This window comes from Prinia subflava, chromosome 4, assembly GCF_021018805.1.
Source record: "Prinia subflava isolate CZ2003 ecotype Zambia chromosome 4, Cam_Psub_1.2, whole genome shotgun sequence".
Lineage (NCBI taxonomy): Eukaryota > Metazoa > Chordata > Aves > Passeriformes > Cisticolidae > Prinia > Prinia subflava.
This window is the reverse complement of record NC_086250.1, coordinates 48,592,391-48,736,569: the sequence shown is the minus strand read 5'-3', so window position 1 is coordinate 48,736,569 and position 144,179 is coordinate 48,592,391. Positions and strand designations below refer to the sequence as shown.

The 144,179-nt window shown below is 37.1% G+C and overlaps 1 protein-coding gene and 1 long non-coding RNA gene across 4 annotated transcripts; one reads left to right on the top strand and one right to left on the bottom strand.

The window, feature by feature from the left end:
- Positions 1-51,023: 51,023 nt before the first annotated feature.
- On the bottom strand, positions 51,024-104,523 carry MDFIC (MyoD family inhibitor domain containing). The gene is given in 6 exon segments (XM_063396705.1): positions 51,024-54,515; positions 68,651-68,926; positions 91,887-92,018; positions 103,295-103,450; positions 103,864-104,152; positions 104,154-104,523. Coding segments are annotated over 6 exon segments (1,296 nt in total). The 5' UTR covers positions 104,349-104,523; the 3' UTR covers positions 51,024-54,267.
- On the top strand, positions 104,014-111,217 carry LOC134550223 (uncharacterized). 3 transcript variants are annotated; one of them, XR_010080280.1, is made up of 4 exons: positions 104,014-104,133; positions 107,906-108,059; positions 108,962-109,052; positions 110,345-111,217. It is a non-coding gene; the product is annotated as an uncharacterized LOC134550223 (long non-coding RNA). The 3 variants fall into 3 exon arrangements; XR_010080281.1 differs by lacking the exon at positions 104,014-104,133 and adding an exon at positions 105,395-105,806; XR_010080279.1 differs by lacking the exon at positions 104,014-104,133 and having other exon boundaries at positions 105,395-108,059.
- The last annotated feature ends 32,962 nt before the right edge of the window (positions 111,218-144,179 follow it).

The window sequence follows — 144,179 nt, the reverse complement described above, 5'->3', positions numbered from 1 at the left end:
GGCCAGATAGGCTCCTGTAATGCTGGGGATAATTTGATGTATCTTGTTTTAGTTTCAAAACTGAGCACTTCTTCTCAAAGTCAATACTGGATCAGTCTGGCATTCCCTATATACTCAAATTTCCCCCTTAAATTAATAACAGCTTCAACTAAATGTGAAGCAAAGGTTTGGTAAACAAGTAAATGTTATTTTTTCCTGAAATTATCAAAAATGTAGATCTGTGCTTGATCATGTCCATAATTATAAAATCTTAATAATGATTATATGTAATACAATTATGTAAGTGTTATTAGTGGTAATTTTAAAGGCAAAAACCTGCAAAATAAAAGGGTATAGATTTCTCTTTTTACAGGGATTTACAGTACTCATCAACTTGTATAGTTCACATTAGCATCCAGTGACATTGCTTTGTCTGTATATATTTCTAGCTGTCAACAGAATGTCCTGAGGCAATCGCATCCTGATTCTATAGCTATCTTCTATTCTTTTATAATACACAAGGGTCTAATTTTCCATCAGCAAAGCATGAAATCATGTAAGAATGCCACATAACCAGCATGTGCAAACAAGTAGCACTTTTTCTACACATAAAAATGCTTCATAAAATAACAAATAAATTAAATCTTCTTGTTCAAGTAAAGTGCTTGAAAACCTAGACCCTTTTTAGAAATTAGAGTACTCTGTGCATAATTTGCCATGCCACACTGTTTCTCTAAACATGTGCACCACCTTGCAGCATTATTTTCTGTGGTAAAAATCATTTTGCTTGGGCTGATGGAGGAGATTTCTGTTTCCTGAATGAATAATACAGTTGCAAATATCAGGCATATTAATTAAATTAATATAAATAATAATCAACTAGGAGGTTAACAAAAGAAGTGCATTTCTATTTGATGATGCCAGCTTATTGTTCCAACAGTAGCAGCCTTGCCTATACCTTTGCAGATTTTTACAAAGTGCTTTTAACAGAATTCATGAGAGGAAAATGGGTACAATGGCTCTGTCATTTGCTACTTCCAGCATATTTCTGTGGAGTTACCAGAGGAACCACTAAAGCTCAGCAGTTAAATGATTTTAAAATGTACCAGAACATATGTGCATATGCTGTAAGCAGACTCTAGCTCCCTGTCTGGAACGTATGCCTGGTTCTGCAGCAACATCTGCCAGCAGCAATGACCTCTGCATCAGCTTGTGTTTGCAATATACTTGAATCGCATTCAAGACATATGTCTTTCTTCTTAGAAGGACCATGTAAGCAAAGCTCAGTTCAGCCTCAATGTATTGACTACAGCTGCCAAAATCATCTTCTTCTTCTTTACCTCTCATATTCCTACAACTTCAGTGGATTTTTAACATAATGTACAGTTTATTTAGCACATGGCTTTCAGATGTCTGGCTGCAAAGTAATTTATTGTAATTTAAGTCAAACATGTTTTGAATAAAGCAGCTAGTGTTTTTAATCTCTACTTCATCTAGCACAATGGAAGCTTTCAGAAAAAAAAATTGATTTTTCAGGAGGAAGAGAACCATAGTCTCTACTCATGAAAAGAACTGACCTAGAATTTACATGTGAAACTTTCAATAAATTTGCCTTTGTCAACTCCTTACCATTATAGCAACACCTTTGAGAAATGTGCCTGCACTGGATAAAGTCAGACAACTTGCACCTGTTTTTCCAATACACTTTGTTTATGGAAATATTTCCTAAATATTACAAAATAAAACACGCTGGATTATATTTGCCTCTTAAGTACAGGAGATAGGAACAAAGATACTGGTTGCCAAAGCATAATGAACGTGAATGAAGGGCTTAGTGGTGACTCAGTGCAAGCAAAGAGCACTAAGCTTGCAGGGAAAGTCCTGACCCCCCTCCACAGCTGGGCAGCCCTGCCCACACTGGAACTAATGAGCTTGTGAGGCTGCTGGCCCACACAGGTGCAGGGATTAGCTCTGAAATGAATCCTACAGAGCAGGAGTACAGAGAGCTGGCATCACCACAACCAAGATTATGTGCTCATTAATCAAGGACAGTTTTCAGCAAGTTTTCACTGTTGCTAGTCCACAGAGGCCGAGGAAAAAAGATCATCTGCAACATCTGAAAATCTGCCCCTCCAATGTTCCTCTCATTAAAAATGGAATTAAAGGAAATAATTATGTAGCAAACAAATATCCTTCAGGAAAGAGAACTCACTCCATAGAATGGAATTAATCTTAGATTTGAGTATATTCACTTCAGCACTAGATCTTTTCTAGGCTATATATGTGACTTTCCAGTCTACAGTGAAGCAGCATCTGTGTAAGGAGAAGCTGGGCAAATAGTGAAGCAAGCCTGTGTCCCATACATGTGCTGTTGCTGTGAATCAAAACAGTCCCCACTAAGTTCAGCTTCCCTCCAGATCCATGGCAGAGGGATGCCTCTGTTTTCACAGTCGTGCTGTCTGCATTGTAAAAAAAGCCACAGAAGTACCTCCCTCTAATACTACTAAGAAAACAAAAGTTTTGTTTTCCCAGTAGTATTAGCAGAGCCAAAAAATGGAAGGCTGAAAGATTCTGTCACTCTGTCTGTTGCTTTCCTACCTGAGATACAGATAAATCCTTCAAGTGTGATAAGGCATGGTGTCTCCTCCAAGCAAGCTTTAACTTTCCTGCAAGTTATACATACCTTCTCAGCAACAACAGCAAATGTAACCCTTCTTCACCCAAATCAACAGCAAGAAAATCAGAAAACTTGTGGTACTTATAAGTTGGGAAAAAGAATCAAAGACAATCACCTATGCAATCCTGCTTCTAGTACTTTTTTATGATTTAGCAGCTGTTGAGTTACTTTATGTCAGTCTTTAGACTGTTTGACAGGCATGATATTCAGAATATCCTTTTCAGGAGTGAAGTTTTCATCTATCTATTATCTATCTACCTGCCTATCTGCAGGTAGATAGATAATAGATGTATGTATGTACCTATATGTATATAATATATGTACCTATATACCTATCTACCCCATTCTGCAACTAAGTAAATCATAATGACATATAATTTTGAGGTTTGGAAAAGACCTACAAGATCAGCAAGTTCAACTGTTAACCTAACACTTCAATCTTTGCCACTAAACTGTGTCCCCAGGTGCCACATCTAGATGTTTTTCTAACACTTCCAGGGATGTTGATTTCACCACTCCCCTGAGGAGCTTGTTCCAATGCCTGGTCATCCTTTCAGTGAAGAAAATTGTCATCTTAAAAGCATATAATCAAATTTTGCATTTCTCATTTAACATACAATACAGATGATGACTCAACTGCATGCAGATTTTTTGATTTACACCACTTCTTGTGCTCTAATGATGTCAAAGGACCAGTTGAGCTTTAAGGCAATAGGCCAAATTGACTTACTTCATATAATCTGTAGCCTATATGTTCCACTGAAATTCTCCATATTCTAAACTTTCAAATATAATCTTTTCCATGAAAAGAAAAATGTTATTTCTTTCTTTTTATAGTTGTGAAGTAAACCTGCAATTGCTAACAGACTGTAAATGGATGCAATGCCTAAGGGTGGAAACAGATGGAAAATAGGGCTTGGGAAGGTGACAACAATAGTTCTCTTATTAAGCTGCCTCAATGTTGATATTAAAACCTAATTATGTCTCTTTAAAACTTAACACTATGTGTTTAGGTGAACATTCAAATACACAAGGAGGAAAGTGGGAATTAGGCCGTCATAAGTCATAGTGAGAAGCAGAAGAGACACAAGGCTGGAAAAATGCTTGTGTTTATGTAATGCATGACAACTAAATAAGAAATTAATTATTCATTTTAAAAAACTAAAAGAATGACAGAATTAGGAAATAGTAGAATGAGGACAAATGGTAGCCATAAATTTACATGTAAAATAAGAAATTTGAAATATTTTAGATAAACAAATTAGTTTAAAACATCTGATTTTAATTGTGTCTTCTTTAAGAACATTCACTGAACCTAACCTATTTTTTAAAAGATGGTATGGGTTGAAGTTGGCTATTTCTCTCATACTTTCAATAAACAGGCATCTGAAATAGTAGGATGGATACATTCATCCAAAAACAAAGATAATTCCAGCTATATCTGTAGAAGGAGTGCACAACTCAGCAAGGGTGGATTTGTGGAATGACACCACAAATATATGGAATATATGGAATCAACATCAAATTCTATATGTTTTGGAGTTTTTATTCTGGCTGGCTATAAAGGGGTCTGAGAGCCTGGATGCCTATTATCATGTGAACAGGAGAACATCAGTTCCAGCATTGTTTACCTCAAAAAAGAATAGAGGGCTGTGGTCCCTGAGAGACCCCACAAAGTCAATGAAAGCTCAGTAAAAGAGGGTAATCAGGAAATTTGCTCTTGAACTCAGGTAAAACAAGGAAGTAGGTGTGTCTTTGCTTTGGTTGTGTTATACTGAGCATTTCTATACCAAAAGCATGGTTTGTGTATTGCTGTTGTATTGCTATCAGCCACCTCTTCCCATCTGCTCTTTCCCGGCTGGGAATGTAAGAACCTTAAGAAGGGTGCCTAACCACTTAGCTCACCCAGATCTTCCTGGGGCAAAACTAGAGGGTGAAACTGAATGCAGATGTTTCCTGCCTTGCTGCAACATGACTGGACATGGCCGTGCACCCCTGCAACACTAAGGCACATGATTGCTCTGTGCATACCCTCTTCGTTCCTTTAACATATAATTTACCCCCACTTCCATGTCTTCTTTCACTCTTTTCCTGCACTGTCATCTGCTGACACATACTTATGATAGTCTTTGCACTTTCACAGGAGAACACCTGGGAGGAGAAAGCTTGGATTGCTGGACCTTCTCCCACCTCTTTTCTTCTCACAACTTTCTCTCTGTCTTTTTCTTTGGCTGCTGGATGCACTGGCATCCTGTCAGTACAGTGGGAGGGAGATGACACTTTCTGCTCAATTAGTGCTAAAGTGGTCCCTGGCAGGTAGGAGAAACCATGGTAAAACTATTAGATCCAAGTCTCCATATGTTTCTGTATCTGTATTTCAGATAGATACAGCTTGGGAGTAGAGGGGTAAAGAATGAGGAGCAAGTATATAAACACTGTGAAAAATGCTTGACAGGAGTTGGAATGTCTGGTTGAGCTGCCTCTCAGAAGAGCTCCTCAGCAGTCTCCTCAGTAAAGGCGTATTATCTGCTCACCTGAAGACAGCACATGGGCCACAAGAAAGGGAGAGGCGGTACAATTAGAGTCCCAGAAGAGCTGAAGGATTGTAGACTCGCTTCATCTCAGTACAGCATGCTCCCATCTCATCCTTTCCAGAGGCCCCACCACACAAAGCTCGTGGTTTGTGGAGCATTAACCTCTTCTCCTGTACATTTACTGAGACTCTGTCTATTCAAAGCATTCACATAAAAAATTCTCAAGGATAAAATGTACAGGTAGATGCAATTTTAGGAATTACTTAATTTCAGAATTAGATCTGGCCAGAAAACAAATTGTATGTCCCAAGAAAATGATGGCATTTAAGATATAAAAATATATTTCAAACCCCAAAAAACTCAATGAAAACTAAGGCAGAAAAAAAAAGGAACTTTCAAATTTTTAAGTATCATTACAAAGAACATGTTGTAATATTTTAAATCATTTGCAATATCTCTTTTAAATTTGTATCTATTTCTGCAGAAAACCAAATTAAATTTTAAAACAAAAGTGCTTGAAAGTAAATAACTGCTCAGTTGATAAAGAGAAAAAGGTAGCTCCACCACTTCAAAAAGTTTTCCTTACTCTCTCTGTCAGCCTGTATTCTTATGAGAAAATTATCTAAAATTTGTTATGACGTGAAAGCATTTGTCTGTCTGTCTACAAGTCTGTCTGTTTATACATTATGTTTTTATTTGGCCCACAAAATTTCTCAACATTTATTTCTCTAATAAAAATAAATTTGAACTGACATCCAAACTGGTTAGTTATCACAGTGCTAGTTTTGGGATAATCTTAAAAGGTTTCATTCAACTTCAGGAATTATCAAGTCTCTTGAATATAACAGTAGCTGAGGTATTCACAATTTCAAGCTGCTCAGGATTTTATATCACAAAGGATATCACAATATATTTATAAACCAACAGTGAGGGGTTTCACTTGCTCTGAGTAATAATGTAATTAAGAGTGCTAATAAGGAGAGCCTTTTCCCTAAAACCATTCTATTTTCAAACAGCCTTAATGGCTTTTTTTCATATTTGATTTTTATTATTATTGTTCCTGAAATAGCCTGAAATTTTATCAATACCACCGACTTTTTAAGATATATATCAAAAAATAGCACCACTGCACCTCCAAACAGATTTATTAAATGCGGTACTAAGCTGACAAGACACCAACAATATAAGCAGATGTTCATTCCTCACCAGTCCTGCCCCATTCAAACCATTCATCCAGAGCCACAGTAGCACCAGTTTTTAAGACAGAGCCATTTAAAGATATATTGTGCACTTTTCCTCAGAAAGGGCTAAAATCTCTTTGCGTGATTTTTTATTATATGCAAATGATCAGTATCTGATTAGGTCCTGAGGCAGCTTCACCTAGGTGTTCATGGGAATAGTAATGGGAGCTGGGGAAGAATATTTCATAACTGAAGTATATTTTCCCTTGGGGGATACCACCATTTGATTTTGACATTTATTTGTCCTGTGCTGTTAAGGACAAAACTACAATTACACTTTATTTTTTCTACTGTGCAGTGGGCATAGTGTCAAAAAAATTAAATCAAAGGTAGTGTGTTCTCACCACAAAAAAAAAAAAAAAAACAAAAAAAAACAAAAAAAAAAAAAAAAAAAAAAAAAACAAAAAAACAAAAAAAAACACCAACAACAAGCTTTAAAACCAAATTTTAAGAACACATTCAGTTAAGTCACACAACATTAGAACAGCTTAAGTGATTGAAAATATGTATCATAAATGTATTTTACAAAATACCAGTGAGCATAAAATTAATATATAGCCCTGAATTTGATTTTTCTTAGTTTATTATTAATATTATTATATTAATGTTTTCAAAATTTTACTTCATTAATATTTTTCATTGACAGCTTTAAAAACAAGATGCATAAAAAATAAATAGGTTGCTTGAGTTCATTTCTATTTTAATTGCTACAGTCTGCTTCATGTTTTGAGAAACTAGGTGCAAATTAAGTGAATACAAGATTAAATGAATGATACACGACTCTTGCATCTTGCATTTCAACTGTATACAAATCTATTTTTAGTATGTACATTTTCATGCAACAAATAGTTTTTCTTTCTTTCTTGATTTCCACCTGCAAAATTCACACAACCTACAAAGAAATTTGTGCTCATTTTATACAGATCATGCCTGGAATTTACCAATATTAGAAAAAATGTATAAGCTACCACTGCATGTTTTACTTCAAGGGTTCTGAAACTCATTGCATTTTCAAATGATATTTTCAAGTGATATTTCAAATTAGTAATATGCTCTTATCTGCAAATCTCATCCAAATCTCATTCCAAATTAGAACAGTCAAACATGTCATAATTTCTTTCTTCCCACTGAATTTAGATGCAGTTGAACATGAAGAGCTTTTAATAGATCTTGAGTACATGAAATTAACATGTCTTATGTCTTATTGAACTTCATTTGTTGGAATAAATAACAACAAACAGTAAAAAAATAATAAAATTGGTAAAAATGTGAAAATAGCACACTAAGCAAAATTTAAGAAAATTTGAACCTTCATTTGGAGTAGAGATAGGCTGAACTACAATATCAAAATGTCTGTAGAAAGCAGACATGGCCACTTTGATCTGAATGCAGGTAATATCTGATAGGAAAAGAAGATGAGATGAAAACAAATACAGTACATAAAAACTGGGAAGCTTTTTAATTTTTTTCCATTTAATTTATTTTGGTTCTGAATCTTTCATCCATTGCTGATTTAAACAGTGGTTTGATCAGTAGGATTGGAGTGATGACTTCTCAACTAGAACATTTGGTTTCCTCCTGCATTTTGCTTAGTTTGAATAAGAGTTGCAGACTAAGTCCTCCTAAAGAAATAATGTTATTTGTATGCTTGCATTGCACACTTGCATTGCAGACACATATTTTAAGCAGGTCACCAAAATAAAACAACTTACTGGTATGCAAGGATCTACGTAAGATCTGGAATATGTGTTTTTTTATGAGTTGCATATACAAGAGACAGTACACTCAAGTCATTTAAAGTGGATGCTCTCTGTTTCTAGAAAGGATTTGTAGCAAAAACAGTAACATAGAAGTTCTCTATGCCAGATGTGTCTTTAGTCCAAAAGGAGGCCACCCCTCAAGAGCTGGAAGGCCAGGTGATCTTTATATCCACTTAGCTGCTGACACGGACTGATGACATTGTTAATAGGAGCACTAACAAGTTCTAGGGAAAAGTGTTTTTTTGCAAAAGTTTTATCAGTGACGTACTTTATGTTTTGGTTGGTGTCATGTTTAATTGGTTTGGTAATAAATAAGAAATTTTTGAAAGGGCATAATTTTTTTTTCTTAATGTTAGCCTTAGTTTTGTCCTCAGCAGTGCAATAGTGTGGAAAGATTCCTTACCTGGATAACTCTCACTATGGCATGACACAGCATGTGATAGATTGAAGTACAATCAGCTTCAGTTCTGGAATTGGGGAGAGGGAATATTTCTTGTTATACACATTTATTTCTTTAAAATTTTGATACTGGTAGAAAGTATTATTATAAGGTATAATTTTTTCCATAACAGTCCATGCTTTCTACTGAAGGTTTCAAAATTGCACTGAATCTCCTAAAAAATGAAATCTACATTTTGCTATGATTTCATATCACAAATTTCATTTAAATCCCCACACATATTTGCTCTTTAAAATGCAGTGGTTTATAACAGTATATTATAACATTTAGGATTTTAATACCAATGCTTTGGTGTAATAAAACTTTTAGTGATTCCCTGGCATGTCTTGCTCAGACTTAAGTTCCTCATTTACATATCTGATGTCCCCCAAGAGACAGACAAGTTTCAAGTTAATTATCCATGTAGCTGTAAGAACTCCTGTTTCCTTGGTAAGAACTCTCTAAAAGAAAACTAACAGTTATTAAATATTACTTTGAGTTTTCAAAAGTAATCAAATTGCATTTAAAGAGACACTAAAGAGATACTTAAATTTAATACTCTTTGCAGACTAAATAATATATAAACCATGTACAGCTCTCACACAATTCACAAATAAAACAACGGTTAAAAACTAACAACAAGCCCAACCTTCAAGTACTAGAAATACTTGGAAGCAAAAGGGCTCTTCAGCAGCCCACTCACTGCTCCATAACACAGTCATTTTACATGAAGGCAAGACAGCACCTGTTGAAACCAGTGTCACATTCCTGACTGCTTCTAGTGGAGCAAGATTACTTTAATAATAGTTCAGAAAAATGTGAAGCCAATCATGTTTTTTACAGAAAATAACAAGAAAATACATAGTTAGGAAATGGAATTAAATTGCATGTAAAGACACAAACATATCTCTTTAATCTCACTAAACTACAATTACAGGGAGGAGCAGAGGAGAAATACTGTAACTTATATGTTGTCATTTGTGACTAAATGCATCTTTAAAAAATAGTTTGATGTAGCATGGAAAAGAGGAACACAATAACTGGCTAGCATAAAATGGACTTTAATTCTAACCATTCTACACTTCTTCCACTCATGTAGTATCCAAATGCCTTCAGTAGAGTGGTAGACCATACCTAATATATGTCATCCATGGCTCATTGTCATCCTCAGCTTCAGCTGGCAGTTTACAAGTACAGATATCAGGTGAAATAATTAATCTGAGTATTTTACAATAAATGAACATGTGCATCTATTTCCCAGAGTCCCATGATGACTTGAACGAGAGGCAAATACATTGACTGTCTCCAAATTATTACATGCATCCTATAATTAAGTTACAATAAATGAATAGAGTGTGGATGCTCTTCTGTACACAGAAGACAACAATCTCATTCCACAAAGACCTTGGAGGTCATTCAAGAAACAATTAGATGTCCTGCTTCATATACTAAAAAGAAAGAAGGTTGAAGGCAGAATAGTCTTGCTTCTCTTGCCTACATCTTCAGTGCTCACACATTCAAATGAAGCCAAACAATATTAAGGCACAGAGCAACACACATAGAATACAAATGGAAAAAGCTGGTCTTCTTCCCAGCAAAATGAGGTGGGAAGAATCATGTCTGACATTTTACAGGAAGACATCTGTTAAGAAATTTCTGTTATTTTAGTCTCTCAGCATTACAGAGTACAAAGTGAAAATCACTTACTAAACCCATTGTCATTATTCTGTTAGGTTAAGACAGAAGAGGATACATACTGATGTCAGCTAGGCACACATTCAGCTCTGGGGTAAAAGCATTACCATGAGAACAGAAAGAGGTAAGACCTAACTTTTACATGTCAACCAGGAGTCTTCTATGGTATGTAGAAAGCATATCTGATATTTTCTGGCACTTTACATTTGATCAGAGTTTTGATCTAATGCAATAAAGACAGTTAAAACTCAGTAATGCTCACAGACTTTGGGAATGCAAAATCCTGCAATCCTTAGGCAGATAGTGCTGCCATTGACTTCAAAGAAGACAAAAGAAGACTTCAAATAGACAAAGTCTGTTGTCACTCTGGGAGGATGCCTTCTGGCTGAAACACAAAGCAGTGTTGACAGGCAACTGCAAAATAGCAGTTTCCAGGTCTCTTCAGTCAACAGAAGGGTCACTGAGTAGTAGGCCTTTAAGGGTGCTTGCAGGATTGTATGGAACAGGTTCCTCCACAAGCCTCTTCTGAACTGGGGAAATCTTAGCCTGTGAAGCTTACTTCTGTAGGATTGAATGCAAAAGTTTACAAAAAATACCTTTGAAGATACAACTGGTTCACAACTCACTGCCTTGAAATATTTCAACCTTTCTTTCCTTTCTTTTCAGTTTTTTGCCTTGGTCTTCCCATTTCTAGTGGAACCAAGAAATAATTACGGGGTGAATGGAGCAAGTATCAGTAATGAGGTAGGCTTTGCAGTTTGATCTGAACAGTTGCCTAGGTGAAGTTCAAAGAACAATGCAGACCACTAGAAGATTTGCCAGTAGAAGTTTTGCCACTAGAAGATTTGTCTCAGAAATAATGGCTTGTTTAATGTACATCTTTAGATCAGAGGTACAAAAAATACTAGGAAGATGGCATAGTCCTGGACTTTCACAAGAGTGAGACTTTTTGAAAAAAACAACATTAACTCCAACCACAAAAATAAATGAAGTTAATAAATAAAAACTCTTCCAGGTTGTCTTTTATTTTTCAATTGTAAGCATTAGCATTGTAAGCTTTTCTTCTCTGTTAATATTCAAGTCCACCAATAAAGAGTCAAACTTCGCAGGACCTTAGTACTGAAATAACTAGGGAAATATAGGGAAATTGAACAATACAGAGCAAATAGAAGAGGAAATTAAATGACTACTCCTGGAAAGATGATATGAAATTAAGAGGTTTTTTTCCCTTGGTCTGGATGAGGACCAAGAGTGATTACATCCAGCACTCCCATTATCTAGAATACAGATCCAGTGACTAGCAAGAGAGAATCTGTTCTAAAGAGTAGATGTGAAATAATCTGTTTTTCAAAGAAGATGAAGCTGCCTACTTGCTATGAAGATTGAAGCAGGATTTTCCCTCATCAGAACCATTGTAATTGCCTTTGGATTCTTGCCATTGTTTTCAGTCCATACAGTAGTTATTTCAAGTGAAGAATCCAAACCTAAACAGAGTTCTCTATGCCATTGATCATATTTATGGCAGTCTGGATCCTGCAGTGAAATGAGTTCAGACAGAGACAGAGCACATTCTTGGATCTGCAACTAAATATGTATTGTGAAAGCTCCTGATTAATAAGTGCTAGGTTCCATATTTGTACCCTTGCATCATTCTCAAGACCATATCCCATCACATCATTCACAGCAAAACAAAATCAAGATATAAATTCATACCACAGCACAGTGTTTAGGATTTGCCACCCATTGAGTTTGTGTGGTGCAGAATACTCAAATTCACTTTAAATTTTGTGCCTAACAAGAATTGGAACATTTTGTGCTGTATTTAAATTTACACCATGTGTTGATGGCATAAATTTCCTCACACTTCATTATAGTATGTGAGATTATTTGGACACCACATGCAAGAGGCAAAGAATACATCCTGTCTCCTCCTTGTGGCACAGAGAGAGGCGATCAATCAAAAAGGTGCTCAGAGTCAGACAAAATGGCCGTATGGTGCTTCAGTGTTCAAATTATGTGTGTTCTTTAAAAAATTGAATGCTGGATAATGATTTTCCACACTGCTATACTACAGGTAAGTTCAAAAGCAGTCATTGTCAGTATGCTGATTGATGTAAAGCTTTCAGTCTCTGGGGGGAAGAGTATAGCACTTCCTACTGCTTGATCCATAAAGCAGCATTTACTGCAGCCCACCTTCCTGGTCTTCACTGCATAATACATTGCCAGATTATGGGAGTTAGGGAATTAAAAGGCAAAGAAAAGAATGGATGAAAAAGCCCTGACCCCCTCCTCCACAGGTGAAATATTTGAGTCCCTGCCTCAGGGTATTGGAAGTTGACACTAATTGCCATCCAGATACCCACTACTCACATTCACCTAAATATTTCCTACTTTTGGCTGATCAACCAATGTAAAATTTAATTGAAAAAGTTTTCATTTAACGTTTGCATCCTGTGATGACTAGATGGGACTGGAAGCATTCACTATCAGAGCTACAGTATAAAAAAGGAGAATAGCACCATGTGAAGGAGCCCAAGTAAAAGGGAAGAAATGAAAAGGGAGAAAAAAAAGGCTCTTAAAGATATACACTTCAAGTTTCTTTTACTAAGAACCAACAACTTGCTCTTCAAGTAATACATCATGTGAGAAGTACTGTGCCAGTTGTTTGATTCTGTATTTGCTACTCAGCGATCACTATCTGGATTTTTGTAGGCATTTTCTTATGGCTGTGGAACAGAAACCTGCAACACTATCCACAGATAGGAAGGGGAAAGTATTATTGATCTGTGTCTGCTTTGATGTGCTGCTTTCTGGGAGTGAAAACCAATCTGTTACAATCAGATGCTGCACAGCCTGAATTATATTGAGATTCCCATCAATATATAGAATATATGGGAGCAAATAAACAGTAGTCACAAAAGAAAAACTTGACCAGGTTATTAGCCAACTCTGGGTGTTGAAAAAAGAAATTCATGTGGGATCCAGACAGGTCTCATTCTTAAAGACCTTTTGGGGACAAAAGTACAAGAAAGGAAACGTTTGATATTGGAGACCACGCAGAGAAGTCAAAAAAGAGGATTTGTGCTTTATGAAGCATTAAAGTTACTTCTGTAATGACAGTCTATTTGGAACAGAAATGCCCCATTTAAAAAAAAAAAGGCATGAAAGCAACTGACGTTTAGAACTTGCAAACCTTATTGGAAACCTTAGAGATATTTTCTATGTTAGAGTTTTACCTAAAAGGGATAAATGGAATACAGAGCACCAAACCCACAAATACTTGCTCAAAATTATTTACAATCCAAGAGAAGGAACATAAGTATAATCAGTCTTTAGAAATACTCTGAGGCAATAATTAGAAACAAGGGGAACAAGATCTGAAAGACTAAAGAGTAAAGAGATTGATAGTGTTGAGCAGATAACATTCTCCCTACCCGCTTAGAGCTTGCCACCATGTGCATACCAGCCTCCAGGAAGGGCAAGCAGACAAAAGGAAATGTTGGTTGCAAACGGGGATGGATGCCAAAATAAGAATGGCAAGAGCAGGAAGAACAAGTGACAGAATTAAATTTATTCAGAAGCAAAACATTCCTGTAACAAAGTTAAAATGCGTTTGTGTGTGTGTGTGTGTGTGTGTCTTACAGATTTAAAATATGTTTGGATGTGATTTACACAATATTTTGCATCTCGCTTGCTTCCTTGAAAATCATCTGCAAATCAAAACAGTACCAATTTTCTCAGAGATTTAACTACATAAAGTTTAAGCGTTAGTCTTGTGCAAAAACAACTTTCAGCTTCCGCTCCACATAGAGATTTCTTGTAGGTATATCACTGTAAATGCAGAGATGCTAATGCTTTGCCAAGACAAAAGTATTCCATAAAGTGGTAAACTGTGGCGTGAAGGCTGAATTCATCCGTAAAACAGGTAAAATGGCCAAATGTACGTTGATGACAATAACTGAATAGAAGCAGAATTACATAGGCCTAAGGGCATGATAAAAATATTGGAGGATGGAATCCAAGGGAGCTTAAGGAATATCACTTGCATGACAAGCACAAGTACTAGAGCAACAAAGTAATATAAGGAGCAGCTTTTTATTTTGCTTAGCTCAATGGATGCATTTTTTCATTGTGCAATGGTAGAAAACAGATAACTAGAACAAAAAAGGAGAGGCAACTTAAGTACTCCAACTACTGCCAATGCATTACAATATCTGGAACAATATATCTTCTTCTGTCAGAAGACTCCTAATATTGAAGCTAAGCAGATTACCTTAGAATTAATCAAATGGCACTTGACACCTACAATGAGGCACCAGAAATATTGTCAGAGAATGAAACAAAAAGATATTTTCTCCCCAGAAATACCAGGCAAACATTTTCCTAAACACAACCACCAACACGAGATATCTTTATTTGTTTTTTCCACCTATTTAGCTCTACAGAAATATCTTTAAGTGGAGCTCTTAAAAGAAAAAACAACTTCGAGAGATCAGGTTGATGCCTCTGTACACAGGTTATTTCTCTTGCAAATGTATGTGGTCACGACTTAATGAGATACAGAGCAGTATACTACATAATGAAGACAGAGGACTCTGAAACAGGGTCCTAACTTTAATTTTTTTGGGCAAGTTTATGACAATCATCTATTCTCAGAGCTTCAATTTTTCTTTGAAAGAGTAAATAAAATTAACTCAATTTCCAGCTGTGGACAGATTGTGAGTAGATAGCTAATTACCCTGTCATACCTGTGGGTAGCCAGCTTCCCCCATTGTTCAATAACATTTGAATTGTTTACCTTATATTTCACTGATTTTGATTTTGTTGAGAAGAATGCAGGTGACATTTATCTCTTAACCCAAACAGATATTTGCAAGCTGTTTTTAGAGATGCAGCTTAAGTAAGTGACCATAAGGCACAGATAAGGGCAGACATATATAACAATTTTAGTAACAATAAAGATCAGAAGGGAATTGTTATATTTGCAGAGAATGTGATTGAAAGTTAAAGGATAAATTCAGGTATGTGTCACTATTTTCTCAATGCTAAAAGAAAGAAAGCAGGAGAATAATGACCTGTAATTCCAACAGGGAGCAAAAAAGAATTAGACTTTCTACAGCCATTAAGGGTGCTTCACCCCACACTCTTCTTTTCATTTCCACATGAAGCTATACACTGAGTAAATTCCCGGCATAGTTCTGTCGAATTTCCTATCATTGTAGCTAGTTATTAAATACCTGGGCTCAACAAGAGAAGGGTCAAATGAGTATTACATGAAAAGGAAGTATTTTGGTATTTTGGTAGTTTCTTGACACGCCTGCTATAACCAATAAGACTTTGATTAATCCAGATGGAAATGACTTAATGTTAAGACATTACTTTAGCACTTAAAGAGCTACAAAAAGCAGGTAGGCAACTGACCTCACTCAGGATATCCAGAATGTGTTACCCTGGTACCAAAATGCTCTACAATTGACAGAGCGAAACTACTCAGAAGAGAGATCAAAAAACTCAGGGTGGGCTAGGGTTGGTCAGGATCAGGTGTGTCTGAGCTTTGGCCCCTCACAAAATTCAGGTGTGGTCATGCTTTGAAGCTGCAGCCCCAGACCTGATGAATGGCTTTTTGCAAAATATCTTAATGATCAGAGCACTCAGAGAAGTGATATTTGTGTTCCAGCTGCTCCTCATCTTGAGATTTGGTTCCCCAAAATGCCATGCCCAATGGTCATCTAGAGCTAACTGCAAGCATGAAAGAGTCTAATGAGATGATTCTCTCTAACATTTCTTTCCAGGCTGAGCCATTGAGTAATCCAAAGAGAAAAAGTCTTGAAGTCACAAGACAATAAAAAATTGAGAGGATTGGTGCAGGTAAGTGCAGTGCACTTGTGGATAGATAGTCAGAGTCTACTGCCTAAGCACCAGTAACATTTTTAAAAATTTATTTATGAGACATACCGTGGATAAAGACAGAAGGGATGATGTCCATTCTAGTAGCTTTCAGTGCAAGATGGAAGATGACAGAAAGAAATGTATATGATTAGAAAGTTAGTCAAACTGACTATTTTTTAATAGTAAGTCATAAGTGATGATAGAAACTAGCACCTGACATATTAATGCCTGTGGTTAGGGACAAATCCTTCTGAAAAATTATTTTGATTGCTTCATAAATTCACCATATTTGGTAAATAAAAGCTTTTAAATGGTATAAAATTAAATAAAATTTCAGTATGCTACGTGTACATTATTTTTATTATCATTTTCAAACAATAAATAAAAAAGGCAAAAAAAAAGCCTTCACTCTCAACTCTAGATAATAATATGGAAGTGGTTAAGAATGAACAGAATAGAGAAACATCATGACATCTGAGAACTGGTTTTGACAGAAATATTTCTAGCATTAATTGGGGCATTGTAAGTAAAATGTGGAAGACTTTGCACAGATTCATAGTCAGTACAGCAGTAATAATCCTTGACACACATTATTTTTGAGCCACTGCTGCCCCTATGCAATGTGTTAAAATGAACTTCCAAACCCAATCAGAAGATGTCACAAACATTAGTACTCTACTCCTCAGCACAGGGTAGTGAGTCAGGGCAGGCCTCCGGGAGACTGGAAAGGGGTGGTGAAGAACAGCAGCAAGGCAAGAGAAGCCCTCGGAGGTTTAAACTCTCACAGTTCTGTAACTCTAACTTGTTCTGACTCAGAACCAGCAAACACTGCAGCTGCTGCTCTTTTCCTGCTATCTGTAAACACATGTGCCCTGTGCATTTAGCAGGTTCCTGTGTGAAAGAAAAAACAACACAACTAAACCCCACGTTTTTTCAGAACAGAAAAAACTATCTTTCTTGTATTCTTTATTAACCACTGATTTTTAATTTATCAGGCTTCTTTTTAAATTGTCTTACAGTATTGTACTCCATCTCAGTTTAAAGGAAAATGAAATTTAGATATTTATGTATATATGACCTATATGGATCACAATATTTCTCTGCATATGTTCTCTGCTACTCAGTTTACATGGAAAATAAGGACAATAGAATTTCCAGTTTTTCATCTTTTATACCCATTCCAGATTCTTTAAGGTTCTCTAAGGGACACTTTTAAGCATGGTATTTAATTGTCCATAGAAAATACAAATCCACTAATTAAAAATTATTAAATGAATTAATTAATTATTAATTAATTAATTAAATGATTTAAAATTTAAAAATGCCCACTTACTTTGGTGCATAAAGCTATTTGAAAAGTTTTTTTTTACCAGAACATATATAATATTATTTTGAGTAATTATAGGGATTGTGAAAGCACAAATACAAAATGTCTGTTGTATATAAAATCCCTGCTTAGATGGAGCCAGATATTGCTACCTGCTCCTTATTTAAAGTTGTCATTAACATAAACAAAAGGCAAATATTTTCCAGTTACTCCATACCCCTTCTATCCTTAGAGGGTCTGAGTCTGTAAGTACCTGATTCAGTTCCAGAGGGATCCATTTTCCACTGGCACACAGTTATAGCATCAAGTACTAGTACTGAAATATGTTGAATGGCTGAGCATGTCAAGGGGTGAGATTTAAGCCTGAAGCAAATCTCAATTTGCAGGCTGAGTTCACCTCTAATATATGCTCAGGTTCAAATACATATTTATTTTTAAAATGGTTCTGGATGCACACTGAAAACATCAAGGAGGCTTTGGTTTTGCTTTACCTGTCTTCTGAAGAATACAGTGGTGCTCTTCAATGGATGGGCATGTGGAGAGGAGCAGTCATCTGTCTGATTATAGTTGCAAGGCATGGGGTGCCATAATCACAGAATACGAAATGCTGGACTGAGTAAAGTCCTGAATATATAACTGTGTATTAGTGGGTATTTTTTACACAATAATATTTATTTCTCACTTTGTTGTTTTCATAAACAAGGAGGTCCTAACAAATTAAACGTTTTATGGCTCATTCTAGACAAGCACAAAAAAATCTTCAAACAAGTGTTCTGTGGGTTAAATTCTGAAATAGTTACAGGCCCAATAGTTTTATCAATTGCTGATTCATCTGAGGCTGAAAAGATCATGACCAAATATCTTGTTCTTCTACCAGTCTCACCAGAACTCAAAGGATGCATTTTATATACTCAACAAAGCCCTACTGTCTTCACTGGTCCAAACCCTTCAAGCCAAATCTTCTGACCTGGCCCTCACTGTTACAGATCAGGGCCAAATTGTGGACTTAAATGCAGGCGTTTATAGTTTATGACAAAGCCATTCCTTGCTTCTCAGAGTCAGATTTAGGCAGAAACGATTTTATTCAAAACAAATCTGATAAAAGGGAAAATGACAGGAGTGAGACATGGCTCCTCCTTCCACAAAGGATGCTTCCTCACTAGCAGAATCCTACTCTCCTTTCCCTCCCTCAGTCTGACAATTTCAGAGTGCCAAGACATGGAAATCATCTTTCCACGGGTGACATCTGTCTCCCCAAAGAGCTCCAGAGGCCATTATTGTGATAGCTTTGGAGTCTGTCATATGATTAGGTGAATATCGAACAATCTGGGACTTCATTTTCTTAATGCCAGTGGCTCACATTTGACTGTCTGGTGTCCTGGTTTCAGCTGGGATACATTTAATTTGCTTCCTAGTAGCTGGTACAGCACTGTGTTTTGGATTTAGAATGAGAATAATGTTGATAACACAGTGATGTTTTAGTTGCTGCTAAGCAGTGTTTACACTAAATCAAGGCCTTATCTGCTTCTCAAACCACCCCATCGGTAAGAGGGCTGAGGGGCACAAGAAGCTGGGAGGGGACCCAGCTGGAACAGGTGACCCAAACTGGCCAAAGGGATATTTCAGACTATATGACGTTGTGCTCAGTGGAAGGGAAGGGTTAGAGAGCATCTGTGTGGTGTTTAGCTACCACTGGGTTAAAGTTCAAGAGCTGGAATTAATACTATATGTGATTTTATTTTTTCATTTTTTGTACTAAAAACAAGGGAAGGAAAAGTTTTAAATAAATTTATTTATTTATAGAGCTTAGAGTTTAGAAATATCGTCTCTCTCATTTATTGTATGGTATATATCTGTCATAACTATCAGTCAGCATTGTCCATTTATGCAACTACTAAAAATATTGAGTTCTCATTGTGGAAGGCATGATGCTTATGAACATGTTAGAAAGCTTTATCTGCCACTTTTTTTTTTGCAAACAGAGACTTCAGAGTACTCTCATTAATGAAACGTAAGTGAAAAAGATTTTTTAAAGTAATAGCTCTCCTAAGGAATGGCATTTAAAAGGAGTAGTGATTAATACCAGAAACAAGTCAAAAGAGTTGAAGAAGTTTTAAGCATTATCCTTTTCAGCATGTCTATCAATAGAAAGCTGACAATAGTATTATTGCTATTTACATATTGGTAACACACTGGTATGAATTTGCATAACGTATTGTAGTTCTGTGCTCTAGGGACTTGCATTGTAACATATTGGTGCTTAATGAACTCTGAAAAAATTGATTTTCCACAGAGTAAATTAAGGAATGCATTATAGCTGTTAAAGCAATCTTAAGGGAAATCTGAGGCTTCCACTGCAGCACCGTGCTTAGTAAGTAATAAATTACATGTTATACTTATTTGCCTTAATTCATGCTAATTTTGTCCAATTAATGTATCACAGTAATTCAGAAGCCTGTCACAGGAGAGCTAATTATTTATTGGATTTTTGTGTTCAGCTCCCTAGGAGTCTACTAGCAAACAAACTTGCGACTGTCTTTCTGTTAGGTCCACAATGACATTCTTATGTCTTACTGGGGAAAGAAAAAGAATGTTATTCTTTTTTTGTTTCAGTTATATAAATGGATCGTTACTCGTTTAGTTAGTTTTTGTTTACAAATTGGTGTCACGTCATGACAGACTGACATACTGTTAGGATGAAATCCAATGTTTTTCCTCTCTCTGTAAATGCTTGAACATGACATCATTTTTCTTAAAGACCATGGCAGTACTTTTCACCATCTGAAAGCTTCTTCCTAGTGGTGTGTAAAGTTAAAGGAAAAAAATGTTCTCCTTCTTTTCACTGCAACTTGCTTTTCAAAATCCACTGGCTTGAAAAATCACAACATGCCTATAGCAATTGATACTGTTTCCAAAAAATTAGATTTTTAACTGTGGCAGAATGTTAATTCACAGCAAAAAATGAATTATTTATGAGATTAATTTGTGCAATTCATACCTATAAATAATATGGCAGTTGCTAAATAATTTGCACAGTGTGATAAGAAGCAGACATCACAGTTAAACAATAAGAGAGTCACCAGCTGTGAAATACCCACTATCTGCTGGCATTCTGTCATGCACAAGCGTTTACAGAAAATTATTTGTTGGGGGTGGAAAGTATTAGATTTGATACTTGGCTTCTTCTCATAGATAGCAGAATACTTGTCAGTTGATTACTGTCTTCTACCCTACATGAAAAGTAGTGGTATTTCTTTAAAGGTATAATGCAAAGTGATGTTACCAGCAGGCTACATAAAATCATGTGATGTAACCTGCCATAATATGATGCACATGACCGACTGTGTCACAAATTTAAAGAGACTTATTTTAGAAGAACTGTTGAGAAAAAAAATATTACCCCTTCTCCTTTTCAGTCAGTTGCCATTGATCTGTGTTTGCCTATAGCCAAATGAATACCTGATAGTTCAGTAAACGTCCCTGAGCAATATACAGTCTTACATTGTAGCTATTATTATAATTTTAAAAGCATCTGTCAAGTACTTCAGAGTTTTCTATCACTGTTCTTCAATCTCTACCTTCCTAGCATGCACACAATACTCATCAAGGAATTAATTATCCAGTCCTTGTTTCTTGGAAAACAGTTGTTTAATTGTTTATGGCATTTAGAATTCGAAATTGTTTTCTTCATTTTGTTTCTTGATTTCTCCACTCTGAAAAGTATAAAGCCTGCACTTTAAGTTAAACATGTTTTATAAGTTAAACATGTTTTAAATCCTATCAAAGCCAGAAGAGATGATGACTGTGCTTTCCTCTTAACTAGGAGCTTTATTTTCAGACCTGCATTACCACAACATTCTGGACAAGGGGCCAGAGTATGTGCACACCTTCCCGGGGTGGGAGCACATGAGGCCAACCACACCACGCAAACATGACGGCTGTTTGGCGACTGATTCAGACAGAGAGGAGAACTGTGCAAAAGAGCAGCAGCCCGCCAATAAAGAGAAATCGAGAATCAGGAAAAAAAAAATCTGATGACAATGTCAGAAAATTCTTCCTGTCGGCAAATAACACCAATTTTGAAAGCCCACTTTCCTGGAAGTATTCATAGCTTTTTTCACCTCTCAATTCTTTCTTCCTCTGAGTAGTCTGCATCATTGCCTATATGGAGGAGTGTAAACAGCCTCTTCTTGTGAGCCAAAACACACACAACCTGACAGTCAAAACCACCTTAAACATTAATGATATGGAACAGGTGACAGAGGGTTTGCATTGTAAAAACATCACACTGTGGGTAGATAGAATAGGAAAAAGTCTAAAACAAGAACTGGAATCTCTAGTTAAGACGAATGTTTCAAGTGGCCATGCTTACTGTCTTGTTAAGCTAGTGCATTTGTTTCTGCTAGATGTAGCAGAAACTTATAGGCTAACATTTCTGTTACTTTAATCTAATATAGAAACTTTACAAAAAACCCAACAGTATCAAAATTACTTGGAGAGGGAAGGCTGATGATGTGGAACTAGATATTCATTAGAGACACTGTCTGTAACAGAGACTATGTTTGCTTCTTCCTCCTCCAGGTCATCTTTCTGTAGAGCCCAGCTGCACAAAGAAGGTAGGGAGGAACAATATTGTACTTTCCTTCTTCTTCTTTCTGGTTGTGCCTTCTAATAAGGACCTCTCTTTAAAACCTTCTCCTTTCTATGGAGGCAGCTGCTTTTCTGCTAGCTGTTTCATTGGGTTCTTTTCTGGTCATTGAGAATACGACAAAAGAAATCCAATTTCAAACACCTTCGTGTACCTCAGAAATTGACGGGAACCTTGAGTCATACAGCAGTGCTGTGAACTTTAACAGCCCAAGAGTTCATTTGCAGCCTCTGGTTACACCTGTAAATTCTAATTTCTGCATCTGTAATTTTCCCAGCACCAGTGTATTTTTTCATTCCTCATGACACAAGGCATGTCCCGACACACTATTTCTTTCCAACGCAAAGAAAATACCTTTCTCTACTCCTGGAATGTTTTTGTCTCCCTTCTTTTTCTCCCATGCCCTCCTGCCACCTCTGTGGCAAAGTCCCATCAGCAAAGGGTTTCATATCTTTCTTCTCAGACTTGCCTAGATTTTAGTAGTCTTTCATCACACAACAAATTAAGGTTTTCATGACAGCAGAAATGCATATTTAAGGTAACATTCACAATGCAGATTGTTTTTGTAATAGGTGCCTATAGTGTTTCCTGCCACACAAAGTCTGTCCTGTTATGTCAATTGGCTGTCTTTTTCAGAGCATAAAGCATACTAATAAAAAAAAAGAAGTTTTTACAAGTTATTAATTTTCCCAAATCCATCCTGGTCTCAGCAATTTCAGAAAACAGTGAAGTGCTGTTCAAAATAAATGCATCCTTCTAAGCCATGAGTGACTGCAGAGCCTGCACAAATGACCTTTTGGCAGTTCATGTCAAAAAATCAGTGCAGGTATCACTAGAGAGAGAGAAAGAAAGATGTAGATAAAACTGCAAGCTTTTATAAAGTGCCTTCATTTACTCACTGAACTCAGAAGCAGACTATTTAAAGACATGGAGAACAATGACAGCAACACTTTTAACTAACTAAGCAGCACCTAGGCCTTGATTACAATAGTAAATTAAAGCAGACATTATATAAAGGAAAAGACAACTCAGCATTAATAGTTAACTAAGCAGGTTAGTGGGAAGTTCCAGAAGTCATCTGGTTTGACCTGCTCAAAGCAGATCCAGTAAATCAGGCTTCCCTCCTGGTGAACGATTATCTTACTGGAGCACAACAGAAATCAGAGATAGCTAGCCTAGCCAAGTAAAGAAGTTACTGGTTTGCTACAGAGTGAATTGTAGCAATAGGGAAGACAAGAGAAAGGAAACTTAAAAGAAGATATGAAAATAATGCAAACTATGGCTACAAAGAGAAGTTGCAGGTGACCACACATCCTACATCTTGCTTCCATGTTGCCTTATGACATAGGTGACTGAATGAATCGTGCTAATAGACACCCATTGCAGACCTTCGCTTTCCTGCCCACCAGCAGTCAGTCGAGGTGAGGAATGCCCAGATTCCTGCTTAGAGGACTCATTTATGACCATGCTTCTCATCCTGAGCACCATGAACAGTTCAAGTTCCTGTCGCATGTATGAAAATATTGCATTCCCGTTTCATGTCTCTCAAAACACTATCAAAATAAACTATAACAATTTTTCTATAATTTAAAAGGCGACTTTCCAATTTTATCTGGTTTGAAAAGAAGTCTATTTCTTTCTTTGGGTAAAATCAAGCTGGTTAGCAGAAATGGCAGGAGTCTGGCTTGCTTATCAGGCTCTCATATTATTGTGGATTTCTTTTTTCCATCTTGACATTCTGGTATATATTAAGTGCTTCCTCAAGTGAGAAGAGAGAATACAGGCATTGATTCTCTACTGCTTGCTGCTACTACTGCAATTGCCAAGTTTCTTCAAAACTGTTTCTTGCAAAGGATGGTTCCATATGTAAATACAGGATGTGCAATAATCATGTTCAAAACTATAATTCAATAAAATCACTTATGAAGAGACCCATTACGCAAGGGATGCCCCCTGATGTGCAATTGACCCTGTAGTCTATTGGAGGGTTGCACCTCACCTGCTGCTCATACAAAACTCCTTTCTTCAGCATGCTACTGGAGTTCACTGTTGTATTTTTTAAGCGTTTTATATTGTTCTGCTGGAATTAACAGAGGGACTGGCTTGAGATCTTCAGGTGAAATGTGTGATAGAAATGCAAATAAACTACTGGCTTGCTATTTGATGCAGACAGCTATATAGCTCTACTTAGACATTACATTTACTTTCCATGCCTATCAGTATGCACTCAGAGATTGATAGATGATGGTTTCATAATTCTTAAATACTTTTTTGATATCCTAAACCTATAGAGCCTTCAGACATTTTCTTCGGGAGATCTGGAATACTTTGCTACTTGAAATAAAAAGAGCTTCAATTGCCAGGGTTTTAAATCCAAACATTTAAGGCATTGATTTTACTTAGTTTTTCTAAAGTAACTCCTTTAGGAAATTGAGTGCTACATTGCTAATTTCAACTTTATTCATTTTAAAGTGCTCCAGGATACTAGCACAAAGGGCACTGTAAAAATTGCATTGTGCCGTATTAGGTTTGAATGGGATGAGTTATAGAACTGTTTGAGACTTTGAATTTCCAGAATGTAGTTATTACAATGCTTATAATACTAAAGGCTTCTTATATGTGCATTTTATGTTTGGGGTTTTTTTTAAATAATCATAACTTCTAAGAAATAGCAACTATATATAGTCTGTAACTAATGCTTTATAATGTTTTCTATTGCAATACATCTTGTACATCTGTACAAGAGGATTTTATAGAACAGTTAGTCATACCTACGTAAATATAATTTAAAATGTAAATTCACAGTTAAGTTACAGTGGAAATTAACTTATTTTTTATGCAATGAATCTTTACAATATTTCCAGTCTTGATTAACCTGCGATGGGATTCTTCTTGTGCAACACAATAAATATGTTCACCTTGTATAAATCTGAGTATGGTATGCAAAAATCTATCTGAATATCACATAGTAAGTGGTTGTGTACTCGGAATAAGCAATGCAAAATGAAGCAATTTGCAATGTAGTTTGAATTTTAGAACATTTTTTCAAAAGAGATTTGAAGGGTTATGACTCGCGATTTCTAAATTAAATAAAAATGCAACAAATATTGTACTCCTTTTCGTTTGGTGATTATACAAATTTATCCTGAACTGTTTCATTGATTTCAGTAAAAACTGGTTCAGAATACTTCACCTTTTAGAACAATAATGTGATTTCATAGGTGTCTTACTTTTCCATAAGAATTCCCTGAAAAAAAAGGTTACAGTGTGCAAATGTAAAAGATAATCATAAAAAGAGATTCTCTTTTTTCCCAGATATTCATCCCAGTATCATGTATAATCTGGCATTCACTGGAAGAGAAAAATGTCTAACACAAGAAAACATAGAATTACTTTGAAGGAAATGAGAAAAAACTGAAAAATACTATAAGTAGAGAGAGGAAAGTAAAATATCCAAACAGATAAAATCTGGCTTTGGAAGGATAAATAGAACATTCCTTAATTGCTCTTTCAAGACCAGTGGAAAATATTGCTCACAGACACAGGATTTTTTTTCCAGCTCCCTCTCAAGACTGGATAATTTGTGAAGGAATAACTTACTGTAGAAAAAACAAGGAAGATGAACTTAAGCAATGTTTTAATAGATATACCACCAAACTTCAGCAGGTCATTGGGGAGACAGATCGATGGAATGTATGTTATCACTAACATCAAAAAGAATAGATCTATCACAGAAAAAACACCCCAAACTATTTAAAAATTTAAAGCATTATCTGTAGAATTTTTATTCAAAGGTTTTTTTGAACAATTGTGTTTGCTTGGACACTTCTTTGACAATAGAAAGCTCCCACAAACCCTATCCTCATGGTCAAAATACTACACAAAGTTTTTAGATTTCATGTGTAATAAGATTTGATATGTACTTCAGTTCTGTTTAAAAATACATATGCATTAGTGATTATAAGTTGTTTTTAAATTAAAAAAAAGATTTTGCTGCCATCCAACAGAAAATAAAAAACTAAACTAAACCAATATCAGAAAATTATACACAATTTTTGCTTTTATATTGTCTATATTAAAATACATGTTTATCACAATAAATCACGTACTGCACAGCGTAACTTGTGTTATCTGCCTGAGTCATATCCAAAAGAGACTGAAATCCCGGGTTACCTTCTCACTGGTGTTTGTAATCCTTGGAGCATGTCTTTTGTGTATTTCCAGTGTGTCCTTCATTCTGATGCTATAGATCCACCCTTTTCCTTCCTCCCTGGGGCCAGTGGAATTTGTGAGTTTATCACTGCCCCCTCGTTCGGTGCTGCAGTACAGGAGGCCCTTTACTGATGAACTGAAAGTGCAGAGTTTGTGCTGGAAACACCCCTTGACTTGAATAGCACAGGGCCTCCAAAGCCCTTCACCCTGTACTCAGGTATGGGGAAACACGGCCTGATGGCCAAGGAGACTGGGGAGAAGAGCAGTCAGTAGCAACACAAACCTGAAATATCACCTGGAGCCATGAGCATGTTTGTAACCTTCGCATCCTCTGGTAAGTTGGGGAGACCAGAGAATTCTCTTCCTGAGAGAAATAATAACCACAAATCTATTACAACTTTGTGAAAACCAGAAGGTGTAATTAAGATATGTGATGTATTCTACAGCTTTTACTGTAAAATAGTCTGATTAATCTAAATTAACCTAATGTAATAATGTTGCTATAGGACATAAAATAAACGCACTGACTCTGTGATTTCTCAGAAGGCAAGGAAGAGAGATTTATTCAAAATATGATTTCTTTATATACTATTTACAGAGACCAATGTGATTGGTGGACAAAATTAACACCTCTTCAACCACATTGATTAAACCAGAGGGCCATCAAGAAGTCCCTCCTCTAAAAGGAATGAATAACATAGATATAGTTAACAAAATATCTCTTCTTGTTTACAGCAAATGGCCTGGGAAAGAAATTTCACAAACCAGAACATCTCAGGCATGAAATCAGGGCTACATAATAAACTATTTACTTTTCCAGTGGTGAAATCTGCAGTGGGTTAGAGAAGAAGAAAACTGTTTCACACTTCTTTTACAAGCTGTATAATGGCTGCTATCTTATTTAGAAAATAGAATTTTACATACAAGTGGGAAATATTGTTCATCCCTATAGAGAAAAATTTTCATTACAATATTCTTGTTGTGCAATGAACAGTCAAAACTTTGTCTATCAAGCAGAAAATAAAGTTATTTTTAAAATGTCTTGCTTTTTCCATCAAATTACTCTGAGTGATCATATTCAGTTTTATTTCTATGAGTTGCTTTGCTTGAACAAAATATTTGTACAAAACAATCAATGTTTAAAGTAAAATCATTTATGTTGGCTGAATTCAGCATTTTTTCATGTCCTAATCAGGCCCAAAGTTTCGTTCATCATGGTTATTTTAGATAACTCAAAGCATTTTTCCCTTTGGGACTGGATTAAAAAGTAGCATACTGGAACAAAGCCAGTTGCAGACTGCAAATGTATTTGCAATCAGAATTAGTCAGAAAATTTACCCCGTGGAAAATTTCAAATAGGAAAGAAAATGTAAGAAGTGGAAATATTTTCATCTGGAAATCCTTCCATATTGTCTGCCAAGAGCTGTCCCCCAGTTCTCCTCTGCCAGAGGAGTGTTGCACGATCAAGACATTATACATACAGTAGGAGCCTTTCTCAGCTAATCTGACTAAAGAAAATCCCCAGAAGATGTAACGTAGCTCGGCAATCCAGCTATCCATTTATTACCAGAGAGACAGGGAAGATGACCTACCGCCCTTCTAATCTCTGCACTAAAAGCACTAGAGTAGCAGCTTTCCAGCTTTCTGACACGTGGTTCTTACACTCTTTTTTAATACAAAAACCAGATCTCTTCCATGAAAAAAGAAATGGGTTTAGGTCACAAACCCAGCTGGCCATTGGAAAAAAAAAGCCTAAATAGCGAAATATAACTTCTTACACTCCTTTGACCCAAGACTCTGTTCATGGTTTGAGAGGGCAGCAGTCACCTCTGAGCCACAATTCCACTAAAACACGTCAGATGAATTTTACCCAAAAGTGCCTATTTCTCTCCATGGACTCCCACAATTTCTGGGGTAACTCATTCAGATATAGATCCACAACTACGTGAGATTAGTCCTCGTTCTGGTCTTCAGTCACATACTGTTTTAGTGGAAGGAGAGAAAGTAAAGGGAAAAAAGACTTCACTTGAATTAGGAAGTTGCTTTTACTATCTCTTCTAAGCTCCTTTTGTCCAGACCGAGAAGCTCTTTCACAGATCTCTTTCAGAAGACTTTTACACTATTTCCTGAAGAGGAAATTTTCAGTCCTGAATCTTCTGTGTACTTCCATGTGGCTCCCACAAAATTTCGTGGCTCCCACAAAATTTCATGGCTCCCACAAAATTTCAGCAAAGCTACACTAATATTTTGTAAAAGAAAACAAAGCATCTTTGTTCGGAATAGTGTTTTTGGTTCAACTTCCATATTCAGTTCAGTGACGTAAACAATAAAATTATGTATGTGCATTTTGATATATTTCTACAGTTCTAATTAATTTAACTGTATTAATATTTTTGAATTAACAGTTTCAAGAAATGCTAGTTTTTGGTCTTTATTCACATCTCAAGTAAAACATTTTTAATTTATATTGACTTCTTTGAAGTCAGTGGACTTAGTCCAGTGTAACTGACAACAATGTCTGCCCTCTGGCCATAACTTTTTCCTAGTAGGACTTCATCTGTAAATATACTCTGTGGCATTTTACACTGAAGAAAAAAATGCTGCAGAAGTCCAGTGTTGAACTTTGATTTTTTTCACTTAAACTGCTAGCTTAATTAAAGAATTTAAAGATATTTTGCCAGCAAAGTATGTAAAAAAAGAGTTGGATGAATGAAGAGTAAATGGCATAATGAGTGCATTTATTTTAAATCCCTTCAACATCCTTAAACAGCTATTCCTACATTTGTACAATTAAAACAGAAAACAACTATAGTGATCTGGATAAATCACTTAACTCAGCCTCTACCCCAAAAGAGCGGTCAAGCATTTAGGATGTTAACCAGGATATGCAATATAGCTCTCATTTGCCTATCACAACATGGAGGTATCAAGAAAGTCATATTTTCAACACTTTTCAGGAGTCCAGTCCAGGAGCCAAGATATTTAAAAGCAAATGAAATACTAGTTACCTCAATGTTTGTATATTCTAGTTCCAATTGGCAATTATCTACATCTGGGCATAAGGCTTGACCTAACCTCCATTAAATTGATGTGGATTACTTTACCATTAAATTTCATTAACTTGATGTGGATTACTTAACCATTAGATTTCATGAACTTAGAAGTAAGGCCCTGTCCGGGCCCCCACGTGGAAAAACTACACACACAACTGCAAACATGCAATATTTCAAACAAATTTGACTACTTAAAACTTTTTTGGAAGCTTGATCCACAAACAAACATAAATCACCTTGTCAGAAGAAAATCTCTCCTGCTAAATTGAAGCATCATTTTCAAAATCAGACTATATTAACTAATAAAATCACTAATGAAGGGCATTTTCATCTCTTCTCAGATGACTTCATACAGCTGAATAACTTGGAGTTTCTTCAAGCAGCTCTAATAACAGCTCTTAACAAAAAGACAGACATGGAAAATTTAGGTATCTACAGAGGACCTTTAAAAACACTAAAGCTCTGTTTTATTTCTTGTTTCTTGAACAGCAACGTTTTACCATTCTGAGTATTTGCTGTACAATGGAGATGTTAATAGTTACCCTCAGTCTGTACCTTATCTTTTAATGTAAACCTCTTAGGCAGTGCATTCACGTTTCATGTCCTTTCACAGTGCAGCTCACTCAGAGACAAAAGAAAGGAATTTGTTTCAATTGAACTATTCCTTTTTAACAGACACTTTCCACCTCCCTTGCAGAAACTGCCAAAAGGAAAATCAAGGATTGAGATTACTTTTTTTCCCCTCAAGATTTAAAAAACCTGTAAGGTCATGGGGATTTTTAAAACTTATTTGTTGTTGACCAAAGTGTCATTAAAGCATTTGCTAGTTGATGGGCTGTCAACTATGTACCTCTAATCCTCTAATTATACAGTTTTTTAAGATGTTATCATCAAACCTTACATTTGTCCAGTTGGAAACTGCTTCCAAGTTTTACACTTTTCCAACCACTGCTAATGAATTTGTTTTGCTACAAGAACAATAAAAGACTAATTATGTTGATCATTTATTATTTTCAGGCTGGGCAAAGTGCTGAACTTTCATTTGATTACATGTTCAAATCTAATGTTATTATAGATATTTATGACTAGGAAGTGTTCTGTCCAGATATTTTAAATGCCCTACTAAAAATTACAGTAGTAAATTTTTATAAGCTTTTCTACTTTCATATGTATGTTGCTTATACATAATAAAGAATGAAGTCTCATCCAATCAGAATTTAACCAACATAGAAATGTATGGTTTTGCCATTTATATTACTATATTAATAGAAAAATACGTATTGCCTAAAGACTTTAAAAATGATGACGACCTGGTAATACAAAGTATTATTCTAAGCAGAGAGGTACCCAGTCACTAATTCAAAGCCTCATTATGAGGGGACTTATTTAATCAAGAATTCAAGAGGAACCTTTTGTCTATCACTTTGCTCTGTAGAAATGCTGAAAATCATATAATAATGCTCATATCCATCTTTCTAGTGTATTTGTAGACCCTGCACAAAATCTCAATGCAGAGGGACTGCTGGTGCTCGTGGAGCCTGAAGTTCAACATTTTTTCTTGTCTCTAAAAGGAGAAGTGAAGTAAAGGTTATCTCCAACATACATCTTAGCACTAAGTAAGCACAGAGTAGAAAAACCTCTGTATCAACACCCAGAATGGTGCTACAGCTGTTTTCATGCTATATTCTCTAAAGCTCCAACAGAGTGACCTGTCTCCAGCCCCTTTTGATAACAAGATATGGTTTCCTGGATAAAAACTGCAACAGGGTCATAATTTAAAAAAGGACTTTAGCATTTCTTGTATTTAAATGTACCACAGAAATGTACAAAAAAATTTCAAAATTATTAAGCAACAGGAGGAGCAGAAAAAGCATATACTGTAAGTAACTAATACAGTACGTTTCAATAATTTTTTTTAAGATTTGTGACCAGATCATGCAAGTGAATTTTATCAGTGTAAATAATATCATTTGGTATTTTCTGTATGTCTTCTAAACTGGGGTGTTGTTTTTTCTTTATCAGAGGTCTATACTGAGAACTATTGTCAACATTCCCACCAAGAAAAATATGATCCAAACTGGTTCATAATATCTAAGACCTACACGAGGGACACAGCTGCTTTTGGGAGACTTTACCTTAATACTGGCATTGGACATAAGCCTTGATTTAAGTTCCCAGGAAACGGATCTATTAAAGCTATATTACTAAGGTTCACACTGCCCCTGAAAGCTTTATTAAATGATTATTTCATAGCATGGAGGGAAATGTATTGAAAATTAATATGCAGCATCAGCCAGTCATGGCTCATAGCTGAGGTATGCTCTTCGTATCCAAAAGTAGGAATTTTCAAATAAGACAGGGTAAAGTGAAATTCCTCTCATTAACTTTACTTTTCTAATCTGACTGCTAGGGCTACAGTGAGTGGGAGGAATGGCCAGGAATTTGTAGAGCTGATTCCGGTTTTTTTCTGTGTTCAGAGCCCAAGTTCACACAGGATGCTGTGCCCTCTGGGAGTGCCCCTCCGCTTCTGCAGACCATAGAAGGACCACAGCTGCCTCACTTTAACAGCTGAAGCAAAACAACATGAACCCCAACTTATATGAAAAGAGCAAGATTTGATGCATCCATCCAACCCATGGGATTCTGAAAGACTCACAGAAGCATCTTGAATATTTACAGAATTCAGTGCATTAGTCCATTCTTTTTGTAGACAACAATCTGAGACAACTAATGCCAAGTAAAATCATGCCCACATGCATTTTTTCAAAAGGATTTTTCAGAAACACCTAATTAGCTAAACTTCTACAGTGTTGCCACACTCAGAATATACATAATTTCTTCTATAAAAACACAATTACATGTTTTATGAAAGTGATTTTTTAATGAATAGTTAAGACCTCTAAATAATTCAAAGATACAAATCAAACCTAACAAAGTTTGTCACTGTACATTATTAAACTGCTAAGAAATTTATTAATTCGGATCATGCAGTTCTAAAGTTATGAACAATTAAGAAAATGGGCGGGTTCACTTGTTGACTTGGATTAACTGGGAAGGTGAGGGCTAGGAGAAGCCCGGGCAGGCAGCTCCTGCCCCACGAGCACCAGGTGGCAGTCCAGCGTTGACTGGCAGGTCTTCATGTTCTCCTGCACTCCCCAGGCCAAAAGCTTCCCTTGTTGCAGTACTTGTCTGCCTAACCCTGTTTTGAGTGTCTTTTCTATATGCTAAATAACATACATTCACCCTGGGATTTAAGGGCAGAGAATAAAATTGATGTTTTTCATAAGCTTGCCTGCACTGCCTTACTGATGCTGAAATGACAGGGAGTTACTTAAAGTGTATTTCCACAAACTGAGCTCTGAATTTTGTGGACAGACCACATTAAGTTTAAATCCCAAAAGTTTAAACAACCTATAAAACCATGTACAGGAAATACAAAGTAAGTAAGTCTTTTATCTACTAGAGCATGATGTTTTTCCCAGAACATACAGCAAAGATAATTTCAAATCTCTTACTTAAAAAAAAAAAAAAAAAAAAAAAAAAAAAAAAAAAAAAAAAGTAAAAAATAAAATCTTCTCCAAAATTAACACTGAAAAAATTTGCAAAATTGGGATCACATATACAGATAGATGTAATATCTAAGAAGGAACATTTATAATAATAATTGAAATAATTTCAATGTTTTTTGGGATGGTCATCTTCCTAAAATCCTGCAAAAACTGTCCTATGAGGACATATACTTTGAGATAAATACAAACAGACCTTTACCAGAGCTGTGAAATGGATCTCTCTAAACATTTCCCTGTCATATTTCACCTATCTGTTTTCAGGGATCTACAGATTTTATTAGTTTTATTACAGTTTATCATTTGGTATCAACATACTCAAATACCATTCAATAAAGTTCAAATAAATTTTCAAAAAGAAACATCTGCACAAAGAAAAGAGATTAAAGTAATATATTCTAGAAAATATCACTAGTGATGACCAGAGGAATAGGAATTTGACAAACTGCACTAGCTAACATCAATGAGCCACAGGTAAAACGGAGTAGTCCTGCCCTTCTCAAGTCTTTCCTTTTCTCTTCTGTCCTGAAGTGGTACAATTTCTGAGTAATAATGGCATGGTTTTATTCCACAGAGTCAGTCCTTTTGAGCGTTCTGAGCGGGATCTGCTGACATCAGTAAGGAAGAAAAAGAAAGTTTTAATGCTTTTTAATGCAGCTAGACCTGCAAAACCATCACAGCTGAGAAAGATGGATTCTCTTCCTTCCTGTTCATCTTCAATAGAATTCTTTAAAATGACAATGAAAAAATGCCTAGTTGACATAGGCCATTAAATGTGGAAATTCCCAGGCATGAACTGTGCTAAAGAGGGATTCTGTGCCTGCAAATAGGCTTGTAGGACAGGTGCCTCAGAAATGACTTGGAAGCAATATGTATTTTCTCTGAATCAAACATAGGGACACACACCATGCACTGAAAAACAGCTCACACTCCCAAAACCACTTAAGGGTAATCACAGGACTTTTCCAACCAGAACCCCACTGGCTCTGAAGCAGCTGAGGCAACCCCATATGAAGCCTTGTAAGCACAACTCTAGACCAGGCTTTTGTGTCCGGGCTGTTCCCCACCCTCTCCGCACCATCCTGTTTCCATATAATCCAGAATGCTGACTGCCCTCAGTATCAAAGGGAGAGAACTGCTGGCAGAATGCTTTTTCCAAAGGTATGTTGACACAGCAACTGACTTTTCCTGTCAGCAATGTGTAACAAAACCTGCTTTCCTCTTGGGTCATCTTTAGCACAACTCTGAGTTTCATTTAGAGGGTTGGATTTTGGTTATTTTCTATTATAGTTGCCTTTAAATTTTACTTTTTAATTTTAAAGTATATTTTATTCCATGGTACAAACTGAGACAATGACTGTTAATATTAACATGGAAAGTAGTGCATAATATAGGCACCTATTGAGACTTTTTCATCAATCAGAAATAAACATTTTTCTAACTACACATGCAACACTTGATTGGCTGTGTCTTTTATAATATGAACTATTTGCCTGTTAATTTAAAAAGCAACTTCAATTGATTTTCAGATTTCAGGCACCATTACAAAGAACTATTTTTATTTTATTGCACTGGTTTCTACTTTATTGTTTCCTTTCATGTTAGTTTGTTGAGGTTTATTTATATGAGGTATTTTCTCCTTAACCATATGATATTGAATTGCCAACTAGTACTAGGGAGCTTTCCATAGTTCTTTTGAAATTTAGAAATAGCGTGGCTGTTACATGATACTTTCATAATGTTGCCAATCCTCTGATAAGTTGTTCACATCAGATATTTAGCCCCAATACCTACTGCTTGAGAATCTACACTGATTCTCTTCACGTTTTGCCTCTGCATTTCAAGATTTATGAATATTAAGTTGTGCTTACCCCAAAGCAAAAGTATACTCACTAAGATATTTGCTGAGATCAGGAGTCTCTCTGCCCCATTTTTAAAACAAAGGCATTAATAAGGAAGGGCTAGAAAATGTACAACATTGAAAAAATAAGGAAAATTCAGTATTTTTAATAAAGTGAGAAAAAAAGTCTCTAGTTCAAAGCACCCTATCTGAGCTACCCTAAATAATGCAAAAGAGTAACAATTTATGGCACTTGTAAAGAACTATTTCTGCTAAGTGTGACTATACCCTGATTTCTAAAACTGTGACCATTATTTTCTAAAACAATGGTCACCTAGGGTAAAAAATATAATTATCTATAATTCTAACCCTTAGAAACACGTGGGCAGATACTATATACAGCATCTATGTAGGTCAATTAGACCCAGTGGCAATGGTTGCATCATTACCCAGCACATACATAATTACTTTGTGTACCACGCACTAAAGCCATGGACACATTCAGAGGGTATATACCTACATATTCCAGTACTGAAACATCTTTCACAAGGACTAACACAACTTCAGAATTTAAAATGCATATGCAAACATGTGAACTTAAAAAAAATCCTGAAATATCTTTTCTTTTTTTTTTTTTTATTTCTTAAATTTTATTCCAAATGCTCTCAGCTGCCTTTGTGATTTGGTCTATTTTTATGTAAAGAGATGAAAATGAACATGAAAATATGGAAATTATTTAAAGCAAGCTGAAACTGGTCCATATTAAAATAAAAACATCACAGAAGAAATATGAATGAAGAGGTTTATAGGTCTACAAACAGGTGGAATAAACGTACTGTGCCAAAAACATCCTATTGAGATAAATGCTGAAACAAACTAATGGAGACTTGGTTTCTAAACTGTGATGACACAATATTACTTCTGCCCCTCTGTTTGTAATTATATTGCTTTCAGTTTTATATATTAAACAGTTCCCCAGCTGCTCTTTAGAAAATAATAAATTGGTTAATTCTAAGAGCAACCACATATGGTTAAGATAATTCAAGAGAGACAAATGAGTAATGCAATTCATCTCTTTTCTTTTTTTTTTTACACAAATCTTTTTATTAAAATAAAAATAGAGTTCTATTGTATTTATTACAGCACATATTCTCACTGAAGTCAACAGCATATGGGTATTCACAGCAGGTTCTGTATAAGTCATTACTGAAATATTTTATTGCAATTATTTTTCAGCCATTTCTTCCCAGTGTTATTCTATATATTACAATATATCAAGCACAAAATAAGATACGGGTATCTGTCAATATAGCTTCTATTGGTTTATAAATGAAGATAAGTTGGGTTGTCAATTAAGAAACTCAAAAAGTCAAGACACCCCTTGGATTTAGAATGCTCACTCTGCAACAGAGCTCTCACCTCCCCACCAGCATCAGGGCTGAAATTTGAGCCACTTCAGAATAATTCTCTCAGTCTCACTGGCAGAAAGAAGAAATTTCCCTGGCTTCAAGAAGTACTGTTAGAGAATTTTTTTTCCCCTTTACTGGCAATTGCTATGTAGGACATTATATGGATTCCCAGATAGCATTAATGGTTCTGTTTTCTGCATGCCTCAGGCCACAGGGCTGTGATTACTTTTAATCAGTTTCAAGACTCCCCACCCTCAGCTGTGCTTTGGTTATCTTCAGACTGGATCAGTACTTTGTAGCCTACCTACCTTAACACTTGGAAGTTTCCCTGAGGCTTTCAGGCTATGCAGAATGCAGCCAAAATGAAAGTTTAGGTCCCTTTCGTTCCCCTTCCTATCCCTACAGGAACTTTTCTAGCTGCTCCCCGTTTCCCATCACTAGTCCCAAGTACTATATAGCAAGCAGAAATCCCACCCTTTTTTCTGCAATACCATAAAACAAAACCAAAACCAAACCAAACAAAAGCAAAAACAAAAGGATAATAAAAAGATAATAGGTAAAATAAAATTCACCCAGAAGTTTGCAATGCTTGTTTATATCACTCTTAAATTCCTTCTGATTACTTATGCAAATGCACATAAATTCATGTCACAGATATTCCTCATAAAAAAAATAGCCATAAAATCAATAAACTTTACATGTCAACAACCTTCAAAAACCAGTCTAATGAGTGTAATGGGGAGACAGTCTGTGGTACTTGCCCATAAACACAGTAAAAAAGATTCTGTCATTCACACACACACATTTGTTCCTCACTCATTAGCCTTCTTCATTTCAGTCAAACTTATAAGTGTAATTGACCTCTACCAATATAACAAGCATTCTTCCTGTTTCATATGATCTGTAAGATAACAGCCCCTTTACAGGGATGCCAAAACTTAACACAAGTGCTTAGAGATTATTGAAAACTGAAGTAATTTTCATTATCATATGGTAACTATCAGCAGCATAACAAACATTAATTTTTCTATCATGGTAGTAAAATCATGTCAGTGTAGGGGGTGGGAAAAAAGTGGGCAGATGTAGTGACAGTACTCTGTGAATATCCAATTCTTATTATTCAAAAAAAAAAAAAAAGTAGGGAAGGGTAGAAGAAATTTATTTATAAAACCCCTCAGTAACTAATATATTAATTATCAAAAGGGGCTCAGCCAAACACTCGGACAATTACATAGGACATCACTCTAAATAGAGCAGCCACTCAGAAAACCAAGGCAGATGAGATTAGGTTTGCACAGGTTGTGTCACTGACGTGCAGCATTCTAGACAAGCAAGTGAACATGCTACCAGACAAGCAAGTGAACATACTGCACAAGGACCTACACACACTACAAAACGATCAAAGACTGCTTCAATATCATAATGTAAAATTGTAATGGGAACGTAGACAGGATGATAAAAAGAAGCAAATCTCTTTGAAATGTGAATCAAGAGGGAAAAAAATGACAGGCTCATAACATTTTCAGAGGAGAGTTTAAGACTATGGCACTTTCTGCAAGAGAAACACAGAAAGTGAACACTAACACATACAGCTGCTAAAACAACAAGATGAGCAAATTTTTACAAGCTGTATAACTCCCCTATTAGAGGACTCTGCTAATTTCAGAAAGGAAGATATCCCAGGACAGAGGAATGGAAGGTCTAGTTAAATGGAGAGAAGTGCTGCTAAATGAAGTCGAGTGGGTTTCAACCTTCAGTACAGAAACGTATCTCCTATAAAATAACCACACTAGCCTTCACTGACTTCCCAGCAGTAATTCCAAAGGAAATGCAGCAAAATAGCATTCTCTTTTGGTACTTTTGTGATGACAGCCATAAACTCAAATTTAGCCAAAACGAGAATTTTGCAATTGCAAAACCATGGGCTGCAGTACCACCAGCATTTAAAGGCTGCCACTTGCAGCTCTGACTGTGGGAAGCCTTACGCAAGACTAAGACTCCAGCTGCAGGAACCATGTGTTTTTATTTACTGTTGACTACAATACTTCACTTTGCTAATTGCTGAAATATGGGTTGCTGGAAGAAGAGGTTTGTCTTTCAACTGGAAAAGTACCCAAGTTCCAGTTAACTTCTCTCTGAAAGACTGGCTGACTGGCTACACTGTGAGGAACAGAATAAGGACAGAAGCTCTGTATAGGACAAGAGACTGTCACGAGCAGCCATGAAAAAAGGCCTAAACACAGTGCAATAGGCGAAAGAACAATAAATAAATAAAGGCAATTAAGATAAAAGTTACACTAGAAAAAGCAAACCCCAAATCACTGTTGTTTCATCTGTTGGAAACCGGGCTTTTCAAATTATGCAGAAATGTGTACTTGGCTGCCCCAAGTACAAGTGCTATAATTGTCTGGTTTCAAAACAGCATAAATAAAAAAGTCTTATTTACTAAAAAACCCCCTCAGTTCACAACTTTCATCACAATGCAGAAATTCCCAGAAATCTCTAGTACCATCATTGTCATTTCTGAAATCAAAAAAGCTGGAGGAAAAAAAATTGCAGGAGGGACCTGATAAAAATAAGTTAATGAGTCCGTTTTTGGGAAGGTTTTACTGAGGCATTTGACCTTAAAATGACACATACAGTATATTTTTAAGTCAAGGCAGAAAACTACCTTTCTGTGAATCCAAACCACTTTCATACCTGGTGAAGAAAGCTACTAAAAATGAAAGTTTTCTTTGCTTCTTTGCAAGGAATTCACTGAAGCAACAAACCAAACAAGAACTCTTTCAGCTCAAGCAAACAAACAGAAATTGTGTTAGGTAGAGTTCTGAGCAGCATATTCTTTCTAATATGTTGATCATGATAGAGTAGTATGCATTAGGTAAAAGAACTAAAGGATCTGTTCAAAACATAGAACGTGACAAGGAAATTACCCTTGTTTGTACATACAAAACAATATTATTCCCATTTCTTTTGCTGTCACCTCTCCTTGACTGGCGACTTCAATTCATAGAAGTAGTTAGAGAACATTTTTTGTGGTATGTTTACATATCATATCTATGTCTACGAGTGTAAGAGAGAACACCAAGAATAGAAATCAAAGTGATTTCTATTTCTGTTTTCTTAGAAACAGAAACAAAATTTTAGAGAAATAGTGCTTTTAATAGCTAACTGTAAGAAAACTGGAACAAATAAGAATTTTTCACAGCATCAGACAGAAATTAGAAATCTTCATGATCATTTAGTGGACTAAATGACTTGGAAGACCTTTCTGAAAATCTGAACACAGAGATCCATGCTGAACTTTATCCTACTCTACATGAATTATAGATCAATAAACTAAGATACATAGAGACTTATTATTTCATAATATTTACAATGCCTCTCTGAGAAGCATACTGTGAGTTTATCATGTTCAAGAGGCATCTGGATCTGGCACTGAGTGATGCTGGTCAGTGTTTTAGGGATGGATGGTTAGATTAGATGATGCTAGAAGTCTCTTCCAGCCTTGATGATTCTATGAGTTTTTTTAAAGTTTTCTTGTCAGCATAAGAAGGAGAAAGAAGAGGCCCCAACTAGTACAAATGTTGCTAATGAAATAAAAATAAGTCTTTGTGCTGATGCCTGGTATATAATCACTGCAATTTGTATAGTATCTTGTGTTGTCTTTTAAATGTCAGCTATTGCAATAAGCAGTTTACAGAATCACAGACTTTTTTCAGATTGAAAAAGACTTTGAGATCATCAGGTCCAACCTATGACTGAACACCACCTCAACTAGACCATGGCACTGAGTGCCATATCCAGTCTTTCCCTAAACACCTCTAGGGATGGTGGACAGCCCACTCCAATGCTCAGTCACCATTTCTGTGAAGGATTTCTTTCTAATGTCCAACCTAAACCTCCCCTGGCACAGCTTAAGACCAAGTCCTCTTATTGCTTGTTGTCCGGAAGAAAAGGCCAATCCCGACATGGAGACAACCTCTTTTCATATGAGACTCTTTGTTTTCTTGGATTTTCTTTAAAATTATTTTTGCTACAGCTTTTTAAGGAAGTATTAATCTCTAGGTTCCAAAGACTGAAAATAAAAGTTGTGTTCTCAGGCATCCAACTACTTGTCTGTCACCCCAAATCTGGATAGTTGTAGATCATACAGTCACAGATCAGTGATAAGTAGTTCATAAACTGAAGTACCTTGTCTGCAAAAATAAACATTAATACATATGGTTTTTTTTAATATATAAAATAATGTACACATAATTCTAATCGTGATATTCTGACATTTTGTTAATTTGATGAAGGAAAAATAATTCCAAACAAAACATGAATTATGGTGTGGCTAAGTTGAGAATTAGAAGTTCTACAGGAAAGATGACATAGTCTACATCTGTGTCAACTGGGAAGCACACATTAACATAAATTTTGCTCTTTCCTGGATAACTAGACTTGCGATGCTACTACCAACCAGAGAAGTCCAGCTTGCACATGCTTACATGTGAAATTCCCTTGATGCAGTCTCCACTAATCTTCTAAGTGTTGTATGTGATTCCTTCTGTGTGCAAAAGCTACAGGGCAAACAGCAATCAATGTGTAATTTGACTTGATGCCCTTTGAGTTTCCCAGTACTCTGAAACAGGCAAAATCACTTAGAGCAGATGATTCAATTTGTCAGGCAGCACTGTGGGTAATGTGCATCAGCCTTAATTCAGCTGTAGCAGAAGAGGGTATCTTGTCAGTCCGTCAGCATATTGGGCTGGTAATTCACAGGAGCAAGGCAGAGTAGGATGTTAGCCATAAGCAATCCAAGCAAGAATATTTAGTTAGAGAGGAACTCATGTGCATGAACAAATATTAACATTTATAGTCACATAGCAATACATTTTATAGACATAAATACAGCGATTGTAGCTATTGAAAGGAAAGTTCACAGACAGGTGCTTTCCCACACACCTCCCCAAAGCTCAGTGAAGGAACAAAGAAATTCTCCCTTTGGCTGTTTTGGAACATGGTTTCCAGTTTTCTAGGCCACCATCTCTCAGGAGGTTTTTGTTTTGGTTTCACTTTGGTTTTGGTTATTTTTGCTCTCAAACTGCTCGGCGTATCTGTCCCAGAATTCTGAAACACAGTTCTGAGAAGGGAAAGGTAAGAGGGAAACGCAGGTTCCTCCATTTAATATGGGGTTCAATGGTGAAGTTTTATCCGTACAAATCAGCAAAGGCAGAAGGACCCCTTGCTACACTTCTGTCAGACCTTTGTACACAATGTTTGAAATCATGTAACAATAGAAAATTATAACAGAGCAAAACAATGCATGTCTGTTGTTTAGTATATTAATCTCAGTAAATAATCATTTACACTAATTGTATCTACATATGAACAATCAGTTCTGTTGTCTAGGGTTTAAAAGCCCATTAAAGAAGACTATGTATTGGTATGATACCCTTGATTCCAGGATTTAGCTGAAGGTTATAGTAATATTCATAGAGGTAGGCAGACATTAGGCCTATGCAGACTTATAATCCCCTTTTGTAAACAATATTTTTATAAAATATACAAATAGGGTATTTGAGAGCATCCCAGGATCATACCTTAGCTTCTGTTTGAAATGTGCTAGAATATCTTTGGCCTCTATTGAAAATACAAAAATATCTAACCTGAGAAACAAGTGAGATATCCTACAATTATTTAAACCACATAAGACACAGAAGAATATTTTATCAAAGATGCAGGAGTACTCACCTTTCCTGATAGACTATTTCTTGAAATGTCAGGGTCCTAGAGAATTACCTCTAAGCCTCCAGAGAGCATATACTTTTCGTTATTGCCTCTATTGTTTTTCTGAGCTCAAATTTGGCCCAAATCATTCAGACACAACATTTCAACAAGCATATTAACCCAAGCAGTGCTGGATAGATTTCATACATAGTAAAAAATCAAGCATCTGAAATACAATCACCACAGAGGATATCGCAAACAAGTGTGCCCTTCCCATTTTAATTTTAACAAAAGGCCTCAAAAAGCCTTTACACTTTTGTGCAAATTGCCTGCCCTTTGTGCAGCAGTGTCCTTGCTGGGATGCTGATAACATACGCAGGGCACCTACAGTCAACACGACTTTGCCTTTCACTACCCTGATTAAGTAAGTAGTGTTCACTTTCCAGGAATCCCCCATGGAGCAGCAGCATTCCTGTGTGCCTGGCTGTAACAGCAGTAATGACTGTATTCTGAGAGAATTTGAAAACCTTCCTCAACACACTTATTTCTGTTTTTCAACCTATATTCAAAGCAATACTTTGGCATTGCTATGTAATTTTTGACAGGGTTACAGTAAATTCATCATGCTAAACTGAAATGTTTCTGGCAGATGTCTACTCTGCAACAATCAAGCTATGTGTACGGTAAAATATGACAACCATAAAGATACTTCCAGTTGTAAAAATTACGAATATAATACTTTATTAATGCTAACTTGGAGCACAATTATGTGGTATATTATTTATTGCTTTAATTAGGAAATATTTATTTCAGAAACTTGCTTTAGTTTGTTATTTGGATAATTTTTTTTTAAATTTAGTCTTGAGTCAATAAGTATGATGGATAAAAGGGAAATAAACAAGCAAGTATGTTAATACCAAGAGAGTTTATTTTTCAATCCTTCAGTCTTTTCTTTCTTGACTACTAGCAAATTATTTTTTCAGCCATTTCTAGTTTTCTTCCTCAAGACATTCTTGGAACAATGGATTTAGAAAGCTGTTTGGAGGGGAGAGGGGGAAACCTTGAATCATTAAAGGGGAATACCACAAAACATTTCCAAATATTTTATGGTATTCCCCTTTGATGAGTTCCAAAAGTAAACATAACAAAACAGGAGACAAAGAAGTAGGATTTATTTTGAAAGTAATTTAAACTATTCATATGCATGAGAGTCAAGCATAAACCACGCAGAAGAGCTAGTTCCATGAGTAGAAGAACTAATTTCCATTTGTGTGATTTCAGTTGCTCAGCTTGACTTCTATGCATTTAATAAAATGTGAACTTCAGTAAGTCTCCCTTCTGTGGATTCCCTGACAGTTTACAGGAGGTTACCAAATTCTGCCAGTGTCTTCTCACTGGGATAAGAATAAGATTGGTCTCCTTTAATTTTCTTTGGCTTTTTTAAATTGGTCTCACTTTTCATTTCACTTAAACGAGACCACAAGGCTTAAAAATCCTTAGTAGGGAGTAAGAAAATGGATAAACACATATGCAAGCATATACATCACTGTGGATTATTAAACCCTTTTCTCTCTGGAAACCAGGAAAAGAAAAGGGTAAAATTCATTGGGTCATTGGAGAAATCCCCATGTCACATAATACAGTCTTACAAACTACTAATGATTTCCATAGGGGTCAATTTTCATTTTATCATTTGACTCTCTTAAGAATAACACAGGACCAAGGAAGCCTAAGGGAAATAAATAAATAAATAAACCTAATGGTACAGTTTGCCAGCTAAATTTCTCCTGGAGTAAGGGAATGCAAAATTATAGCTGGATCAATGTAACACAGCATTTTATTAGCCTCTAACTAAGGAGCAGGGAAGTGAAATACGCAGTAAAGTCTCCACACACGTCTGACCTCTCCACCTGCCCTATAATTTCCTGCATTGCAAGACGTGGAAGGATAGTGTACAAAGAACAGTCAGTACCTACTTCCTTTTCTCAGCCCAGAGGAATTGGACCTTCTAGCTCTGTATTTTTGATTTTTTAACATTTCAGAGTAGATTTGTAATGGTTATGATGAGGCTACTGGCAGCTCACATCACACGAATCCCATTGGTCCTTTGTTTAATACACTGGAATGCATTTTGTCTTGTGAATTTTCCATAAACTTCTATATCATAGATGAACTTTCATGCTTTATTTCACTATGAGTGAACTATTTATCTTAACACTGCTGCTTATCTTCCTTTCACAGCCCATTTTATTAACGTTTTTTATATTAAGCAAATTCACTTTTTATCTATGATGTTTGTTTTACAGGTAATTCATCCAATTTAAGGTATTTTCTTAGGGACTTCAATTTCATTTTGCACTTGAAATTAACATCTAATGTGTTTTACATTTTTGAAATAGAAATTAATCTTTATTTGAATTATTAGTCCAGAACTATAACGCACATTCACCATATTTGAATGTTGGTATGGGAATCATCTGTGACCACTTATGTACAACTACTGTGATAGAGGATATATATATTTGTGTTGTGGAGATCCTGCAGTGGTAAAAAAAAAAAAAAAAAAAAAAAAAAGTGTGTGTGTGTATTCATATACACACAGAGCCTTTTAAAGGTAAGTGTTAACTCTGAGAAAAGCATAAAAGCATCAATTGTGGACCATGACTACCAGGAGGTGAGGAATCAAGTGCTGGGTTTGATGGTTTGTTCAACTCATTACTATCTTCACAGCTACATTTGGGTAAGAAATTGTACATCCATTTTTGTTTGGCTTTAGGGTTTAGTTCTTTCTGTACCTCTCTGGCAGAATAAGGAAAGCTTCAAAGCAGTCTCATTTGTGCCTGTGAAGATACAAGTACAGATGAAGTCACAGCTTAGTCTTCTGCTGGATAAACTTGAGTAAACCACACTTTGAAATTCTCTCTTTTTAAAGTGATTTTATATCTCTAAGTAATTTCTGATGTTCTATTTTGAACTTTCTGTTTTTCAAAATATGAAGGCCTGAAAGCATGTTCTGAAACTGATTTCCTTAGCACACTCACTCTTCCTTGTCTCCATTGAAATATCAAAAGGTCACCATGAAAGGCTGCAGGATTTCAGCTGAAACTCATTGTTCAGTACCATCTTCACCAAGATCCTCAAGCCCTTTTAAAGTGTTTGAAATTATTCTTTTTTATATTAAGTAAATTCTGAATATTTCCTTTCCCTATTATAGCATGGAAATGCATTTTCTGAGATGAGATCCATCCTACCAGGTTCAGATTGCTCTAAATAAGCACCTTGTAATGATATGTATTTATTTTACTGTTCCATCAATTATTGATTCTATGAATTATGCTAGAAATGTTTCCAGATCATTGATTAAAATGTTGAAGAGTTGCAGGCACAGTACTAATTTCCTCAGAACCTCTCTAAAATCACTCTTTTAAAATGTTTTCATTTGACAACTACTTACTAGGGTTTCAGGCCTGTCAGTTACTTGGTTTCAGCCTACAGCACCTGTACATATTAAAGAAAAATACTGCAAATCAAGATGTCATATAAGTCCTAAATCAAAAGTGTTAAGAACTCAGGTATATTATGGCTATACAATTATTTTTATAAAACTTTTATTCTCATTAGTGAATAATAATTGAGAAGTATTTTCCATAAAACTACATGGACATACATTAGATCTTCTCTGTGAATAAAATTATTCTAATTACCATTTTTGAGCATGAAGAGTAGTAAGGGAGCACTAACCTTTTGAAACACAGTTTGTTTAGTTAAAATCCACTCTCACCTATGATCTTACAACATATTGCAAGGCTACTACAAGGTTACAGGTAAGTTCAATAAGACAAAACACTCTTCAGTAGCTTTTTTTTTTCCTTCATAAATATGTATTAAGCATCAAAGAAGCAATGACACCCAACAGAACTGGACAGGAAGTTTCAGTGAAAAATAGAGGATGCTGGATTAGTAAATCAAGTGGCCAAAAGAGTGGCAAGAATCTGAAAGCTGAGATGGAGTGAAAATACAGAAGTAACAAATGTAGCTAAGCTTTAATGACATGGCCGATATATTTTCTCATTTTGTTTGCTATTACAACATTTGCAGGTCTCCGTTCTGGAAATCTTAAGTATTCTGCAAATCTCATGAAAATCTTTCAAGGGATTATGTAGATGATCATAATGCTGATTCTTTCAGCTGTTTCCTTTATAGAAGTTAAGGTGCAAGTGAAATACTGTCAACATTCATGCCACAGAAATCCCTGCACATTATAGACATGAATGTATCTCTTACCTCAATACATTATCCACCATCTGTGCTTCTTATTAGCAGAAAAAAATTTCCTTCATGAGTTGCTCCCACAGTCTTGTCATAGTTGGAAATGAGAAGCCCAGCTCATACAGTTTATAATGCCTGAAAAAACACAGGTTGGGACTAGATTTCTTTGGATTACACAAGAGAAACTGGGCAGGAGTATACAAACCGTATGAAAGGTTATGACCAGGGAATGGTGATTGTTCTACACATCCACTGGGAGTAGGACAGGGGTACCTCAGTTTTATTTGCAGAAATGGAAATAAGATTAAATGGGATGTAAGGAAAAAAGCTTTCTGTCTACTAAATTCTACTGTAGCACAAGTAAGAACCATCTCTAGTGTCCAAAATCCCTTCATCAGAGGCTTCCAAGAACATGTTTTTAGACACAGCTTAGACTGCTGAACTGGAAGTTCTCTACAAGTTTGATCCAATCATGTAATTCTGTGTTTCCACAAGATTTGTATGTACATTTTGGGATTAATATCTTTCACTATTAGCTTTATTTATACGAATGATTATGCAAAGTAATGTCTAGAAAAGTTGGAAGTTAATATTACTCAGAAACACAACAAATTTTTGTCCTTTCCAAACAACGTGTAAGGTAGGGGTTCAGTATGAAATATCTCTTTTTCCATTTACATACACATATACTACAAAATTATTATGGTTCTGCTTTCAGACATTATAGAAATTAGTAGCAGCCTTAAAAGGATGTGATACATGTAAATATACCATTTTAACACCAAAAAAAAAAGATTTTTCACCACAGATTTTGAAACAAGACTTGCATATGCAATACATGGAACAATCTAAAAATCATTTTGATGCATTATGAATCACCTGTAAAAGAATAAGTAAGTGAGGCCATTCTCAATTTTGGTAAATATTTATAGAGCCAAACAATATGAAGTATATGTAACAATCAAATTTCTAGTGAAAATGTGTGCAAGAAGGTTTATTTTGAAAGGAAAATTCCTACTCCCAGTGTCATACCCAATTAAATTCTCCAGGTAATGACCCCATTTGCATAGAGAGCTGAACCCACAAGTGGGAATTTTAATGGGCACAGCACCTGAGTACATTAATTGAGAGTGACACTACTTGAACTAGTTTTGTGCTTACCCCACTGAAAATTCTACTCATATTATTTTTAATGTCAAGCTACAAGTCAAATTTCAAGATGATGGATTTGTTCTTTTTTAAGCATTGAATTTGAATAAAAGGCGGCTTTAATTCTGTTATGCATTGCATAGCTTTAACTAATCTGTAGTTCTGATTCTCACCATTGCTTCAATTTTTCAGTGATTGGAATTTAATTTTATTCATTAATTTGCAAATAATTAGATAGAAAATAATGCCTTCTGCAGCTAAATTACTTCTGGATTGCTGTTTAATGTACTTTAACCGGAATATGTGTTGCGGTTAAGCTGACATAATAGTTTACTAAAATGTAGTTGTGTAAATATGTCTAATTATGCTTTCTGAAGAAAAAAGAGTGAATATAAAATTTCAGCCATGGATACCTTAATTTTCTTAAACTTAACCCCATGAAAGCTTGGTAGTTGCAAAACAGATTATTGAGGCAGAGACAGTGGTTGTCAGGAGTAGTGGGATCCTTGCAACACATTTCCCTTTATCCTTCACACGCTACTTCTAATGACCTTGAAGTTATTGTGGATTCTAAACCACTGCTGTTAGTCTACATTAAATATGTAATCAAGGTGTCTCCTCCTCACATGAAGGAACAGACAAATGGAATTGCATTTCCTAGGGAAGAAAGAAATACTGCATTGTTTAATACATTTATTCTTCCCAGCTTGTTCTTAATTAATCCTCAGTAACTGAAGCTCAGAGTCCAAAAGCTAGCACATAATATATATACATATACACACACACATACATATATGCTACTCTAAAATGTGCTAATTTGAAACTAATGTGCTAGTCTCATTCTTGCAAGCAGAACTATTTTGAAGATTCTCACTTTGCCAAATTCTGCAGAATCCATTTTGATAGAACTTCTGGTGCTTTACTTGAGCAAGAAAAAAATATTCAATAAATTTTCATTTTGAAATATTTCAACAGTATTGAGCTTCAGTTATTTAGATGCTAAGTCCAAAGTTCCAAAGACATTGCTTTTACAAGTCTCTTTGACTAGAAGTTGCATATAGCAGAGAACATACAAAAGATGAAGAAACAACTTAAAATGCAACATGTATCTTGGTATTGTTCCAGACTTAGATAATGAAAACCCTTTCAATTCTCTTTGAACCAAAATTTAAAAGCAAAACAAAACCAAACATACTACCTTGCAAAAAAGCTAAGGAAACAAAGGTAGACACAGTGAATCTGGTGCCTAAAAAAGTAGGACTGTAACATGAAACGTATTGGAGTACAGCATATTCACAGTGTGGTCACTTTGTGCAACTTGGAGATGAGACAAATTTCTGAATCCTACATCACTGATTGAAGAGGAATTGTGTAGTGCTTGGGCAGCAATTACATACCCTGCTGAGATGATATAAAGAGCCTCAATTATAGTGGAGTATTTTGCCAGTTAAAATAGCATACGCATACCAGAATAAAAATCAGTAAGGCACTAGTAAATGTATAAAAGGTATTATACAGTCTTTCATCTTACATTCCATTTTATGAGTACTGAATGGTAATGTACTAACAATTGCTATAATATGCGTACATAAAATAAGAAAACAGGATTGTGCGCAGTGTTTTATTAAGCGTGCTGAACTGATAGGAGAATTGTTCAGCCTGGAAAAAAGATCTTTTGGGTCACCTAACTGCAGCCTTACAGTTACCTGAATGGAGCCTAAAAGAAAAATGGAGAGAGACTATTTATAAGGTCATGTAGTGATAAGACAAGGGAAAATGGGCTTAAAGCTGAAAGAGGGGAAGTTTAGATTAGATATTGAGAAGCAATTCCCAATGTGAGGGTGATGAGGCACTAGAACAGGTTATCCAGAGTAGCTGTGGATGCCTCACCCCTGGAAGTATTCAAAGCCAGGCTGGATGGGGCTCTGAGCAACCTGATCTAGTTGAAGTTGTCCCTGCCCATGGCAAGTGGGTTGGAATCATATGACGCTTAAGTCCCTCCCAACCCAAGCCATTCTATGAAGCTAAGATTAAAAACCATAAAGACATTAAGAACATTTAATAAAATTAAACATTGGCCTGTTTTGCAGAATGATAATTCAGAGACCGTTCTCTTTCCAACTATAGTAGAAATATCCCATCATATTAAAGATTTCTAAAGGCGGGAAAATCCATCCTTTTATGACAGTAACAGCAAATCACTGGTAAATAGCATAAACAAGTGTTTAAGAGTAGGCTAAACTTTGTACAAGCAATCAACTTCACATTCAAGTCCACTGAGCACACCCAACAAGTGCATCCTGGAAGTGTGTGCAGCACATTTTAACTGAACTTCTTTCAACGTTAAAATTGAGTTAAGGTCTCCCTGCTCTCTTTGGAAGTGCTAAGAGCTGGCAAAAGGTTAGGAAGGTAAGGTAAAAGACAAGTTTAATGTCTGTAGGATTCTACATCTACTACTGTCACCATCAACACAATGTGGAGTTTTCCAGTACATGGTGTATGCACTCAAGGACTAAGACAAGACATTAGGGAGACATTTCTCTAAGGTTTAGCTTAATTTTGGGCCAAGAATAGGATTTCAGATACATCATTCATTCTATGATCTGTTACATTTTAGAAAGTTACAAGACTGGAGACAAAAACTTTATCATGGAGATACATCAATATAACTGGCACTGCTCTCCAAGAACATACATCAAATATTACAACCATTAAGATAACATAAAAAAACCCTGAATGTGTGAAGAGCTGAGAAAAGTTTCTCATTTAGAATATTATAATAGTGACTCCTCTAAGTCAACACACAGTTCTTAACACAAGAACTATGACTGAAATAGAGCCATTATTCAATCCAAAATCTCCTGAATGCTCCTGATCCTTCTTCACTTTTTTTCTAGAAATCTTATGTATTATGGATAGCTAAACCAACTTAAACAGGTGTCAAATGATACTACTGGTCTATGTGTTTATCAGTTTGTTTACTGAAACAAGTATTTTGGTGCATACTCTCAATGTCTTCATGATACAAGCTCAAACAGAATTTCTGCCAGTTTTATCACCTTTCCTCTTTCCTCACCTTTCCAGAGAAGTAATTGTTTTTTGGCCCTCTACAGGGATATAGATGTAGAAAAATTAGTGCAAAAGACTGTAGACATGCAGTCTCTGCATTTTTTAAGTAGTGTAAGGATGTTCACACTTAGCTTAAGCCAACATGCAAAAAAAATCATATGAATACTAAAAGCTGATTACACTCTTGCTTCAGCTTCTTTTTAGTAAACTGAAGACTTGCTGTGGATGTATTAAAATAACTTTCACCTTGATAAAATTTAATCATTACTGGAATTTCACCTGAATAATCCATTTTCACCAAGGAATGAATTTTCCCTCTTAATGACAAACTTTTTTACTGCTGGAGGTACATGCTAGCACAGCTTCTAATGCCTGAGTTGGCTGAGCTCCACCTGTAAGACAACTTGTACACACCAGTTCACCCTCTGTGCAAGTCACCCAAAGGCCAACACCTTTAGGAAGGATTAAAGCAGAAAAAAAGACCACAAAAAGTCATGAAATTATTCTTCAGAGGACTAATAAGGCAAGACTAGAAGAAGGTGGTATCCAAAGTTTCAAAATAAAGATCTTTATTTCAAAATAGTGTTTGCAAGTAGCACATCCAATTGATATAAAATACAAACAGCATATTTTTCAAATGGGTCAGTTTGCAGAACTATAACCCAAAATACTGTACAAGTTCAGAACTATTATAAAACAGACAATTAAGTTCTAATGTTTTCATTTTATTTAAACTCTATTTTCACATTTGACTTCTAATTCTGCTTTTTTTCATTACACAAGGTGCTTACAGGAATGATTACAGAATGAAAATTACAAAATAGAATTTAAGGATATAAATATAGAAAGGAATTCCTTAAACTACATGCTAATATTCTCTGCTACAAAGATACATTTTTCAAAAGTTTAATATATCTATGACAAACAGTAGCAGATTACATTTAAATGCCAAACAAAATACACGATTTTTTATTTTTTCAGTTATTTGTAATACTTTGATATTTCTAATCATGATCAGGTTTAATAATACTATTTTCACTTCATAGTATTTCAAAATAAAGTGGGAAAAGGTACATCTCTGTGTGGATGTCCATGTGTGTGAGAAAAAGTAGATACACATATGCATGAACAAAGTTCTCATAATTACTGTTCTCATACTTTCAATAAATCAAAAACCCACTAAGTTCCAGTAAGTAGAAACAAGGGCTTGTGCAGGGCAAACTCTATAGATAACTTTTACACAGGAAAAGAACTCTCTAGATTGGTATTTTTAAATTTTTTAAACCATATTAACCTGTCGTAAAAGTAATTTTTAGTAAGATCTAGCATTCACTAAAATACACAAATGTGCATTTCCCAAGCACAGAACTGGAACTGCTCCAGCAGGACACCGATATTGGGCCAAGACAAGAGACTGGAATTCCTCTTCCCTGTCCCAAAAGCACAACCAGACAAGAAACAGCCATAATTCACCTCTCTGTGACCAGGACATGAGGAAAGACAGTTCATGGTGCTGTCTAGCCTCAGAGAACATGTTCCCACAACCAGGGTGTCAACCACAGACCTGCGATGGACAAAGTACTGTCTAGACTTTTTCCAAGGTGCATTGAGTCCCAATGCTCACTGTGATGCCCCCAATTTCCCCAGAGGCATTATGCCTTACAAAGACAAAATGCCTCCAGGCAATGCCACTCAACCAAGGCACCTCTTCCCCCTTCCCAATGTGGTTCAGCCTTTTAGGAGTCATAATTGAGCCCCATGAGCCTGATTCTGAGCACTGGGAATTTATCGGTTTAACTATATTATTCCTTATTAGCCTGCCTATTACCATAATATTTTTGTGCTCTCTAACTGGAATTTAACCAATAGAAAATTCTGACATGAATGGAAATGCTCTTAATTTATATAATAAGGATCAGACTCTGGCCCAATACATGGGGAAAAAAAATATAAGAATAATACTTGTAGCAAATATCAAAAACAGATTAGGAAACCCTCTGAGGGTGAATCTGCATTGCATAAGAACACACCACAATATTGCATATGCTAAGGCAAAATGTAACACTTCCCAGCTCCCTAGTATAGTTAAGGATTCGGCTTCAGTGATAACTTGCAGTAGTAGGCACTACTAGTCAGTGTTCACAAGAAGAAGCTTGGGTTAGTATCAGACCATTTGTCGACTTAGCTTCACGCTCCTGTGATCTTTAGCTTGTCACATTTGCATAAATTGAATTCACTATAGTAGAAAGAGACACTTATGGCCAATTCACTCAACACACATGCTATTGGCTATTGATGACTCTTGTAACAAGGCCTGAATTTAGGAGATCTACAAATCTACACTTTACAAATGGAATATCTGGAGTGTAAACAGGAAAGTTTAAGTATGTGAGATCAAGATGTGTGGGTGGTTTACATAGAAAAGTTTGTGAGCAACAGACTTGGAGGGGAGCAATTAGCAGATGGTAATGAAAATGGGTACTTTAATTCCCTAAGACTGGGAATGCCATAAACCTCTTTATGTGTTCCACAATTACAATTACAAAAGAGAGAGATTTCTTGGAAAACCTTAATGGTCTAACAGGGAATATACAGTTAGGTCCAATGGATCCTAACTGTATTTTTCAAACATTTTAAATACCAAGCCTTTTATTTTTAAAGCATATCATATATTTTTAAATGATTTTTACATAGTTATTAAAAATAACATTTAAAATTTATCTGAAAATAAACATTTTTTCACTTGCTTTTTGTATATAATGACAGAATTTCTTGATCAAGTCAGTTTTAATTTGTTTTTTATACCCTGTTTAGATTCTGCTATCCTTCATAGATCTTTCTTACACCATAAAGAAATAAATACTAAGCTATGTGACATTGGCTCCAAAGCCACAAACACCGACCAGGCCATTTAATGTACTGGTTTAGATTCTTGAGTTAACATCTAATGATTTTCCTCTTATAGCAAATTTCTGAAGTATTGTTAGTCTATTAGTTTTCTGACTCTAAGGATATATTTCATGTCTACACAGATTTCCAAAGTCTCTTTCTAAGACAAAGCATTTCAAGTAATAATAGTATTGAACTAAAATGATAAGGTCTCTATTCTGTCTTGATTGATGACAAAGAAATCCTGGTACTCTTCTAGTCCAGGGCAAAACTTATATTTGACTTTAAATTGTCAGATAACCTCAGCAATGGAAAATACCAGGAGTTGCTCTCTAATCAATGAGATATTCAAAACAAAAGACATATTGCCAACATGACCACTGTAGCAAAACCAATGGCAGATTTCTGATGCTGGCTTTTGAATTAAGTTTAAAGCAATAGACAGAAGTTGGTTTCATCCCAAAAAGAGAGAAATAGAGATATTTTGATTTTCAAAATGCCTGAAAGGCATATTATGCATGGAGGCATTTGAGTGTTTAAACATTAAAGTAGGTAAAGGCAAATACTTAAGGCTTTGACTTGCAGTCTGTTCTCAGATCAAAACCTATCACTCGATTCAAATGGCATTTTTGCCTTCATATCACCTGCTGTATCAGGCCTATAATTCACTTTCAGTAAACTCTTCCATTTGCAAAGCCAAAAGGAAGCTGGAATGTAGCTTTAGTTTCACATACAAAACTATACAATTCGTGTTAGAATACAGATTTGAGGATTGCTTTTTAAAAAAATATTTATATAAAGGGAATTAACAGTGCAAGTTTGAAGATCCTACCTTGACTTTCTTCAAATGTATTTAAAGAAAAGCTCTCCAGTTTTACTGAGAATAAAAGAGAAAGGGATAAATATTTCACGATGGGAAGCATATCCCACAGCATTCCATGCAGATCTCCAAGCAATCTGAAGATTCACAACAGGTGTCCATGATGCCACAGTCCATGTCACACGGGCAGTTGCAGTCGTCCCCCATCTCGTCCCCGCAGCAGCAGCAGCAGGCTTCCGACGCGCAGATGCCACAGGACGCGTGGCCCAGAACAATGTTACACAGGGTGAGGAATTCACAGAACAAGCAAGCCAGGATGCAGTGAACACAGCAATCTTCATAGTGATAGTTCACAGCATGTCAAGAAGAAACAAAACCAAGAAAACAAAACCAAAAAAGTCAAAGAAGAAAAGAGAACATCATTAATATGTCATTTGAAATCCAGATACATCACAATGTCAAATAAATAGCTGAATGAAAATGGTTCAGAGTAGACATAATCTACCACAAAAAAAGTCCTTCCCTGATAAATAACCTTCCTTATTCCCCTCAAGGGTCTAAGCTAGCTCAGTCCTTCTCAGGCCTAGGAGGATTATATCAAGAGAGACAGGAAAAGGATTCAAAAGAGGCTCTCACCCTTTTAGCTGCAGATCTTTATTCCAGGTTGGTGTCCCAGGAGAGAGAGCGATCCCAGGGGACAGGGGTCTTTTCTCAGGGTTTCTGAGGGAGGGGCGAGCTGGCACACAGCCAATGGGGTCAGAAGGGGAAGGAAGGGTCAGACTACAGGACAGGAGTTCCAGGGGTCCCTGAGGGAGAAGAAACCATTTCCCCAGAGGGATGTAACACTTCCCATCTTCATGGTCACTTACTCATCCCCAACTCTGTGTAAGTTACCACTTCACTTCATACAAATCCCAAGTACTAAACTGCTCAGAGCTGCTCAAATGAATCTCCTTAGTCATTTATTATGTAAAATATCCATATCTATTATCTTCAGTTATACATTCTTATACAAACTGATTTAAAAAAAATTAAAAAACAACTAATGAAGGAAACTACCAAAAATTATTTCCAGCCCTTCCCAGTTCATCTCGCCCTTCTGAAACTGTTTTGTTTGCTCAATACATGCAGAAAAAAATAAAGAAACTAGTTGACTAAACATTGTTGCTTTCTTTCTCGTTTTTTTGCACATGTTAAAACCAGCTTAATGTTATATTGCATGTTATATGCATTTCTTACTTTCAACAATATGTAAAATATTCAGGCAAAATACTGATTTTTCTATTGCTTTTCTACACAAATCTACTGGAAATTGTTTTAATGTTCTGCTTCGATCTTCAGGAGTTCTTAACTACACCTGAATGTCAACATCCAGCTTTTAGAAGTACTAAGTACTATACTAGTAGATTACACGGATAATTAAGGTGTCCACAAACTATCTGCAAAAAATACAGCAGCCAAAGAATAAGTATATGGAATAACTTCCAACAATCCATGAGACATGACAGGAAAACATGGATTGGAATTAAACGTGTCAGTGAAAAGGAGACTGCAGGAATGAGGGATATACCAAATTTTACATAATATGAATAAATTCATACGTATAAACATATTTAATTTGTAAGAGGCAATGAATAGTTATTCAGAAACAAAATGAAAACTTAAAAATACAAGATGTGCTCAGGATGGAGAAATACTTTTCCCTCCTAGCCTCAACTTTCATTCTATTTACTCCTTGCAAATTTTGAACTCTTTAGCCACAAACAGGTGAAGATTGGGAAAATGTTCTGGGGAACATATCCTGCACAACCTCACCCTATCTCCTGTCCCTAGAGTCTATCACAAGTATCCTCTATGAGAGTCTGTGGAGAACGACAGGATATTGAGCTATATGGATGACTGGTCTGAGCACCCACAGACATTTTGTTCTATAGACGTGATCTTACAGTTCACAGGCTGAAGATTGCTGTCATAGGGGAAAATTTGCAATTACTTGCAACAGTAATACTATTTTCAGGCTTCCTAACCAAATTTATAAATGTAAAACATTATGCAGTAGCCATGACAAGTATGTTGATTGATTCCAAGTACCTCTAACGTTGCAGAAACTCTGACTGCATGATAGTGCAGTGATGACTTACACAAGCAAGCATGAGTACTTACAGCAATGCAGACACAGAGGCTCAGACCAGCCAAATCTGTCCCAAGAAGCAAAGGAACTACTTGAAACCCTTAGCCCACTCTTACTTGTTATACAAGATGATAACTCCACTTGGGCATTTCTGTATTGCAATGTGGCCAGTCATAATGTACTACTGAACTCTTTGCTCAAAAGGAAAAAATGTAAATTTCAGAAAAAGCAAGACGAGGGAAAAAAAACCCCAAACCTTAACCTTAAAATCTCCCTACTATGGTGCAGGAAGCAAAACTGAGAGGAAACCACAGGTACATTTAGAGTGCTTTAAAGAAAATTATTTCTTGTATTAAAAGGCTTCTACCTCCAAAGACATAATGTCGCTAAATAAATGACCTTCATAGAAAACACAGAAGATATGTGAAAGAAAGCTGGAGAGTATCAGTTTGCTGAAGAGGACCAAAGCCAGACTGATAGTGATTAATTAGCTGGTTGTCATGGAGATGGTGTTAAATATGCTCAGGTAAAATATCCTTTCAGATTTTCTTTTAACATGAAGGAAAAAGATAAAGAAGCCAAGAGTTCTATCTCAGAAATCTTCGTTTTTGGGGAACTAAGGTTTTAGTATATTGCATCTTTAAAATACAGCTTGAAGAAGCTAATAAAACAACAACAAATGTTGTTCTACAAATTTTTCTTTAGTACACCATAATGAAACTTTGTGTGTATACATATTGTAAATAGGAAGTTCAAAAAATCTTGCCTGCTTCATGCAGGGATATGTAAAATTGCAGGGAGAGAAATACACATTCACAGATGTTATAATATGTTTCTATTGATAGGCAAGGAACAGAGTTCAAAGGTTAAAAAACAGAGACTGTACTCAGAAAGCATTTTCTGGACCCACAAAATAACTTTTCCCTCTAATCTAAATAAGCCACCAAATCAAGACTTACAAGAAGAGGCCGTGTAGATTTAAATGAAGGTATTTCAAAGGTAAAAGCGATGAAAAATGGTCCAAGACACAGTAAGAAATTTTGGCCATTAGTATTATTATGGCAACTCTGTAGAGGGCCTTTTTTTCTCTCCTTCATTGACTGGAACACTAAAAGGATTTATTTAGCTACCCTTTATTTTTATTTCCTTCTCCCCAGATGGCAAACCTAATATTCAAAAAATCTTTATATAACAACTTTATTTAACCTCCACAAACAACAGAAAGCAGAGACACCTTTTAGTGCTCTCTTCATTCTTGCAATGACTCATTTGTACAATGAACATAAACTTTGATCCACATTTCAAGGACAAACCTGAAATAATCATGCCTTTATGTTCTTCATGTTATTGACTTTTAATAGCTATCCAGGTAGCAATTGTTTAACACATGACAAAACATGCTGTTACCTAGTCCTACCTAACTTGCTGAATTCAGAATCATGGCTCTAAAGGGCTGTAATATAGTTGGATAAAACGGATGGAAGAATCATTGCTTCCATGTATGACCCCTATTTCTTGGCTTCTTATCTACAGATGCAATTAGAGGAAAAAGATACAGTTACGCTGTATTTTTGTAGGAGTAACAAACCCACATGCCATACGAAACTCATCCTCCTCTCCATTCCTACAGCAACCTGTTGATTCCACCAGACACATTGCACAGCTAAAACCCACTGCCACTACGATCAGTGGAATACAGCCATGAGGGTGCTATACAAAGCTCACCTCAAAAGATATGACCCACAGATTTTTCATTATCATGTTGGAGATACCACTACAATATATTTCATTGCTTACACAAGACACTTCAGTATTTTTTTCCTGCTTATAAGACCAAGGAGACTATTTTAAATTACATGTTATTCTAAATTTCAAAACTTATTAGTACATTAAGAATAAAGACTATACTTAATTTCCACTCTTTAACCTTACCCCATCAAAATCTGATACTTTTTTCCAGATGATTGAGGAGTGCAACACTTTAGTCTCACTAGAACTAAACACATTTTATGCATTTGTAAACTTTAATGTCTGACAATGTTTTCTGGAAATTTTGAGAAGTATATTCTAGTCTTTTCTAATATGAAAATGATACAGTAATACCAGTTACGACACAGGTGGCTGCTTAAAATCATCTATTTCTTTAAGCTCTTTTTTGATTGAGAATCAGAGGGTCTCATTCTTCTTTTCCCATTAGATATAGTAATACAATCAAAAATTAGGGGCACATCTTCATTGTGGATGGAACTCCATTAGCCTTGATGCACTACCATGATGCACTACCATTGACTCTGATGTTTCTTGAGGTTTAAGTTTTCATTAAACAAATTTCCGTCTCTGTGGAAGTATTTAAGTTTCATCACACAGGCAAATCATTAATGAAGACAAACTTTTTCTTATGGCTTCTACACTACACCACATCAGTCTCAAATTTCCATTGTTTTTCAATTCCTATATTACACTTTTCGTTAATTGAGAAATGCTGCACTAGAGACTGTCACTACATAAAAGTGAGAATGTGGGGTGTGAACACTGTCCAGTGGCATACTTGAAAAAAAATAAAATTCCAAACCAGTACATCTACCTTAGTTCTTTTACTGAATGCTTCTGATTTCATCAAAACACCATATCATATTTATTGACTAGATCCAAGCTCCCATAAGCTATGCTGAATGGCATAAATACAACAGTCTTGATCTGTAGGCAGTGCTAGTACATTTTATTAGACCAACTCGTGTTTGGGGAAAAAAGATGAGCTTTCAGATACTCAGGCTTATGTTCATTCTTTCATTCTGTCTGGGATGAAAGTTAGACCTGAAGTAAAAAGGGTCATCCCATCTGACATTTCTTAAAACCAATGTAAGTGAAGGTGTTTCCTTAATCCTATGGCACATCCCCAAAAGGAACAGATTTGTTAGGGAACTTCATTAAAACTGGTAAATAATGCCAAGGCAAAGAGAACCTAACCAACATGTTGGAGTTTTTGCTGCTTTGTATCGTACACACACACCCAACCATGTGCTGATTTAACCAAAGAGTGGATACAGAACATGTAACATCTACTTTAACTGAATTTTGAATGTTACCACAGACAATATCCAGACAACAAACAGGCCTAAGATCCCTTCAAGCTGTTTACACACTGTTACAAAAGCTCAGAAGGCTCCACTTCTAACTTACCCCAGTTATAAAAGGTCATTTAAGGAAAAGAAACAGTATCAATAAAACAGTAAAACTATTTTAATGTTTGTCCATGTCTTTAAACATTTGTATGTGCATATCACTTTTTACTTCTAGAATTTCTGCATGAGGTATTAGCACAGTATCCAATTTCTTTCTTTACTGAAACATACATTTATTTTATTTGATTGCAATTTCCCTTGCATCAACTTCTCTTCATTTTTATGAAAAGGTGCAGCTCTACTTAAAAAACAGATTTTTAAGAAAACTATCAGCCATCAAAACCACACAGGAAATGCAGAAGGTGAACTGAAAAATGCACAGAGAAATGTATGTGCAGGCTGCTATGAGCCGCTTTTGTAATGTCTGACACTAACCTGTCACAAGCTGACTCAAAAAGCTTTCATACCAAGCAGGCAGGTCTAATATGATAAAACTTTTTCACGTCTACAGCGGTAAATAAGCTCACTTACAGGATGATGACCTCGGTCAGCTTCTTACTAACTATATTCACCAAGTTCAGACAACTCAAAACAAATCTCCAGGCTCTCTGCTGTCTCACAGAGAGAATCAAAAAGGGCAAACCCACAATCAAAGTGACAGCTGAGGTCTTCAGCAGGGGTTTCCTGCGGGCCCCCGCAGAGCCCTGAACAGCAACCCCAGCAGGAGCTCCAGCGTCCCGCGGCAGGCGGCGGCTGGAATGAGCACACAGCGCCAGCGCCAGAGCCCAGCCGGGGCGGCACGGCCCGGGAACCGCCCAGCACAGCGCTCCAGAGGGGCGGCAGGGCCGGCAGCGGGAGCCCCGAGGGGCGGCGCACACACCGGGACACACACACCGAGCGGTGGCACACACACACCGGCACACACACACTGACACACACACCGGGACACACACCGGCACACACACACCGAGCGGTGGTACACACACCGGGACACACACACCGGGACACACACACCGAGCGGTGGCACACACACACCGGCACACACACACCGGCACACACACACCGGGACACACACCGGCACACACACACCGAGACACACACACCGAGCGGTGGCACACACACCGGCACACACACCGGGACACACACCGGCACACACACCGGGACACACACACCGAGCGGTGGTACACACACCGGGACACACACACCGGGACACACACACCGGGACACACACACTGGCACACACACCGGCACACACACCGGCACACACACCGAGCGGTGGCACACACACACCGGCACACACACACTGACACACACACCGGGACACACACCGGCACACACACACCGAGCGGTGGTACACACACCGGGACACACACACCGGGACACACACACCGAGCAGTGGCACACACACCGGCACACACACACTGGCACACACACACCGGCACACACACACACACCGGCACACACACACCGGCACGCACACACACACCGGCGCGCACACACACACCGGCGCACACACACACACCGGCACACACACACACACACCGGCACGCACACACACACCGGCACACACACACACACCGGCACACACACACACCGGCACACACACACCGGCGCACACACACACACCGGCGCACACACACACACCGGCACACACACACCGGCACACACACACACACCGGCGCGCACACACACACCGGCACGCACACACACACCGGCACACACACACACACTGGCACACACACACACACCGGCACACACACACACACCGGCACGCACACACACACCGGCGCGCACACACCGGCGCGCACACACCGGCACACACACACACCAGCACACACACACACCGGCACACACACACACACTGGCACACACACACCGGCACACACACACACACTGGCACACACACACACACACACCAGCACACACACACACCGGCACACACACACACACCGGCACACACACACACCGGCGCACACACACACACAATGGCACACACACACCGGCACACACACACACCGGCACACACACACACACTGGCACACACACACCGGCACACACACACACCGGCGCACACACACACACTGGCACACACACACCGGCACACACACACACCAGCACACACACACACCGGCACACACACACACACTGGCACACACACACCGGCACACACACACACACTGGCACACACACACACACACACACCGGCACACACACACACACCGGCACACACACACACACACACCAGCACACACACACACCGGCACACACACACACACACACCGGCACACACACACACACACACCCTGGCGCACACACACACACACACCCTGGCACACACACACCAGCACAGCTCCCACCGCTCCCGCAGCCTGCAAGGCCTCTGTGTCCCGCTGTCCTTCTTCTGGGAAAAATCACCGCACCCAGGAAAATGTTCACAGGGAAAGAAGAAAGGGCAGAAAGAACGAACTGACATTTTGTGTGGAATATGGTTATTTCTAGATAAAAGAGTGACATTTATTTAGACAGGGGAAAACATAGTTACAGAGCCTAGTGTATGTGATATTTCACAATTTAAAATAAAAAAAATATTTTCTCTATTGAACAAGAAAATTAAAATGTTGCCTGAACAGGCAAATCACACTGAACACATGGAAACTTTCATCAAAGCTTATGTTCTAAGCTCTCAATACAGGTATAAGCTCAGGAGTAAAATGATCTATTTCAAACATGCAGATAGTAATACTAAGAAATCTGCTAATTTCCAATACCTAATACTCCCTTAGAATATGAAGCCTTCATTACCACTGCTCACCACTGCAAATACTGAGACAAGTTGGGTGCTGTCAGAAGACCCTTTTTCTGTTACAGGCCCTGTTTTCCATTCAGTCCTGTTAAAAACCATGTAAATTATCTTTCAAGACTTCTGTGCAAAAAAAAAAAAAAAAAGTAAACCATACTTAAAACACATCACTCTTCAAAATGCATTCTTAAAAACACACACATTTGACCATATGATAATGTCATTTGCCCACTGCCTGATTCACAACTGTGTTCTGATACAACCTTGTCTAACAAAATCCCCTGTTTAGCACTTCATGCTCAGACATAAATCCACTTTGAATCAATTTCTAAAACATAACAAATAAAAATTTGGCTGAAGTAGAGAGATTGCAGGGTACTAACAAGTAGCTGCCTAAATACTACTCAGTGTTATGGGATGGATGTCAGAAGTGTATGTATGTTTTTTAAAAAAAGCCAGGTTGAGAGATGGCCAAAGACAATTCTGCAATGTTAGGCTATTGATGCACAGTCTTACTGAATGTCAGTAAATAATACCAATCAAATGACTGAACAATATATAAAAGAAAATGTACTGCTGCTCTGGTGTCCCTCAAGAGGAAAAAAACCCAACACAATCCTTTTGCAAGTCATGCACACTAAAGGAAAGTTTCCTGGAAATCATTTTTCCTGTATTAAGTTATATAAACCAAAGTAAAATGCTCCTACTTCAAATAGAAGCCTGCTAGCATGCCAAGACAACTGCTCATTACTCTCCACCTTTATGCACCTAGTGGCTCTTAAGACCCTGGCTTAACACAAAGGCTATTTGCTGGACTTGCTTTGTCTTCAGTTAAGCCATCAGTATCACTTGGGATAGTGTAATAAATTAATGTAGTCAGCAGCATGAGTTAAATAGTGTCCACCAACCCCATGCTTTGATTAAAAATCTAGAACAGATGAAGTTGCATTATACTAAAAAGAAGAGAGAGGGGGAGAGGGATGCCTCATTCAAATGCACCCCGAAAAGTTGAATTTTAAACACTGGATTTAAAAAAACACCCACACTTTGGGTGAAATAGTTCATCGAATCTCTAAGCTCAGCACCACAAGAAGCGCAGTCTAGAAAGCTGAGGAAGGTTGCTTCAGGCTTTGCTTCTGGAAAAGCATGAATAGTAACTTAAATGTGGTGGCAAGTCTGCACTGACTGTCCTTCCCCAGAGTCTCACCCCCCTGCTGCAGGCTTTCCTGATCTAGCTCACTGCTGCATCTAGTTTTATTACACTTCCTAAAGACCTCTCCTGAAAGAAAACCATTGCAAAGAAGATGCCTTCTAATGCCTTTCTGATTTAGAAAGCCTGGGAAAAAAGGAATAACGAGTAGATCTCACTGTCCATACAGGAAGCAGGCTCACGATCTGTTCAGCATAGTTTAACAATTTGTGAATACAGCAATTATGTATGCTAAAAGCCTTTTGAGTGAAATACCACATTAAACTGAAAATACCAAGTCACTGAAGTTGTAGGAACTTCCCTGCCAAACACAATAACTTCTGAGGTCACAACTTGACCGGACATGACCACTTCATGTCAAAAATAAATTAAGAGCTGCATTCCTTCTCTCCATCCTTAACTTTTCATAAATGATTGCTTTAATTCAAAAACTGTATAACATCAAGCTTCATAAGGATTTGGTAGGAAAACTTGGTTTGGTTTTTAGAAAATAACAGGCACCTACCTTGGCCCCTCACTCCCTTCATTAAGTTCCTCTTCCATTCTTCTCCCTGCCCAACTTCTTTCCTTTCCTCCTCCAACTCTGCATGTCATTATTACTTACCTTCTACCACTCTGATACACATATGTATGTATTCAGTTGCTCACAGTCTTCATTTCCTGACATCTAGATCTACTGTTCTGCTGCCTCATTGCTGTCTCCTTCAGACCTCCTCTCTTCTTTACATTTCTCTGGACAGGTCTGCATCTGCTTCTGGATCAAAGCTCTGGATGCTCTGCATCTCAACACAGCATCCAGACTGCCTTCCTTTTTACTCATTTACAATTGCTTTTTCATCCTTCTAGTGTTTTTCTACACTGCTCATTTTGCTCAACAGGTGCAATATACTAATAATTCTCTTTGCTAGTGGCCTACCAACCAGAATTTTGGAAGTACTGTGACACCTCTGGCATCAATAATTCAAAGTAGTATTAAAATTTCTTTGAGCTAAAATTTTTTTTTATTCCCAAAATTCACTGAAACCTATCCAGTCCCTTTGAAAAATCTTTAGAACTGAAACAGTGTTTAAAAACTGCTTTTTAGGAGTGAAACTCCAACTATTTCATAATTCCTTTGGTTTTTTGTAGTGTAAGTTATGGAGCTGAGTAAGATTTCTTCAGGGACAATACGAGATTAATAATAGATGTGGAGGAAAAGCAGAACTGGTGAGTGCATTCATACCCTCCTAAGTCTCACTGGATGTGAGTGTTTCTAACCAGCATACTCTGGAATGCTGATATGACCACATATACTACAGACTCATTTAAAAACGAGTTTTTAAAGCTTTTTTAATACTGCTACCTGTTTGTTAGATTTCCCAAATTCACCTCCAAAAGCTCACAAGATGTGAACCAGAGCACAAGGGGAGTTTTCAGCTGGAACAATTAATAAAAGATTTCTTGACTGTAGTGGGTGAATTTTTGAGGGGTGGCAGACTGGGAGGTTTCACAGCTTGTCTTAGGTCTGCCTAGTACTTTGGGGACCAACAGGAGCAGTACCAACCCTCACGGGAAGATGTGTTACCCAGGGTAAAGTAATACTGACCTTCATTTAGCTTTCTAGTATATATACTGAAATCTGCACTGTATGAAGCAGCATGCTACATTTTAAATAAGCATGAGCCCGAACATGCTCCTGTGCAGGATGGGGGCCAAGCCCATCAAGTTTGATTCTATCCTGCTTCAAGCCCTTCCAGGCTTTCTGTTCTGTCAACAGATACAACATTCTAGAGCAAAGTACCAGACCTGGAAAAACTGCATTACAGTCAGGTGTTGGTGCTCCAGAAATATTCACATCTTGTCTTTTAAGAAGAATCAAGAAGAATGAGGATTTTGGGAGAGAATAAGAAAAAAATGAAGAATGGTTTTTCCTTCCTATAGTTTAAACTCAGCTTGTCAGCCAGAATTTTCACTTCTCTTCCTTTTGAGGACATAATTTTTCCTTTTCTCTGGCCTCTTTCCTTCACTTAATTCAGTTAGTCTCATGACTGAAAACAGACCAGAATACTCTAGGAGGAAGACAACGCAGATGAAGTAACAATACAGGGTGTGTATTTTCAAGTTTAAAAAAACAAACAAGGCTAGCAATTAGATTATAAAATCCAAGGTACTACATAAAGAATAGCAAAATTAAAGTGAATTGAAATATCTGAAAGTGTACAAATTTACCTTGTTTCTTTCTACTAGAACTTTCTGAATGCTACAGTAAACTAAGCAGGTGAGTTAATTCAGGTGATTTATTACTCACAGTACAAAATAAATATTGTCTTTTTCTGCATAAGACCATTTAAAAAACTGCCTAGAAGTTATATTATTACACTCTCTCTATATATATATGTGCCTGAATATGAATACACAGCTTCAAGTAAATTCAAACCCAGCAACTCTTCAGCAGCAACCGGTGGCTTATGAGGTTAACATGTTAACATGGTACAAAGTTAAAGCAAAGCCAAGTAGTTAAGCAATTTCACAAATAATTTTCAATTGCTTTCTATCTTTTCCATCTTCCTCTAAGCTGTATCAATAGCCTCTACAGAAATGTCATTGAATCAGAAGAGGCAACTGCTTAGAAAAATGCCTCTTCGCCCAAAAATGTTCATTATAGAAGGAAGCTGCAGAAGTTAGGTTCAAATTAAATTATGTATACCATTTTGAAAGGATGTCTGTGCAATCCTCAGTCACTGAACTTTATTAATATACTCTTCTGGTTTAGTAAAATTAGATATATTTATCAAGCATATTGTCCTAGAGTGACACATATATGCATATATTCCTGATTGAAATGCAATTATAGCTCTTTAAACAAGTAACTGAGCTAATTATATCAGGTTTTCATAATGCAGGCTTCCTGAAGTAGTCATAAGGGGTTAACATGACTTGTAGTAATAGCACAATTATTTTTAACCTATTACCAAATCTTTTTTCCCTTTCCCTTCTTTGTGTTAATTTGGATATTTCAAGTGACTGTTGCCAGACTTTCTGATTGTGCACCTTCTAAAAGATTGGGATGATAGAGCAAATAAAGTGTATATTGATACTTCCTGAAAGGCAACAGCTTGATAAGAATACTACTTCTATAGTTCTGTCATGTAGCCCCATAGGGTACCTTACAGAAAAGCTGAAGAGGCTGTCAGAAGGCTTCTACACGTGTGCATGCAGATGATTTACACAAATATAAAACATGTCTGTCAGAGAAGTGTAAAGCAAAATAAATTTCAAAACCAGAAAATCACTTTTAAAAATAAATATTCCCTAATGGGCATATTCCAAAACACCAGACATACTTTAATCATTGCATTATAAAACCTGTGCTTTGCTCAGATTGAGTAAAAGAAAACTTGGAGCTGCAGACATTTGCAGAATGGGACAAGCTACTCGGAGCATAGATCCAACTTCTCACATTCAAAAGGAGAACACTGCAATGCCAGATGCACAGTGTTGACTATATTTAACCCTAGCTATTAGGTGACTTGTGAAATTGAGTGTGACAATAGGACTATCCTGTATTTCTGTGCTTTGAAAGAATGCAAGTTATACAATGTGACAACACCATTTAATTATCTATATTTTAATCAGATATGCCTTTAAGGGTAACATTTCCACTGTATATAAAAATATTGCATGATGGCAGTTTCAGGCAACTAACACAATTGTTTGGGATATTAAAATCAGACATTAGAATTTAAAGCTAAATCTAAAGATATTCATTTTCTCCTCAATAACTTAGTAATTTGACATAATTATATTCAGTTATTAAACAGAAAAAAAACCCCAACAACTGTTTTTATTACAGGATAATTTTAGAAGAAAAAAGGAAATGTTTGCCATAATGAATTGTATAGGGGAATGAACAGGGCAGGCACTGCCTCTGAAACAACAGTTTGGTGTTTTTTTCAGAGGTTGAATTTCTTAAAATTCAGAGGCCTGCACTTTGTTCCAGTCACATGAACAAATCATAGGATTCTAAAGATACCTCTTTTCAAAGTGCACTGAGAACTATGTAAGTATATTTCATGTAACAGAAAAGGGAATACAGCAAGTATGAAGTTGGAATTTTGGAAAAAAATGTTAGAGGACTAAAAGTACAACAGAAAAGTAAGAGTAGATTCTTGAAGATAAACCTGAAAATAAACCCTAGCAAGATGGACCAGCCCATGGAAAGGTCTGACTGAAGCTGTTCTGGATACACAGATTCACTGAGTTAGTTTGACTAAAGAAGGTGAAGTCAAAAGGAGTCACTCCACTGCCATCAGGATGCTTCGCTGAGGCCGCTGCGCGTGGTCCTTCGATCCCTCATCCTTTCATCTATGCTGAGAATCCTCCCCATTTCACTGAACACTACCATCTCCCACTCCTCTGAGAATCTGTGTCTGTCCCCTCACTCCAGAGGTCTTTTTTTAACCAGTCACATCTATACCTGCCTCAAACCAATCAAATTTCTAGAGTCTCTACACTCTCCTTGTTAAGGGCAGTAGCAAAGTCCATTGGGTATATTAGTACTACTGGGAGGGCAGTGGATTGAGAAGCTCAGAACCTCTGGAACCATGAGTGTAAATGCAAGCAGTGAGAGCACAGAGACACAGCTAAAACATAAGAGAAATTACTTACTTTTGCTTATTTAAGCTATGCAGGAGTATGAAGCTTCTTCGTGCACATTACCTACATCCCCAGTACAGCATAAGGCACGCTGAACACTGAAGCACAGGTCATTGTTTTATTATCTAGTGTTCAGACCTCACAGCTAGTCAGGCTATCAGCTAACAAAACATTTCAAAAGCAAAGTCTATCCTTATGGAGCCTGCCATTGCTGGATTTAAATATTTACTGTGCTTTGAACCATTAGTACTTTAATGGTTTTTTTCTGGTGCATGTGTGACAATGTTGACAGGAGTTCCCATCAGTTCAGGATACTAAGTACAGAGACTAAAACATTATCAGATCACGTTGACCAAACGTTTGAAAGCAAGAACTCTCCCATTCCTTCCCTTTCCTTCAAATACTTAATATTTTCCTTTGGGAAAGAAGCTTGTCTTTTATCTTAATAACTTCTATTTGCTTCTGGAGCATGAGTCACACTCTTCAATTATTCTCAGTTGATTGTATAATTTTTACTGAAGTTTGGTTGGTCTTTATTCAGTTTGGGTTTTTTAATAAGAATATCAGCTTACCTTCTGGTGAAGTACCTGGCTTTTGAGAAAACACAGAGCTTATTTTACTCTTCTTGCTGCCATTGCTGTTGACAGACAAGGTGGACTGAATTTTTCTGTGCATTTTTTCTGAAACGGGAGACGAAAGCTTTCTGTTGTCTGCAGGCATGTGTTTCACCCCGTTGTGAATTCCACTTCCATTACTCAGACCCACATGGCCATTTTGGATTTTGCCACTTTCTTCCTCACTCCTTTCCAGTGCTGAAGTATTTGGCTGAGGCAAACGTTGAGGTTGTGCTTAAAGTACAAGAAAGAAAGTGTTAATTGAAATTATTAATTGATAACTGAACATTTCAGGCTAGACTGGGAATGCAACTTTCCTTGCTGTTATTGATCTAAAAACAGTTGACAAGTCAACATTTCCCCACCAAGACAATAAAGCAAGAAATATCTCTAGATGAAAAATAATTATTGGTATTCAAAAAAGCACCTCACATCTGCATGAGGCCTAGATTCCCCATTTGGCAATGCAAGGAAAGGCTTGCAAGGCTCTGTGAATTACACAGAGAGAATAATGCAAGCAGTTTGAAGAAAGAAAGAAATGGAAAAAGTCAAGACTGGGAATGAATGTAGCAAAACTGAGGTAAACTTGTGTTGAGGGAATCAAACAAATAATGTATGAAATACACCCAAATGAGAGAAAAAGTGTAGGAGTAAACATACAGACCACATGGGTTAAGATGCAGGCTGGCCAACCTGCCAGCCTTCAGAAAAGAACCTGAGAGATGTGGTAGGGGTCCCCTGACACTCAGCCCTCACTGACCAGTACATTAGATAAGAACAGGAATATCCAGGTAACTAACAAGTTTGAGCCTAAGTGCACAAAGATCGTGGATTACTCAGAAGTACAAAACCAATCAAAATCCCAAAATTTCCAAATTCCCAAGTCTTGTGGAAGAGGTAACCAGAAGGAACATGCATTCAAACACCACAGAGCTGTGGCAAGCCAGAGCCGCCCCCTCCATACTCTTCATCAAAGAATCACAATCTTAGAGATGACTTTAATGTACCAGTTAGAGAAAGGAAACACTAAAATGGTCAAACAACAACAACAACAAATAAAATAAAATATAAAATAAAATAAAATAAAATAAAATAAAATAAAATAAAATAAAATAAAATAAAATAAAATAAAATAAAATAAAATAAAATAAAATAAAATAAAATAAAATAAAATAAAATAAAATAAAATAAAATAAAATAAAATAAAATAAAATAAAATAAACCAACCCTGTCAAGGCAAGAATCTGCTCTGACCTGGCTAAGTCTGTGAGAGTACATGTTATATACTCATTCTAATGAGTAAGCATGAAACTTGGCCATTTTTTAAGCTACTGTTGACAGGAGTTCCCATCAGTTCAGGATACTAAGTACAGAGACTAAAGGAGAATAAAGTACAGGAATAAAGGAGAATATTTGTAACAAAATGGAAAAGGGATTTCCTATGATTCTTTAGTCTGTAACTGAAGAAAAGATGCATGATTTTTTAATGTAAAGCTTTGTAATAAAAAAAAGGTAATTTCAATTTAACAATACTTATTTAGAAAAAAAAATGTAGATTTCATGGGGGAAAACTAATTAAACAGTAAATACAGTAACACGACAAGATTTCACAATCAAAAAGCATCAGCCCAATCATCTCTCCTAATCAAAACACTACTGCATCACACTTGGATATAAAGAGGTTTTCAGACAGTCCAATCTTTACCTACTTAAAAATGTTACGTCAAAGAAAAAGTCCGGATTCTATTAGATACCCAGTGGATGAGAAATTAGTGCCAGCAGTAAGGAAAAGCAGCTCATTCTCTTTTCAGATGGTTCATATCCATTTTCTGATGATTTCACAGTATCAAGGTAAAAATACATATAATTATAGGTAGCTTGTTCTAAAAGAAACAACTCAGCTGATCACTTCAGGTACCAGTTAACAAATTTTCCAACAAATACTACTGGGACAAACAGACCAACATGGTCTCTAAAACGACACAGTTCTAAATTTGCCTTACAAACCCCCAGTGCTTTCCTTCTATCCAGAACACTAACATCATTCTTGGGTTGCTTTCTCCACAATCATAAACTTTTCCAGAATAAACTTTACACAAATCTTCAACTTTATCTTCTGGTCATGCTCACAGGCAACAAAGGATTCTTTTTCCTAATAGTTTAAATATGAACTAGTTCATGTTTTTCTTGATATTTTAGTCACTGCCACTAATATTTTCAGAAGATAGCCTTGACTGCCCAAATTTATCTAGGTCAGAGTAACCCTGCTTGAACGTACTTGACCAAAGTGATAATTTTGTGTTGCAGGAAAGAAAGGGAGGGCTGGGGGAACCATTAATGTTTTAGAGTCCCCAAAGATGTTATAGGGAATAGAAAGATCAAAGATCATTCCCTTCCATTACCAGTAGTAACTGTTCAGAAAGCTCCAACAACAAAACAAGAGGACACTATCTGAGACCTCAAGAACTGTTGCCCAAAGACTTTTTTATTGACAGTGCTGAAACTGCTTCTCCTTCAGTTTGGCATTAGTGTTTGTAAAACCTACGAACAGAAGCATAAGCAAGGCACTTTCTTCGCTTTGGAATTCATTTTGTGTAACTGATGCCTAGAGAGGCTACCTGGAACAGAGGCTAGACAGAGTTAAAGGAATAAAGTAGGTGTTTATTAAAAGGCCTTCAAAGGATACACCTTGGGCAGTACAACAGTCTGGTGAGGCTACACCCAAGATGGACCCAAGATGGATGCAAGATGGATAATGGGTCATGAGTTTTCACACTTTTGTAAGGTTTGATTCATTTACATGCTGGGGTCAATTGTCCAATTACAGCTTCAGCTTATGAAGTCCCATCCTTCCAGTCTGCTCTCCTCAATTCCCTGTTATTTATGCTTTTGGGCCTGAAGCTGTAACAGTGTCATTGGTTCTTAGGCTGGAAAAGGATTGTTTTGTCTCGCTAAACTGTGAGGAGAACTTGCCAACACTTTATATGAAGTTGAGAGTTATATACTAATGCAGTACACAATCTGGAAAATATGAAAGCTAAAACTTAAGCCATCACTACTTACTTGGTTAACATTTCCAAACTGTCATAAAGGTCCCAAAACAATTTTTTAGGGAATTTTCTCCTATTTGAATAAGCATTATTAAAAGTATACTACCAGGAACCCTTCATGTAGAGTCTCTTTCCATGTATGTGTCAAATTAATTTTTTTATAAAATCGAATCTTATTCGTTCCATTTTAAAAATGGTCAGTGTAGACCTAATCACTGTCAAAAATCCTTGCCAATATCAGAAATAAAAATATACTCTCTAAAATTCAGTGTCTATGTCCACAGCATCCCATAGTTTTATCTTCATTATCCCACTTAAATGCAAATTTTGTCATTAAGGAACAGTGTTTTTCATGTTTCATGTGATGTTTCCTCTCCCTGCATTGCCTATGATTTCCTGCTGTGGAGCAGTGCAGTTGTACCAATGAACTAGAATTGCTGGGGAGCAGTTAACCTTCCTCAATAAACACTAATAATAGACTTTTCTAAAAATTCTCTATGCCTGAATGTCAGTTTATAAAACTGACATCTGTAACCTAAACCAGTTACATTGGTGGACGCAGCTTACAAACGGTTTGTATATTTTTGGGGCTTTGTTACAATACAGTAAGTTGACAAAATAACCAAAATTTAATCTTCAAAATTAGGTGTGTTTCTGTCAAACTGTGGGTAAATGGAAAATCTTGGAAATCTGAACAGTTATAGGTTTTTGATTTTATTATTATTTTCACTAAGGGTTTAGGGACTTTTCTATTGTTTTTTAATTTTAATTTTTTATTAAGTAATCCTGTTCCCAAAGTACTCTTACTTGAGTCTTTTAGCATTAACATACAACTTTTTAGCTGACTGGCTTTACAGAATTCACGTGTGATACACAGGTCAAATCAAAATGGAATAAAACCCCAAATGGATTAGTTATCTCAATTTAAATTTATTTTAACTTTATTGATAATTTTGCACCAGGGAGACTTGAATCTTATGGTTAAAACACACTTGAAACCAATTAGGAACCATATGACCGCATTCTAGCATAAAGAACAAAAGCAATTGACAGTTCTGAGATTAAACCACAACCACTCAGTTTAGAACAGAAATATTTTTACCTTATTTTTTAAAGGTTGTGTATATCTTAAAAGAAAAAAAAAAAAAAAAAAAAAAAAAAGGTGTAATATGGAGAACGACACAATGCTTCTTAAAACACAGTGATACCCAGGGACTCTCACTCTCTCTTTAATGATCCACTGCTCTCATTCAGCTGTCTTTCTTTTTTCAAATCTTTACATATGTGACAGCTCTCAAAAGTAGACCATAGACCATCTGGCATTTTCCGAGGTGTAACTTGTGCAAATTCAGCTCTACTGGGAACACAATGCTATCTTCTGCCTGCGTTATAAAAGATACAATAGAATGTAGAACTTATGAGTTGTTTTGAATTATTCATTTTTTGCCTGTATATTCAAGAAATTTTACAAACTCTGCATTTTGTACTACATAATCACATGCGTTAAAGGTACAAAGAAACTTTTTGACACCTCTTTTCTACAGAAAGATGGCATTTTGTTTGATATGTGAACATTCAGCGCCTGTTATATCATTCTAAACAGGCCGTGTGCTGCTACAAAAGATCCCATTTTACACTCTATGTATGAGCAAAAATGTTATTCTTGATATTCCCTAACTAATGCAATACACATCAAAATTTCAAATGTGTGTTGGATGAACATTCAGCATCATCAAATCAGGATGGTACCGGTCACTTACTGTATGTTGAAGATTTAAGAAAAAAAATCATTCCTCAGACAACATAGAAAAATTGTCATTTCAAACATGTACAATGAGTAGTTTCAAAATGTCCTAAGAAATACCATGCTTTTCAGGTTAATATGTTTTTAATCTTTAGCAAAACCAGTAGATTTAAGTCAATATTTTATACAGTGCTAACACTAGTGGATTTTCAATAAGAATGATAAATATTAGATTAATGATTCAATAGACTGAATCTTTTTTGATAGAAAACTAGCAGATAATATAGGTAGTAATAACTGCACATGAATCTGCTGCCTGTGGAAAGGCAATAAAAAGGCAATATATTGCTATAGCATATAATCTATTAGCGTGTTTCACACTTCCTTATCGTTGGTTTCCTTGCAAAGTAGGCCTTAGTATAGTAACTTCTGCTGTTATTTAACTGACTTTACACAATCATTTAATTGTAAGGTTACTATCTGGTGAATTCAAGTAGTAAATATTTATTATGGTTCTTTGATGGTTTTAAGTAACTATGCACATTCTATTTCAGACTGTAAAACCCTCAGCACACTTTAAACAAATATGCACATATATATGCACCCTGACTGTCTTTACACCTTGCAAAGTCCCAGCAGTTCTTAACAGAAAAATTATGATGCATGCATTTAACAGAAAAATGTATGTCAACGGAGGGAAACTCTGAACCAAAAGAGAATAGTTTAAGCTATCATTAGGGATTTTGGACAAAACACAAAAACAAACATACACTGAATGCAGACTCCTCTGAGTCAAAGTGAATCAAAAGAAAACATCAGGAGGGAGAGAAGAATTGAGACAGTTAATTAGTAGCCTAATCACATCAAAAGCAATTCCAAAGCAGCTGATGCAGACACCCGTGGAGTTTGTTAGTCTGGCCAATGAAAGTGAAGGAAAATATACTTTTCCAGTTCACAGCCTGGGTTATGTAACTACACACCCAGACAGGTAAGAACAATTTTTTTCTGTATGTATGACACAATAGTTTATGATGACAAATCAGGCCACAGAAACAGTATTTTTGCAAGTGAATGTGGGAAGAATAAAATGCACAACTCCTGTAACAAACTGTAAACAGTACTTTCAAATATTGAGAAAATACAACATATTGTTTCACTTGACAGTATTCTTAACACTTCTGTCTTCCCAAAACAGTTGCTACCACAATAAGAAGATGAGGTTTTTTTGGAAATACAGAGGTCCTGATCGGGTCCACTAACACTGAAAGTCAAGATCTACACACTGATTTGAGCTGGAAGAACGGCTTTATCCCAGTGGACACTGCTCCTACTCCCTCTGCATGGATCACATGGAACAGACCACATGTAAGGTAGGTAAGAATCAGGCCTCTGGTTTTTATCAGTGCTTCTTCGTAACACTGATTTAAGCTTAAGGGGGAAAATAAAGCAGATGGCAGTCAAGAACTGCACAGCAAACCCAGGGGCTGCCTGAATTCTAGAGTAAAATTAAGGCGATTCTAAGTTACTTATGGAGAAAACATAAATTCTTTAGATATAAAAGACAACATTTCCCACTGACTAGTGAAAAATCTTAACTTTTCAAGAAATGTTATATATTGTATGTGTTATACGCTCAATAAGGATAAAATTTTAGTGAAACTGGGAGAACTCAAGTATCTCAATCCTTCTCCATCCCCACTTTCTAACTAAATCCTGACTAGTCTCTAATATGCTCTTCAAACTACATCAGTAGTTTTCTCTATCTAGCTATCCAGAATATTAACATTCAGATTACAAGATGTACCTCTGAGTCAACCTGTGAAGTGGCTTTTGTCAGCAATTATTTTTGAATATTTTCTGGGACATAAATAGCATATACTGCAGCTACCATATCACAGAAGGCATACATTAACTAAATAACAAGGTACCATCAAGGCACCATCCATCTTTTAAAATCATTTTTTTACACTGAATTTTTTATACCATGCTGACTTTACAAAGAAAACAAAGTATCAACTAACAGCATCAACCACTTTTTAGAATTCCTTCTTGTAAGATGTGAGGACATCTTCAAAATGAATACAATATATTATTATGAAACAGGATGTCCTTTGTAATGAAAATACCGTGGTAAAATTGCTGGTACGAGTTTTACAGGACCCACACTGAGAACACTTTGTTAGAATATGTCTGAGAGCACATCCAGGGAACACCTGGTACAACAGAAACAAGGCTGGCAGGGGACAAAGGGAAAAGACATTTTATCCTGTCAGCTTTCACTTGGTGAAGGGTGGACAAGAATGGCAAAGGTGTGCACATCTGTTTATGGGCTGAGAAGCAACACAAGTGCACAAGGCAGTGCCCTAAGTACTCACATCTGTGCAAAGACACCCGCGGTGCCTTCCTTCACAAGCACTGCAGGACTTTACACACTGTTTGAAGGGCTGCAGGAGCTGTATAAAGATGTCTTTGACAGACCCAGAGAGATGCAGTTACCACAGGGAAGCATGAAAAGGGCTGGTAGCCAGGGTTTACAAAGTTGATAAGCATTCCAACTGAAAATATGGAATGAATTTCTCTGTTTACAAATCCTACATCCTTCCTGATGTGATTTTGCTAAATGAACAAATTCCCACCAATTTTCTTTAATGACTGCAACAGCAAATTTTAAATCTTTGCTAAACTGAGTAAATCCCCTAACATTTTTAGTTACCTATTTTGCAACAATTATCTCAGAATCAAAATACCCTTTGGCTTCTAATTAGCACTAGATTGTCAGTAAATTATTCTTCTTTATCAAACACATCTTGCCATCATTAGCGACATTTTTTTCTGAAACTGCCAATATTGTCATCTATGATAAACTTTGCAGATGATCTGAAAATTCTTGGTAAATTGTAATATAATTAGAAATAAAGATAATTCACATAATGCAGTGAGATGATTGTAAAACTACACCTACATAAAGTTGAATGTAGTTCTTACTGTAGCAGTTTGTCACTTCTTGAGAACAAACAGGAACTCACCACAGAATGCCGAGAGCTAAACACAAACCAGGGCATTAGAGGTAACAGACACCCAAACACCTGGGGAATAAATCCCTACAAAATGTTGCATTCAAAAGCAGGAAATTTTACTGCCAACTTTCCACTTGCAACATTTCTGCATCCATTTTTCTTCTCACCATTCTGAAAGGACTGGAAAAGAATTGTACTGTATGTGCTCTTATGTTTCTCAGCATTACAACTATGTACTGCAGTGGTAACAGTTGCACAGACGTGGAATGGCAGGTTTTCTAGTGGTCACCATTCCAATATTCCTAGGGCATATTTAGGGAGTCTGACAGATTCAGTAGTTACTACTGCAGCTAGCTTTTTATTTGGTTGTTTGTTGTTGCAGCTAGTGGGTTGGTTTTTGGTTTCGTGGGGGGTTTGGGGGGGTTTTGTTTTTTTAAGAATTTTTTTTCTCATTTAAGATGAGAAGTTTAGTTATTTTGTCCTGTGTTTTCTACAGAGATAATTTATTAAGAGGCATCTTCATCTACTCGGGTTTTTTTTTTTTGTTTGATCGGTTGATGTTACATCTTTCTTTATAATGCACAGTGGCTTGTAAAAATTGGATCTGAGAAGTGAATAACCAATGCATTAAGAATCATAGAATTAGTTCTTTGCTAATTCTTAAAGTAATGAAATAGATCTATTTCTTCCACACAAATAATCAGCAAATTCCTAAATGTGAAGACAGGCCCTGAAATGATAAAGGACACTAGGAATGCAATATAATCCATCTCACTGAGGAACAGAATGCTTTGCTCCTGGAGCTCTAATTTTAAAAGAAATTTTATCAAATCAACCACTAAAGGTAATCCAAGCTGTTGGCATGACATTACAGCAGTTATGCTATTTGTACCTGCTACAGCATAGCACAATACCACGGCATAAAGACACACTGGTGTCCCATGGAATTTGACACATGAAGTCTCAAATATTTGAAACAGTTTTGATGCCCCTCACCATTGTGTTACTCATTCCCAAATAAAGTGAAAAACATCAAAGAGAAGCTACAAACAACAGGATATCTCTTGCTGGGTATTGCCTCATAAGCAGCACAGCAGGATGCACCAGGCAGGAGAGATAACCTCAGCGTCATTAACAGCCATAACCTAAGCAAGTGCACAAACAGGTCCTCTTGCCTCCAGCACCGCCTGCTCCCTTCCTCAAAACCCAGCAAGCACTGACAAACTAGGCTCTGTTTTACCACAGGAGAGAATGTGGGATGGTGAGGCAACAGCTCCTCAGACAAGCCCATTCAGCACTCACCTCTGAGCAAGAAGATACTCTGAGTTCAGGTTTATTTTCCACTGACCATATATGCCAAGTGTCCAGATGTCAAGATTACAGTGGTCAGCTAAACTCACACAAAAGAAAAAAATCCATATAAACTGGCTGTGTTGGTTTTAAAGAGAACTTGAAAGGAAATGCTTGGAATGAGAAACTCCCTTAATGTTCACTGCTCCCTTGATTTCTACTCCTCAACTCATGTAAGTGATAGAATTTCAGAAGATTCTAGAAAGTGTTCTACCTCAAGTGTGATCACCTGCTCTCAGTGGACTATCTTTTGTAATGTCTATAATTTTAATACCCAATGCTACTATTAACAATACTAATTGCAGATATCAAAAATAGGAGTGAAAAAATAGCAACAATAAAGAGAGGATTATATAAAAAGGTGGCAGGAAAACACAGAACATGAGTACAAATATAGTCATATATAAATAGATAACTGAGCTTTTGATTCCATTGTTGCACTTATTTTCTCTCTGCTATTCTTTCTTGCAACCTACAGCCGATGCTAAGTTTGGCATTGGCTGATACAAAGTACCAGAAAACTAAAGAAAGAAAGAAAGCACAGCTGCAAGAAAAATGTAACAGGGGTAGCAAATGGACAGTAACTACAAATAACAGGCTAAAACTTGGGATTTTACATTATTAAAACAATAGCTGGGCAAAAACATCAAAAGAAAAAAGAGCAGATAGGAAGCACCCAGAAGAAGACAGCACTGGAGGGGAAGGAGACAAAGGGAAAAAATACATAGTGAGCTGAGCCACTTCACTTCTGTGAGGGCAGAAAAGAGTATGGAAGAAACAAAAAAAATTCACAAGTAAAATCCCAGTAGATCTGAAGTATTTGCTAGAGATTTTACAAGTAAGAAAATAATTAAATGACAAATCATTAGTAGATAAGCAGTGAAATATAACAAACACTTCATACTTATACAGTGATCAGGTGCTGAAGCAAAAGCTCCCCTTCTGCTTGATGTCAGAGAGGATCCTGGAGCCCCAGCCAAAAAAATCCGACACATTTAGCAATAGCAGCACAATGGAAAATGGAAATTCTGTGTCAGAAAGCAGGGTGAGGACTTGAGATCCACAATAATAACTCTTCATGACCCATCTTTTCATAACTGCAGACTTCATAGTTAACAGAGCAATTGCCAGTAGGAGCAAAAAAGATGTGGAAACACAGTAGAGAGAGCATCAAACATCCACCTATTTCCTGATCCTGAAAAAGCAAAGTGTGAGGAGAAAGAGAAGCAGCATCTGTCTGCACAGACAACACCCTGAGAAGATTTAGTCTCATTTATGGATGTTCTTCAGCTGCAAGAATTCCCCTATGGCAAGCAGGGTCTAGCAGATAGGTACCAGATACCCCTCACCAATCCACCTGCCATCTATGCCCATGGGCTGCATGAGTGGGGCTTCCCCACCCCAAAGCACTCCAGGGACTCCAGGTCACCAGAGGATTTTGAATCACACTCAGAAAGTACAGGCAGAGCTATTGCCACCAGTGCTGTCTCATGGGCTGCTGTATGCCACTAATGCTCCAGCTTGGCACCAGCATGACCCAGAAAAGAGAGCTCTTTTTCCACCTTTCAACTAACTCTTTGGTGTACCTTGAAGTGATAAGGCACCATCTAACCCAAAATATTTTTGTGCAAGCTGTACAAGTAAGACTCTTGAGAATATACTTTGAAAAGTGCTCTTATCAGAGTCCTTGAAAAACCCAAATTCTCTTTTTTTTCTTCCCTAGAGTCAAAGCCACAAGCAACCATGGACTAAAAGGCTGAACCTCTGTATCAGAGCTCACTGTTTTTTCCCTTCCCCACCCCACCCCACAGGCAGTTTAACTTCGATACAAAAACAGTTGTTTCATATGCTAAGGGAAAAGGCAATGGAGTATTTCTGAATATAAACCTTTTTCAACTGAGAGCTCTGTTAAACTCAAAACTGAATGCACTCAACATGCAATCATTGCCACCAATACTAAGGAAAAAAGGCAATTTTTTTCACTTAATGGCTTATTTATCACATTCTACCAAAATCATCTAGCAAGACCTCTTTCTGACTTGGCTGGAAAAACCCACACATCCTGGCCAAGTTTTCATAACGACCTCGACTACGTGAATTCAATATAGTAATAAAAAGAAAAGCTAAATGAGCTTCTGCCAGTTGCTCTCAGGTCCATCCCTCAGAGCAAAAGTCAGACTGCTGACCATGCCTGGTGAAGACCAAATTTCCTGTAAAAACTCTGCACTTGGTTTCCTGAAAGGAAGCAAAGCATAAGCTGCTTAAACAATACACAAGAAACTCTGGTATCTGAGCCACACAGTTACAAATCTGTGCTGTTAGAAAAATACAGTGTCACATCACTGACCAACAGCGACAAGAACAAAAATTCAGAGAAACAAATGCATTAACTCAATGGGAAAGCATCAGATTAGCCGAAGAAATAGATAAATTGTTTTAATGGGATAAAATTACCTGTAAAACCTTTTTCTTTCATTTCATAACTGAGCTAAAATTCTGATTCTCCACTCTGTTCATGAAACAAGGTATAATTCCCTATGAAATTGTTGCACCCAAATAATATTAACAGTAAAATACTAGTTTTTATCTCTAACATGTAGATAGGGATTATTCTCATTCCAGCATGTTTAAAAGCATTTATCATTACCCATGAAATTATTTTCATTCTCGATTAAAAAAAGTTCTTTCAACTTATAAAACTATGCAATTTGACCCACTGAAGTTTATTTGGCTCATCTTTTGTTTAAAAATATTTTAAAGTAGCATTTAAATTTGAATTAGCTCCATGCTTGGAAATAGTACTTCTTGCAACACAGTTTGTTGGTTTTTTTAAACTTACTGTTTTGTATTATTTAGATGACATACTTCTCTTTATTCACAGGAAAGGAATTCCTTTTGCACACTAATCACAATTACTCTTTTTTAATAGAGTGCAGATATGGCAATGAAATCTGAGCTGTGTCAGTATTATTCACAATACTGAAAGATGTCCATTTATACATTTTAAAAACATTTTGCTACAAGTCTTTACAATAGGCTGAAGAAAAGAAACAGCATTTTAAGTGAAAGCATTAGAATTTAGCTGCCTTTTTTTGTCCTTTTAGAGTTTAAGAGCTTTAAAAAATCACAGCTGAGACAGCAAGCCTCTCTTACCCACAAAGATCCAACATACAGCACAGGATGGACAGGAACTCCATCAGATACAACCAACCTTCCCCTGGTGCCTTCCTGGCACCACCGGCAGCACCTGAGCAGGCTGAGAGCCAGGCGCTGCCTGCGCGCCCTGCTCTGCAGCCGCTCCCTGCCCCGCGCACACACCGCAGCCTCGCTGCTTGCACTTCTTGGCCCCAAACAGAAACACTTGGGAAACCACTCCAACAACTGCCACGGGGACTGGTTTTAATACTACCACAGCCCCTCTTCTGAAGAGTCCTGGCAATCTGCCATTTTATCTGCCATTTGGAATTAATTCCAGCAGCCTTTTCTTTCATGTTCCTTCAGCATCACTGGCTACATTTTAGTGTGCCATCACGTTTTCTGAGGCTGCTAGAACTAACAATTCACAATGGAATATTTCTCTACTACCTTTTATTTAATTAGCATTATGATAATTTAGCCAAAATTTCCTGTTTCTGTCCAGTGCGGTACAGAGAAGCCAAACTACTCAAAAATCACCAATATTTTATTTTTAAATACATCTTTTTTATTGGTTTTCCCAATTTTCAGTCTTTAACTTTCTGCTTTTGTCAGTAGCTGCAAACTAAAACCAGGTTAACTTTTTTTTTTAATTTTATGAAAATTTAAATCTCACATAATCACATGGCTCTAGAAGCTGAGTTTCATAGTGTGCTGTAAAATTTAACAGCTGGGAGTTTTGCCTGAATTGCACAGGATCTTTACAAAATGTTTAATTCACTGTTAGTTCTCCAATAGTCAGATTACTCATACTAACAGGAAGGTTCATTGCTACTTAAAAAACAGCTTAAATGTTGATGTTAACACACAGATGCTGAAACAGACTTTTGTACTGAAGCACTTTAAAATACTTCTAGTCAGCCTCTAAACACAACCTTACTGTCATTACTAACAGGTTTGTCATTGTAGGCAAAAAATAAGCAGGGAAGCAAAGGACTATTCAAGCAAGCAAACAGACAAGCAAACAAACAAAAAAATAGGAAAAATAGGAAAAAGAAGGACTAGAGAAAATTATGTAAACAGAAAAGATAAAAATAGCTTGGCATCAGAATTATTATAGGGACAGGTCAGTCAGTTATCCTTTTACTTTATAAGGCAAATATGTGAAAGAGAGAATAATTTATTAAAAATTGGAACAATCCTTCAGCCTTCTTCCAACTTTGATTCCACCATATCACTGATACACACTCTTTACTTTCTTCCAAAATTACCCTAAATTCTAAAGAGTTGGTTTTTTTGATCTATACTTTGAACTGCCATTCCATTACAGCCATCATGAAATGCACTTCTCTAAGTTTTGAAAGTAAAGTGTATTACTCTATCAAAACCTTCCCTGTGCTATTAAACAAGTCTTCTTTTCTACAAGGACCTGCCTCAAAAAAATGCAAAAAAATATCAATAATGAGACCTGAACTTCTTGCCCTATTGCAGCTATCACAGCAGAATCCCTGGTGTGGATGCTGACTTGATAACAAACAAAAGCTCTTGTTCACGGAGGGAGCACAGCACAGAAAATGGGATCTCGCTGTTCTTCTGAAAATGCTAGAGTAGCAGATGTTCTGTAGTAACACAAACAGTCAAAACCAAACAGTGATTTGCTTAAAATTGAGTCTGTCAATTAAATTGTAAGAAAAAGATTTCTCAGGCATAACACTATGCTACAAGGAGGAATCAGAAAATCAGGTGGAGAGAGGAACATATCAAGTAACAGTCAAAGGAGTGGAACAAGAAGAGGAATGATAAAAAACAGATACTTTTAACTAGATTTCCTCCTTGAAAAAGTTTTGTGAGGATTTTTTTTCCTCCCATATTTCCAAAGCTAAACACTGTCTTATTTGTTGTAAATACAAAACTCACACTAGTTGCAAGTTTCCAGGATTTGATCCAGCACTGAACAGTTTACAGAAGGGCTGTACAGAAGACTCTCACGAAGCACAGAGATCTTTACAGCTCCTTCAGCCTCCATAATCTCCACTGTCAGTTACCTCATAGCAGGGTTGGGGTACACTGAATGATCTGTTACTGTATAAAATATTTACCAACACTGATTTTACATTGTAAATATGATAGTGACTCATCACTGAAAAGTCATCACACAGTAAATAAATACATACTGAATTACAGAAATACTTCCCAAAGTCATAGTTACAAAGTGAGCTGTGAAATACTAAAGGAAATGGCGTAATTTGATAAAAACACCTATAAGAAAACCACATTACACTATCCAAAGCTAGCTCTGTATCCCACCTCACCATCCAAATATCACCGCCGTGAAAAACTGAGGTTGATCACTCAAATAAGTTTTTCCAGGCAGGTTAATCCCAAATCTTCTCATCAAAACTTAGTTAATTTCATTTTGAAATTCAAGCAAAAAGAGTATTGTTCACTGATCTCCTGTATTCCTGAATTGTACAGACCTAAAAGATCTGTTCCATTCTGGTTTGACACTGCTCTTATAGGCAATTCTAATTAGTATAATAATCTTTCATTGCTTTTCTGTCAAAATGTGAATTTTATATCACTTGCAACTTATGAAATACAGTCCAAATATGCACCTGTCCTGCTGAAGAAAGGAGACTGGGAAAGGTAGATGCCTTCTAACTGGCTAAGAGGTTTTATTTTTGGAGAGGTACTTTTGAGTTACCCATACCTGAAGACAGGCTTGCCCCTGATCTGCTAAAGAATAGGCAAATAGTTTATGCTGTCTCTCAGTAGCAAAAACTTGCCCTGAAGGTCAAATCTGACTCATAGGACACTTTTTCATAGGTTTGCCTAACAGTTTGCTCTACTTGGCTTGTATTAAAAGCAAACTTCTTAACATTTTATGCAAACATTATCCAACCTTAAGTCTGAGTTATAAATCAATAAAACTCATTTAAACTTGAGGAAGCTTTGCAACAGGAAATAGTCTCTTAGCTGAAATTCTGCTGTAATTAACATTAGCATTGCTAAATTTTCTCCAAACAAGTGTCATAATATCTATAGTTTGAAGAGAAAACATGATAATTGAGATACTGCATAGAATTTGAGGGAAGAAAGTGTCACTTAGAAGTGACATTTAAGCCTCTAAAATTCATGGATCCAGACAAACTGAGAATTTGAAAAGTTCTTATGTTAGGATGTATGAGTTTGCATTTTATAATCACAAACTTCAAGAGCAGTCTCCACCCAAAAATGTTTCTCACACACCAGAATGCTACAGTTTATTCAAAAAGAGTTAAGGCTCAGGTAGCAAATAATTAATCATTCTCTTAAACCAAGCCTAAATATATCTGGAGGCCTACTTTGTCAGTAAAATGATTTCAAAAATTTGGTATTAGAAATAGCCTGACTAACCACAGCTGTTTGACATTTTAATGTTTTTCAAAAGGCTCCTCTGGGTTTGGATTATGAAGAATTTTTAAGGGAAAACAGAAAACCACACCACAAAACACCAATAGGTCACAGGCTCCTGTCTTTCCTTGTCTTTTATAAAAACACCTTCAGGGAAAGGTACTTGTGGGTTCTTTTGCACTATAGATATGATATTATCAGAATGCATGAGAAGTAAGCAGCATTCAGACCTCTCTTTCCTCTATGTAGTTATATAAAGAAGAAAAATGTTTAACTATGGTTACTTTGCTAAGGCTTATCCTGTGACCATGAGTCCCTCTTCATCTTTCACTTTTTTATCAGCAAATAAAAAATTCAAAAATATTTAAAATTATTTTGACTCCTAAATTTTGAAGAATTAATTTAATTACTTTGATGTAAACCCAATATACACTACTACCTTTGAGCTGTATAAACCTATTCCATGCTTCTCACCCCCAAAAGAGCAAATACAAAATTACATCTAAAATGAGAAAAAAAGAACTTTTGCCATGGTTTAAGTTCATGACATTTTTGTCAGCAGACAGGTTCCTAAAAGTATGTCTTAGAGAATGACACTTTCTTACACTTGGTAATTTAGTGTTTTCTTTGCTAAATATGGCTAACTAAATACTGTAAGTACTGAAAACAGAAGACGAAAACCACACTGACTCACTGGTTTGGTAGTATAATATTTCACATAGAATGCAGTCAAGAGTTTTATTATTCTTCCTCTTTAGGGAACAACTACAAGCATATTCTACTTTTTCTTCCATATGAGAAACTAATCAGAAAAAAAACATAACCATTCTTTCCCATATAGACATAACAGCATGATTAATTCTGAGACAGTACTAATACAACACCGGAAAATATTCTGAAAGTAAGATACAATTTACTTCAGGCCCAAACACAGCAAGCACAGTAATCTTCACATTACTTGAAGAATTTCACCTTTGTCTGGTACTGATGATTACTGCCATCCAAACTTCCTCAGCCTCAGACCATAAATTCAGATAACATTTTGAGTCAGAAGTAAAATAAAACAGAAACTAAAAGGCTCCAAGTAATTCTGGCTATTAGTGATATGCAGAATACATACATTTATCTTATGGCCATCTGGAACAGTTTAAAGTTCTCACTGAAGTTTGACTACTGTTCTGTAAATGCATCAACATCAGCAAGAAGTTTATTTCTTGACATGGAGTGACAACGGAGTATACAAATTCCTCATCTATCTCAGTCCATCATCAGCTGCATTTCCTTACAGCATTCAACGTGGAGTTGAAGGGAAGAGGACATACATAAAACATACACACCTCACAGCAGCTCACTTTATAGGGGACTACTAACTTCAGCAACACTCAGGTCATTCCACAGTGACTTCTGCAAACACAGAATCCCACAGGATCAATTAAGTTGGAAAATACTTCTGAGACCATTGAGCCCAACTTATGACAGAACTCCATGGTGTCAACTAAATCGTGGCACTAAGTGCCATGTCCAGTTTTTCCTTAAATATCTCCAGGGATGGTAACTCCACTACCTCTCTGGGCAGTCCATTCCAACATCTGATCATCCTTTCTGAGAAGAAATTCTTCCTGATGACCAACCTAGACTTCCCCTGGTGCAGCTTGAGACTGTGTTCTCTTGTCCTGGGAGAAGAGACCAACCCCCACCTGGCCACAACCTCCTTTCAGGCAGCTGTAGAGAGTGATAGGGTCTCCCCTGAGCCTCCTTTTTTCCTGGCTAACACCAAAGACCCAGTCAGACTCTGAGGACTGTAACTATAATGGTACAGCTATCTGTGAAAATTCCCCTCTACCCAGGAGAAGGCAAAATGAAAATCAAAGGGAAAGGCTTTGATTGTGCAACTCACCCCGCCCCTCAATAGGCTTGAGAAGTTTTTCGAAGACTTTTGGAGCAGCTGTAGTAAGAGAACTGCCACATCAGGGGAGAAACAGAAGTTCTCTGCTGGGGGGAGGATTAGAGAATCTCTGGGAGAGGAGTTCTCAGGGAGGACCTGTACTCCTCTATTACGTCTACTAGCCAGATTTGTCAAAGATTAATCTTTTTTTAAAGAAGGTTCTAAATATCAAATACTGCGCCGCTGTATAAATATTGAACTGATTAAGTTTTGTTCATTCATAGGTTAACAGATTTTTATACCTGGGTCTATTTGGAACATTGTACATAAATCACTTCTTTAACTAATAGAATACACCTTTCAAACTCAGTAATATATTTTGAATAATTTCCATTAATCTATTCTGCACAATTTCACACACTGTTATGCTGCAAGAAGACTGTATTTGTCATACCTTCTAGCTTTGAAAAGAACCATTTAAGTTAACTCAAGCACTTTGCACTATTTTATAGACAGAATAAACAGGAACATCTGAAATCACAATAATTGTAAAATGACTGTGCATCATAGAACAGCTAAGAAAAGATATCTGGATTAATATCAAACAAAACAAAGACTTCTAACAGCAGATTATCTACTTCTTGCTGGGAAAAAACAAATGAACCCAAACACAAACAGCATAACATAAACTACAGAAATCACTCACTTAGCCAGACAAAGAAAGGAATCTCCAAACCTTAAAATTAAATAAATAATCGTGTTAAGTGAAAATGTCAACATAAAATACAGAAAACAAAAAGATTTTTAAAATCTGGGTTTTTATTCCAGAAGACTATAGTAAATAAAATAGTGGCCACAAGACCACGTAAAATTGTTTGATCTCCACAGAGCTGAAAGAAGCATCCCATTCTCTACTCTTATTAGAAGGGTGTTCCATGGAGGAGAAAGAGACAATTGAAGTTAGAAAATGATGGATAGCAATGACCTTTCTATCTGTTAAACATGAGCATATTTGAGGTATTTAATCTTCAGAATTGGATTATTATTAATCAATTATTCATGACAATTTGAATCTATGGTAGATGTTTTTTGTTTTCTTAAATATCACATAGCTAAGGTTCTGCTTGAGAACTGGAAAGGAGATTAAATCCTCACAAGCAAATAGTGTTCAAGACTGACATTTTATTCCCTCCTAAACATTCCCTTCCCTGCATAACAACACACATTGAAGATAACCTAGTGCCCTCTGCAAAAATCCTGCCTAAATATTCTAAAAACCATCTTTATAGACTTCTTTCTCTAAGAGGAAAAAAAAAAACCCATACCTCTTCCAGAGAACAAAGCAGAGCATTGTGGTAACACAGAGCAGCAAAAACTGCTATGGCTTCATTCCTATAGCCACAGGTTACCCTGCTGCATGTTTAACATGCACTCCTCCTCACTTGCCAACAGTGAGTGATAACAGAAGCAGAACCACTCCATTATGGGCCACCAGACCATACAATGAAAATAAGCAGAAGGTGCTAGCAGATATTTAAAATGCACTGCCAAAAAGACAGCAGATGGAGTTATTCTAAAGCTGTTTTGAAAAGCAGAACCTCTACAGCCAGAAATAAAATAAAAAATATGCATGCATCTGTGAAGGGAAGGGAACAGTGTTGTTGTTTAAATTTATGGGGGGGGTCCCCGGGGAGTGCCCCCCGGAGACCCCCGGGGTCTTTTGGGGTCGTGGTGTTCCCGGGCTTGCAGGCAAGGAGACTCAGATGCCGGTGGGGTGCTGATGAGGTGAGGGTTTATTCACTGAGGGAGAGGGGAAGGGGGGAGGGGGAAGGGGGGGAGAGGAGAGAGGAGCGTCCGGACGCCTCCAGGGGAAGAGGGGCAAGAGGGGCAGAGCCTTCTGCCTTGGCATTCTTATCACAGAGGTTCAAAGGGGCGCGGTAACATTCTCCAGCCAATGAGGTTACAGATACAGGATACTGCAGGGAGGATACAGACTTGAGATAAACCATACATTTTCCAAGGGTGAGCCAGAGCAAACCATTTCCATAAAATGCAATCCCACAGAACAGGTCACAAGATTTTCTTGACGAATAACTGTACTGAAAAATATATGTCACCTCTCAACTGGGGGAACCACTATGCACTCTCCTTCACTCAGGTTCTAAAACTGAAGGATATGGATGGCAGTTGCCACCTTGAGATGACTAAAGCAAATTTAACACACATAAAACCACCAAGGATTTGGCAGTTTTTCCTGTTCTCAAATACTCTGTTAAAAAATGTACACCTTATTCCTAGTCTAACTGAACTTCCTGACATTATATTTAGTTCTTCTTGTCTTGCTATAGTTGAAGAACTGTCTTACGAAAATTCTGTTTGTTGTGGCATGCTTCTTAGGGACTAGGCAAAGCCCCTCTTTATTCCCTTTGTTAACACCAAACAGATTGAATTCCAGGAGGTTTTCCACAATATGGCATGTTTTCACTACTCCAGTCATTCCTGAGATATTTGTGGTTCTCTCCTGACCCTTCTCCAACTGAACAATCGTTCAGTAACAGTTATGCAAGTGTATTAACAATTACTACAGAAAAGTAATACAACTGCTTCCTTTTTATATAGTCCTTCATTGGTTATATGTCAGTATACAGTAATCTTTTGATTCTCAAACACTCTTCAAAAACAATAAATTCCTTGATTGAGGCTTCCCATAAGACTAACCATTTACCCAGGATATGATGAACATTTTCATTAATGGGGAGAAGGGGTGCTCCAAAGGAGGTGGGGAAAAGACAAACCTGGAGGAAATCTCTGCAGGTTAAAAAAGAGAGCTTGAAAAAAGGACTGAAAGGGCAAAACAGGTGAAATAAAACATCTTACTGTGGAAAATGGGGGCAGTGTTTTAGTTTATTGATGTTGCCTGGTAAACTGAGTTCACAAGTGCAAATGAGAAATCATACATAATGAAGTCATTACAGGGGCTCTAACACTGGACTCTGTTGTTAGTGTGCCAGTAAAACTGACTGATTAATCTAATTCCATATAACAGCAGGATAAAACAGCTGCAAACAAGGAAAACATTGGAAATTAAATGCTGGAAACATTTATAAAGTAAAAGCTAATGCTAAAACAAATGGAGTATGTATCAGCTGTGGGGATGGAAAACAATCTGTATGGGAAAAAACGAAACTGAATCATTAGGATAGTGCTGAACAGTGTGAAGTATCTGCTGTCTAAAACAATTTTTAGAAAGAGTTTTAAAACATACTGTAATAATCAAAACACTGTTTATTTCTAACCTCAAACTTCTTTCAATATACAATAGCCTGCAAACTTTAGTTTGGGGGTAATAGATCTGGTTGAATCAAGACCATTCTGAGCTTTAATACTTTTTTTTACATGAAATATCTAAATAATCTTTGTGATAAGAAAGCTTTTGTTTGTTGCACTTGTTCTGGTTTTCAAACTTGGCTACTCAGTTGATTGAGCTGTAAAACTTCTGCAAAAATGTATAACTGAGTCAAAAACTGTTTCTCAGTTTTTAAAAGAACAAACCTACTCATAAGTGCCCCTCTCCAAAAAAAACTACAAAAAACACAAAAACCCCAAAAAGCCCTGCTTTGATTTCATCACTTTTATTTCTTCCATCTAGATGACTTTAAACTAAAGATTATCTGAAGCAAGGAGAGGTTTGCATCATAGCATCTAATCTAATCTGACTCATAATAAAGCCTCTACACACTTGTTAAGACTTAAGTGTTTTAGAAACTTACGGCTTTCAGCTAAACTTTCTTTTCACAAAGTCAGAGATAAAGCTGCTCCTGACTCCAGGATGAGGACACTCATGCATACTGGAACATGACCTTTTAACCTTTTACCTCTACATTTTATCCTATCTTTCCCCTTTTCCCTGTTCCTTTTTTTTTTTTTTTCAGCAGCAACTCACCCTCCCATCACAGAGATATAACTACATATAATCCTCAAGTCACTTTACCAGGGGTTTCTATTATCTGCTGCAATTTCTACTACAGTTGAAGAAAATGTATCATTTTGTCACACTCTGCAGTGCAGCCACTGCAATACATCCTGGTGGCCAACAGATCAGAGGATGCATAGAATCACCCTACAGTCCTTGGTCCTTTCCTCCATAGTTTAGGTATGCTGCAAACTGCTATGAAATAAATCTGCTTTCTCATGGGTTTGGGATAAGGAAACTTCTAGGAAGAGGGAATGAGAAGGAAGCTATTCCAAAAGCAGAAGATGCCATACACAACTTTCCATATCCTTAACATAAGCACAAAGCAATTGCTTGTCCAGGGACATTTAGTTTTTTAACATTTTTAGGTTTAAAACAATAATCTTTTGGAACTAAGTAAATTCTCAGGATGTACAGGACAATTCTCCCTGTTTGTAGCCTTGCAAGAATTATTTTAAATCATCAGATAAATATCTGACACATTAAATTCAAGTCTCCTGTAAAGGATCTAGGTAACTATTCAAGACATTAGAGGTGTAAGTATTTACTGGGATTAATGACTGAAAAAAAAGGATTAACTAAGATTTTAGAAGAATTTCAAATGCTAACAAGAAGTTCCAGAGAAGATGAATGTATAGATAAGGCTAAAAAAACCCTTAGTAAAATAACAGAACAAACAAAAAAACAACCTAAAAAGAAACAGCTGCAGAAAAAAAAATCACCAGTTTTGACAACAGAGGTTCAGAAATATGACTTTACCCCACTGTCAACCATATAGTGTACACTGTAAAGAGAGACTAATCCTGACGTGTGATCAGATGACCTCAAGAGGACTGGAGTACCACTCTGCATTGAGTTCATTTTGTTTCTGAATACACCCAATAATTAGAGAACAGTTCCTCATGCTGCCCCTCCCTTGAGCAACTAATGTTCAAGCATTCACAGAATTTTAGAGCAGTACATAGTATTACCTCTGGCATTTGACAGAAAAATTTTTGCCTTAAGAGAGTGCAATGGATAGCATATGATCTTCAGTCCGAGAGAGGAAAATTGGACTAATCTTGCATACCTTTTTATGTTTTAAAGCATTCAGGACATACACTAGGAATGTGGACCCATGAAAACTAATTTAAAAACTCCACAGTTCCACAGCATAGGTCTAAAACCTTACCTTACAGCATACTTCCAGTTCTGAAAATAACTAGGTTAGGACTCAAAACTCTTAAAAAACTTACACCTGACCAGTACTCAGTTCATCTGGAAGCAACTGCTCTCAGCATAGTTTACTCTGCTGCTTATATATATGAATAAACTGAGAAATTGAGGGTGATGACACCTATCACAGCTGCACACATGCTGGACTAACTATTATACTATTAAAGATAATAGAAGAATGTAACACTAAGGCTTTAAAAGCTCAGATGCTACGGAGGTCTACACCATAGCGCACCACGCGGATCACACCTTTCCTTATGCTTGTTGCTTATGCATGCTGACAGGAGTCAATCCAGGAAATAAATTCAGCAGATGTGCAGTACAGTTGTAACACAATTGCATCTGACACACATGTAACAGAGCCAACAGGCAGTGCCCGTTTCGCTGTGAAGGCAAGCCTCCATGGCAGCAGTTTGTTCTGGAAATACTCACTTCTGACGAGGTCGCCATCAGTGCGATTTCCCCAGACCGACTGCTCTTGTATCTCTGCTTGTGTACTTCGATTACTGGAAGGCTGGCTTATGTCTTTATCTCCTGCCACAGTAGTCTCTTGGTCAGTTTTTCCTAAGTCAAAAGAAATTTCAAGATATTAGTTTCTACGGTATTTTTTCTCTATGTGAATGAAATTAATTTTTGAAAATGAAAAGTAAGATGGCATAAAATATAACTTGTCTTAGCATCTCCTTTTGTTTCCTTAGAATTAACTTTCAATAAAGTTGATTTTCCCTTTTTTTTTTGGCCTAGATCAATATAATTTCTCATTAAGACTTTCAGTCATATTATATCAAATTGTGCAAAATGATACTCAGCAGCTTCTGTAACAATATTGTAACAATATTCTGTAACAATATTGGGGGGGGATGTGTTTTCTTGCTTAGTTACCTTCCATAAAATTTTCATATAAAAATTTGAATAGCTTTGTCACATAAAAAAACATTCTTTTTTATCCACATACATGTGGCTCTAGCATATTAAAGTTATGGTAATTTCACAAAATCTTGTTCTCTGTTTTTTATAATAAACACATAAAGACAAATACAGTTGAAACTTCAAAAGTGACTAGTACAAAAATTCAGAAAAAATATTATAACAATTAATTACCTATTTTTTGTTGAAAAAAACGCTTTAATAAGTCACTGATGATTAAAAGTCAACATTTAACCAATAATGAAAAGAAAAAGTATTTCTTCCCTCCAAGTCCACATAAGATGCAGGGAAAATTCCAAAGTAAGGTAATTAGAGGGATTCTTCAGCTTATTTCACAATGTAACAGATGTTGTTTTGATGATGTTGCCAGTAACACAAGAGTTTCCTCAAACCAAGGTAAGTGACAGTTTTCATCTTCACTGTCATTAATGTTTTAGTAATCAAATCCACACACACAAAGCTTTCTGTTCTTGATTGCTACAGATTTTTCCTACTGCCGTAGAAGGAAATATTTTCAAATCTGGATTTACTTTGTTTATTATTCACAGCAACAGATTATCAGTTTATATTACTTACTCAAGGGATCTGCAAAGCACTAAATATTTTCAGTCTGATGTATTTTCTTTTGAGTACACCTACAGAATTTAATATTTACAGTAAATCTAGATGAGCAATTGCTGTAAAGTCTGTTAGCTCTATTTGTTTCAAACAAGAACGCGTTTATAAAATCCCGTATTACATATTCATATACTGTATCCTCTAGAAAAGCAGTTATTCCAGGTCTAAGAAAAATCACTTTTTGCTACCCTGACATAGTAAAGGTTAGTTTCTTCATGTAACCCATAGCACTTTGATTTTAAATCCTAACTTTCTGCCTTTGTTATCCACCCAATTAAACTGAGGCACTGAACATCACCCAAAATAATTTATGCCATCTTATGTGTATAGTAGCATTTGCCTTCAAGCACTGCTGCTCCCCTCCTATCAATTTCCACTTCTGAAATGTCTGACCTGGCTACCTCCATGGTACCTCACTCTCAGTCCTCCCTCCCACCAACAATTGTCAGTATTTCCTCAAGCCCATCCTGAGAGGAACTGTTTCACTGGGATTGGCATAGTTATTGAAATGAATGGGAAGATACTGACTTTACTGAGTTTTGCCCCTTGCCCTAATGACTTAATCTTACCTATATACTCATCCTATTAACATTAAAAAAACAAAACCAGAACAAAACACAAAACCCACAACAATAACAAAAAATAGAAAACCACAACAAATCAAACAAAAAAACCTCACCAAACCAAACAAAAAATTACAACAAGAATAAAACAAAACACAGAGTTTTTCAACCCCTTTGACAGACATCAGATACAAATTATTTCTGCCTGGTATCTATCAAAGACAAAGTGATTCTATTGAAGTATGATGATTTAGCCTGTGCAGTTAAGTTTTAGGTGTAAATGTGTTTCAAAAGTGTTTGAAAAGTGTTCTGGAATAGACTGAATAAAAATAAGTAGTGTCCTGACAGAGCTACTGTAAAAGCACTCTGCTTTCCACAAACATTAGGCTTAGATGAGCTATTTTAAGAGACTTTGGTCTTAAATTACTTTACTACAGTGATGACACCAAAATTACAATATGTACCCAGCAGTGCTAGTACAGACCCACAGAGTAGCTGTATACAATTCTCCTGTATAGGATATGACTTTGCAGAACACTATTATTTCATGTAGTAAACAATGAGTGGCTATAAGGAAACAATAATGTTAATATTATGGGACCTTCTGTGTTCTAGATGACATTTTTATCTAAGAAATCTGAAGGAGTGTGGAATACAATCAGTCATCATTATTCATATGAATTTATTTTTCATCCCTGTTTGTTTTCAGTTCAGTATTTTTTTCCCTTTTTTCTTCTCACTATCGAGGCTGTATGTGTATTTTTCATGGATACTTTTATTATTCTAGCTGGATATGGTAAATGGCCAGTCAAGACCATGTAAACAATAGTAGCAGTTAACCAGAAAAAAGAAGCACTTTAAAATGTTTAAAAGAAACAATGTTGCAATTGAACACCAAACAGTTTTAATAGGAAGTTCAAAACAATTAGCATCAATTATCTCTTCTTTGATCTACTGAATTCACATGAAGACTTCCCCATAAAAGTGTAACAGAAACCTACCCCATTAACCATGTGTTTGGTATCCTGCTTTGCACTCCAGAACTGCCCACTGGAGCAGCTCATCCTGACAAATGCTGCTCTATGGTGTGGTGAGCTCACCCTGGGCAGCAGCTAAGGAACACACAGCCTGTCCTCCCTTCCCCAGCCCCCAGCAGGACAAAGGGAGAGAACAGAAAGGCCCAAGGGAAAAAGCTTGTCAGTCAAGATAGAGTTTAATAAGTGAAGAAAAGAGGAAGGAAAAGTTAAACAGGAGATGCAAAGGCAATCGCACACCACCTCCCAAAAGTAGACCCATGCCCATGCTAGTCTAAGCAATGGCTACCGCCCCTAAAACCTCCTCCTGTTTTTATTGCTGAGCATGAATTCTAAGGCATGGAATAGCCCTCTTGTCAACCTGAGCCACTGCCTGAATTGTGTCCCCTCCCAAGCCCATGCCTACCCGCAGTCTAGTCACTGGGGAGAAAAGTGGGACAAGAGAAAACCTTGACTGATGCTGTGCAAGAGCTGCTCAGCAATAGCCAATCCACTGGTGTGCTATCAGCCTTGTTTGAGTCACTGATCCCAAACACAGCACCAAAGGGGTTGCTACGAAGAAAATTAACCCCATCACACCCATACTTAGTTCAATGGAGCTTTAAAAATAGTAGACCTTAAGATCTTTTTATTTGAGCATTTTTTCACAAATTGCTTCTGGTGCATCAGACTACTGAAAACAGACACACACTGGTGTCTTGATTCAGGTGCTGTTTCTTGAGTATGTACCATGTCTCAGTTTTTGTACAAAGGACTTTATTGATGATTCCCTTATAACAAATAGTTGATAACGGGACCATATTTTCTTTTCTTTAATATTAGAGATGCCACTACAACATACCAATTACAATCAGTCATACATGAAGACAGTGTCAAGAACATTTCTGTCTTTTTTTGATTCCATTACTTTTATGTTAGGTATCTAAGAATTGTCACAACAGTAGTTGATGAAGAATCAACCCAAAGACCTTACTCTGACAGAAATACTAATGACTGGATCTGGCCATAGAAAAGTATGACTTTTTTCCACTGCATCTTGAAGTAAATTTGTAACATTTGTAACACTTTTCTGTTTCAATCAAGCTTACCCTTAAGAATTCTTTCTGTAAGACTTCCCTAGTATTTTAGCTTCTGCTTTCTTTAGCACTCCCTTCCACTCTCATGTGGCTAACCTCCAACACTGACAGCCAAGAAAAAAAAAAGAGATGCTCTTCTTAACAGTTCAAATAATGGAAAGAAAAGACTCATTATGTTCTGAGTCTGGCAGTGCTAAAGTATAAATTCAATCTCTCCTCAAAACCTCAGTAAGTTACTCTAGGTCACGTCACAAAAGCAACACAGACTTCTTACCTACCACAGTTGAGCCCCAAACCAGCAACTTGTGTGGCTCTGTACTTTCCTTAAACCAACAGGAGTGCCAGGGCTGAAAAGCTTCTAGTCAAAAGCCCCAGGGAGTGACACCCCCACAGAACACCCCGTGATTTATCCTGAAGGTAAGCATAGGCAGAAACTCCACTTGTCCAGAGATTAATGCAAGTTTAAGATTTTAATAGTAAGAGATATGACGTGCTCACAAAGTACAGAATTGAGATGGCTAAAAGCCAAATCATATCTATGATACAGACAACTGGTAAGCCAGTTAGTGAAAAAAATTAAAATTTTAATCACATCTAAAAATTATGGCTTCATTAAACAAGCGAATAAAGTGAATCACTGCTTTTTCTCTATGGAATTACTTAAGTATATATAAATCATTTTTATAGTACATACATTCATTTCACCATAAATTGTTTACGTTTATTTTTAAATTACACAGCAATACACATACTACATAGAATAGAAACCTGTTTTCACCTTTGATACTATTGTAATATTGACTGTTAACTTTTGTTCTAGTTTGGAGAATAAGCCTCCAGTTATACATGCTCCTTTGCAACATGACAAAAACATTCTGCAAGACTCCACCAACTGAATAATGTCAGCAGTATGGATTAGCAACAAGGTTGCTACTACAACAGCTCTATCAAAAAGATAACAAATAGAGCTGTCAAGAAAGATCTATGAATATTAGACAAAACAGGTATGCAGGGCAATCTCCACAGATTCCTTCCAATTCTGCCTCCTACGCCTTTGGGAAGTTGCTAATTCCTGAAATATTCTTAGACCATCCCAGTGAATAATCTCTCTTTTCAGCGCTACATCTGTGTATTTTTCCCTATAATGTAGAGCATAGTCAGTGGAGATGAAATTAATACACAAAACTGATAGAAAATACAAAAAAGATAGGTAATGGATGTGTATTTGCAAGACACACCCCAAAGAGCTCAAGTCTTTGACAAATAACCAACTTTTGTTCTCCAAGTACTTGTCCATTTTTACATTCACACACCAGCTGCTCCCAGAGCCCTTCTTGTCCAGGAATGGGTCTCTGTGTGTTCATGCATGTGCTATCATGTTTCATGAAGGATGTAACATACACAAAACTAAAAAGGAAACAAGTGCTCACATTAGGTGGATTGCATGTCCTCAGAGTTTGATTGGCAGCTGATTGCTGCTCATTAGATGACACATAACCTTACAAACTCACTCAGCCATTGCTTCCAAGAAAGTGAATCATTAGAGTGCATGACTAGCAAAATTACAAACTGCACTTGGAAAACAGGTTTAGCTTGTCTATAAAATTTAGGAGTTTGTATACAGAATTAATTTAATGAATTCTACTGCAACAACCGAAGGCTTTGCTGCTATGACACATTCCTTTTCTGTTCACCCAGCACTGTGGTGGACTGCTCCAAATAGCATGTAGAGAAAAAAAACCTGGTTTCTGGAAACCTGAGTGCATCATTCTCATTAAGGAGAGAGAAATAAGGAAAGTGGATTGGCACAGTGATCACTTGATTGTCAAAAATGATCACAAACGGTCCAACAGTTTTACGGCGTAGGGGCGAAGGAAAGATTTGGAAGCATGGGGTAAAGTTACTTAGGCACCTAAAGCTGACCTACTTGTTGGAATGAATCATCAGCAGGCCTGAGTTTATCCTATAACAAGCAGATGCAGACTTACAAATACATGTGCAAAGTTTAAATCAACCCAAATGAAATGTTTCCCTTCAAAGGAAAGAGAAATTACAAAAGAAAATCAATTGCCACAAAACATTAACACAAACACATAAGTAGATCTATGAAGAATAAAAAAGTCAAAGAATGTTCCGAGAAGGAAATGTAATAATCAGTTCTCTGTCTCAAGCCTACAGTTGTTGGGAGGGATTGAAGAGCATGTGGCAAACACTGCATTTCTAACACTTCCTTTGTTCATTAATAACCTTGCTGGCAAGGAACCACTAAGGATGTTGCTTCCCACAGAAAATTCCACTGTTCACAACAATAACACAAAGAAACACTGATAAAACCACACTTCACAATGTAATCATTGACAGTAATGCCTACCATCTACTTCATGAAATTCCTAAAACTTTTAGGCATTTTATATAACAAATCCAACAGTTTGTGTAACAGAATGCCTATACCAGCATTTACCTGAAACAATCTCATTTCATTAAGGACATCTAATTAATACTAATACATCTAATCCACAACTTATGGAGTTGGAAACCTCCAATTAGATGTTTGATTGTTTTAAAACCAAAAAAAAATTATTTGCATTCATTTAATTTCAGTGGCTTTCACTTAAATGTCTCGTTGTAACTTTCAATAGCTGCAGCAATGCCACAGAAAAAATAGTTTCTCAAAATTAGAGCAATTTAACTGAGCAATTTTTTGGAAAACTCTTACAAAGAATTTTCCAGGTGCAAGTTATGGAATAACTATGAAAGTACTAGAAATTTGACAGCCCTGAATAAATTTGAGTCATGATAAATTAAAAATGAACAGTAATGTGCAAACAGATATTCTGCATTATTTTAAGTGCTAAAAGGGTCAAATATATGTGAAAACTTTTCACAAACAGTCACACTAATTATGCAGTTAGTTATGCATGGATGTCATTCATCCAAAGAATTTTCACATGTATACAAAACCAGTTTCATGGAAATGCTAAGCAGTGGCAGCTATGGCTGTATTAGCAATGGCCAATAAAACCGGGCTTCTACAGTGAAAGAGTTAACTTTAAGAATATTCCATATTATACATGTTCCAGGGGCTTTCTACTTTGAACTAGTTCTCAGATTTTATCTTAAAGATTCAAGGCTTACTAGTGGCTGGAGTGTATTAGGCACATTCCTGCAGCTTTCACATTATTTTGAGAAAAAGGAATCCCATCCAGGTCACTCCCTAGGATCACTCCACAACGCAAATCAAAGTAGAGGTGAACAGATTTACTTCAAAACTGCATGGCTGATCCAAATAAAAACAGTAGGATAACACACACATTCAACTGAATGTTACTTACTAGTAGAAAAAAAAAAAAAGGAGTGTTTAAAGAGAAATCTAACTTCTGAGAGCCCAGAGCTGAATTTAAGAAGAATTAGTGCGATATAAAATAAACCTGTGATATAAGATGGAACAGAAGTATTTCAAACTTGATACAAGATCTTTACAGTCAGCTCTATGAAACACAAGCCTATCACAGCCATGTGGGCATGAATCACTTGACTGGAACAGTAAGCACGTGAAACTGAAAGCAGACGTACACTTCCATGTGAGAGTCAGCCATCCATTTACCAAAGTTTTAGATATTTTAGTCAATAATATTAAATAAATGCCTCAGTACTGGCACACAGCAATGAAACAAATTAATACAGATTCTCTCAACTCTTGTCAGATAGCATAAGGGAATAACATTATAGAGGAAATATTTGCTAAGTTTGAGCAATCTGAGTGCACTGGTTAACCGTTAAAATAAAAATATATTACTCATAACACTGAGGCATTGCTGGTAAAATGGAATAATTATTGTGATAGCAATCACTGTTGCCTCAAGAACATTCAAACATTCCCTCCATTAAGTCTTTTGTCACCCAATCTCATCTAGCCATCAGATTCCTTTCGTTCTCCTCATCATGAAAACAGTTAAGCACCAAAAACATGAAGATTAGAACCACATTCTTGAAGAGGAGTACTTTGCACACTTTCTGAATGGAAGTATTAGTTGCTGGATATGTTTTCTTGAGATAGCAAATCAGAACTGCATCTCCATCCAGCAACAGTGAGATGATTTGCACCAGAGAGAAGAGTCACTTATAGAATCTGATCCTTCAATTTCCACTAGATTTATCCATTCTGGCTACCCCATTCTAGTGAAACAGAAAATATTCTAGTGAATTTCCACCATCTAAAAATTTATTATAGCGAAATTATCAGTCTCGATTTTATAATAAGTTGTTAATTATTATACTTATTATTTTCTTTCTTAATTGAGAAAGCTAAATATTATTCCTTCGTTATTCTAGGTTACAGTTAGTTATTACCAAAAAGCAAAGATAAAAGCTTGCCAAATAATTTATAGATGACAGTCCTACATTTTTTAAAATGTGGCCTGATTCTCTAAATGTAGTTCCATGTCCACTGAATTTCCCTCTTCAATTCCATGGTTTATTCAAATGCAGAAGATTTAAAAAAGAAGTGTACCCATAGTCCAGGCAATAATCACACCATAACCTCTAATTTATGAAACATTTTCCTTAAAGCAGAGAGTTCCGTGGTCACAAATTGCAATATTCCTTTCTCGAGAGCATTATTGTGGTACCTAAAAGATGCAAAATACCTGATCACAACCAAATTGAAGTGGTCTAACCAGACACATGATACTACTCACTGACTACATCATAGAAGTAGATGCAATCATAATTTGGTTCCAAGATCCATGAGCTACAGAGAAGAAAGAGGGCATCACTAGAATCTTGAACAAGCACTTTTGGAAGGATGTGGCAGAAATTAACATGTTTACAGAAATTAGATTAAAACTTCCATCCTGCAGTGTGTGTCTCAGAGCAGCAGACCACACTGACACAGATAATGGTTTAAAGACTGACATTCAATTTTGACATTGCGGAAAAAAATCTGCCGTGATTTCGTTTGCCCTCTCTTACTCTCTTACTAGCACACTAGTTGTGGATGGGTGGCACCCAGATTCTCACTAATATTTTTGCATTTATTCAAAAATGAACTAACAAGGAAGAACAGCGATAGGGGATATTGGGGATGTTGAGAGCATAGTGGTTAAAGCAACACAGAAAAATTCTTTTAAATTATGAAAGCGAGAACATACCACATGTGTAGGCCAAACTTTGCCTCAACCCAGTTTTCACAATGTCCACAACTGATGAATATCCCTGTATACTGCCTAAGCTTTGTTAAGTTTGTCTGATTTTTAATTACATAGTGGGATAGCTATTTCTGAATATTCAAAATTCAATTGAAGTTTCTTTTCCTTTCACAGAAAAATACAATAAATCTTCAGCATCTGAATGTATATGATAGCAAGCAAAAGGAACACTTTGTACATCTGGATTTCTTGATGATACCTTGCAGAACAGCAGAAGAGGAAAAGTTTGTTCCCAGGCTATAAGGTATATATATCAGTTAAATATATATCAAGCACATTAAAGTATGCTGTTACGAATGAGAAATTCCTTCTCATTAGAATGCACTTAATACTTTATTATACAAACAAGATAACCCATCTTTTCCTGATTAAGGAATCTTTAATTCTAGGTCAACCCAGATTTCAAGTGTCTCACTGTAAATATATGAAGTCACTTATAGGTCAATAATATGAATTTCAATCAAAGCTTTTAAAATTAGCATCAAATTCTAGAGAAGTCAGTGTAAGTTTGGATGTCCTGGGGGTAGAATAGAAGGATAGGGGCTGTTGAAAGTTCCAGATATACTATCTTAGTTTTTCAGCCCTGGAATATCTGAATTACCTTCCCCTGTAACCACACACCGCAAAGCTGACAACAGAAATGCTGGAATATTGACTGGAAATGTTATGAACTCACCTTTTCCTCTTTCCACCCCCACTTCCCCAACAACTTAGACTAGAAAAAAGCAACAAATGTCCACGTTAAAAATCCATATTTTCCTGAAATCTAAGTTCATTAGAATAAAAATTATGTATATGAATGCTGAATTCTGCTTTGCCTTTACGTGAACTGTACATAAACTTTAAAATTGAGCATGTGTCTTGAGCTATAACCACAATACTTGTTTGTCCCTTACTGATCCCTAAGAAAGGTGTGAGGTTTAACTATGTCCTTGGGATTTTCTGCACATTACTTGTCAGGCAAAATCAGTACTCGTTTCCTGACTTTTCATAAAAACAAACAAACAAACAAACAAACATACATGTATTTATAATCATACATAGGACTTTCACTTCATAGTGAAAACTCAGGTTGAAGGGGTACTGTGAGAATGACACCACTCTCCATGCTAGCTAGTTCACTGCCTTACAACTTCAGGAACTTTGATGTATGGCCTACATGCAGAATTTAACCAGCGTGGCCAGCTGACCACTCAACAGATTAAAAACAACACACAGAAAATAAACACATATCACAGGTAGTGATGGTTCTGGTAAAAATGTGATTCTAGCAGTTCAGTTCCACATGCTTGATCTTCTGCATTTAATATTTTTTATTATTATTTTTACTGTTTAGAAGTTATGAGTCATTCACTAGAGAGAAAAAAACCAAAACCAAACTGAACCAAAAAAAAAACCTCAACAAAACAAAACCCATCCAACAATAAGATAATTATAAGCCAACTTGCTATGCCTCACTGCCAAAACATTTTTTACTTAGCTACGGATACTTTCTGGTTTCTGAAACAAGACTTCAGCTTTGATTACACATGGCTATTGATTTTCCTAGTTACAAAAACAAGACTGCATTTTTAATCCACAGTTGCACAACTGTATTACCAGGCTCTGCTCCAGTTAACCAGTTATGAATAAAGTTACAGTTCTTGAACAAGATTATTTGTCTGTTTTTCAGAGATTTTTTTAAACTCCTGTCAGAAATCTGGAAAATCATAGCTGTAAATGAATAAGCAAGGAAAAGTCTCATCTTCACAGACCAGGACTTGTCAGGCAAATATACTTCCCAATTTTGAGGATAACCTAAAATATACTTTGTCAAAGCTCCATACATGAAGGTGATCAGAGTATCAGTGTATTTTGTTCAAGAGTAAATAAGACATAACTTAAATAATTTATGTTTAAGATGAGCGTACTTTTAAACAACCTTTTGAATAGCTGATATGAAACAAGTTATAGTCTCAGAAACTGATTCTAGCTGAAGCATCACAGAGTAATCTCAGAAAAAACCAGCAAAGTTACCTCCAATCTGAACAACGCTCTTGCTATTGGATCAACTGTCCATAATTTACTTCAAGACCTGGAAGGACAGCCTTACAGGAAAGAATTTCTGAACAAACACAAAGCTGAGAAAATCAAAAGCGATTTTTAAGGAGCAACATCTGCTTCTGGACGACCGCAGTTTTTCAAGTACTGAAACTCAGGGCTGAGAGCAGTGCATTTTTTTTCCTTACTTTTTTTTTTTTTTTCATGCGAATTTTGGGTTAAAACATAAAGTTGTGAAGTGAAAGTGCTACAGCGATACACCACAGAGGGGAGGGGCAAAAAAAAGAGAGGGCTTAACACCCACAAGTCAAATCAGTAAATGTATCATTCAAATATAACGCGCAACAATTACAGAGAAACTTTAAAGCAACTCACCTCGAGGGAGAGAGATCAAAGCGCTGTTTTCAGTCGGAGCCTGCTCTGGCCCTCCAGGCCCCGGAGGAAGAGGTTCTCTCACTTGGGACATCTGCCAGCTCTCTCGCCGAGTTACAGAGCGCCTGCACCCCTCTCCAGCAAAACTAACACGCGACCCTGAAGGAACAGGCAAACGAAAGGACTCGTTAATGTCTTTTATGCAGAAAACTCACGGCTCGGGGCGAGGGTCCGAAGAGGGACAGTAGGGAAGCGGCGGCAACTTTCCGGCGCGGCGGCGGGCGCGCCCCCCGCCCCTGCAGCGAGCACGGCGGGCCGGGGGGCGGGAGCGGCCGCGGGCCGGGCCCGGGCGGCCGGGGAGGGTCCGGGGGGCCCGGGCGGCAGCGGGGGGGTCCGGGGGCCCGTCCGCCGCGGCGGAGCCGGCCGGCAGCGCGGCGCGCCTACCTCCGCATTTCCTCCCGCTCCGCCCGGCCCTGCGCCGCGCCCCGGCCGCCCGTCCCGGCAGCCGCCTCCTCCCGCGCCGCCCGCCCCGCGGGCCTTCCCCCGGCAGCGGCAGCGGCAGCGGCGCGCACAGCCCGGCACTCACAGCCGCTGTCCCGCCGCCGCCGCAGTCACTCCTGCTCCATCATTTCCGGACAATGAAACATCCCACTGCGGCTGGCGGCGGCTGCGGCTCGGCGCGGCGGGCGTGCAGCTCCCAACGCCCGCCAACGACGGCCCGTGGGCCGGGCCGGGCTGAGCTGGGCCGGGCCGGGCCCGCCGGCCGCGGGGCGCCGCGCTGCCCCCAGCCGGGCCGCCAGCCATGGAAACTCCCCCAGGAGACCGTAACCCGTCGGACAGAAGTAGGCAAGAAGGGGTAAAAAACCCCAGGAGAATGAGAAAGGGAGGCTTTGCAGCCGGGGCAGGGTTTGCAGTGCAGCGGTGCGGGGCACGCCGCCGTGTTACGGCTCGGCCGCCACCGGTTGCGCCTCGCAGCGCGGAGCCGCACGTGGAGCTCCGGCCCTTCCACCCTCCGCTCTGCCCCTGCCCCTGGCCGGTGACATACAGATACAGCCATTAAAAGGGCTTCACAGCGGGCACACAGAAATACTCAAAGAACACAAAGAATAGAACGAGCAGTTTTCAAAAGTAGAACCATAAAATGCAAACTACTTCCTCTGCTACCATGTGCCAAGTAGTGTTACCTGGACTTTGTCTATATAAGAAATAACATTTCTTTCCCATGGCACAGTGTGATATGATTATCCATCTGTTCTTGCCCATAACATGGGTACTCTTGCTCACACATGTGCTGGTGTCCGTAAGCTACGTGCTTTTCCTTGCTTATGGGATCACAGTACGTCACCTTCCTCAATTGAAGTGTGTCCAGGTTTAAAATGAAATTTATAAGCAGATTTTTATTATGGTTTAGTAAATATGCCAGCTTTACTGGTATGTCTCATTACAGCAAGATATTTAGATATATATTTTTGGGAAACAAAAGTAGGAATATAAAATACACAAGTTATCCACATCCTAACATGAGAGACTATAGCTGATCGATATTTATTTTGGTATCACAAGTGCTAAGCAATGTGCTCTGTTATTAAAATTTAACTTTCTAAAATTTAGCCTTTCCCTGACATGCTTGCAAAACAGCCAGGGTAAAGTGTAAATACCTGACTATGTGCCAGTTTTGTGTCAACTCCACACCCTTCAGGGCTAACTTATTTCAGAAGTCATCAGTAATTTTGCACCACTGTACAGGTTTATTTTTGTCACTGCTGGTGCAGAAGAGAAGTGTGATGAAATGTGCATACACTTTGCTCTGGAAAATACAATAATTTTAAAATATTTCAGTAACTTAAGGTGTTCTTTGGTGCAGCATAATCTTTCTTTAAACATTTATATGGAAAATGGGCGGGGGGGGGGAATGGTTTATGTAGGAAAGAAGCTGTGCTAAAAAAAATCAATTTGGGGCGAACAAAGCTATCATTTTACTGTGTAGTAATAATGATGGTCTCAATATCTTTTCGTCTATATAAACATTGCATAACTTTCCATAGTCCCCTCCTTGCTGTCCTGGGGGCAGAGTGATCAAAACATAAGGTAGAACAACTTACCTCAAACTCCCAAGTGAGTCAGTAGCAGAAGAAAGGTTATGACTCACTCTCGGCATACAAGCTTGTATTTTTCCCTCTGAAACTGGAAACATAGCAGAGAGCTGTGGGAGGAGCAATAATTTAGCCAACCACACCTTGCTTCCAAAATATTTCATTGGATAATAAATGCCTATGAAGAGCTGATACCACCCAGGGTTGGTATTTTGGTTGGTTTTTTACCTTATCTGTGAAACCCACATGGTAAACTGCCATGACGTTCAGTTTATCTTCTTTAAAAAGATGATGGGATGAGTTCACCCTGACGAGGTTCAGTTGTGGAGTTTAGAGCAACTAAGGGAATATACAGGATCTTCAGCAGACAGTACAACTTCTGCAGTCGGAGGTAGTTGTAAACAAAATCAGGTTAAGAAAAGGTAAGAGAGTTCAATACCCAAAAAGCACAATTCACATTGTGTGAAAGAATACATTAAAATTTTTATGCCTTATGCAACCCGTTACATACCAAAGGCTGTGATTGTCAAAGATGGGTGCAGATGTGGTCCCTGTTAATGAGGTACCACAGATAGGCAAAGCTCATTGGCATACGCACTTCCTGACAGTATGACATCCTTCCAACAAACACGCAGCAAATCTGAAATATTTGTTGTATTACTTTCCTGTAAAATACATATCATTCTAAAATATTATTGACAATTCTCAGGAAGGGGGCAGTTCGTATGCTAAAACTAGCAGCCTTTTAAGTAGGCTACAAAATCGAGATATACTGTATCTTACTGTAGCAACCGAGTTACTGGCTGTTGCACATATGGATTCCAATACAGTCTTCCATTGCTAAACCATGTAATTCAGGTCATGTAATTAATGGCAATTCAGGATCTGCAATTAATGGCAGATCTTGGGATCGATGTGAAGAGGAATTCAAAAGCCTTGTAAATAGAAAATAAATACAGTTTGTAGGCAAGCTAAAATTTCATGAAAGAATAAAAAAAACCCACCAAAAATCCCCTGACCAAAACAAACAAAAAACCAAACAAAACCCCCCGAACAAACCAAACAAGCAAACAAAAAACCCAGAAAGCCGCAAAAAAACGCATACACCCCCATCACTATGAAAAAGCCCTCAAAGTTTCTTTCTCTATTAAAAAAAGATTCTTTATAACTCACTTCTATCAAAAGTGCACAAAATGTAGAGTATAGTCCTATGTCTTCAGGACAAAATTGTTTATCACCATTTCCTAGACCAAGCTCCTACACAAGCCATACAAAAGATAATACCTGCAGTCAAAATAGACTTGTCACTGAACAAAAGTGCTTTAGAAAGATGCAAGTTATTTATTTAGGGTAAACCCACAATATTCCAAAATTAACAACTGCAGAGGTTGTTTATTCACATTATTAAAAATTTGAGCTATATTTCAAGCTTGAATTTTCCCAGGCAAACTTTTAGTGTTTGTGGGTTTTTGGATTTCAAATAGTTTGTTTTGGAGCAAGTTGTGGATAGCAGAGACACCCATCTCAGAAATGCTGTAGGAAAACTGTGCAAAACTCTTCAAATAAAAAATGTGGTCAATAGCTATTACTTAAGGATCCATGAAGGTCTAGGTACTCAAATTTTCCTCCAACCTAACACCACCCTTTCCTTCCCCAAGGCTACTCTTTAACTGATGCTGATTTCCTTCTGTCAGGAGGAACAGAGGAAACCGAAGACATTTTATTTCCCTCTTAACACCCTGAAATAGTTCTGCATAATGGACAATAATATTGAATCTTTTTGTGATTGATTGCTTGTACCTCAGTACCTATGAGTTCATGGTTTTTTTCTCCTATGCCTGAGAACACGGTTTTCAACTTTCTAATATGTAATTTTACCATGTGTATTGTTCTAAACTTCACCAGTCTTTTCAGTATTAGGATCATGGCAAGATCTCTGTCCTTAATATTTTATGGTGTAGCAATGCTGAAATGGAAGGACAGTTATAGTTAAAAGGGCTAAATAGAAAACTTGGAGTTAAAACAAAATTATATTGTAAAATAACAATTACAAATGAAGCTTATATATTTTTAATATAATTTTAAATATAGATTAAAAGCAGAAATACCCACAATATATGCATAAAAGGACAGTAAAAGAGATTTTTAAGATCACTATTAAGCTTGGTGTGGAGTACTTTTGGTTCCTGGTGTTCACAACCTAGCTTTTATATTATCCTTCTGCAAAACATCCTGTAAAAAGTCATGTAAATTGTCAGGTGCCAGGGCAAAGCTGGTTGCAGCTGTGTTGTAGATTAGGATTTGTACTTCATAGAGCATAAAGTGCTGTGAGATTGATGGTGCCTTTGACACCAGCTGGTCCTAACAGGGCAACCAACCCCTTTTAGGCCAAGGAAATCCACCTCCAAAGAGCACTAATCGAAACAAATAAACCGTTGAATGTCTAAAATGAAACTAAAGACATGCAGGTTTAACTCCTTCTGTAACCAGAACTGAAATAAATATGTACCTTATCTTTTAGAGGAGAAACTTCTTCCAGTAATGCTGTACCTGGGAGCAAGAGGCTTTTCTATGATAAAGAATCCTTATCCAGGTTTGATGTTTTTCTGCCATGGGATGGACTCCACGGTGGGGAGAAAAGGAATATGAGGCTTAATGCTTTCTGCCAGCTCGAGGTATTTTTCTCCATTTTGTTTTTCTGTTTAGACTAAGTATAAGAAATGTAGTATATTAAGTAGTTTCTGTAAAATATTGTCTAACACAAGAGGTAAGGATTTAATTAAAATTGATAAATTACTAAGTTAAACAATGAAGGTTCCCTGAGATTAATTTTTTCTGAAGTAACTCTAATGAAGTTCAAGGAGTTGCATGAAGATGAATTCAGCTCAACAGGCTTCATCCTGCTTGGGGCAAAGCACATCTCTTGGCTGACTTATGGTAGTTCCAGCTATTCCTTAGCAAGCTCAAGCAAGTGGCTCACTCAAGCAGGTAATAGATCTCATGAAAAATAACAGATCATATATTGAGGCATGGAAAGACGTTTCATCACAACAAAATGTCAACTAGTAATTCATTACAGTCCTACAAATAAGTCACAAAGTGTTCAGTATACAATTACAGCTGTGCTGGATTGCAACAGTTAATGAATTTGTGTATATTCCTTCAGTTATTCAGCTTTTCACTTTACAGTTAATATTGCACCTTTCTTAAAAAAAAACCCCTTATTTAGGACATCAGAAGAAACTTCAAATTCAGCAAAAATTATTTTTTCAAACTCTGTACTGATTTTTAAGGCATTGAAGATTATTGGGAACTTGTAGTGACAATAAAGATCATTTCAGCAAAGGCAAGTGATGGACAACAGCATCTTTTGAGTTCATGGGCAGGACTTTTAAGGGAACATTGATTAAAAAGTAGCTAGCTGAACACAGAATATTGTCATATGAGTTATACAGAGACTTAGTAAATTTATAATCACTTAATGAATTTGCCTGGAACATTTAGTCCTAATAACTCTAGAGGCTATATTTATAGGATACGAAAAAAAATTGAACTAAATATTTCTGGTGCATTTCAGGTTAACGAGGCTCCTTATGCTTTTGCACCCTGAGAAGTATCTAGATCTGGCATTATTCTACATTAGTATTTCATGCACATTCCTTACAATTGTGAGTATTCATGAAATTTACATTACCTTTTCTCAGCAGTATCAAACCAATCACCAATATCAAACGATGTTTTAAAAAATACCTTGTCTAGAATTCTACAAAACCAAAAATATTTCCATGTGAAAAGAATATCTAATCAATCTGTTCCAAAAATTTTAAATCTGAAAATGCTAAAACAATAATGTTTTACAAATAGAATAAATAATGCAGTGAAATAGAAGACTACATGTTAAATTGCTGTGTGAGGTAATGGTAACACATCCTGAGATCAATAAAAATTTAGTTAATTCTGTACATCTTTAATTTGAGTTCATAATACAAAGTACAGGTGCTCCTTTTGAGCTGCAAGAGAGTATACTGTGAATGAGTATTAAAAATACTGTGCATTCTATTTTATGTTTTCATAATATAGAATGCTCTTACTTACATATTATGTATTATTCCTCATACATATTCAGGACATATATTGTAACAGTTCCTTTGGAACCACTAGCATGTAAGCTGTGAATGTGTATTAACAGCCAAATGCATTTGCATATTATGAGTCCATAATACCAAATGCACAACCAAATTGTTGATAAAAAATCATTGCTATACATAGAAACAGAATTTATTTTCTCATGCTTCTCACTCACAACTGTGCTATCTTGCAGTTATTTCTCACCCATGTCCTAACAACTGAAAAAAAGAGCAAATGCCAGTACAACAATTGGGAATTACAATTTTCTTGAAGTAAAATATTTTGTGAAGGTTTTTGCTCTATATCACAATCAATATTTCCTTAATTGCCTGTATAGACATGTTCCTGGTTTTTCATTTTGGTATCCATATAGATAGACTGGACCAAACTTAGCATCAAGTGCTTATTCAGATAGTACATATAAAATGCAGATCATAGGAAAAACAAACATAAATATAAACCCCAGTCAATCAATGCGTTCCACTATTATTTTTAACTGTCATGATTTTGTTTATTTGTATATTTGCCTAAAATAATGGGGGGTGGGGGGGTGTGCCAGCCAGGAACATGCAATTCTCTACATTGAACAGAACTAAATTTATGAAGTAATATTGCACAATAACAAAATTACAAAACTTAATTTGTATCAAAAAAATACTGTTTACAATGATAGATGGCCATTCTGGCAACCCATGCAAGTAAGGATGGAAAAAAATAGTTTTCTGAAACAGTAGATGAAGAAAAATAGTCTTCTGTCTAAGTTTCTTAGAAAAATGAAAGTTATACGAATCTTAGGCCCAGGTCTGATCTAATTCTGTGACTATGCTTCTAGGATGGGGATTTTCCCCAGGAAGAAAAAGAAGATTTAAGGACCAATTGCCTTTTGCCCAGTTCCCTTCCTCATTCTATAGGGTTGCTGAAATAACTGGAACACACAGGTGAAAATTACCAATAGCATTTCAAGGACTGCATAGTTGTTATACTGACTATTAGTTTTAGAATAATTTCAGGTGTATTATTTTAATAAATAATACTGAAAGTTACTTTATTGTTCTGATATCACAGCAGACATATTAGCTCCAAAATGTGTTCAGTTTTACTTTCTGGTAATTAATGGCAATTCTAAACCACCTACTATGCAAGAGCCAAATATTTACACAAGACTCTCATATTAACTCACCTAAAATACCAATAAAATCAGAAAACACAAACTAGATTTAAAGTGACTCCTATATAGCTGGTAGTTTTGGATCCCATCTAGGAGATGCAGTCCTGCAGAGTGAATGATGGCACAAAGATACTGGATACTGCTCACTAGTATGTGTAATATCTGCCACATATCATTGAGAGAGAAAGAATGTATTATCATATGTATGTTTGTATGTGGACATAAAATCACTGGAATTTTAGTGTTTTGCCTTTAAAACAAGTCATTATATTTTAGTATACTCTGGGAGCCTATTACAGTGTAAAATTCCTTTATTTCCCTTTTACTTTTTGTGTGGTTTGTTTCAAAGTGGTTTTTATTTTAAAGTATTAATGAAAATGCTGTATAAGTAATAATGTTAGAGTGGAATTTTATTTCATATTGTTTTATATTTATAAGAGCTACAAACAGGCTCCTGTAAATTTATAAAATCAGTTACTTTGAGGTCAGAGCTGTGGGTTTTTTTTTCTTTTATTATTGTAAATAAAATAAAAGAGTTTGCCCTCAGTTGCTTTATGCTTCTAACATACTTGCTGCTCCCTTAGAGAATGTTTCAAGTTATAAATGCTAGCAGACTAAATTACCTTGATAACCATTGATCAACATAAGCAAGTGAAATATTTTTCTGTAGTTTTACAAAGTGATTTTTTTTTCAATAAATTATTTGCATTTTTTACTTAATACAGTTTATTATAGTCAAAGTAAAATTCTGATAACCATGAACTACAGACAAGGAAAAATGAAACAATTGTGGCATGGTTGCTTTCACTGTCAAATCTCTGGTGTTCCAGTCCTGGATCTCTGACCACTTCCCTAATTTCCCTAATTTTTTTTCCAATTTTCTCATGTCAGTAATTTTTTTTTTAGTCAGATTTGATTGGATAACAGTGGTAACCAATCCTGACCTGGGCCAGTACTCTGCAGTGGCTAGTTAAACTTTCAAGCACTTCTACTCTGGTCTTCAAAAAGATTGGACACCTGTTTTTTAGAATAAAAGGTACATTTTTAATCAGTTTGCACCATAAATACAATCAGGGAGAGAACCAAGTGAGTAGCAAAAATGCTAGTGCCATTTTTTCTCATGGCTTTGTCACTGGCAGTGGTGGCAGCAGAGATTCCCACCTACTCCACTTTTCCTCACTCAGTATCTGTCTCTTCCGAAACTAGAAATGGCAATGCTCCTCCTAAGATCACCCCACACTGTCAGCCCAAAACAATAAACACTTTTCATTAGAACTGTAAATTACTTCTTCAAAGTGCCATTTGGGAGTAATGCTGAAGAGAATCATATAAAATTTAGAAAAGGGTTATTGAAGGGCTCTCTCAAAATGCTCTAATATTACCAAGGTCTTATTTTCTCTAAGGAAAAAACAAAATATACACCTAGAAATTTATGTGAAGGAGCACTCAAGGCATATATTCAATACATATCTCTTTCTGCCTGCCATTGTATATGGGATCAAGTATGCCAAGAATTTAAAAGAACTATTATTTTTAAAAATATGGAAGTTAATCTTCAGAAACATAGAATTTATCAGCCATTTAATTTTGTTGTTATAAAACTGTAGTTGGAAAAGGCAAAACATGAGGCTAAGCAGAAACACTAAAAATACTGGTTTCCCCCATTTAATACCAACAAATAACACTCTTTTATGGCATCCAAAGCTTCTAACGTCTTATCACATTTTAAATTCTTCTCTTGTATGAAATTTCTTATTGAATGAGAACGGATAAATAGCACCAAGGTCATGACACAGGAGAACTTCTTAAAACAAAGCAGAAGGTATTCTGTCTTTTTCTCAATGTAAATGGTTGAACTTGGGAACAATAGAGTGATTTAGGCCTCACACTGATGAGAAGAAATCAGATTCTTGACCCATGGATGCAGCAATTTGAAAACTACTGAAATAATTTCCCCTACAGTTTGCAGGGAAATGCAGAGTTTGGGAATTTGGTACAACAAAGCGAAGAAAATACAGAGATTCTATACATAGATTTCTATACATGCCCTGTAATGTTTGTGTAAGCGTCTAGGGCCCTGAAGTTAACTGCACTGGCAATGTGCATCCACAAAGGATACGCTACGCCGGACCATGAGATTATACATTTATCCTCATTTGTGGAGGTGCATGCCTAGAACTCATGAATGGAAATAGATATGTTATAAAGTATTTAATCCTAATCAATATTTATTAAAGGAGACAAAGTAACAGTAGCACAAACCCACATTACTTCACTGAGAAAACAGCAAGCTGGACTTCTTATCATGCAATAATTAATGAAGTTTTATGATTTATTTTAACCCTGAAGTGAGTTATTTAAAACCCTAATTATATTAATGTACTAAAAAAAATACAATTGTCACTTGGTTTCATTAAGCGTGACAGGTAACAGTTTCAAAGACAAATGCTGAAACTTGTGAAAATTGCAAGTTCAGGTTAAAGTGACAATATGGTATCAATGGGATGGGATGCTTCTCACTGCATTAATCAATACTAAAATTTAAATATGTGAAGGATGTTTAGTTTCATTAATTTATGACTAGATTCTTTTTACTTATATCTTTCTGTCTTTGGATTTCTGTCTTTCCTTTTAAAATATTCTGTCTGTTTATAAATCCAAAGCTGATCTCATAAAATGTTACTGTTCGGAAAAAGTCAGTTTTCTGCATACCATGTGCAGTTTGTGATATTGATCATATAACTAAGTCAGTTAGAGGAGACATGACTCTTAAAACTGGAATAGTACTATTGTCTCCTGTGCTATACTCTGTGCAAAATCGTAAGATTTACCTTTACTCAGTTTATGATATCTCACTCATCTTTGCAAATCACAGGCTACACCTGAAATCTCCTAGCATAACCTAGATTTTTAATTTCCACTGAATACATAAACTACAGAACCAAGTCAGCATTATATTTAGCTTAGCAGAGCCTGTATCACAGGTCACAGATCTGATGCTCTTGAGCTGGAACTAGAGGATCCTGCCATAAAATATTTTCATTACAGCTTTATGGTTCAAATTACAAGCACACGCATGCTCTATCCTGCTGTCCATAGATGGAGTTTGCATATGTTGAACTTTGTGATAGCCTATGTAGTGGAATTTTAGTACTTTGGGATAAGTGAACAGTTAAAAACTTTAATTTCAAATTCAGTTAATGAGCAGCGGTAAAGTGTGTGTAAAGTAGACTTTTATTGACAACTATCAGAAAGAATGCTGACAGCAACTGAACAGAATAGAATAAACAAATATTTGGACTATTTTCTCTAAGTGTGAATAAATTACGTATAGATGATAATTGATACATAAATTTAAATTTCAGATATGACAAAAATTAAAACATTTAATCAATCTCTTCCACAATACTATAAAGTCAATACATGAAGGATTTCTAGAGCAACCAATTAGCTATGGTTGGGATATAAGAGCCTTTCCAAGTGAAAATATATGCAGTACCGAGTATGAGACAGTACTGAAACCTACCCCTGTCAACAGGTCTAAGCTTGCAAGGGGCAAGACATAATGTAAATATTTTCATGTTGAATGTAAACGTCTGTGAACCTGTTGATAGCTTTCTCTGCTAACAGCACATATCTCTGCTCTCTGCAGGCGGTGTAAGCTGTAGGTTGTGGACTTGCAACTTATATTGCTCTTTACATCTCCTGTACATCTGGCTCATTAATCAAATAACCTGCCAAAATTCACATATAAGTGGGCATTGTCCCTTTTATTAAACTTATTAATCCAGTTTGGTTAAGAAACAATGTTCATAGTGGAGGAGTATATGGGGCAATTTGTGGCTTTTGAGAGTGATTTAATGCTGAAATGGAGCCAAAGCATTTGATAATCACAAGAGCTATGTAGTGCTGGAATATTCCAGCCACATGACTGTTTTCCCATCAGCCAGTAAGAGAAGCACATTTAACAAACAGCGTTAAAGAGACAGAATTTTCTGGGTAAATGAAGGTTTGAAAGCAGTTGTGAGCCCCAGCTCATGTCCCATGAGGGGCAAGCAAAGGTAAAGTTTGTATAGAATTCAGAAGGAGTATGTTCCTCTCCCTAAGAGAAGTGCTAAGGACAAATAATTGCCCGAGGGAGTTACCTGCATTGAAACTGAGGGCTGGGACTGAGGTGTGAACATATGTGAGTTAGTATTTATGACTCATTTTCATATTGCCACTGTAAGAGGGTAACAATTATCATCTGCCAGAGTGGCCTGTTAGCACATGTTGGAAACACGTCCAGCGCGGCAGCGATTCTGCGGTCTCATGGGAACAAGCCTATTTCATTTATATCCCCAAAAGTATGGATGAGGTAAGGATTGACACCTTAGGAAGAGGCCATTACAGAATTAGAAGGGAAGTTCTGGTGGAAAAATCTCCTAAGAGCTTGGAGAGGAAGATCAAGTTGAGTTTGGAGGATTTTTTTGTTGTTGTTAGTTAATGTCATGAGTTATAAGTTAAAGGCCAATGCAAGGATATTACTTCATATTTATTTAGGCAGTGACTACCAAGAAACTCAAATCATTCCCACACAGTAGCCTGCTATATACAAAACAGCCACGTTTGGTTAACGTGGGGGTTTTTACAAAGAAGGCATTACTGGTAGTCGGGTTAAAAGGAGGTAATGTCTTCTGCAGATGAACAGCTAAACCCAAGAACATTACTTTGTAATCTGGCGATTTCCAGAACTGATCTGATGACATTTCTGATCATCATTCTCCCTCTTCCTCTGAATTCATATATATCAGTCTAAAGCTTATAAAATTCAACCCTCTTAATTTAATGGAAATGAAGAAGAAAAGTGGAAGATGCTAAAGAATGGGACAGGAAGGTTTGGAGAGTCTCTCTAAGCAGGAAGCAGGAGAGACTTTGCTCCACTGGCAAGCTGGGACTTCCTTGAGTGTTAGTCAGAAAAGAAATATAACATGTTTGTCCTTTTCACTGATCATTATGGAAAAAAAGTATAGAAGGCCTCATTTACTCCAACAGTTTTCTGTCTTCAGCTTTCTGATGTTCTCACGTCATATCTGCAAATGATTCGCAGATACAACTGGGAGGAAATCAGAATTGGTGAACGTACTTGATAGTGTTTTTTACAGTATCCTGACAAAGACAGGAGATGGACTATGACTGCACAGTAAAATACATGAGTACTTTTATTATAAAAATTCTGAGTCCCAGCTGCATTTCTTTGAACATGGTTTCTTCTACTTTTTTTTTTTTTTTTTTTTTTTTTTTTTTTTTTTTTTTTTTAAACACAGGAAACCTCAACTCTTCTAAAATCTACCACAAACTTTCACTGCATATATAAACAAAACACTTAAACTTTGCATGTCTCCTTTAATTACCTGTGAAATAAGAATGGCAGTAGTTGCTTTCCAGGAAGGTTACATTTGCCAGGGATCCTGGGACCAGGTACCAGTGAATTCCAAGCATTTATTATCTGTCAAGACTCTCAAGGCAAAAAATTGCAAAATCAGTGAACACACCTGTAAATAATCTTCACCAGGACCATGGCAGGGGTCTCCATTAGGAGGCACTATTACCAGATTTTTAGTCTTGCCTAACTATCAGCGTTCCAGTTTGGCCATTCTCACCTGTGGTATTATTGACAGAGAAGGCTTCGCCCACTTTTGCTTTCCTCAGGCAGTCAGAAAGGATGTGATGACAAAATCAGAGCTACCACCAAGATAGCAGGGTAGTTATCTCTGAAAGCATTCTGGGCCACGGTTTCAGAACAATCCCACAACATGATTTAGAAGTTGATGGGGTTCTTGTTAAAGACATAACAAATCAGCTTGTTCATTCTTGGGATGATAATACCATTTCACTGAAGTACATCTGAGTTCCTTTTACATTTTCTATGTGCAGAAAAAAACTCCATAACAATACTGTTGAGCCTTCTGAAATGAATACCTCTTGAAGCAATAAATCTGTTAAAGAAAAAAAATGGTTTCTGGGCACCTGGGCTATGTGTTTAAGGATTTGAACTTTCCTAATGCCTAAAATCTGGGGGAAAAGTCCAGAAAGGACACCCAATTAGAAGGATATTGACTCATCCTGACAAAGAGGTGGGGGGAGGGAGAAAGGGAGGAAGGAGGGAAGAGATCAAGGCTCACAACAAAAGGCCTATTCATTTATAACAGCTTGGCTGTTGGAACCATTCCAGCGTGCTTAAAAATACTTTATCCATTAGTTGGGAGCTCTTTTCTAAATGACAACTTGCTGCCCACATCTGACCACAACCAGCTCCCTTTTCACACTGAATGTAGCAAGGTTCACGTTGTCAAAAGCAGCTTGCCACCTCTCGTGGACGTTTTAAGGAGGTGAGGCAGAGAAAAGCAAAGGTGCTCTGTGAGAAACAAAAATCTCTGACCTCCAGCAAATAGCGAGGGGAAGGACAATGCCGTTCAGTTCCTCCCAGACTATTTTAAAAAAAGAGAACAAGTGAGTAGAGCATTTAACTAGAGTTCTCCTTGCATGAAAAACAGGAAGAGCATTTTAGGTCAATCAAGTTATTAAAAATAAGATAATTTATTTCCTTAGTATATGAGCTCAGCAATAGTCCTTTGCAATTTTATATGAGGCTCTTTATGCTAAGCTCTCATCACATACCTGAATAAAATCATCAAACGTATTTCACCAATGTTCCTACATATTAGCCAAGAGATATACATTTTTAATTACAAATACTAAATACTTGTTGAACAGCAGGATTTTTTAAATCAAATTATTCTCTCCTAGGAACACTTCCTCCTCAGTTATAAAGCAGTATAGCTGGAACTATTAATATTTTATGCTGGGGACTGTGGATACAACTTCATACAAAAGCTTTTCTTTATCTGAAATGTGACTGTTGCTGTAAAATTGGCACTCCTATCTTTTCACAGTATTTTGTTGCATATGATTTCAGAGTGTAGTTTGAGGAAAATGAATGTCTGGTTTAATGTGTGTTTATTTCTCTTGACACATACGTTGTGTCCTTATGTTAGTTTGCACTGAGACTCTGGAGAAGATTCTGGGAGAATACTGTGCAGTTGATCTTCTCATCAAAGTATCAGCTTTTCTAAATGTGTCATTCAGCTACAGCAAAAAGTACTCTATATTACAATATATGCTATCTGATTCACCTTCTTACAAGGATCATCTTTGTAGCGTTCTCTCATGTGGATATTCTTAATAACACCAGCTTTATGTAAATGTAAAAAGACTACATCTGTATCTACAGTATCTGTTTAAAATAAAAATATGGAGGAAAAGCACTTAGGTTCTTATAACAAAGTATTCAATAATTTATATTTGGGGTTTGGATTTTAGATATGGAACAACAAGGTTTGTGAGAATTCCTTGTTTTCTTTTCTTTGTTTAGTTGATTACTTTCCAGCTAGCATGAGGAAGCAGTGGTCAAAGTTGACATTGTAAATAATATTCATATATGTCCAGTTAGTTACTCCTGAACATGGTTGTAGTGTAAAGAACTAAGTGAGTGTACAATAGCTGTGTTTTTAGTTTCCTAAGACAAGATAGCTCTTAACCTGGGTTTGCAGGTACCTTGAAATATTTATGAGCAATACAGTATGGATTCTAAAATATATTTCCTTTAATGAATACTGGCATGTTGTAACCCAGCTCTTCACAAGACCTAAGAAAAATGGCAGGGCAAGATCAAACATTTGTTTACATCTCACTTCCAACAAAGTATTTTACTTTGGCTGGCCTTTAAGTGGATGTAAAATTACATAATGCAGTAAACCACAAGCTAGATAGAAAAGAGAGACCACAGGTCACACTATCCAAAATGAAGAAACAAAGTCTGGTAATAGTTTTATCATGAGAAGTGCTATCTGCATTTTATGTGCAGTGCTGGGCTTGTAAATGTTTCTAATTTAATGGGGCAATGTATCCAGACGTTAATAGCTCATTTCATTTTCTAGACTACCTCAAAGAGCAAGATGACCTCTATGTGATAGCAGGAATGAAAAGACTTCCTGAATTCTGAGCCTAGATGCAAGGCAATATCAGAAGCCTTCCTGCCACTGCCTCTCCTCTGTCTTCTGATGAGTTGGCTGGTTGGGGTTTTTTATTTAAGAGCAACATTTACCTACTGCATAGGAATGCTCTGAAGATTAATTCATTTGCATGCCATGTGAAATAAGAAATATGCTAGGAAACAGATTTCAGTTGTGGAAGTCAGGGCGCTGCTATCAAGCTGTGCAGGAGAAGCTACCTGGTAGTGTCTGTTAACTTTGAGGTCCTTGATCTGTCTGAGAAACATCAGGGCAGAAGGAAGGGGTCTCAGGGACAGCCTCCTCTTTCTCATCCACAGTGGGAAATGCCCTGTGGCCCTCAGCCAGAGGGCACTTGTGCAGACTGATTCTGTGTCCTTATGGCAGGTAAGGTGTTGAGCCTTGCATAAAGTTCTCATTCTCTGTCAAAAGTACTTTTAACTGAGGTTGGATCTTAATGTATTGAACAGATGTTAACCAGACAAATTGGACCCTCAAGCAAAACAGAGGATGATCAACCTGTCTATATATGTGTAGCTCATATATCATGTTCCACTTTTTTATTGAATTCTAAGTTGTGGGGCTAATGTACTCCTTAAAACAAAGAAACATTTAGAAATTCCTGACTCATCAACCATAAGCAGTCTTAAGCGAGATACTAGTACCAAAACAAGCTGATTATTAATAGCAATATTACAGTGAATACCTCAGAAACAAAATGTCACTATTCTTTTTGTCTATAGTAACAATGTCCTGTTCTCCATCTATAGCATGAAACTTGAGATACATTTGCATATCTTAATAAATTAAATAAACTTTTCTAGAAATAAAACGATACTAAATGCAACATGAAGCAGAATTAAGCACTTATTAATCCTGTTTATAGGAATATATAAGAAAATCAATGGTTCTTTTAATGAAATATATAAAATAAGGAGAGAACATAATAGACCGCTCATCCCTGCATCAGGTAAGAATAAGTTCAAAGTACCTCATTACCTTGTCTCTGATATTAGCCTGGAGAAGGATGCCTCAGCAAAAACAATTATATTTCATAGAATCCTAGAATGTTTAGAGATTGGAATGGACCTCAAAGATCATCTATTCCCAACCCCCAATGCTGTGCACAGGGACATCTCCCACTAGCCCAGGTTGCTCAAGGCTTTATCCAACCCGGCTTTGAACATTGCCAGGACTGGGGCACACACTGCCCTCTCCAGGCAGCCTCTTCCAGAGTCTCACCACCTTCCAAGTAAAGAATTTCTTCCTAATATCTAACCTAAAGTAGAGGACTGGGCAATCACCAACCACATGAATTTCAACAAAGAAAAGTGGTGGAATTTGCACCTGGGATGGGGCAACCCTGGATGTAGGTTCAGTCTGTGGAATGAGACGCTGGAAGGCAGAACCATGGAAAGGGTTCTGGTCAATGGCAAGCAGTCAGCAGTGCCCTGGGAGCCAGGAGGGCCAGCCCTGTCCTGGGGTGCAGCAGGCACAGCATGGCCAGCTGGGCAAGGGAGGAGATTGTCCTGCTGTGCTTTGAGCTGGGGCAGCCTCACATTGAATATTTTGTGCATTTTGGGGCACCACAGTAGAAGACATAAAGCTATGGGAGAGTGTCCAAAGGAGGGCCATATGGATGGTGAAAGGCCTTGAGGAGAAGCTGTAAAAGAGTGGCTGAGGTCACTTGGTCTGTTCAGCCTGGAGGAGACTGAGGGGAGACCTCACTGCAGTTACAACTTCCTTGTTAGAGGAAGAGGAAGGGCAGACACTGATCTCTTTGTAGTGATCAGTGACAGGACCCAAGGGAATGGCCTCAAGTTGTGTCAGGGGAGGTTTAGGCTGGATATTAGAAAAAAGTTCTCCACCCAGAGGGTGGTTGGTGACCACTCAGGGGAGTGATCACAGCACAAAGCCTGATGGAGTTCAAGATATATTTGGGCAATACTGTCAGGCACTTGGTGTGGCTTTTGGGCTCCTGTTCTGGACTGCAAATTGGACTCAAAAATCATTTTGGGTATCTTCCAACTCAGCTTATTCTCTGATTCTGTGATTTGTACCAATCATTCCTCATTCTATCACTAAAGTTCCTGATCAAGTGTCCCTTTTCAGCTTCCCTGTAGGCCACCATCAGGTACTGGAAGTTTGCTATGAGGTTTCCACACAAAATTCTCTTCTCCAGTCTTAGCAGTCCCAACTTTCTCAGCCTATCTTCTGAGGGAAAGTGCTCCAGTCCTCTCATGAGCCTCATGGCCTTCCTCTGTTGTTCCAACAGTTCCATGTTCTCATGTTGGAGACACCAGAACTGTATGCAGTACTCCAGGTGGAGTCTCACAAGAGCAGAGCAGACCATGAGAATCACCCCTGATCTACCAGCCCTGCTGCTTTTGAAGCTGCCTGGGATTTGGTTGTTTTCCTGTGCTGCAACTACATACTGCCAGCTCATGTTGATTTTTTCATCAACCATCACCCCCAAGTCTTCCTCAGCCATCTGAAAAGACGGAAAAAGTTATTAAGTAATATATCCTAAGTCTACTCTACCAGGTCACACATTTTGGCAGTTCATAATTAGCCAAACTCAGTAATTGTTATTCAGTAGCTTTTTTGAGTAGCTGATTCTTCCAATTCTTTTTCAAGCCTATATCAATTTTTAATACCACAAATGTCCTGTAATAACTTAATTACATAACAAGGATTTTTTGTTGTTTCAAATTTGCCTTATTCAAATTTTATCTGATAGCTGCTTTTTCTCTCTAGAAAAGACAGTATGCAGTCATAACATTTTTAAGTCCTTCATAATCTTGATTTTATAAACTGTTGTTACATTCATAATGTCTTTTTTTCCTAACCTAAAGAGTAATAAGGTGTTTACTTTACAATCATATTTAAAATGTTTCACATTTCTTATCATCCTTGTTGTCTTCTCTGTATCTTTCTGATTGGAGAGGGAGGAGAGAAAACTGAACAAAATTATATACAGTGATCAAGACAAGCACACACTGTGGAATTACAGAGATGTAACAATATTTTCTGGTTTGAGATGACAATTTCCTAGAATTGTTTCTCTACAGTTATCTACTCTCTGTAACTTGAAGATATCATTCCTGCGTGAAAGGTTGTGTATCATTCCTGAGTGAAAGGTTGTGTATGTTAAAATAGGATTTATATATGTAGCTAGAGCTGAAGTTATTTTTCCCCATAAACATCACTTAACATTTATTTACATTTCATTTCACTTGTTTTTTTTTTTTTTTTATTAACAAGGGTTATGTTCTTCACCTCTTCTTGGTTGTTCTTCATCCTTCTTGTCCTGAATTTGTAATACTAACAAATTTCACTATCTCACTTTCCACCTACCTTTCCACTTCATTTTCTATGTTTAAAAGCACACACTAGATCTAGCACACACTTTTACAGTTCTCTGCTAGTACCCTTCCTCAGCTGAGAAAACAGACTGTATAAACTTATTTTGTCTCCAACTTTTCAGCAATTATCCATTTATCCAAAGACTTTCCCTGCTACTCAGTTGCAGCATAGTCTGTTTTACAGGAATGTTCTAAAAAGGGCAAGGAACATTGTAAAAAGCCTTTTGGCATGGTAAACATTGTAAAAATGTTCTAAAAAGGGCAGGGAACATAGTAAAAAGCCTTTGACAGCTGGATTGCTCTTGTCTGTGTGGTTGTTGAGTCCTCCAGTGAACTGGATACAAAATTTTAGATGTCACTTTTCTTTACAAAAGCAACACTAATTCCCCTCAAATATACCATATTTGTTCCATGTCTACTAATACTTTTCATCTCTGTTTTAATTGCCCAGTTCAAATGAGAAAAAATAGATTCATTTATCCTCCTTGGAATTTTTTTTGAACAGCAATATATATGTAAATTCCATTCATTGGGTAGCAAAGAAGTTTTAAAAAAAAGATTGCGCACTGTAGTAAAGAATCTGACATCTTCCTACCTACATTACTCTAAAGTTCTTGATTTCAGAAATGCTGTTATCTTTATTCTTAACTTTGTACTTTTGTTCCATGAACTCTTTTGTTGGAACAGATGCTGTGATGTCACAACCTGTTTTTCAAGGGCTTCAGGCATGATACCAGGTTTTTCCACAGTTAACACAGATACTAAAAGTAGTTTCATCTTTATAGTCCATATATTTTTATTCATATATCCTGATTATCTAATGTCTCTACAAACTCTTACTTACTTCTTGCAAGCTTCTTGTTCTGTATATGTATAAAAATATTTTTATATCTTTTGCATATTTGTCTTTAATTCATAATATTTCCAGTTTATTGCTTTTTAGAAGTTTCTTCATTCTACTGTGGTTCCCTTTTTTCAAAATTAGTGGGGTTTTTTTTCTTTGTTTTTCTGTCAGTGATTTTGAAATCATGTACATTATGGCCACTGTCATCCTAAGCTTTCTGTGTTGATTGCAAAACAAGACTATAAAGTTAAAGCCTGCTATCTTTCTGCTTGCAATAACATTTATATTAACTCCTTTTATTTTAATATAGGGGGAGATTAAATGAACTCCTAGTAAAGAGCATGCTCATAGTGAGGCAATAGTGGGAGATCATGGTACAAGGCTATTAGGAGGATAGCATACTGGAATTGAAAATTCTTCTTGGTCATTCGAAAGATAGAGAGTAACAGTAGCCAAAAGCTGGTATGACTCAGTGACCTTCACATCAGCTCCAGCCAGTGGACAATACCCCTTGCATATTGCTGAGCTGAGGGCCACTGTCAGCATCAGTTTTCAATTCTCTGGCCCAAGGATGAGCAGATGATTGCTGCCAGAGCAACCACTTGGATACTGCCTCACATGACCACACTTTCCCAGAACTCCACTTGGTTTTGACACCTTCCTCTGATCTGTATTGCCTTGCAACGCTATCCTGGGGCAGTCAGGTCACTGTGGTGGTGAAGAGCAGTCACAGAGCTGCTTGCTGAGGTGGTGGATTACACAAAGTACTGAAAATATGTCTACTAAAGAGATTTAAAAAACAGCATGTTAGGGCTGCAGCTGTTGTATTGGGCCTTTCATAAGCATGACCAACTTGCAGCCCAGATGTCAAGATGATCCTCCAACCTGGTAGAATCTGTATGTGGCCTCTCACACTCACAGATGGGACAATGAATGACCTCCACAGATTAGATTGTGTGAAAAAGCCCAAAATATTAGACCAAATACAGCAGGCAGCACTGACTATAAAAAGGAACTTTGGATTACACTGGCAAAACTAACGTTACATGGGTCAGAGATGGCCTTTTCTTCAGAAAGATTGAATAAAACTAAGGGGTACTACATTATAGCTAGTACCTGACAGGGTGCTAAATTTTACTCACCATATAGGTAAGGCAGAATTTGGACACAGACATTTAGCTGATGTGGTAGCATTCAATGTTCACTGCTACAGTGTCACTGTATTCAGGAGGACTGCCAAAGAGAAGTTTAGAATTTAGTCAGTCATGGAGCATGTTTAACATTTGGTTTACAATTTGAACAAGCCCAGCAACACTGGGCTCTCGATGTCTCATCCTTGTGGCTGTTACCTGCATCATTTGCAGTCTCAATCAGCTGTTAATGCTTCTCCTATAAGATCATAAAATAATTGCAAATAGCTCAGATTAGGAGGTGTAAATGTCACTTAAAGCTCATTTCTGTTTCATGTTCTTTCCAGCATTCTCTGTAGGCAGCAGATGAGGATCTACAGAAAAACAGGATCCTAGAAACAAACAATAATAACAAGACCTAATCAGTGTATAATAATCTTTTGAATTGCTCTTATGTTAGAAGGTAATCACTGATATTCACACGAAGCTGAGTAAGTAGCATTTCATATGGACTTCATAGTTACAGAAAGAAAATAAAGAACTGGATTTCTTAAAGAGCATCAGGAACAAAATATGAAGAAAACACAGCTCTGAAGTTTTAGCTCTGGCTTTCAGGAGAGCTGTATTTTCTCAGCCATGACGTAAGATCCGGTGCATGCTCAAGCAAATTTGGTGTCAGGTCTTTAGAAACGCTGGGTTTGAGCACATTTTTGAGGTGCAATGTTGCAGCAATGGGGTGTCCCCTTGCTCAACAGTATAGAGACAAGCCTATGTGAAAACAGTCATCTAGGTATCTTAGCTGGTGGAAGCTTCTCTTAGGGAGTTATAAGCAAAACCCTGATTAGATGCCACTTGAGGGATTGCCAGTGTAGGTTTCATGAGAGACACCACCAACCTAAGGAATTGCCATCCTGTGTCTCCTGTTCCAGTGGCTGCAAGGTTTGATGTGCACAGGAGAGCTGCTCTGCCACTGCCTCCATGTGTGAACGCGTGCGTCGAGAGGGCGTTTGACACTCACATGCAGTTAGACACCTACCCCTGGCGATGCTGCACTACACTCCTACACTGTCTCACCTCTTGTGTTTTTAAAATACAGCAACAGTATCTACCTCACCACTGAGTGCAAAAATAAACTGCCAGTTCTCAGGTTCTTATCCCCGAGATTCAGTGATGAAGTGTCCTTTGCCCTCTGAAACACCTCTCACCCGAAGCAGAAGAAGAGTCAGGAGTCACCAGTTATGGTTTTCCAAGGTTGTTTATTGTTTCTTATCTCATAGTTCTTTCTGTGCTCTGCCGAAATCCCTACTGTGGCAGAGAACTCGTGGCGATTCCTCCTGACTGGGAGGGTCTTGATTTCTTATACTACATGTTATGTGTCTATTATTTACAATTAATTACCAATGCCTACTACCTATGCTAGACAGGTCATATCTGCTTTGCCCCTATCCAAACGTGACATCTTCACAGCAGAAATGTCAGACAAGAAGAAGAACCAGGAGGACAGGACCACAGCCCGAATCCTCCATTTTGTCTTCTCAAGCCCACACACCAAAAACTGCATTCACCACCAGTGATTAACTACCACTCATTTCACACTCTTGAGAATTGTAATTCCTCCAATACTCTGTGCCAAGGTTTCCAACCCCCCTGTACAGACTCCAAACCTCCTGTTCAGGTCCCATACCCTTCAGGGCAATCACAGAGATGCCCTGGACTCTGATACCCAGTTTATATGAGGTACATGAAAAAAGGATGTTGAGTAAGAATTACTTTTTTATTTATTCATCAAATCGTAGAAAGATGCCGTTCACTATCAAGATTTCTTCACAAAATTGAGATGACTGGATAAAGATAGACATTATTGGCAGAAAATACAACACTAATTCCTGATACAGAAGACCATCACTTTCCACTAAATAAATATAGAAAAAAATAAGATTTCAAACCTCTGCTTTATTTTTATACACATACACTAAAAATATATATACATTACACAGATGCATGGGCATAATGCATCTCTCCTAGCCACTTGAAAGCTTTTGATCTGCTTAAAAAAATGTGTCTGCAACATGATACTGAATGTATACATTTTGTACAGGTTTATTTATTTTTTTGATTAAGATAAAAAATTTGTGCTCTGCTGTCTAAAATGTAGTAATTAAATATCCGAAAGGAAAAAAGTATCCACTTAATTATTTCTATATTTATCATACTCCATCACATAATCTTTGCATTCATAAACATGGTAATCTAAGATTGTGGACTTTAAAATCAACCATATAGCAGAATGTGAAATGCAGTATTTTAGTGGTTTGTGATAACAACCATAGTGTGGTATGAGATTCTTTATATACACAAATATGATCTTTATAATGGCCTCTATCAGCTTAAAAATGGACAATATCATGAAACTTGTTAAATCCAAGGTGAACTGTGGCACCATATCCAAAGCAGAAAAAGACAATCACATTTTTCGACATTTCTACTGCTGATGGCATTGAAATGTCAGCAAAGCTCAAAGCAAAAGTACACAATAAATTTGATATTACACCACATGTTTGATTAAGCCCAAGGGTGAAATTGTAACCTGCAATTTTATTCTGAGTCAGTAGATTTCTGACACATTTTGATTTTTAACAAAGGGAAGCTCAGTCTTAAGGCTTCACAGAATCCAGCAGGACTGTCATTGTTTTATTCAGACTCTGCAAGAAATTGGTCTTTACAAGCCTAGTGGACACAAGTGCATTAATAAATTTTATTATTGTAAAAACTGTTTCCACTGAATTGTTTCAAATAGCAAGACTATGACTATACTCAAAATTCAGGCTATTAATTAATGGCACGTGTGGAGAAGCAGCAACAGTATTTTCTGATGAAAATTAGACTATTTTCTAATTCAGTTTTTTTAATACTTTAAAAGAGTTTTATACCTGTACCTGGGGTAGTTCACATTTAAAATGTAGGAGTGTTGAGGAATTAAAACATCAAGGAATTTCTGAACATACTTGTTTTTTTAAAAAAATCATTTATTCTCATTAATATATAGGATAATTCCAATAATATTTTAAAATTCCAGCTCTGCCTCACAAGGAAGATATAGGGAAATTGTATCAGTTATTGTGACAGGTCTTCAAGAAGAAACACTTCACTACAGATAAAAGAAATACAAATGATGAAATCTGCTCTGGTTTATGACCATGGAGCATGGTAATTAACTCACACATATTAAAACACTTTTTAAGAAATGCCCTATTCCAAAGACACGTGTTGTTTTTGTTGTTTCTTCATTTTTATCACGCTGCTGGATGGCTCAGAAGTGATGCTGTCAAAGCGACAGTCAAGGACCGAAGTAATTGGAGCTGCTGGGTGAAAAGACAAGCTCCATACAGGAATTTCCTGCCACTCCAGTGACTGTGACAGAAAAGCTCTGAAAATGCCAGTAGAGATTTAGAATGATGAATAGCTGCTACAGTTAGTGAGGAATCTTGGAAGTTCAGTCTTGTTTTATTTCCTGAAATATTACCAAAGAAGGCTTGAAGCCTGTGCCTTGTAAAATGTGACTCCAGAATGACCTCTGACAGTTAGGGCCCCTGTGGATGTTATGCTCCTATTTATCTGTGAGGATTGTCAGGGCCTTTGTCTCATTTCTCAAAATAAAAGCACAAGCCTTGTTCCAATGTTTGTCATTATTTATACACTACAAGGTCACTTCCTTTATTTTGAGACCTCCTAATTTTCCTGACATTATTTTTGCGGGCTATTTTTTCCACCGTTCATGATAATTATCCTTGTATGCCATTCTCCAGTCTTCAGAGGTAAATTTACAAGGCTTTAAAGTCCACCTAATGGACTTCAAAGTAAATTGTTGCAGTGTTGAACCTAATTACACTGCTGCTCTGTGGAGTCTGTAACCCTGTGACAGGCACCTGGGCTTTGGCTATCTTGAAGGTCCTGAAGAAACAGGCTTGTGAGAATAGTGTCCACTGAAAGCAGGGAAGTGACACAAAGTAGGAAATTCATAAGGGTGTCTATCAGCACTCCTGGGCGAGGGAGCCACCTGTTTATTTATGATTGCCTCTTTTCTCTCCTGAGGTCCTCAGATGGGAACTCCCTTCAGGTTTAAGTGCTTAGCACAGGTTAATGCCCATGACCACAGCAGAGAGCCAGCAGCAGTACGTTAGTGAGATTAAATAATGCAGTGAACCCAACCAGAGCATTCAGCTACACAAGACCCACACACAAATCCTACCTGTGATGTAAGAACACTTCAGTCTCTCAGGTCTTTGGAGAGCACTCCTCAAGACAGAGTTAAAGCAACTGAGAACTAAAATGACCTCTTTGTAGATCTTTTTCATGCAAGGAATTACATGGTAAATACAATTCAAGCTTATCAACATGTAAGAAACAAAAAGATGAACTTGTGAAACCTGGTGTTCAACCATTGTTTAGTTGTGATATACAGAAATGTATGTCAAGTACTTTATACACAGCACCTGGAATGTATACAAAAGCAGTAGAGTGATAACTTTGACGAGCTATCCAAAAATATTAATCATCTGCAAATTATGTGAAGTGACCGGGCCTTGGCATGATTTCACCAAGTGGATCCAATTGCAGAAACAGGTACTGAAGGCTTATCTGAAGAGCATCTTCCAGAAGCATTAAAGGTTTAGACTGTGAAAAATCCATTGGTACTGAAAAGGTGTCTGCTAGGCACTCTTAAGACATATAACCAGTACACAAAATAAGTGCTAAAACAATTTTGGTTTGTATATGATTTTTCAAAAATGCTCCAAAGCATCACATGAAGCAGACAAAATGAAAGCAATAATCTCCAAAGCCTAACACCACATCCTTTTGCTTCCTTGCATAAATACAAAAATGCAAGCTAAAAAAAGATAACTTCTTGCTGAATTAAATCACTTTCACAGAGACCAGATCTAAGTGAATTTCTTCTCTTCTAAAGTCTCTTGAAAAAAGAAATAAACTAATTTGAGGGATTGGGAAAGAAGGAGTCCAGCAAGCCTAATACAAAAAGACAAAATGGAACAAATGTATTGCATGGAAAATGAAAAATGATTGGTATAGGTGAACAGAAAAATATTCTGTGACTTCTTTCTAGATGATTACTGTAGATGAACATTTCCAAATGGAACAGTCTCTTCAAAGTTGTAAATACAAACATTTACAGTTGATAAAGTTAATTGTCAAATATGTAGGCTCTCTCTTTGTCTTTCAATTGTAAAATACATAATCCTGCAAAAATATAATTTTTTTCCCAAAGCCATAGTAAAATGAATTTGCAGGCCTCTAAAATATTTTTCTTTTTTTCTTTTCTTTTGTTTGTCTTGCGCTGTCCATATATCATTCCTTTTCCTGTACAGCTTTTCTTTTCCAAACCCAGTTCTAAATATTTGGCTCTACTCCTGTTTCATTGTAACAATAAACTTCTAAAGGATTACAGTAGGTCTCTAAAATTATTTGCCCAATCTATCAGGAACAAAAAAAACTTTAAAATTGTTGTCCATTTTTATTCACCTTTCATTAAAAAAAAAATCGTTTCTAAATTTAGGACATAATACCTATTGAGAAGATGTTGAAGAGTCAGCATAGCTGTACTTTCAGGACACTTTCATTATGGCAGTGCTCAACTACTTGCCTTGCTGAAACACCAGAAAAAGAGATGAGAACAGAAATCATTTCTATTCATGACTAATGGCACTCTTCAAACTACCAGTCATGTTCAGAGAATAACCTCCCAGTTTTACCCTCGAGACCCATGTCTTTACTCTCACCCATGTTTCCAAACTGACTCTGTTTTCTCCTGAGTGTGTTGAAATCATACAGAGCAACCCCTTGCTAACCTTAGAAGAGATACTGAGAAGAAGAAATTTTGAGCTAACTTGATATTTTCATTTAGTTGACACATATGTGCATATTGTGGTATGTCCCTTTGCTTTTGCCTAGGTTGGCAGACTGCTTAAGATTAAAAAAAATGCCATGGTCACCTTAATCTTTCTTTCTGCTCTCAACCTTCTGGAGCTCCTTTTTTTGTGAGAAAAAATCACAAAATATTGTAGAATTCTTATAAAGGTAAAGTGTTCCTTGTCCAGTGGAAGACAATAGACAGTTTTCTATTACGTTCATATAATGTCAGTAAGTTATTAAAAATGCTCTAAGGCATGCATGTCCCAGGAGAAGTGCCAATTGAAGGGAATATCATTTATATTGTGTCTATTTAAAATATGTTCAAAGAGCATTAAAGTTGAATAGCCGGTGTTTCAGATAGGCTTACCTATTAGGGAATGCCACATGGAAGTTTATCTACCCAAATTTTATATGTCTGTATCATAGAGTCATATAATATGCTGACTTGAAGGGGACCCATCAGAATAAGCAAGTCCACCTTCTGGCCCTGGGCAGTACATCCCAAGAGTCACACCATGTGCCTGAGAGTGCTGTCCAAATGCTTCTTGAACTCTGTCAGGCTTGGTGCTGTCACCATTTCCATTTGGGCCTGTTCCAGCGCCCAAACACCTTCTGGGTGAAATAACTTTTTCCTGATATCAAACTTAAACCTCCCCTGACACAACTTCAGAACCCTCAGGTCCTATCACTGGTCACAAGAGTGAAGAGACCCATCCCTCCTCTTCCCCTCATGAGGAAGTTGTAACTGCAGTGAGGTCTCCCCTCAGTCTCCTCCAGGCTGAACAGACCAAGTGACCTCAGCCGCTCCTCAAAATGCTTCCCCTCAAGGCCCTTCACCATCTTAGTTGCCCTCATTTGGACACTCTCCCATAGCTCACTTTGTATCTTTCTTATATTGTGGCACCCAGAACTGCCCCCAGCACTGGAGGTGAGGCTGCCCCAGCTCAGAGCAGAGCAGGACAATCCCTTCCTTGCCCAGCTGGCCATGCTGTTCCTCGTCCACCCCAGGACACAGGCTGTCCTCGTGGGTGCCAGGGCACTTGTCATGGTTGCAAGGGAGGTGAATTTTTTTTTCCAGGGGGATGTGGGCAGTCCAATCAGTAATCAGCTTTTCTGCTGGCACCTAGATTGGTCACTCGGAGGTTTGGACACGCCTCTGAGGACACAAAGAGTTAAAAGCAGGAGTCTAGGGGGTTCAGTCTCTTTTTGGATCCCGGTTTCAGCAGAGAGACATCTCAGGCCTCCTTCCCCTGCCCGGCCACGAGGCTGGGTGGGGGAGGGGAAACACGTGGTCGGCTCAGGTAAGCCGGAGCCCCCGGGGGGGGAGAAGAGAGGGGACAGGACTGGAACTGAGCTGCCCCGTCCAGGATGGAGGGGTGGAAAACTGTGGAAGTGCCTTCTGTGTGTGCTCACCCCCTCTTCCCCCCAAACTCCGGGAGAAGGTGCCGAGCCACGTGGGAGTTGTGGAGCCTGGGAGTGCCTGTGTCTGCACCCTGCCGAGAAAAAACTGTTAACCCTTGCTTGGCAGAAAGAAACTTTTCTTAGACATTGATTCTCATGACTGGTGGTTTCGGAGAGAGGGAAGCGGCCTGGGACCGAGATGATAAAGCATGATTAGAAGGAACCCGATAGAAGAATGAGAGGAGTAGCCTTCTGAGCTGGACTTCTCTTGCATAATGTCAGCCATGGACTGAACTTAAGTCTCTTTTGAACATAAACTGCATTTTTGGGTGGATGCAGCTGCCCTTGCTTTTGCTACAGTGACTGGCACTTGAAGAGTGGAGGAGCAGAGAAGAGAGGGGGAGGGTGAGGTGGCGCCCTCTGCCCTTAGGGGAGACCTGCTCCTGGAACCCCGGCCCCTGGGTAAAAAGGGGAGAGCTCGGCATGCAGCATCCTTAAAAAGCCCTGTATGTAGTTTTGGCCTATGAGACAGCGGTGAGAGCGCTGGACATAGGAAAAAGAGAGAGTCACCCTGGCAGACTTCTCTGGGCGGTGCCACGGGTGACATGGGAACACATAAGTAGTAGACCTGTATGTTCTGGAGAACAGTCTGTGGTGCCAGAGAGACTCCTCTCTCCCTTGCTGAATTGAAGATTAGTTTTTTTTTTGAGTGGTGATTGTTTGATCTAAAACCCAAAGGTTGGTCTGTGAAAAGTGATGGGTGGGGAGGTAGAAACTGGGAGAAGAAATGTTCTAAGAAGTTTTTATTTCTGTCTCTGTGTGTGTTTAAGAGTATTTCTGTCCCTGTTCTTATGTAATTAATAAAGTTTTGGTGGGTTTTTTTGTTTTCAAGATTTAAGCCTGCTCTGCTCTGTTCCTGATCACATCCCACAGGAGTTGTTAGAGAAAAAACATATATTCATGGGTGCATTAACATCTGGCCAGTGCCAACCCATGACAGCACTGCTGACTCAAATTCAACTTGCCATCAATCAGGATCCCCAGGCCCCTTTCTGCAGTGCTTCTTTCCAATTTCTTGTTCCCCAGTCTGTCTGTACATCCAAGGTTGTCCCATCCCAGGTGTAGAATCCAGTACTTTTCCCTTGTTCAGCTTCGTATTATATGGTCTGTAATTGCTCATCTTTCTATTTGGTCAAGATCTCTCTACAGGATGTCTCTGTCCTTGAGGGAGTCAAGAGCTCCTCCCAATTTGGTTTTGTTCCTTTAGTGTCATTGACTCCTCAGTCATGCATTATTTTCTGCATCACATCATTTGAACCTAATATGGAGCTTTTAAAACACCAAAAAGCCGTACTAGTCCTTAAAAAGGTGTAAATGCACCTTGCCTGTTGCAAGGCAAGCTATGGAACAAAAATGAAATGCAGGTCAGTTCTCATCCATCCACCAGGAAGAGGTTGATCTGCTGTCCATAATAAAGCCAACCACAGTGAACTGGCACATTCATTCTGAAGTGCATTGTGCTTGCATGTAAGTCATGGCTCCTTAATATCAGAAATAAGCATTTTACTCTTTCTGTGAGATTCTAGTTAGGTGAATCCTAGCTGTACAAGATTCTTGCAGTTTTACAAAAGCAAAAAGTTTACTTCAGGTTTATCTCATCCACTGATCAAACGTGAGAGGGATATCATTGGTAGGATCAGCATATGAAAACTGTCAACTCAATACCACATATTCTGATGTGCTTACTCCTGACATTTCTTGTCCTCTTTGACTTCCAGGATTCCAGACCTTTCAAAAACCTTATCCTAGTTTTAAAAGAAAATGAGATCTTTCTTTAACTGCTTTTCAATTATAAAAAAAAATGTTTGTTTGATTTTTTCCCACCTTCTCAGAGAAGCGGAAATTTGCACCCAGTAATTTGCACCCTGTTCCCTTTGTGCATTGGAACAGTCTGAGGGACACAAACTTCAGCAGAGGATAAACCTGAACTTTACAGAGGTTACAAAATAAATTTATGATTTTTTTTTTCTCCAAATCATCCATGTACTGAGAGAGACACAGCTGTCATTGGTGATTTTAATAAATGTATATCATCAAACATCATTAGCACTTAATAATTTGATATGTGACAAGCTGGTGACCATAGATACACCTGCATCATTTCTGAAGGCAGATAATCTTCAGAAGACTACCTTAGCAGATACCATAGATCTTTATGTTAATGTATAGATCACACAGCTGGAAACTGAAAAAAACCTTTAAAATGTTCTACTATACATTTTCTCTAGTTAAAGTGAAGGGAAATTAAATATTCATACAATATGAAGCTTCCTAAGCTGGAAAAAAGGTTTCTCTTGCCAAAGGAAGCAAGCACCTTCTATGAATATTTTGCTTGCCAGAAATATGGAATGAGCATTAGCTGACTCCTTAAATTCCGCTCTTTATTTGATTTCTTACCAGACTGAAGTGAAATGTGAACTGCAGCTTTAAGGCCTCTCCCAGGCTTAATACGCTCGAGGTGTACTGGAAGCAGTTAATTGCTTCTGAAGGGGACTTAGAGAATATTGTTCCAAGAGCCTGTTATTGCTGAAAAGACACTAAAATCAGGGTTTGCTGCCTCAGTGATTTCCTATGGTGAAAGTTATTCATGTACAGGAGCTATCTGGCTTGAAAGAGAGAGCTTTTATAGAGAACCTCTTTGTGGAACGATGAATGCACTGAAGATTCTCTACAGAGGGCTATTTGAATTAGATGCATCTTAAACAGTGTATGTGGAACTAAACCCCTCTGAATTTTATGGAAATTGGCCCAAAGTGGGAAGCCAGGCTCCTGATTCAGGTTTCCTTCTTACAGAGTAGGCTAAATTTGGGGTTTACATAAGTTCTCCAATTCCATTAACAGTGAACTCTAGATGGCTCTTTTCAAAAGTGGACTGAAATCTCTTGATGTAACTAACATGTTTTTGAGAAAAATAAAACCTTCCACAAGAGTAATTCTGCAGCAACATCATATTCTGACACAGTTTCTCATTTTCTAACACTGTACAACTAAAAATGCATTTTTATTATTTATGGTAATTAATTATAATGAAAAATAGATGAAAAAAACCCTTCAGGATCAATTCCCTCCTGTCTAGCCTCCACATTGCCACATCCTTATAACTAGCAACATATTGCAGCCAAGAGATACCATAGTTGCTTAGTTATGCTCTTGCAATTTCACATGAATGTTTTAACTATGTTAAAAGTCAGGAGCAATTAATAAAATAAAATAAAATAAAATAAAATAAAATAAAATAAAATAATAACAATAATAATAACAATAACAATAACAATAATAATAATAACAACAATAATAATAATAAAAAAACCCCAAAAACCCACAAAACCAAACCAAAACTTTGTCAAGTGCTTCTCTCCAGGGGTGCAGATTTTTAGTAAGTGTCATTGAATTACAAAGCATATATCATGTAGGTCTGCAAAGAAGAGGTAACTAGCCACTGTGCCACAACATTTAAGGTGCAGGCTAAGTGCATCTTTTTTAATTTGCCATTGTGACCCTGGATAAATCATCACGTTTTTCAGTCTAATCTTATTCTTGGAAGAAACATATCTGTTGGGCTTGAAATTTTCCAAAAATTTAGCCTGTATGGGAAATTTTAGAACAGATGTTTCAGGCTTGGCAAAGTTACAAGTAAAGAAAACAGGCACTTATTTTGGGAATCATGAATCAGTTTTAATGATTGATGAGATCTCTAAGTGTAAACAGGTTGTACACAAATAGCTTTTTCAAAATAACCATCTTTGTCTAATTTTTTACATCCCACGAACTTAGTTTTATTCTGCTGACTTTACTTGCCTGCACTTATCTAACTTATAATTTCAGGATCTCTGACACTTTCAGAAGACATGAAAATGTCATCTTCAAATCTGGTGTGACTCAAGTACTATAGTATTTGTGTCATTTTCTTCTTTAAACTTCTTAAAGAACTCCTCCAGGGAGGAGGTGAAAATTTTCAATGAGACACTAAGTCCACATTTAGCTACACTTCAATGCAATTTCTTCACACTTCTTGTCAAGCTAAACTTAAATATATCATATCATATTGTATCATATCAGTGTGCTTCTGGGTTATTACATAGATGGCTTTTCTACACCTTTCCTTTGCACAACTTTTGACACTACTTGAATGTCCATCAATTTAGAAATCTGTTCATAATTCCAATAAGGTATATGCAATATCTTGGTTTTTCTGGCTCTCTTTCTCAGGGATTATTCATTGTTTGCAGGTGATTGGTAGCTATTTCTAAATTCAGGCTTCTCATAAGCATGATTAGAATGTCATTAAGTATTTCTTAATGTGCATAAATTGCTGGCTATAAGATCCAACCATCAGACATTGCTGTGTCCTGGTGGTTTGTAAGACAGTAAAACAATACATTCAACCCATTTTACTCCTAAAACTCTAATAATCCAACAGAAATCTAGGATTTTTAAGCAAAAGAAATAACATTTCAATGCTACTTACTATTAATTTTAATTTATAATTACCATGCAGTAGAAATATAGCTGTAGCTTGGAATGCTTCGGGAAGGCCAAGATTTCAGACACATTCTGGTGTATCAGTATACACACTCTGGTGTATCAGACACACTCTGAGTATCAGTAGTTTAATAAGATGATATCAAAGTCAAGAATCTGGAACACTTTGGATTTCCAGGACATTCCAAAAAAGAACTGATCTTTGTTTAGTTAGTTTTACACCTAGTAAAATGTAAATAGGTTCAAGAAGCAGGCAGAGTGTGCTTGGCAAGGAGTGTGGAACACCAAAGCAAAGAAACCTTGACACTGTACATGTAATACCTAAAAGCACTAAATGTGAGGAGAAGACATACAATCCCCTTATTCCCTTCGCCCTTAATAAATTGACTTCTAAAAATTAAACTTGAATGCCTCACCTAACATACACATCTTGTTTGTTTGTTTTAGTTTTTTTATCTTCAAAAATGAAGAAAATTTCTTTAGGTGCTTTTTCCACAACAGGTATAAGGAAGTTACTAAGTGATACTATACTTAAAAAAAAAAAAGGAAAAAAAAATCTCACCAGTGTTCTATCATACCTTAAAGTGCTGTTCCCCATCATCATTTGCCTTTCTCAGAACCTAACTAAGATCTGTTTTTCCTGTGTTACCTGTAAACTGGTCTCTTTGGACTATTTTAGGCTGAGGCAACAAATCAGTTTGAAGAATTGCCTTAGAGAACACCAAGTACAAACTTTATACATCCTTCCAACTGCAGTTCTGGCAGTGCATCTCACTGAGATAATATCTTCATAAGTAACTTGTTTTCAAACTGTTGCATAACCAAAAAATTTTAAATTCTACCCAAAACCAAATAGAAACCAGAAACCAATTAACCTCCTGCTTTATTTAACAATTTGATTTAAAGTGTATATTCCAGAGTGACTCCAAAGTGAAAGTAGCTGAAATAATGAAAGCACAGGTTTTGGTAACATCTGAAACAAAACAAGAGATGTTGTTATTTCAGGAACTCAGCAACATGGACAACTATCCTGGCACTTGTAATTTAAATGACAAGTATTGTGTCCTTTCAGTAGTCCTTATACCTTCACATTATGACAGTAGGTTGAAGTCTTAGGATGCTGCAGCTCTGTCCTAGTCATAGTATCTCTAAAATTATGCCATCTCAAATTAGTCATGAAGCCATGAATGTGCCACCCAGGAGAATTATTTTTTTTAGATAGTCATCTTGTTCTACTAAGATATTTTAAGCCCTCCAGCAAATTATTCAAAAATCTCACTGCTTTTCCAGTCTGCCTTGGCTGTATTTAAATGCAAGTAACTGAACTGAGGCAAAACAGTGTGCCTGGTGGAGTCAGGCTATGACTTCTAGCAACAGCACTGACCAGATGTGTTACAGGAATTTTATAATATAATGTTTGAAACGTATGTTACTATTCAACCTGCTCTGGCAATGCTGAAATCCTGCTGAACAGCGTCTGCTTCAATCATGAAGCTTTTTTCTTCATGTCCTGTAGTGGGGATTGGTAAGAAAATGAACACTGTCTGTGATGCTAATGCTATCACACACATAATAAAGGACAGTCTGTTTGCAGAGTGGGATGGGGTAATGGCCTTTGCATGGCACAAGAGGCAGGCTCAGAAAGTGTTTTATAGTGGTAAAATTTGTGATGTTCACACTTCCATGCATGGCAGTGGCTACTAGCACTTTGGGACTCCCCATGGGTTACCAGGGCAAGTGACTAAGAATGAAAATCTTCAGAGTGAGGTGGTTCATTGCATTTCTTAGCATTTGTTAAGGTCATCCTATTCTCTTTCCATTCCTGGAAACACAAAACAAAAATAAAGGCTATCTAATACACACAAAAATTGAAGAGTTATCCTTTCAAACAAGCAATGGAAACCTATTTTCTATAATAGAAACTGTACGCTAAAATCCAGTGTGTAAAGGCTGACTCACTGCTAAGTATTTTTTCCGGTGTATTGACATAGAAGGTACACTGAAAATATATATCCTCTCTGTTCCAAATGTGGCTGTTGTCCAGCGTACAGTAGTGACTGCTAATTGTCTGTTCTAATACCAGTTCTGTAGTTATCCAATTAGGTAGAGCTGGGAAACACACATCAGACATTCCCATCCACATCGGTGTGTGACAGACAGGACTTCTGATAGTCAGTGAAGCACACGGAAAGTGGCTGATTAAATTCTTCCATCTGAATTTGTAGGCTGAAAATCTGATCTCAGGTTTTTCCACTCTTTCTAAAATCTGACAGTTCAACATCCACCTCCCCAACTTCAACTGATTCTTAATGTGATTTAGAATGACACGAGGCTGTATTTTTACTGGATGAAATGTGCACTGTAATTTGTTCTAAATGTTAAAGAAGGAAGATTAGTTAGATTTCTATATTCATAACCACTCAAACTAGGCAAAAAAAATTTCAATGATTTCTACCTGCTTAGACATAGGTAAAATATATAAGGATATTTTCCTATAAATAAAGCATTATAATCAATCTTTCTTTTAGCAAAAGGTAAATTAATAAGCATAATAAGTGCACATCAGCTTTTATATGTCTTTTTATGAGATTGTGCAACCCTATTTTCTAATTGTTTTTATTGAGGAAAACTGAGGAATCCTTTAAGGAGATTAATATATACAATGTGCTTTTAAATTATAAAAAACCCCACAACATTTGAAACATTTTAGGGTAGGAAGCCCTTAATAAAACCTATTAGAAGTAGTGAGAAAATATTCAAAAAGTCAATTTGTAAAGCATTTACTTATATTTCCTATGTGCAAATCATTTTGTATGGACTACAAGGATCAGAGAATGAAGTGTCAGCAAATAACTTCTGAAATACAAGATACCCTTGTAGTTAAATATTTCATTTCTGCATGAGTGGTCGTGAACATCTATGGATTTACCAGTCTTTTGTAGCCTATATAGAAGGATAATATGAGAATACCTTCTACAAGTGAAATTGAATTTTAAGATATTCAGATAAAGTGGGTCAGAATAGTATGGAATTATCAACAAACTTAAAACACTTCATGTCAATTTTTATTACATTCAGTAGAACAGAGCTCTCAAAAATGATATAATCTAACCTTTTCAATAATAAAAAAAGAATACTCCTTCTTTAAAAATCTGATCTCACAAGTATTTTTCTTTAGGGAAATACAGCTCATCTCAGAAATATCCCTCTCTTCCTTTCACTGTCATTTATCATTGAATTCAACTGAATCTCTTTCACTGAGACTTTATAATTTCATCTTTAATACCCCCCACTAATCTCCCTCATGGTGGCCTTCAGCCAACAAATGTTCTTTACATTACAATACCCTCATTTATTCAATTCCCAAGAAACAGATCTGTGAAAGGGTTAACCATTTGATTGTCAAAAGCTTTGGGTTCTGCTGAGCTACTAAATTTCATGTGCACTTATTACCCAGGTTAGGTTCAAGCCATTGCTGGGCTGGCACAGCGTTTGCCTAACAGGGATAGACCCCTGTAGGGAAAACTAGACAATTAGATGATACTCTGCACACCTAGCATTTATTCAGCCTAAGCCATACTGGTATAAACTCAAAGGTAAACCATCTTTCCTTGATTACTCACTGGGAGTGCAGTTCCACAAGGAAGAGTTGCAACTAAATCTAAATTAGAGGAATGAAATTAGTTTACCAGCTCACAGCTCCTGCTGCCCCTCCATGCAATACTAGGATGACATTATACTTTTTTCTAAAAGGGTGTGGGGACAAATCATTTTCATCCTAAATGGGTGATATTGAAAGACTCATTTTTCACCATTTAATCAAAAAGAAATTACCTACCAAACAAGCAGATGAAATATCACAGGGTCTGAGGTAACAACAGCAACGTATTTGTCTCCTCTTCAGTTTTCCCACTTTCAGTATGCTTATCTAAAAATTATTAGGTGAAAATTAGTCTCTCTACCAAGTGACCTGCATTTCATATGAATAATTAAACATTCTTTGGAACAGGTACATGAGTGTAAGTTCACTATGTCCCAGGAGAATGCCCTTCCTTCCTATCCCTTTAACCTTTCTCCTAGTCCACATTTAGTTATTTAATGCAATATTTAATAGCCTTAACAGGAAACATTGAGGAAACTCTGCCTTCAAGTTTCCTGATGGTAAAAACATTAGACACACTAGATGTGGAAGATTTGGCTTCAAATTCCTGTTTCAAATTACACAATTTGCAGGATCTTAAGGAGGTCTTGTCCTGTATATTGAGACTCATGCCAAGTCAGTGTCTCTTTCCAGATATTTTCTGTTACAGTGCTTGATTCCTGTAAGGTCTGAGAACAGTAATGAAGTTTGAACCTGTGTCTTGGACTCAAGACAGAAAATGCTGTTGTGCTTAGGCAGGTGCTATGTGTTTGAACTCAGGAGCATCAGCATCCCATCCTGCTCACCAGCTGAAACAGGTACTTGCACAGCTAACAGCTACCTGAGCCAAGGATACACAGTGTAAAATATTTCTGTATGAAATGGATTCAAGTAGGCAGGTGCCTCTCTTCCCACATTTCTTTCACCCAGAACAGATCTTCATAATTGGCCACTCACAGCCAAACAAAAAAATGGATGTTAATTTTATCTTCCTGAATAAATAGTCTGATAAGGGATTCTTAAACCCCCTTGCAAAGTCTATTAACTGGGTTTCTGATGATCTGATCACTTTGAAATAAGAAAAGAAAAATAAAATTCCTGTGGTTTACTTGCCAGTCTATATCATGGTGTTATGAAAACCTGGGTACACTGTTCAATTTTACTTGAAGAGAACACATTACCTAATCACTTTTAAGGCACAAGGTATGAGTTCAGGCACTATGGAATCTGTGAGAACATGGGCATATCCCACCTGCCCCTTCAGTGAAAACCAAGCAGAGAAAATGGAAGAAAAGGCTAAAATTTCCTTTCTCATACTAAAAGAAACTGGTTGCATTCTAGGCATAAAGAAAACTGCTACTTTTGATACCAAATGGCATATAAAGGTTGTTTGATTGCATGGAAGAGGGACTAACAGCTTTTCCAATTTTAAAAATGGTCCTACTAGAGACAAATGAAGGGGTTCTAATCATCATTGAAACAGCTCTTTTTGATTAAGTCAGAGGAATTGTTTAAGATATAGGAGACAATCCAACATGTTCAGATTTGAAGAGAATATCTGACATAGCACAAAACAAAAGAAAGTAATTAAAATAGTTTTATTTTTGAAATGTCCCTTACTTATTAAATGCATACTCATAAAAATGGCATAGTAATAATTTATATTTAGGTCAAGATGGGTAGGAATTATTATCTTTATAATATAGATGGTGAGTTAATGAAGACAGAGAGGAGAAAAATTGCCTACTTAAGGTCATGCAGAAAGCCAGTGAAAGTAGTAGGAAGAAGCACCAGATGTCCTGTTTCTGAAATCTCTGTTAGAACCATTAGATATTAATTCCCAATCTGGCAAGCAGTAAAGTCCTCTAGTGTGCTTCATGCCAGTACATATCAAAAAGCTAAACCCAAAGCCAACAGCAAAACATTGCCCACTGCATATTACTTGTTTACTATTTGGCTGAAGAATGAAGCCCGTTAGAGAGCACTGACAAAGTGCCTAAATCTGCTTTACACCTCCTTTGAATGGAGCCAGGTTTTGAACAGTCTGAAAACCTGTCTGTTGACTTGTTAGAGAAAAGTAAAAGGCATAAAACTACTAGCAGTGTTCCAGCAGAGGAGGCAGCCACTGCTGTGGTCAGAAAGCACTGACAGCCACATGCACAAGCACATGGGGGAGGCAGCAGCCCCAGCTTCAGCTTCAGCACCCATCCCAGCAGCCCCAAGCAGCACAGGGTCTCTGTTGCTCTACCACAGACACCACTTGCAGATGACAAGCAAGTTACTCAGAGAGATTTTCAAACAGATGTAAGATAAATTGAAGCAAACCTGACTACTGCACACTTAAATACTATGTCATCCCAACCTGTTTTTTAGCCCGATTCCTTGGCTCTGTGTTGCAGTTCCACTGCATTAAGATAGCTAAACATAAAATACAGGTTTTTCTTTACAAGTGTTTTCTCAAACTGGATTGTTGCAGTCACCACAAAAGTATTACCCAAGATTCACTGCAAGAGGACAACTGAAAAGATGTAAAAGTGCCTCTCTATGAAGTTACTCATTGAACATTCTCAATATGTAAAATGAAGTACCACATCACATCATAGTAACTTTGTTTTGTAGATTGCCATTTCTCCCAGAAATTATGGGTAGTGGAAGTTTTAATGTTAAGTCATGTGAAGGTATATTTCTTTAGGTTTTGCTATTTAATATGAATGTGAATTATAAATGTTGAGGTTCTGTTTTCTTCTTACTAGAGTATCTGACCAGAAACATTCTGAAGGAAAAACAATAACCTTAGCAAGACTACTGACTGTGTGTCTGAATTTCTCTAGTCTTGATGATTTTCCACTATAAATTTGGCTTGGGCCAGATTCATCCTGTTTCACGCAGTATTCTAAAGATCTGGTAGCATCAGAAAGGTTGAGAGGTTTTAGAGAGTACTAATAGCCTGATGCAATCACCTCCACATTCAGAGAATAATAAATCCCACACAGTACAAGTGTGTAATAACCTGATTATGGATCTGCATTCCAATGTTGAAAAAAATCCCCCTGAAACACTTGTAGTTATGGCTAAGTGAACAAATAATACTGCAATTGCAGCTCTGAAAATCAGATCTTCTGGGGTTTTTTTTCATCATATGAGAGACATACTCCTTCTTTGCCTCTGGGAGTTTGCCCACATTACCAATATGGCCAATTGGCCAAAAGGCCAATATGCCTTTTAATCCGGAGGCAGACCCATTCAGCCCTTAAGTTTATTCACAGAATCACAGAATATTCTGAGTTGGAAGGGACCCACAAGGATCATCAGGTCCAGCTCTTAAGTGAATGACACATAACTGTCAAACCCACAACCTTGGCATTATTGGCACCATGCTCTGACCAATGGAGATCATCTCCACTATCTGACACTGTAGATACAGAGGACCATCAGCCAAAAAGCAGTAATAGGCTGCCCACACGATCTGAATGGACACTACCATAGGAAGAAACTGATAAAAAGTGTTTGTATAGTCATGAAATGATTCTTCCTTTTGTGATAAATGAAATATAAATCATTCTTGGTTTCTCGGTTTTCCCTTTTCTTTTGTCAGTAGATTTTTTTATATGAGATAAAAGGCAGTGATAATGAAGAACTCTAAGAGAAATATATTTGTCCCTCATACTGGTTCTGCCCACCAAATATTAACAGAATATTAACAGAATATTAACAAGTAATTGAAATTATGTAAATGAAACTGGACTTCTGGTTCTCTGTGAATAAGCTTGACACTAACAGAAGCTTTTTCTCCTCTTTTACATGGAAAATTATACATTTACCTATATATGCTACTACAATTACTTGAGAAGTGTTTTTTATAAATTCCTGATGTTTTGATAAGTGAATGTTACATATGAAGTCAACTCTCTTCATACATTTTAAACTATCTATATTTGGAGTCCATTCTGTTCTTATGTATGAGGAACTATTTAAAAATACCTATAGCACAGAAACTGTCACTGAAAAGACACCATCAGGTGGAGGATGAATGCTGTCAATGCTTCCAAAACCAATCAGTCATTAGGTTTAATATTAGAGTGTACACATATACTACTAGAGTGGTGTGGGGAGGGAAAGATGGAAAATGTGGACTTTTTCACTGAATTTCCACCAGTATTACTTAGAAAGACAGAAAATCATGTCTGAAAAGGACTGAAAACATGACAGAAGTGCACAAAAATATCATGGTGTGAAAATCCAAGTTTCAGTTACCTATCTGTGTATCTAATTCCAGTACTACCGTTCTCTCCTTTGTTTCTCTGTCTCTCTATATATGCATATATATAGTCCAGACTTTCATATATTAAAATATGTGTCCTGGAGATTTACTTTCAGGTACCTGAACTATGCAATAAAATAACACAGTAGACATAAAAATACTCAAAATAGGACCAGAGCAAGTGTTTCTTGAGGAACAAAACAATTCATTAAGTACTGGAGATAGATGAAGAATTTGGCAAGCCAGACACAGAAAGAAACTGTTTACATGTTCTCCAAGGAACAGTCTGTGCCTGTCAGTAGCATTGAATCTACACTTTGTAAGGTTAGGTACCTTT